Raw genomic sequence first — 142,883 nt, 5'->3', positions numbered from 1 at the left:
AGTTTTAAGTTTTGTAATAAAGTAAAGCGTCTCCCAAGGAAAACCCGAAAAACTTGGTTGAATTTTGCACAAAACAAGCATCCAGGTTTGACAGAAACAGCTTTATTAGACTGAAAATGGAGAAAGCTGCTGTGATGATTTCCCAATTTTAATGCTGCATTCAAAGTCCCATTGTCATTGTGTCAAATAATATTGAAAAAGAAAACACAATGACACTTTGCATTTAACTTTCATTGGACGAAGCAAAGTTATCACAAAACCAATTACTCTGAAATATGTTTTGCTTAAATGTCTCAAACCTAATTAGATTACATTGATTGGAAATAACATTGAGTGATTTTATGTGTCAAACAAAAATGGCATTCAGTCTTGAATATTAGTCAATTGATAAAAAACAGATTCTCAAATAAAATCTTGTCAGGATCTAAAGTGATTATAACAAACACAATTCAGGAAACTTTTAAACACAAGATATTTACAACATTGGAAAGAAAGTTGTTGCCCTTTCCTAAAGCCCCTTTTGTTCGCTGATCAGACCACATCTTTATAATAAATATAATGGTGAATAACATGTTGATTTTAGACCAACCAACTAATTAAATGGTAAATTATGTCTGCATGTATTTAGCACAGTTTGATCAAAACAGCAGCAAACTTTTATAATTGGACAGACCTAAACTTTGGGTGTAAAGAGCCTCAGACTAACCATTTAAACTGATCTCTACAGAGAGCCTTTCCCCCAGTACACCCCATTCAAACTCACCTTTCAGGTCTAATAACCACAAGAGCTAGCTAATAATTTTGCTGATGGACTGCAAGGAAGGGAAATCCTCACTCTCCCGGGTATGCAGGGTTTTGTGAGAGTTGAAGTCTTTGAGGGCTAGCACCTGTCTGCATACCTGACACACCTGACAGTCGAGCTCTGCGGCAGCATTTTCCCCAGAAGTGGTTGTCTGCCAAACATTTTTCTTGTTCTTGTTTTTTTTGCCGCCTCCTGACTGTTTCTCTAGAGCCCTACAGTCTCCGTGAGCCGACAGGAGCTCCTGCTGTTTGCATGTGTCTGGCAGCAGCACTAGCAACTCGTTGAAGATGCGGTTGAAGTTGTCGCCCAGAAGGTTCTTGCAGCTGCGGTGATAGTGCACTGCAGCCATTATACCCTGGTGGGCAGAGAAGAGAGACGTGAGCCATATGGTTTAGTTAAATTATGTTGGCTGCACATTTAAAGGAATTTCGAAAGAAAATGTCTCAACTTTTTTTTTTTGGATCAAAAATCAACCTATAACGTCATCGGGACTACAACCCCACTGGATCTGAATTAAGAAGTAATATCTAAAAAAAAAATTAAAAAAATTCAGTGCTTGTGTGTTTAGTTTCTTTTAACCCAATTATATATTTTTTCTGAAATACAGATATTCAATATTTAAAAATGTAATAGCATCAGAATCAATTAGCACACTTACACACCATTTAACACACCCAAAATACTGTGACAGAACACAGACAAAATACGATGTTTGAAGCACAATGCTAGTACACAGTTTAAATGTTTTATACTCTTAAAGCAAAGTTTCCAACCCAGTGTAAACACTGCCACAGTTTTTAAAGGGCAAATAATAGGTTGATTTGATCGTCTCTTAAATTGCTCTTTGATCTTAATTTTACTCATAAGTCTGACTGGTCAAACAATAATGCTGTCAGAGACAATCCCGGAAGTCGCCAGCTCTAAGAGACGTATTGTATAAACAAAGCGAGGCATGATTACAGCTGGCTGGAGGAGTAAAGCTTATTATTACGTTACATGGGCTTCACTCGCATAACCTCTCATTCGCCAAGATTTCAGACGGGGGAGAAAGTTATGAAGTAATAAAGAAATATATATATGCATATATAAAAACACAAATTTCATTACACTAAATTATCATTAGGGTAAAAACATTTATTTCAAACCTAACCTGTCTGAACTGGGCAGAGAAGTTCTTAAACTGGTTGAACTTGGACTCGTCGTTGTTCAGGCATTTCCTGATGGACTGGATCAGCTCTAGATTTCGTTGATCAAAGTTGTCCGGCACAAGGTAACCACTGGCTGAAACTTTGAGAGGCCTGATGGTGAAAAGGTGAGGAATAATGTCAGATCTTTGAAATTGTTTGGCATCTCAAGGTGCGCGGTTCGTACGTGTTGGCATTAGAGGGTGTGGGGTCCGACACATTACTGTTGAGGGGGATCCCTGTGAAGCCAGGCGGAGGTTTTGCTGCTGGTGCCAGGAGGCCAGGTGGAGGAGGTGGCAGAGCGGCAGAAGGAGTATGAATTGAAGTTTTGAGTGGAAAACCCGACTTAAAGCCTGAATCAGAACAAAAGTAACTATTATAGGATAGATTAAAAGGCACAGTACAGTGCTACAGTATCTTTTGGAATAGGTGAAGTTTCAAATAATAATTATTCTTAAAAGGTTCTTAAAAGTAAACTGTCCATAAAAAAAAACAAAAAACAAAAAACATACAGACACAGAAAGCAGCAGATGCCAACAAATGCATTTCACCTGGTGGTGGTTTCTTGGTCATAAGAGCTGGAAACTCTTCCTCTGGTTCAGCAGGCAGGTCAGGGATAGGATGAAAAATTGCCATAGGTTGCTCTTTACTTTTAGGTTGAGACTTCTCTATTAAGCCTTTAGCTAATCCACTCATCGTTGAAGGCGGCATGATACCAGGAGCAGGTTTGTTTCTCATTTTCTGAGGAACATTTTCTTTTTGAGCTGCAGTTTCTATTGAATTCGATGCGGCTCCCGATGATCCCGACTGACAGGACAACTCTGCGGAAGAAGCTTCAGGATTCTTTTGCTGCTGCTGCTGCTGCTGCTGCTGCTTCTTCTTCTTCTTGCTGGCTTTGGAGGTAGAGACATCCATAGTGGCTGAGTTCACTGTGAGAAGAGAGGAGATTTCCAACATTGTAGGAACAGAGTGAAACTCCTGCTGCGTCATTCCTTCACCATCTTCATCAGAGGAAGGCAATGACTTTCTTGATGGAGCCTTCATATTCTCCCCAACCTTCTTTTTCCGGCACAAGGATGAGGATGCAGATGAGGGAAAAGAATGGTGGCCAGAGTTGTTGGATAGGGTAGGTTGTTTGGAAGAGGGAGCAGGCTGAGGGCTGGGCTTGACTGCAGCAGTTTGACTGGACCAGGCAGAGTTCTTGCCCGATGTTGGTTTCTGGAGGCGAATTTTAGACACCAGTGCTGGAAAGTCTTCGTCCTGGAATGAGGAAGACTTCTTGGTTTGGCCAGTGTAGGCCGGAGTCATGGGAGTAGAGACGTTAACAGCCGACAGACTTGGGAACTCATCTTCCTTTAGAGCTCTGGCTGCTGCTGCCACTGAGGAAGAAGCTGGTTTCATACTGTAGTAAAACCCAACAGAAAGACATACAAGTTAAGCGTCACTTTAGATTAAGGTGAGCATGTTGAAATTCAAGCCGATGATGATTTAAGTGAGCCATTACTTGAGTGAAGCAACAACCCCTCCTAAGGCTGGGAAATCATCTTCTCCATCTCCTGGACTGACACTTTTCATAGTTTTCACTGAAATAAAAAGGCAAAGTATAGTGTGAAATTAGAAAAGCACTTTCAGAGCACATAATGCAGCCAAATAGCTCTTTTTGAGCCAATATAATACATCAATTAATTAATAATAATAATTATTATTATTAACAGTTAGACAGGAAGCCGATTCAGGTTTTTTTTAATGATTGATGGGGTCTTTTTTAATGGTAATTCTGTATAAATTGGTGAGTTTTTTTTTTGGGGGGGGGGTATCAGAGAGGAGTGTATTAAAATAACCTAATCTAGGAGTGACAAAAAAGGGCTTTCTGGACTGGCTGGATTTAATTTCACTAAAGTTGGTTTTGAACCTTAATTTTTCATTTGCTAAATGACTGTTGCATTTTCACTACTTGGGAAATGTTAACCAATTCTCACTTCTACTTAATTCCTTAAGACATAAGACTTACCTGGAGGCTTGTTTGATCCAGGTTTGTGTTTGGTGTCAACTGGTTCTGTTCTCTCCTCTCTTGAGTGTTTTGACACATTTCTTTCCTGAACAGCGGCCCTCGCCTCTTGTCTTCGTGTTGCCATTGAAGCTCTCATAGCAGCTGCCAGTTCTCTGTCCTCTTCATCCCTACACAGAACAGTCACACACTAAATCATTACTAGTGCTGAACAATTATTTGCATTTGTGATGAATTTGCTTTCAAAACAATCTTAAATAAAGAACTCACAGGTTGCAATTCAGTAAAATGTTAAATTGACTTTCTGCCCATGAAGGGCCCATGTAGTCATGTGACTTACAAGCGGTGCCGAGTAGAACAAGCAAAGAGAGATATAAACACTCATATCATACTCAAATCAAAAACAATACACAGTTAAAATATATACTTTAAAAGGCCAAGACACATAAGACAAACACAGGAGTCCCAGAAAAGCGCAAGGGAGAGGAAGATCGTTCCAAAGCTTCGGAGCAACAGCCTGGAAGGATTTCTCTTCTCTGGTCCGGAAGCGTGTGTGTGGAACCATCAGTAGATTCTGATCCACAGACCTAAGAGCCAGAAAATGCAACGGAGGAGCACCTCAACCTCATGGATGCTGAATACCAGGTATCACATTAGAACTCTTTGAAACCTCTATATGATTGCAACTATAAACAACATGCTGAAATAACAAGTAGTCCAGATTATAAAATACGGCCAGAACATCTATTATGATGATGGCAGGATAGCTGAATGAAAGAACCAAACTCCAGTGTTTTGTGCGTGTGGGTACGCGCGCGCGTTTGTGTGTACAAAAGTTTATTACCTTTTACACTTACACAAGTTTATTAGTATTATTCTATAATTATGCATTACAGAAGATGCACTTAAAGTAACTGAGTGACAAGAGTAACTGTAGCCATGACTGACTTAACTTTGATCTATGTTCTTTACACTTTGATTTTTGTTAATTATATTTTTGTTATTTTTATTGAACTTTATTCTTGTTTTTATGAATCCATCGTCTGTGTTGCTGTATGCTAGAAAACAATTTCCTGAAGGAGATCTCCAGAGAGATTCATAAAGTTTATACATCTATTATCGTTTGTTTTTTATCTGCACTAAAGTTTGTGTTATTTATTACTGACTGTTAAATTCAAATGATAACAAACTTTTTTGCAGTGAATGTTTCAAGGTGCTAGTTTTATTTATTTACGTTTGTTTACTTTTTTTTAATACAATGGAGGCCCGCACAAAGAAATACATTTTATTGTAATCTGAATTATTTAATAATTTAGCCCTAATCAATACCACTATAAATTGAATCCTATCCAAAAAGAGACCAACTAAAAAGAGTCCACCTTGACAGCTTACCTTGAGTACCTCCAGCTCCTTTGTCCCCCCTGTGTTCTCCCTCTTCCTCCTCGATTGTTACGCATGTCATCATAATCTTCTCCTAAAAACACAAAACATCACACAATCACATTTACCGTCTGAAAAGCAACCTGTACGGACTATATCAACACAAACCTTCATTTCGCCTTGGTTGTCGGGGGGCATATGTAAACTCCAGGTCAATCTGACGATTTTGTCGAGCTTCTGCTCTGTTCTTGCTGTGAGCTGCAGCCTTGTGGGCCTTGTAGTCGATCTCAGTACGGAATGCATGAGTGAACTGTTCAGTGGCACACCGCCCTTCTTCACACAGATAGTGACTTTCTCTGAAGTGTTCGCTCAAGTACTGATAATCACTGTCATCAAAGTTTTTTGGTTACACTACGTAGTTTTTTTCTTTTGAGACACATTTAATTCGTTTTAAAATGGAATGATAGAATAAGCACCTGTAGTACTCCTGGGAACCATCTGCGTCGCAAAAGTGGCAGAAGTAGTGGTCTCTTCGCAAGTGTTTAAGCAGCTCATCATTGTCAAGGTAACGGTCATCACAGAATCTACAGAGTGGATGTCCTCTGTGACTAGTGTCATCAGGGTCTCCATGTGCTCTGTGACGTGCAAGTTCTTTCCGGTTGTACCACTTTCGTTCATGTGAAAATATCTGTTGAAAGTCATGACAGTTTTTTTTATTATTTACAATTATATGTGAGCACAAAAGCTACATGTTGAACATCAATGTATCAAATATGAGCCAACTTGTGGAAGATTACCTTAAGATGCTTTAAGCAGAGTTTACAACAGAATAGTTCATGCTGCTTCCTCATGTGGTGCTCCAGTTCTTCAAATTTGGAGAAAATCTTTGCATCAGTGCAAAGGGGACACTGTGGTAAAAGCAGATGCCTGGAAAAACAAGTAAAGGAATACAAACCTAATAAAGAAATAACATGGTTTATTTCTTATTATTAGAAAAGTTTTAGGAATATAAATGCTGGTTTGTAAAGCAGAAAGCTACCCGAGTCACAACCTGCAAAAATTGGGTGTAAGATGTGGGATAAGAAATAAGAGTGTTTTATTTGTATTAAAGCTCTCAATAAAATTATTTAAAAAATATGTGTCGGAGAATTGATCAGTGCAGCCACAATTTTATAAGGTGTGAATTTCAAGCATGTGCAGGAATTCTAGTTAGTTTATACATTTCAATTTCTAATAATTTGAAATAATTATAAATGAATGGCTTTTGCTCAATCAGATGCGTGATTCTTGATATTCGGGCAAGTGACAAATGTACCTGCTGCAATGCCCAGTAATCCATTTAAAGAGAGCTGCTCAGTATGCAACATTCCGTACAATCTGGGGAAAAACCAAAGGATTCTTTTTGTTCCCTTCAATTTAGTTTGGGAATCTGAAAAAGTCTGGTTGTCTCTCTTTGGAACACTCTACATATGAACGCAGTATTTAAAGGGTGAGAGCCGAGAAAATATTTTAATGACACTTAGAAAGCAGCACCATTCTTCACTCTGTTGTATGGAAATAGGAAGCAGATTTAATTTTGTCCTCACCTCCCAAGTGACGGATTAGTGTTCCATAACCTTCTTCTATGACAGAACTAGTTTTGAAGACATAACCAGACATCTCTGATTACTATTACTTTTGTCCATGCTTATTTCACTATACTTTCACTTGTATTTACTATGGTAGTCAATAATATGGATCTGGATACATCCTTAAAAAAATAAATAAATAAATAACTTCACTTGCACTTTAATTAGTCTTAATAGAAGTTTTTACTAGACGTCATCCACTGTGTTTAACCGCTTCCTGTCAAATAACACTTTTTATAACCACGTATTACTTCCATTTATATCAAGCAAGCAATGCAAAAAATATCATGCAAAAAGGTGATTAATTAAATGTAATTCCTGTATGGAATTGTGTGCATTTTGATCACCTGAATTGACAATAAATCTTCTCATCGCCAAAATAGATGTCGTGCTTTTTCTCACAAGGAAACCTGTGGTAAGGAATGGATAAAAACGCCACTGGACTCCGCAAAAACACCACCTAGATTTAAAAAAAAAAGAAAAAGAAATAACAAAACGCTTAGCCTTAAATAGAATAAAATGCTCAGTTGTAAAACAGACAATAAATTGGCAGCCAATGGGAAGACTCTAATTGTTATGGGGTTGAACGGTTCCTCATGGGTTGTAGACGGGATCCATTCATTGGAAACCAAAGTTTCGACAAAAGCGCATCAAACTTTACCCCGTTTAATAGTGCCGTTTACATTACAGAGTGAGGGTGAACAACTCAACTCAAAGTCTAATATTGTCGGAGGTTAAATTACGTTAAACGGTTAAATATGCCTTTAATTACAATTTGACAATTGCCTAGCTAATCAAAAACCAAACGGCTTAAGTCTTCGTGAATGTTATAAAAAAAATGACGTGTTTTATTTTAGGTAGAAACAAGTTAAGGGTTGCGGCCTAGCTAACAGCGCAAGCTATCGTCCTCAGCCCACGGTGTTGCTGGCATTCCCACCTTGTCGAGCTCCTCCCGGCACACGGCACAGTACTTCTGCTCGCATAGGACCCTCATCTTGGTAGAGCAGCGGTAGCACACCGGGTGGTCACATTTCCCAAAGGCTATTATATCGACGTCCTGGCAGCAGAGCACGCAGTTTTTCTCGGCCGTAGTGGAGTCCATGGTTAGGTAGAAAGGCACGCTTGTACACGGTTTACGAACCACACACAGTCGATGAACAGCTTACGTAATTTTAAGAGTCTTCCGGATGCCGAGTCACGCCAAGGTAAGTGACGATCTGTATTGCATATGGATAGACTTGAGGTCTATAGACGCCGGATGCTGCCGCCCACAAGAGCGGTGTGTAGACAGGGCGGCCATCTTGGTACAGTGCCACTCGCTCATACAGTGCATTACGCTATACAATAAAAGTGATGATATATCGTTCATTTGTCAAGCTTGTTTTTACGGGGTTTGTTTTTTAAACCTCAGACCAGATAGACTGACATTATTAGAAGGAATATTTGACTATAAAATCTATTTAAAAAAACAAAACATTCTGAACGTGATGAATTTGATAGATAAAGAAAATACGGACCAAACGTTTGAAAGTTGTCCAGAATTAAGCGATTTTTAAATTGCATTTTAAGATTGAAAAGTACCTCTTTCCCTGTAGTTGTTAATGCGCCGCTGCCTCTAATGACACTGTACCAAGATGGCGGCGCTATATACACATCCGTCTACAGTCGATGTATACATGGAACGATGAATATATGGAACGATGACGCCAAACTGTCACTTTGCAGCAGATGACCACATAGTTGTTTATCTAAACTTGTACCTCTCACGGTTTACTGGGCATTAGTGCTTTATGAATGTGAATACCAGGAGTGCCATTATTAGGTAACAAAAAAAACGATTGGAAATCACGTACTGACACTGGGAAATCTGCGCCATCCAGGAGCGTATGCGCAATGGTCTGGTGTAGAGGTTAACCGCATGTTTATCATGCATCGTCCATGCAGGGATCTGGCTCTCACATTTCGGTCCAAGACTTAAATAAATGGATAAATGGTCAGGACGCAGGGAGCGTTGGATAAATTTAATCGCCGAGAAGGTTTCAAGTCACCAGCCAAACATGGTGTACATGAATAGAGTTGAATTTAACCCAACAACAGCCTGTGATCAACCTGATTGACAGCAGCCAGCTAATCAAGACCCTTCTACAATGGAGAGGTTGGTGGGGATGTTGGAAAAGATGCTGCTGCAGAACCAGATTCATAACCAATATAATGCAAAGCCTACAGAAGATACTGTTGATACTGAGAGTCTGTTCTACACTGATGTTGGTACTGAAAATGGATGTGTTGTGAAAGCTTTGGTGGACAGTTGGTCATTGGCGTGCACTGTAAATGAAGCGACAGATGTCAAGCTTTACCAATCACTTTCAAACGCTGAAACGAAATCTGCTACATACCATGTAGATGTTGGTTGTGGGGGTCGTGTAGTCAATCCAACAGCAATATACGATGTTGTTGCTACATTTATGGCTTCAAAGTGATTCAATTTTCAATTCAATTTTATTTAAAGTGTCTTATCATAACAAAGTTATCTCAAGAAACTTTACAGTTGAAGTAAGACTATAGTTGATTAAGGAAAAACAGATCCCAGCAATTCAACAATTAGCAATAAGCAAAAACACTGTGCAGTGAGCTATGGCGAGGAAAAACTTCCTTTTAGTAGGCAGAAACCTCGAGCGGAACCTGACTCATTGTTGACGGCCTGCTTTGACCGGCTGGGAGGAATGATGGGGGGGGGGGGGTAGACAGATGGATAAGGAGAAGAGTGAGGGAGGATTTAGTGAGAGAAAAAAGGAGAGTATGGGAGAGTCCATGGAGGTGCTGGAGAGAACTCAGGATCTGATGACGTGGTGAAGATCCTGGATCAGCAGTTGCTCTGGAGATGGAGCCCTGGGGCTCCGGGAGAGAAATAAAAAGGTGTGGGTTTAAACTGCACAGGTGATGAATGTAATACAGAAAAGAAGGATATACAGAAGGATATACAGAGCTTGGTGTCTAAGCTCCTCCAGCATTCTCAGCCTATAGCAGCTAAGATCAACAGTTAGATTAATTATAGGCTGAAGCCGGTAGTTGGTTCCACAGCAAAGGGGCTTGAAAACTGAAGGCCCTGGCTCCAAATCTACATTTAGAGATTTGTGGTATAACTAATAGATCCGAGTTTAAGGATCGTAAGGTCCTAGAGGGTTGGTAAGTTTGGTTTAGATTTTTAATGTATGTTGGTGCTAGACCATGTAAGGCTTTATAGGTTAAGAGAAGGATTTTAAATTGTATTCTAAATTCTACATGAAGCCAATGAAAGAAAAGAAAGAAAGCACAGGGGAAATGTGTTTGCACCTCTTAGTCTTAGTCAGGACACGAGCTGCAGAGTTCTGAGAGATTTCTTATAACATCCTGACAGAAGAGAGTTACAATAGTCCAGCCTGGAGGTTACAAAAGCATGGATGAGTTTCTCAGCAGCATCTAAATGAAGGAAGTGCCTGATTTTTGAAATGTAACGAAGGTGGAATTAGGCAGTCCGTGAGATTTGTTTTATGTGTGAGGTAAATGATCCTGAATGAAGTCTTCGTCAAAGCAGACACCCAGATTCTTTACAGTGGTGCTAGTAGCAGGAGCAAGTCCATTATGTAAAGCTAGATCATTGTTGCAGACCAACTAGTAAAAGTGATGATCCCTGTCCTTGTTGTACCAGGCCAGAAAAATGTCATGATATTAGCCAACAACCTAATTAAATGGCTTATTTCAATGACTCCATCATTAACCTCAACATGTATGCACAGTTACTTTCCCTTTTGTCACATTCAGAAGAGTGGAAAGAGGACAACCTCCAATGCAGGATTGAGACGGCAAAGACGTGTCACACTGCAACCAGGGTCTGAACATCTTGTAAGTAAGAAAGTAAGTAAGTGATTTATATTTATAGAGTGCTTTTCCAGACCAGGGTCACAAAGCACTTAAACCACCAAAACAATACTCAATCAAATATATACTTAAAAGGTCAAGATAACACCGATTGTGTGGGCTCAAGTGTCATTGCCTGATATCAATCCTGATAGGAAGAGTTGTCACCAGATTGTTTGGGGGGGGGGCTCACTATTAAACAAAATGCTAAGGTCGCAGATGTGTCACCTGGGGGCCTACAGGACTTAGATCTCACTTCCTGTGGAGTGTCTCTTGAATGGAAAAACAAACTTTTACTTCTCGTCCAATGTTATGCTCCACTTTCTGAAAACACAAACTTGATTGCAGTGAGGCCAAATGAATATGTTCACAGCACTTGAACGGTTCGAGATCGTATTTTCACGTCTTGCTGCTAACAACTTAAAGTGTCACCTAGGAAATGTCACTTTCTTTGCAGATCTGTCAGGTTCTTGGCACACACTATTTGTTCGCCATTGTTGATGTGCAAGAATTTGACCTGTTTGACCCTGATGGAATCGCTCCTTGTGCAAAGAAGATCAGATCATTTCTTGGCATACTTGTATCACCATTTCATAGAGGGATGTTCAGCTAAAGCCAAAGATCTTTTTGATCTTGTTTCTGAACCTGCCTCCTGTAACAGCAGGGGCAGAAAACGCAAATATAAATTGAAAAAGGATTACATCAGACTCAACCTTGTTGATTGGTCGGCTGAGGGTAAGTCTGCATTCCAAACACTTAGTCCACGGTGTCATTCTGTCTCACCCTGATTTTCTAGCGCCATTGTTCTTGCTCTATAGGCTTCTTTTGGTGGGTTAGATGCTGTCCTCTTACAGTTGCCTATAGGGGGTACTGTAGCACGACCAGTGGCTTTTGCCAGTAAAACATTCACATTCACAGCTGACTTACACGGCACATCGGCTAGAGTTTCTGGCGCTGAAATGGGCGGTTTGTGATAAGTTCAGTCACTGGCTAAAAGGGAGACATTTCACGTTTTGGCCGGATAACAATCCCCTAACCTACATTTTGACTAAGACCCCAGTTGGACGCATGTGAACAAATATGGGTGTCCATGTTGGCAGCATAGTTTTGATCTAAACTATGTTTCTGGCAACAAGAATTAAGCAATGCAGAAGTGGGGGGTGACATAGCTCAGATGGTAGAGTGGTTGCCTGCAGTCCAAAAGGTTGCAGGTTCAATCCCAGCTCCAGACAAGCTTGTGTCGTTGTGTCCCTGAGCAAGACACTTCACCCTGATTGCTCCTGATGGTGAACTTGGCGCAAGTGTGCATGCCTACTCACATCAGTATGTGTGAATGGTTGAATTTCCCCTCGCGGGACTAATAAGGGATTCTAAAAAAAAAAAAAAAAAAGTGCCGTTTCTTAATGTGATTTAGGGACGCTAGAAAAATAGAACATGATGATTTTCACACCTAATAGTAAACATTTACATCCACTTGTCAGATCTGTTAGCTCAGTTGATAGAGCGCTTCAATTAAAAAAAAATAAAGATTTCTTTTTAATTATTATTTTTCTTTGTATTGTATTTGTGTGTGTTTGTGATGATTTGGTAGAAAGTATATCTGATTTTCTAGTGCAGAGGACAGTTTGTTAATAGTTTTTAAATAATTTAGATTATTTTGTATGATGCGTGTCAGAGTGTAATTAAAATATGTTTTCATTTGTATCTAAACAAGGAGCATAATAAAAAATGTAATTAGAATCAGAATATTTTTAATGTCACTGCACACAGTACTAACGAAATTTAAAGTGCATCATCCAGGCGGTGCAAATTCATCATTAGCTCACAGTGATAAAATTAAAGTGTTGATTTCTACATGTAATATACTGTATAGGATAGGCAGGAAAGTGTACTGGAAAAGAGCCCCACCTAGAATATTTTTCACCAGCCGCCACTGGTGACAACATTGAAGCACTGCTGATCAGTTTAGGTATTTGTGTGTTAAAGCAGCTCTATGCGAATTTAAGTCTAGTGACGCCAGTGGACTAAAGTGGTAGTGTTAGCCCGACGTGAGACCTCATTTCCCATGAGCGCTCACTAAACGTCACAAAAGTTGCCATGACCCGGTTTGCAGCAGTTGGACCAATTTTCTGTTTTCAGACTTCCATTGGCTGAATGAAGGATGGATACCGATGAGGTAATAATTCAGATTGTGGATGATTAAATATGATGTGCGTTATGACGGCTTTGTAAACAACATAACTTTAACTTTGTTTTTGTACCGTAATTCGACCCTCCCCCTCCCCACCACAACCAGCGTGATATAACCTTTACAGTGAAAATAAAAATCACACAATACACCTCAAGTCACGGTATACGAGTCATTCAACTAGTTTTAAGTTAATGTGAAAATATTTAAGTACAAAAATATTAAGGTACCCAAACTACCCAGAGCTGCTTTAAGTTTTAACTTTTTGTTTTAACGTCTGGAGTTTAAAAATCTTACACTACATCTCACATCCTGATGAATAAGATGTTTGTTGAAACCCCGCCCACAACATCTCTTTATCTCAGTCAGTTTTAATGTGTTGACACGTTTGTCTTTTGGAGTCGCAGGTTCAAACCCCCGGAGCCTCATGTACTAAGAGAGTATGTGCGAGTAGTTTAACACGTCAACTTTCATATGTAACAAGAATGAAAAAAGTAAACTTGTGAACTTCCCAACAGGTTTGAAGGTGTCAAACATATTTTACTGCTCAAATCCATGTCAGCTTCAGTTGTCCCGTTGAAAAGTTCACGTTTGCGATTAAAAAAGTGATATTAAATACTTTGCAAACCTTCTAATATATTTCTCATTCGCCAAACTGATTATCTTTATTCATTATGACAACATGATGAATTTATATGGAATCTTTTTTAGAAGATATTTCATTGCACGTGTTATGGCTGCTGTTATTATATAACGAACAAAGTGAACTAAATTCAGATTGTTTTAAGCCTTCTCTATGAGAGTCACAGACTTTCTTGTAAAAACAACATCACCGCAGTTAGCTTCAGGTTTCCCTCATGTGATCACGTGATCGGGGCTATATCACAGTTATATAAATGCACAGCCATTTGATGACTATATGTAAACAAAACACTTTTAGTTTATAAATATAACAAAAGTACGTGTGTGCACTGAGCAGATGAGACACAAATTCTATTGAAGCTAAGAGAAGATCAGACAATCTTCATCATCATCATCACTGCTCAGCGCTTTAAGTTAGTGATTTGCAGTTTTATTTTGGTTAAACTGATAGTCTGGTGTTAATTAAGTATTTGTGTTAATGCCCGTATGTAAAACATAAACATTTATAACAGAGCTCATCTGCCCTTATTTACAACAGTGTGATCCATATCAGAAATGTTCAAAATGAACAAATATAAACTGTGTATACAGTCTAAATTGATGTTTTCATTGGATTTTTTTCTGCTTACAAACCTGGACCTGGACATTTATAATGTATCTGTACATGATGTACATCTGAGTGATCTTTCTCTTGTATTGTAAAACAACTCTTTTTCCTTTCTACTGGTCTTTTTCCCAATGCATTTAACCATGCCATTATGGAACCCTTACTAAAAAGAACAGGCTTGGACCTGATTGACCTAGGTAATTTCAAGGCTATTTCTAAGCTACCATTCTTGTCCAAGATTTTGGAATAGGCAGTCTCTGAGCAGCTGTCATTGTTCCTGGATCAGAGCGACATTCATTAGAAGTTTCAGTCCGACTTCCGCAAATATCACTCTACTGAGACGGCCTTACTGAAAGTGTCCAGTGACGTCATAATGTCGGCTGATTCGGGTAAATACACTTTTCTGGTTCTCTTGGATCTGTCCTCAGCCTTTGACACAGTTGATCACCAGATCCTGCTGAGAAGACTGAGGGATGAAGTGGGACTGTCTGGGTCTGTGTTACAGTGCTTCTTGTCATACCTTTCTGGGCGCAGTTTCACTGTATCTGTCAGTCAAATGACGTCTGGATCTGTTGTGTGGAGTCCCTCAAGGTTCTGTTCTGGCTCCTTTATTGTTTTTGGTGTACTTGATTCCCTGGGGAAAATAATTCAAAGATTTCCTGATGTTTCTTACCACATTTTTGCTGATGACATCCAGCTCTATTGCTCTTTTGATCCAACTGAGCCCCAGAGGCTGAGCAGCTTAGTCAATTGTTTGCTAGAAATCAAACAATGGCTGAGTGAAAACACTTTGCAGCTAAATGTGGACAAAACTGAAACTTTGGTTATTGCTCCTGATGATAAGATTCAAGGGTTGAGTCAGAACTCTGGTGACTTAGCTCAGTCTGTCAAACTGAGCCTGAGAAACCTGGATGTTGTATTTGACAAAGACATGTTTCTAGTTTAATACTGGAGAAAACTGACCAGAAACAGTTTCCTTCAACTGAGAAAAATCTCTAAACTTTTGAAAAAGTTGTCACAACATGATCTGGAGTTTATAATCCATGCGTTTGTGTCTTACAAACAGATACAGAACTCTGCAGAGAATTGTGACATGCTCTAGTAGAAGAACTCACATTTCTCTGATCCTAAAATCTCTTCACTGGCTGCCGGTTTCTTTCAAGATCAACTTGTTGATCAATGCTAAACTTTGGAACGATCTTCCTCTCTCTCTGTGCTTGATGGAGTCTACTGACTCCTTCAAGAAACATCTTAAGACATTTTTATTCGTTCGGGCTTTTCCTTGATTTTCTGAGACTCCTGTGTTGTTCTCAGTGTTATCTTGATCTTTTAAGTTTATATTTTATTGAGTTTTGTTTTGATTGTTTAAGCGCTTTATGACCCTGGTCCGCTCTACAAATATAATTTACTTACTTACTTGCTTATATTTCTGTCATTTGTCTTTTTGTTCTTTTATTGCACTTTGTTCTTGTTCTTATTTTATGAATCTATCGACTGTGTTGCTGTATGCTTGAAAACAATTTTAGTACATTATATGGTTTAAATTGCTGGACTAGTTCTATACACACTTCCTCTAAATTGTATCTATATATTTCTATTTTAAGCACCCTGGAAGCTTAGTCACATCTACAATGTAGTAGTGGAAGGCATTTGAGAAAGCGAGTAGCTGCGTGAAAAGTAGAGGCTTGGGGGAGGTTTAGGGGTTCACAATAAACAAATTGTATGTGGAATTCTGGAAATCTTCCACAGTATGAAATGCTCAAGTTTTAAATTCTGTCTAAATTAAAAGTTTTTAATTTTAGGGGCCTAGGGGTTCTCTGTTTGCACCTACATGAGGAGAGAGATAGGGGCTTGAGCGAGCAGATAGTTGACTGCAAAGTAGGGGTTTGAGAGAGCAGCTGGATGGGCCTCAAATAGGCTCTGTGCAGTAGTCCCGTGATGTACTTTTACAGTCTCTTGTTCGACACTGCAGAAACTGTTTCCTTCAACTGAGAAAAATCTCTAAACTTAGGAAAATGTTGTCGGATGATCTGGAGCTTGTAATCCATGCGTTTGTTTCTTCTCGTCTGGACTATTGTAACAGTTTGTTTTCATGTCTTAACAAGAAGGAGCTGTCTCGCCTGCAGTTGATTCAGAACTCTGCAGCGAGAATTCTGACTCGCTCAAGTAGAAGAACTCACATTTCTCCGGTCCTTAAAACTCTTCACTGGCTTCCAGTTTTTTTCAGGATCAACTTTAAAATTCTGGTTCTTACTTTCAGAGCTATTCATGGTCAGGCTCCTCCATACATCACTGATCTGATCCAGCCTTACACCCTCGGGCTCTGAGGTCTGTGGATCAGAATCTACTTATGTTTCCACGCACAAGGCTCAGGACCAGAGGAGAGAAATCTTTTCAGGCTGTTGCTCCTAAGCTTTGGAACGATCTTCCTCTCTCTTTGCGCTTGATGGAGTCTACTGACTCCTTTAAGAAACATCTTAAGACGTTTCTATTTGTTCAGGCTTTTCCTTGAATTTCTCGAACATTCGTTTCCGGTTTACTTCCTGCTCCATAACGTCAGCATGAACTTTTCAGGGTGTATGATCGATGCCCGTTTCCCCACTCCCAATAGCAAACGGGAATAAAGATTCCGCCGCTATATATCCAGTTACTTGCACCAGTACGAAGGTAAGTGGAGGATGTGGTGATGCTATGCAGCTAGCTGACGTTACTGCTATGTTTAAGCTTTGCCTTTGTTTCTCGATTCTTAACTATGTATGTCTCTCAGTGTCAGACAAAGATCAGGACACGTGTGAAGTCGTAGTCAGGGCGCTGTGTTACAGGTCCATGAAGAAGGCTGAGTTCACAGCTTGCATGTATGGTGAATCTATAAAAGATAATACAGTAGCGGTTGATTGAGAAATCCAGTGTTCCTGGCGTTCTTGGGTACTCGGCAAGATCATACATTTTAAAGTAACTATAAAATGTTATCATAATGAAAATAGTGGTTAAATTGATGGGTAAGCTGAGCTTTCTCGTCCCCACTGGGTTGTTACATGCGTTCACATTCAATCTGTTCCAGATCAGGGCCGGGTCTAGGCAGGGGCAAGAGGGGGCCTGGCCCCCTCAAATAAATGTTGTGCCCCCTCAAACTTACATGTAAGTAGAATCCCTTATTAGTCCCGCGATGGGAAATTCGGTAGTGCTTTTTACAGCCATTCACACATACTGATGGGAGTAGGCTGCACACTTGCGCCAAGTTCACCATCAGGAGCAATCAGGGTAAAGTGTCTTGCTCAGGGACACAACGACACAAGCTCGACTGGAGCTGGGATTGAACCTGCAACCTTTTGGACTGCAGGCAACCACTCTACCATCTGAGCTATGTCAGTAAGTAACAGCACAATGCCCCCTCAAGATTTGTGGCTGCCCCCTCATACATGCCTGTCTAGACCCGGCCCTGTTCCAGATGTTCCTGTGGATGCAGCTAATATTATTCTTGCTGGATTTAACTATTGGTAGATTGAAAACAGTGGTTATAAAGGTAAGTAAGCAGGTAAGTAACAGCTGTGGTTAACCCCTATTGGTTATTGTGTAAGTAAGTGAGAAAAGATTATTTGTACTTATTTATATATTTATCATCAGCATGCATGTAATCATTCAAATGTATTTTTATAAACTGTGTTTTACTAAACTTAGTCATTTATTGAAGGTCTAAACTGGTGTTGTTATAAGGCAGTGGTGCTCACACTTTTTCGGTTTGCGAGCTACTTTTCTAATGATCAAGTTCAAAACATCTACCTTCATCAAATTTGCTCAACGTAAGTAATTACATTCTTCACTCAGATGACTTGCACTGAATGAAGTGAATGGACTGATGATCAGTCATGATGGAAGGATGTGTGGAATTAATCATCAGAGTCAGTCAGTGAGGAGCATATTTCCTCATAAGAAGATACTTTTCCTCTGAGAGTAACTTCCAAAAATGTCCATGAGACCTGGTCTTAAGCTCAGTGTCAGCCTGTGTTAAATCTCATCCTCCACTGCAGACAAGTTCAGACACGTATATACTAAGAATTGCATTGATTTCCTACTAAAAATGGTCATTCATTCAAACCCAAATGGTGCAAAAAAAATATTCATGTGTAAGAATCTGTGCTTGACACGAATTCAAGCCCTTTTCCTTTGTTCATCAAAATCAACAAAGAATTCAGACGGGTTTGTTAAGGATTTTCATTCAAACTCCACTTCAGTACAGCTTCAATCATTGCTTTATTTTCTTCATGAAACAACGGCTGGAACACACAAGCGTTAATCAACTTTTCCCGGAGCAAGTCACACATCACATCCGGGATCGAACAATACATATCCTTCAAAATAAAAGTACTATGCATAACACAATGAGTAAAGGCATTTTCTTTGACATTGCTTAACACCCCCACTCGTCTTTAACTTAATGGGTTTCCCGAGAACACAAAATTGTATGTACTTTTATGTACCAAACATATCTTTGACAAACCTTTTCAGTTTCAGTTTAGTTGCTGGTTTTGTCATTACATCAGCAAGCATTTGCTCAGTAGGACAATACTCCAGATGTATCTTGCCAGTGTTTACAATCTCCCTGATGAAATGATACTTGATGCCTATGTGCTTACATCTTTGCCTGTTTACAGGGTTCTTGGCAAGTGCAATAGTACCTTGGTTGTCTTCGTACACTTTTGTTTGTGCATACTGGTACTTGTCCATTCCTTTAAGTAGCTGTTTCAAATATATACATTCCTGTATAGCTGATGCTAAGGCAATGTATTCTGCTTCACATGTAGAAAGTGCAACCGTTGGTTGTTTTCTTGATTTCCATGAAATACCTTCCTTCACATAAACTGACACAATAACCTGAGATACTGCGCCTGTCTGCTCTCTCTGATGCCCAGTCTGCATCACTGTACACTTTCAAACCTAGTTTACTTGTGTCATTTCTTTTGAAGCATAAACCTTGTTCTGCTGTACCTTTAAGGTACCTAAAGACATGTTTTACAGTGCTCCAGTTGGATCATCAAAATGCTGTGAGAGTTTACTGACCACAAAACTTATGTCTGGTCTAGTGCATGTGGACAAATATATTAAACTTCCCACTGCCTCTCTGTACTTTCTTGAATTTGTCATTTTTTCAGCATTTTCTGAATAGTCAAGTTTTGGTTCACATGGGGTCTCTCTTGGTCTCTCTTGCCCTACAGTCTTCCATTTCAAATCTTTTCAGTATTTTGTTCACATATCTTTTCTGTGACATAACAACTTGGCCTTCTGTTTGCTCAAAGTCTATTCCCAGAAAATGTCTGAGTCTTCCCAGATCTTTCATTTTGAACTTTTCAGTTAGCATTGTTTTCACATTTGTTAATACACTTTAATTGCTAGCTGCTATTATCAAATCATCAACCCATATAATGAGGATTACCTTTTCATCATGTTTTTCTTTTGTATACACACAATGATCAGCAGGGTTCTGTGTGAAATCATTTCTGATCAAACATGCATGTAACATAGCATTCCAGTTTCTTCCGGACTGCTTGAGACCATAGAGAGACTTATGCAGTTTACACACCAGTTTTTCACCTGTGTCTGACCATGTCTCGTAACCCTCTGGTTGCTCAATGTAAAGTTCAAAATCAATAGGTGCATGTAAATATGCTGTCTTAACGTCCATCTGATGCAGCAGCAGATTCTCCTGCGCTGCCTTCTGCATGATCACCCTCACACTGGTCATATCAGCAGTAGGTGAGAATGTCTCTTCGTAATCAGTTCCTTGTTTTTGACTGTAGCCTTTTGCTACGTATCTTGCTTTGTACTTTTCTGTTCCATCAGTGTTACTCTTGAGTGCGTACACCCATCTGCCCCCCACTGCTCGTTTGCCTGGTGGAAGATGGGTGAGGCTGAATGTTTCATTTTCCTCCAGTGACTGCATCTCTTCATTCATGGCATTGATCCACTGCCTTGAGTTGGTTGAAGCAATGGCATCCTTGTAAGTCTGAGGAATGTCACACACTGCTCTGTAACAGAAGTCAATACATGTTTGTAGTTTGTCTACCTTTTCTTCCGTTTCAAAGTCCTGTAGGTAAGTTGGTTTCTTTCTTTCCCTCTTTGGGTTCCGCCTTGTTCTCTCAGCATCGTCTTCTTGCTGAGACACTTCAGTCTGTTTTGGAGCAGTCTCCGAAACATCACTTTCCTTATCATGACTTGATGCATTTTCTTTGTTTTCATCAACCATTTCTCCATTGTCATGACTTTTTGGCTGTACATCTCTATCACAATACTCAATGTGTGCTTCAGATGTTTGTGTCTCTTTTTCATTTGCTGTTTTGGTTGTGAATTTCACTAACCTGTGCTTTTGGACTTTTTCTGTGTCTGGATAGTACACCAGATAAGCTGGGCTGTTTTTATCATATCCTATAAAAACACCTTGCTGGCACCTGGAATCCAACTTCCCTTTCTCTTGTTTGTAGGCAAAACAGATGGACCCGAACTTCTGCAGTTTGGAAACATCCGGTTTCACGCCTGTAAACATCTCATATGGAGTTTTTCTTGTGCGTCTGCTGTAGCACCTATTTCTAACGTAAGCAGCTGTCTGTACAGCATAGTTCCATAGTTTATCTGGTAAGTTACTCTCTAACAGTAAACACCTGCCCATGTCATAGAGAGTTCGCCAACCTCTCTCTGCTGTGCCATTTTGGTGTGGCGAATAGGGCGCTGACTTTTCATGCCTTATCCTATTCTTGGTCAACAGTTCTTGGAAAACTTGAGTTGTAAACTCAGTGCCGTTGTCTGAACGGACGCACTTGACTTCACCATTAAGGTGCTATGTCTGCCAAGAATCTCTCTGTGGCATGAACTGCATCACTTTTAGCTTTAAGGAAGTACACAAACATTGTACCTGAGTAGTCATCTGTAAAAGATTGAGCGTATCTGTGTCCCTCTATGCTCGGGGTTCGCATTGGACCTGCTAGATCAGTGTGGACTAGCTGTTTTGTAGGTTTTGTAGCTTTTCTGTCTGGCTCCCTATTTCTACTCGGTGTGAATTTCCCTTTCGTACACACTTCACATATCTGTGTTGGTCTGACCACACTCCCATTTATCACCATGCCTTTTACAACACCTTGTAATTTTTGTACATCTTCATAATTGCAATGACCCATAATCTCATGCCAGGTTTGTATGTCGTGGGACTTTTTACATTTATCAACACTCTGTTCAACAGTTGATAAATAATACAAATTGCCACTTTCATGAATGTCAAACCTGCTGCCATCTTTTGTAATCATGTGACTGTTCTTTTTCTCCTCACAGTAATCATGTGACTGTTGCTCCTCCATTCGCTGCTGTCGTCCGGTGCTGTCCCGGAGATGAATCACAGCGGTCCCTCTGCGTTGGGCGATTCCGTTGCACTTGGTCCCATCTGCCAGCTCGACTGCGTGGGTCTCTGGCTGAAATGTGTCGTCGAAACTCACAAACTTGCTCATGTTGTCACGATGTGAGAGGTTGCTCCTCCATCCACCATGATGCTTTTCATCTTTATGTTGTCAGCTGGTCTCTCAGTCTTTTTATGTTTCACCATGAAGAGATGGTCGTCATCACCTTCTTGCTCTTTCTCTGCAACTTTTCTGGCACCATCTTGATCTCCCTTTTTCTTGCACAGGGATTCTTTATGTGTGTTGCTTCTACAGTAACTGCACCACACTTTTCGAGTACATTGTCTTGCTATGTGTCCTTTTATTCCACACCTGTAGCATGTCACACTTACATCTTCATCTCTTTTGTTATTAAAGTGTGTATTCATATTTTGCTTGCTATGCTTTATGTGTGTTTTCATTACATTGTCCGTTGATTCAGCCGTTTTCATCCTTTCAGCTTCTTCATAGATTCTCAGCCTCCTCTTAAAGTCTGTGAATGTAACTTGGTCTTCATTTTGTGTCACATGGACAGCTAGAGGCTTGAACATGTCCGGTAGCCCACCAAGTATCATGGCTATGATTAGTCCATCACTCATAGCTTCACCTACATTTCTCAAAGCAGTGATAATATTTTCCGCTCTTATAATATAGTCTGTGACACTTTCGTTGTCTGCCATCCGCAGCTTGGTCAACGATGTGTATAAACTTATTATTCTTGGCTTGCTTTTTCCGGAATAATGTTCTTTCAATATCTTCAGTGCCTCCCTGCCTTTATCAGCAGCGTCATGTCTGATTAGAGATAGACTTTTATCATCTATCAGTCTTATCAGTTCGGCATAGCAGTCAGCATTCTTCCTTCCGTCTAGAGCTAACTGCTCTTCACTAGCATCCGTGGGCTCATGCAAAATAGTCTCTTTCAGGTTTAAGATGTGCAAGTGACCAAGTAATCTCGTTTCCCAAAGGTCATACTTATCATCTTTTCCGTCAAAAAACAGTTGCGGCGATAGCATCCCTGCCGCTCCTCTGTTCGTCATCTCTACATGTGTTTTGCGGTCTTTTCTTCTGCTAGCTTGTTAGCACTTAGCTCTTAGCTCTAGCGACGCTCCCTGTAACTTTGCCCGGTACTTATCTTCAAGTTGGCTCTCATTCTCTGCCACTTCTGTCCGTCATTAGTCACTAGCGGTGTCCGAAGCTGTCTGGGCCCATAACCTGTTAAGGATTTTCATTCAAACTCCACTTCAGTACAGCTTCAATCATTGCTTTATTTTCTTCATGAAACAACGGCTGGAACACACAAGCGTTAATCAACTTTTCCCGGAGCAAGTCACACATCACATCCGGGATCGAACAATACATATCCTTCAAAATAAAAGTACTGTGCATAACACTGAGTAAAGGCGTTTTCTTTGACATTGCTTAACAGGGTTCATCCCTTTCCATCCCTCCATTTCAATATGTCCATCATGCTTAAATGAAGCACAAGACTTAAATTTCTCCATTTCTGTGATCATGAAAAAACAAAAACAAATGAAAACATGAATTCAAACTAACAGTTTATATTTGTTAATTTTAAACATGTCTGATATGAATCACACAAGTGGATTATTTAAAATTTAAAACATCTTCAGATGAAGTTTAACGAGAATAGAAACTAAAATAGAAATAAACAATTTCCCGAAGGAGACCTCCTGAGGATCAATAAAGTTTTACCTTAAACTGTTAACCAGTAACTTATCATCATAATCGCTTTGTCTGATCGTCTCTGACGTCATTAGAATGTGTGGCTCACCTGCAACTGTTTAACGTGTTTGGGTTTCAGCGTATTCTTATTATATTCGTGAGATAAAGGTCATTTACAAATAGTCATCATGTGATGTTGTATTAATACAAGTGTGATGGAACTGACGTCATGTTTCTGTGACTCTCGTAGCGATCAAACGCGCATTATTTTGTTCGATATATTAAAAAAAAATTTTAAACAAGCTTATAATTCTATATCGTTTTTCTGAATTGCGTAAAATGACTGTCGCACGTTTTGCTCTTTTTATTCTCGATTCATATGAACTTTGCCATGCGTTCAGTGAAAGAGGCGGGAGCTCTGATTGGCTGCTTTGCATGTCAATGAAATTGTAAACCAATCGGCGAAATAACCATTTGATTGACATGCACAGCAGCGAATCACAGCTCTCTTTACTATTTTCTTATATCATATTTTATTAAATCACGCGATCTACTCGCAACAGCTTCGCGATCGACCGGTAGATCGCGATCGACGCATTGCCCACACCTGTTATAAGGCATAATATTTCCGTAGTGCAGTTGAAATGTTAAGACAAAATAAATAAGTAAGTAAGTAATTTGTATTTATAAAGCGCTTTTCCAGACCAGGGTCACAAAGCACTTAAACAATCAAAACAATACTCAACAAAATATATACTTTAAAGGTCAAGATAAAACTGAGAAAAACACAGGAGTTCCAGAAAATCAAGCCTGCACAAATAAAAATGTCTTAAGATGTTTCTTGAAGGAGTCAGTAGACTCCATCAAGCACAGAGAGAGAGGAAGATCGTTCCAAAGCTGATCCACAGACCTCAGAGCCCGAGCTGGGGTGTAAGGCTGGATCAGATCAGTGATGTAATGAGTAGCCTGAGCATGAATGAAAGTAAGAACCAGAATTTTAAAGTTGATCCTGAAAGAAACTGGAAGTCGTTGTTAAAATACACCAATTAAATTTACTCAGTGGCTATTAGAGATCGGAATGATTGAATCAAAACTGTGTCTAAAATAATGATGAACAAAGAAATATGCCAATATGTACTGACTATTACACTTAACTTGTACTGAAAGATTCCAGTCCAGTGGAGCTGGTGCATCACAACTGCACACGTGTGGCTGGAGCTGCTTTATGTAACCACTGTGTAGTCTTACTTTTCCAGTCAGCATATTGTTCTCAGTTGAAGGTACCTGTGGTCCCCCTTTTGCTAAGCTATACTGAAGGAGAACAACAGTGGCACAAGCCCAGGACTTTGGTAAGTGACAAGAAAGGGCACATCTATCTGTTGCACACTCATACATGTGTTGGTGATATTTTCTAAACTATATCCTGTATTATTAGAGTGACTGGGTGTAAAACCAAGCTGTGGATAAAATGGTTGTGCTATCTGCAAAACCCAAGTGTAAGTAAGTAAGTAAGTATTTTTTATTTATATAGCACTTTTCCAGACCAGGGTCACAAAGCGCTTAAACAATCAAAACAATACTCAATAAAGTATATACTTTAAAGGTCAAGATAAGTGTTGAGGAACAACAGAGATTGTGAGGTAAAGCTAAATATTGTGGATTTATTATAGTAATCTGCATGAACGTTTGAATGAAAATTTGGCATATATGTCACTTTTTATTTTTCACACAGGAGCACACTCTACAAAGGCCTAAGTGGGGATTTACCTGATCCCCTTGTTCTTCAGGTAGGAGTAACAGGATCAAATTCAGTATAGTATGATCTCAACCTAAATTGATATACATAAACTAGTATTTCCCATTTTATGAAGAGCTGTTAACAGAAGGTTTCTCATTACAAAGTTATCTGTAGTGGGGTGGGGACAAGGACACCGCTACATTGAAAGTGAACGGTTAATGTTCATGGTATGAAAATTGTGATTTATTTATTGCCTAGGTTACAGACGTCTATAAGAATTTCTACGAAGCTGAGGCACCAATTATCTGTAGCATGGGCAAGAAGGAGCTGTCTCGCCTGCAGTTGATACAGAACTCATAGAAGAACTCACATTTCTCCGATCCTTAAATCTCTTCACTGGCTGCCAGTTTCTTTCAGGATCAACTTTAACATTCTGGTTCTCACTTTCAGAGCTATTCATGGTCAGGCTCCTCCTTACATCAGTGATCTGATCCAGCCTTATACCCCAGCTCGGGCTCTGAGGTCTGTGGATCAGAATCTACTGATGGTTCCTCGCACACGGTTCAGGACCAGAGGAGAGAAATCCTTCCAGACTGTTGCTCCTAAGCTTTGGAACGATCTTCCTCTCCCTCTGCGCTCGATGGAGTCTACTGTCTCCTTTAAGAAACAACTTAAGACAGTTTTATTTGTGCAGGCTTTGATTCTCGGAGACTGTGTTTGTCTTTGTGTTGTCTTGACCTTTTAAGTATTTATTTTATTGGGGTTTTTTTTATTGTTTAAGCGCTTTGTGACCCTGGTCTTAAAAAGTGCTCTATAAATACTAATTACTTACTTACTTCCTCTCTGCAGCCTCAACACAGACTGAGGAGGAGACCTGCTCGCGCCAAAACGCCTTGTTGAGTATCTCATGATATTGTGATTACTGTCTTTTCCTTTGGTGATGAGGTGACTGATTTAAGGTTTAAGCGTGGGACCTCCAAGACTAAGATAAGATCATAAATAGCAAAGAACAAACAAGAAAACATTTTTCCAAATTTAGGAAAGAGGTAATAGCTGCCCTGCCTCGAGACGATGAACAGGTTGAGTTTGAAGACTCTGTTGGGTCGGACCATGACTGGAGCGCTCACCACCGACATGGCTCGGAGGGTCTGATAAAGGGGACCTAGTCCAGACGAAAGGCGATTTTAGCGTAGAGGTCGAAAGTGCCACTCGAGGGACTAGATCAGCCAAGTGAGGGTGCCACGAGAGACCAGACCAGACACGTGAGGGTTCTACATGGAGGTCAAACCGGCTAAATCTAAGTCCGGACCGGACTGGAGTTCCAGGCTGACAACAGAGAAGATGCGGTCTGTCTCCAACAGGTGGTAGAACGTAACCACCAACTGGTGAACCCTGCAACCTGCAGCCCCTACATCCTGCGGCCCCTGCTTTTTGTGGCCCCTGCATCCGAAGTCTAACTGCTTTCACTGCCAGCAGTGATCAACCCCTGCACCTGACCACGTTTCACTGCTTTTGCTGCCATTGGTGACCTTTTTCACCACATCACAACCACTTGGCATCAGTTTTTCTGCTTTTGCCTATTTCCTAAAACCTTTTGTAATAAGGTTTTCCACCACAACCAGCGGAAAAAATTTCTCATAAAATCAGCAAGTTCAATTCACTTGACAAACTATGTCTGTGCATGATCCTGAACTGATCCTGAACTGTCTTCGATCAAAGTTTGGGAGCTCACAGACGACAATGGCTGATTAATGATTACATTTGTTGTGCTATCTTTCTGACACACACTTGGGAATTCACTATCAAGGTTTCTTGTTTTAAGATTCACACCAGAAGTGATAAACTCTTGGTTTGTTTAATTAACTAATAGATTTTAAAAATGTTATCAAGATTTCACTGAAGCAATTGGACGACAAATTGGAGGCCAGCAATCCTTTCATGTTTATCTTTGATAACATGCAGGATATGAAGATGTCATTGATGAATGTTGTATTCACATGAACCTGCGAGTAAATGCTGAGTTTAATGTAGATGCCTGTGAGAAGGTTATTGGTCTGTTTGTTTATCTGACTGAGCCGTTGGGGCATTTGTAAAGAAAGTACCTGTGGATTTATGTCTTGACAATGAAATGCTCATTTAAGAGTTGTGATACCAGGAAGTTTATAAACTCACAAGGTTGTCATAAAACCAAGTTAAACACCTTGTCGTAAAGACAGAAATATACATGTATAAACAATTTGTACAGAATAATTACAAAATAAAAAATCTTGGTTTGAAAGCTTCTGGGTTTTTAAATGCAAAACCAAATTAATAATTGTCAATATTAAAATAAAGTTACAAAAACAGTTCAATTACAACTAAAATAAGAAGATTCAAATTCAAAACAAGCAAGAGTGACACTGAAGATGTAAATGCTTGATAGAAGATGTATTCCTTTTTTTCTCATTGTTAAATTTGATCAACGTCTATACAGCACAGTGCAGATACACACACACACAAAATATGCCAAAAACAAAATAAGAGGGGAAATGACAGACTAAGGAAAAAATAAATGCCTGAGTCCAACAAATGACTAGTTGACTGTGCATATGTATTTATAAGTAATCAGAATATTTCCAGGCTCATTTTGGTCATTTAAATGTAGCATATCCTACTAAGCCAACTTGTTTACTTAACTTAAGTACGATACAATACAATAAAAATATCTTTATGAACGTAATTAATTAATTAAGAATGTTTTTCTATTTTTTTTTTTATATGACATTTACTAAGTTTAAATCTCATCCGCCAACTCTCGCGTTGTTCTGGTAAAACCATGTGCGCGTGCGGGCAGGAAATGACGCCAGAGAGCGCCGGAAGAACTCTGGTAAGGTGACAGGCAGTATCAAAAGCTTTATTAGGGAAGTGATAGATATCAGTAAATATATAAATAGGAGCTTGTATCATTTTAGCTACCGTCAAATATTGTTTCGGTGTTATAACAACAACCTTGTAAAGCTGGCGTGTGACACAGAATACCAATATGGCTGCGTCATCCACCCCGAAGGCACCACCTCAGTTTGAAAGTTTCCCGTTCGTCGTGACAAACACCGGGACGAAGGATGGATCCGAGAAGGAGCAGGGACAGACTGGAGCGGGGGAGAAGAAGCCATGCAGGGCTTGCACAGACTTTAAATCATGGATTAAGCTCCAGAAAAAAACGAAAGGCGCTTCTGAGGTAACAATGTGTTAATAAGGGCAGTTATAGAGAGACTGAAACATCGTTCATAAAAATAGAATAATTAGTTGAACATCATCAAACTCATTCGTCAGAACCATATTTGGATCCTTATTCTACTAGGTCATCCAAAACTTTCCACTCCAAAAAAATTTTAAATCCTGCTTGCACCTGCTATTTGTACTAGTAATGTATAAATTTACTAATTTCCTGTTTGGCAGGAATACCCATCAGAGGCAGAAACTAGGACAAAACCAGAGCCACAGTGTCCGATGGACCGAGAAGAGTTGGGAAGAAGCACATGGTCCTTCCTTCATACGATGGCTGCATATTACCCTGATGAACCATCCATCCTTCAGCAGAAAGAGATGGGGCAGTTTATTAACCTTTTTTCCAAGTTTTTCCCATGTGACGAGTGTGCAGAGGACCTGAGGGGGAGGTCAGAGCTGCTATTTAAATTTTTCATCTTTTGTAAAAACAAACTAACTTTAACTTTGACCTGTCATTGGTACAAAAAGACAGACTCATCATGTTGCTGGTTTAATATGACGTATTATTTTCATCTTTTAACAGGTTAAAAGTTAACCAGCCGGACACAAGCAGCCGCCACACTCTCTCTCAATGGTTTTGTGGACTTCATAACAACATCAATGTTCGACTGGGAAAACCAGAGTTTGACTGTTCACTTGTGGATGAGAGGTGGAAGGACGGATGGAAGGACGGCTCCTGTGATTGATCATTGTCAATGATCCTTGAAAAGTGAATATTTTATTATATGGTCAACATGAGAATTAAAACATAATTGTATGACTTGCAATTGTAATGAAATGGGTGGGGTAGGTGGTTTTTGCATTTAGGGGCATTATACTCAACAAATAATCTACTAAAACTAACAAATATTCGACAAACAGCAAATAACTGTTACTAATGACAAATAATGTATGTTCGTATACTACAGCTGCTCAATAATCATGATTATGATCATAATCTCCATCAATAGTGAAATCATGTCATTGTTTATTATAATTTTGTCAATAAGCTGGGATTTCAGTGAACTACAAAATGGAAAGAGCAAAAGATAGTGATCAAGGGTAATTACACTGAAAGCCAAAATTAAACAAAAATACATTTTGATTCACTGTCGCCTCATTTCTACTTTCAATTTGTTTGACATACGGTACAGTCAGGGGAGGCAGTAGCTCTCAGTACCATCCATCACAAACTGTGTTGATACATGCAATTGACACTTGCTGGTTGTCGTATTTCTGAATTTAATTCAATTCAATTTTATTTAGTGTCATAAAGTTATCTCTAGACAGTTAACAGTTTAAGTAAGACTATAGTGGAGAAAGGAAAAACAGATCCCAGCAACTCATCAATAAGTTAAGCACAGTGTGGCCATGGCAAGGAAAAAGTTCCTTTTAGAAGGCCTTTTTGAATGTCGCCAATATAATGGTTGCAGGTACGTTTAGTTGCCTTGATCCTCCACAGTCTTTAACCAATAAAGTATAATTTTTGTAAGGATCTTATTTAGTTTCGCTCATTGTAAATTCAACCGCAGTGACAAGGCAAAGTTTGGGTAACAGTAGTTTCAAACTACGTCACATCTCCATTGAGGCGGAGAGACCTTTTCAAACTAAAGGAAAGGGGGTGGGCTTTTACAAAAAAGTAACATGTTTATGTGGCTTACGTGAACGGAAAGATTTTTCCAACAATCTATAATTGTTATCTCTTGTCATTTTGACAGACAATCTTCATCATTCAATCAGAAATTTCCCTGAGAGTGTCATCTCAAAGGGATCAATAAAGTGCAGTCTAATTACAAGTGATTAAAACACCCTAATTTGAATAGTGAAAAATAACTGACATTTTGAAATTCTGAATGAATTCTGCACACATCTTTATACTTTCATTTGTTTTCAGTAAATATTAATTGACACAAGAAGAGTGCTCTATTTAATATAAAACGTTCTGTGTATGACATATGTGTTGGTGTTTAAGGGGAATGCTGATATGAATGCTGTTGGATAAACATTGAAACAAGATGCTATTTTTACTTCTAGCAATTTTAAATCTGACTCCAGAGGACTAGGTACCTCACAACAGCCATGAACCTTTAGAGGTTACTGTAAAGTGCCCACTCTTGTACCCCACTCTATTTCAAAACAGTTCGGTTGTCTCACAGAGAGAAAGCTCGTTTAGCCTACAGGATCGCGTCAGCGCATGTGGGGGAGTTTTTTTTTTCTTTATTCAATTCAAGTTTTTTTATTTTATTTTATTATTTATTTAATTGTACTTTAGTTGGAATATTCTGTATCAACAATTTCATTTATTTAGAATAATCTATGTAGTTGTACTAAAAGGCCACTAGATGGTAGTAATGTGTTTAAAAAATGAACTTAAATGAAAATGAATTAACTACGAGCGTTGATAAACCTTAATATTTTTTACATCATCAAATGCTACTTTAGAAATAACTGAATACTAATGAAGCTAATTATTGGATCAATTATTTTCAAACAAATTACTTGTTTGTATCGCACAGTTAGTCAAAGTTTACAGCACGTAAATGTGTTTTAAATCATTGTTGGATTACTTTGGTTCTCCACGATAAAGTGTTTCAAAACGCTTACTAGCAAATTCCGCGCATGCTCAGCTGCGATACTGTAGGCTGAACGAGCTTTGTCTCTGTGAGAACCATAGACAACTACAGTATATACATAGACGCCGCATCGACTGCTGCGGCTAGGTACAATTTCGGTCCCCCCACTTCCTACGTGATGACGTCACACGCTGCATATGCGAACGTCTCTTTAAAATATTTTTACGGGTTAAAGAAACGTCAAGAGAACGACAAAATAGTTTTTATCAACGCTCGTAGTTAATTCATTTTCATTTAAATACATTTTTTATACACATTACTACCATCTAGTGGCCTTTTAGATATAACTTTATTGATCCTCAGGAGGTATCCTTCGGGAAATTGTTTATTTTCCTATAGAGAAATCGAATATTCTAAGTAAATTAAATTGTTGTAGATTTAATAATACAGAATATCCCAACTATAGTAAAATTACTTTATACAGACATAAAACAGTTGGAAAACAAAAGCCTTCAAACTCTTAAAGCAACAGTATACAAAATAATACAATCAAGATATATCAGACAAACCCACATAAAATGAAAATTAAAGGACAATAAAAATAAAATACAATGGATTTGGTGTAATTTCAATTTGTAATTTAATACCTGGTTACATATATTTATCTTTATGTATATACATAGAAATAGCACCGTTCTTTGACCAAAATTAAATCAGAAGTCAATTTTGAGATATTGATATTTATCCACACAGTTATTTATTTATTCATACATTTTGTTATGTATTCATACATTTATTTATCGTCCTTCAGAGCTGTATATAACCAACGCACTGCTTCCTTGCATGAAAAACACATCCATGTGTTGGCATGTAATGGACCACAGTTGTCTGCAGTCTGTTTACCAGAGAAGAAGAAAAAAAAAAATCTTATTAAATTTCAATTATTTATTTTGAAAAAAAAATTATCAAAAGGAGGAAGCGTGGATCTGTACTAATTATGCAAATCTGACTTCATGTTGTTCCTGTGAAATGTACATACAACGTTAGAATAATCGACAGAATAATTAAACATTACTATAAATAATAATAATAATATAAAAATAACGTCTCCAAAGACTATGTGTCTGTAGTAAAGCGCTACGACCGGTAGATGTAATTAAACTGAATAATCTTACTAAACAGTAGTTTGTCATTCTTTCAATCTTTTTAAGCATTTTAATTAATTTAAAGGACACAATACACAAATACACAAAATTTTATTTTATTTTATTTGGTTTACATATACGTTTTATATTGAAATATACATCGTGAACATACTGATTGACACTGATATTGAGTTGCTGGGATCTATTTTTCCTTAATCAACTGTAGTCTTATTTCAACTGTATAGTGTCTTGAGATAACTTTGTTATGATAAGACACTTTAAATAAAATTGAATTGAATTGAATTGAATTGATAGCCAAACACCCGGAACTATATTTCTTGTTTCTGTCGGAAAGACTTCGGGACGGAGTGTCTTCCGGGTGGTGATGTCCTGTTCCTGTACACGCCGTGGATTGAAATCTTTTCCAAAGTGTAAATTAAATACCTTTTTGTAACATTCCGATTGATATAAAAAGTGATTATTGCTTGTCGATGTTTGTTTGATTTCTTTTTGCATGTACTAGCTAAACTAATTTATAGCTAACTCCTGTTGGTTGCCGTGTTAGCAGAAGTCTAACAAAGCTTTGAACTGACACGTTTAATTTCTCTTTCTGAAACAGTAGTTTGACAACACCCAGACAGACGCGATGGGGATCTTGGAAAAAATCTCCGAAATCGAGAGAGAAATCTCTCGGACCCAGAAGAATAAAGGTGAGATAGAGAAAAATGCAAGTAGGAATGTGGGAGCATTGAAGTGGAGTGATTTTTCCACTTGTATTGTATTGTAAACTATACTTTTGTGTCACGATTAGGACTGTCTTACACTAGCTTGCCTATCGATTTGTTGTTTTCATATACTCAACATAAATACGTTGTTAACTCTAGGTATAACTTGCCCTATTCAAGTATATTTTCATTTTAACAGTGACTCAGTTATGTTACCTCCACACAAGTATCGAAATGGTTATGGTGTTTTGACAGTTTTACAATAATAAATGAAATGCAATTCAAACACCAATCTTGATTTGGACTTTTCCCTTGATCTTTCTTCTACTTCTCTTTTTTTCCCAGCTACTGAATACCATCTTGGTTTGCTAAAGGCCAAATTAGCAAAATACAGAGCTCAGCTCCTGGAACCTTCCAAGTCTGCAGGGGCAAAAGGCGAGGGCTTTGATGTAATGAAATCCGGGGATGCGCGTGTTGCTTTGATAGGGTTTCCCTCCGTGGGTAAGGTGTGTATCCAAAAAAGTTTTAATTTCTTTTTTGTTCTTTATTTAAAACGTTTAATTTTCCTAAATATAATAATCAAGTTTACATTACGTTACAAAGAAAAAGGTCATTTTTTAAATATTTGTTTGTGATACTGCTGTTTGATGTCCACCATTTTAGCTTGTGAAAATGTGAAACTAATGTGAATAGTAAAAGTGTAGATTTTAAATGGGGTAAAAGCTTTGGTCATTAATAAAAAAACAAAAAAAACTTTTAACTTGTTATTCCTCCCAGTCCACCTTTCTTAGCTTAATGACTGCAACCGCCAGCGAAGCTGCTTCCTACGAGTTTACAACTCTAACCTGCATACCTGGAGTCATAGAGGTGCTTTTTTAAAACATTCATATTTGACTTTTAAATAAACTGAAATTGAAACTAATATCCCAACAGTGCTGCATCCTATCATGCTTGGTGTTGATCACATGCTTGTTTGATCTTCTCAGTATAAAGGTGCAAACATTCAGTTGTTGGATTTGCCAGGTATCATTGAGGGAGCTTCACAAGGTGATTTGGATTTGGATGAGTATTGCACCAGCATCAAATTAACAGTTGATTTAATGTCAATTAATGGTTTAACTGGAAATACACAGTATCATCTTCTGTCCTTTATGTAAATGACAACAGGTAAGGGACGAGGCCGACAGGTCATCGCTGTTGCTCGGACTTCTGACGTTGTCATCATGATGTTGGATGCCACCAAAGGAGAGGTTCAAAGGTGATTTCTTAAAATTTATAAAGTGAAGTTTCTGACAATCTAAAACAAAATGTATTTTGATATTTATTTGACATATTCTTTTCTTTCTTTTGATTGCTTTTACTGAGTTTCTACCATTTCTTCCATTAAGGACCCTTTTAGAAAAAGAGTTGGAGTCTGTTGGCATAAGACTGAACAGGACAAAACCCAATATTTATTTCAAGGTAAGTAAGTAAGTAATGGTTATTTCTAGAGCGCCTTTTTAGACCAGTGTCACAAAGCGCTTTAACAATCACAAACAATACACAATTAAAATATATACTTAAAAGATCAAGACACACAAGACCCTTCTGTAAACTTGGTAAATCAGACGAAAGGCATTTGTGCAGTTTGAGTAGATTTTTTATTTGGTGTCATAACTTAATCATGTTTTTAAAAACCAAAAGAATCTACAAATACAATTAATAACCACATAAAGGTTAGGAACAACTTCATTATCAGATGAATTGATACTTAATTACACAATTATCAGTATTGTATCAAAAAGCTAAATTTTACCACAGAAAATGTATTCCATTATATTAACATATATTATTCAAGGAAATACATTTTTCTCAAATATAACATCTGCCATAAAATTATTAAAAAAAAAAAACAACAATATTTAACTTAATCCTTTTCTTTTTCTTTCCAGCCTAAAAAAGGCGGCGGCCTGTCCTACAACTCCACTGTTCCTCTCACCCATTGCTCGGAGAAGTTGGTGCAGCTCATCCTTCATGAATACAGTATCCTTGAGCATGTCAAAGAACCTCAATGTAACGTTCCTCCTGTTCACAGCCTTAAATCTGAACCACAGAAATCTTTAATGCAGAGGTGCTATTCAGGGAGGACAGTACGCCGGATGAGTTCATAGACGTCATTGTTGGGAACAGAGTTTACATGCCTTGTCTTTATGTACGTACATTTATCGATGCTCTTCCCGGTGAACTTGAAGTTGCATATGTGTGTTTCACAGGTGTACAATAAAGTGGATCAGATCTCCATAGAGGAGGTGGACCGTCTGGCTCACAGACCTCACAGTGTCGTCATCAGGTTGGACTCTCGTCAGGATCTTCTGTTACAAACATTTGACCTTTTTCCTTCTTTCCAAGTTGTGGGATGAAGCTGAACCTGGATTATCTTCTGGAGCGATTGTGGGAATATCTTGCTCTAATTTGCATTTTTACCAAGAAAAGAGGAGGTAAACCCTTTTTTTCCTTTTTTTCTATTGTTATGCAATTTTAATTTTAATTTTATTTAAGAGCGCCCGGACTTTAATGATGCCATAATCATGAGGAGAGGAGCAAGTGTGGAACATGTGGTAAGTCTACTTCACCAAACATTACACATTCTAATGGGACATACTACAAATGATTTAAAACATCAGAAATTATAGTGAAACATGACACAGCTAATCTGCTTTTCATTTTCAGTGCCATCGAATTCACAGAACCTTAGCCAGCCAGTTTAAATACGCTCTTGTTTGGGTAAGTGCTTCATTCTTTTTTGCGCTTTACCTGCATCAGATGCGTCAGAACTAAGTGTCTTGGTGTCAATATTTTGAAGTTTCTGTATGAAGCGTTTCTCCGATGAGTACTTATTCATGTGTTTACAGTTGTGTTCATTTTTACTATAAAGAACTATGCCAGCAAAGAAAAAGTTGAGTGAACATGGACTGCGGACATGCGTTTACGTCAGTGGCAACAAAGATTGATGTCAACTATCAACTAAGTCTAGTAATAGTTCAGAATCTAGAAAGAATAAGATCTCAGCAGGATAAATTTAATCAGCTCATATGTGCTTCTCTCGAGTCAAAGTAATGTTATTCAATCTAGTCTCAGGGGTAACTTTGGTATCTGCGATTGGTGTTAGTGGCCAGTTGCATGATTTCACCTTAGCTGTGTATTGAGCCCCATCACTGATTAAATATTGTCTTCATAAAAAGTGTTTTAATGCTATTGCACACAAAAGAGCATGCTAATAAATACATAAAGGCTATTGGGTTTGTCCCCCAGTTCCCCATTTGCTTTATTTTCTAAAACTGTTAATCTATATAATAAAATTGGATATGTACTTTAATTTAATTGAAATTGCTCTTTTGCTACTAATGTGTTGATTTGTGCTTTATAAAGTGAAAACATCAAAACATAATCATGATGATGAGGGTTTTACTGCATCTTGGAGAAAAAGACTTTAACATTTGAAACCTTTGAGTTAGTCTGAAAAGTTAGGTTTTAATATTAGGTTTTCCTTTAAATATTGGAAACCTGCAGTCCTGATAGACTGGTCCCTTTCAGGCAGTCCGTCATGTCGGAGTCTTTGCCAACAACATAATGATGACTTGTACTGCCGCCTTTAAATGCAACAGCTCTCTAATGTAGTACATTTTCTTGGGGTTTTCAGGGAACCAGTACCAAGTATAGTCCTCAAAGGGTTGGTCTCACTCACATCATGGAGCACGAGGATGTCATCCAGATAGTGAAGAAGTGAAAAGGAGCTCAAATGGAAGTATGTACACAAATGTACTGGGTTTGGAAGGGACCTCCAGTTTTATTTTACATACAGCAAAGCAGTGATCGATGTTGATTTGCAAGGAACATATTAAAAAGCTGGATGTTTACTTTTCTATTCTGGTGTATTTTTTTCTGTTTCAATGTTTTAAAATACAGTGGTCAAATATTACAAAACACTAATACTGTAAATCATTGTAATATGTAGGAATACACCTGCCTGTCACCTTAACTACCACGCCCACTCTGCTGTGATCGGTTAAGCATCCAGGTTTGTCACTGTGCACTATCTTGGAGAGGAAGACATCAACATTTTAAGCCTTTGAGTAAGTCAGAAGAGTTGGGTTTTCACATTAGGTGCCCTTAAACCCTGCTTGAGTTATACCAGCTACTCGGGGCAAGAGGGAAAACTTAACATTGATCAGTCTAGCACAGGGCACGCATAGAGACACTTTGAAATTTTAGCTAGTGTTTTGTTTGAACCTTATCTTACTAGTAGAAGGTAACCCTCAACCCCCATCCAAATGACTTTTTTCCTGCTGCCCAGCTGTTCGGTCTTTTTGTCTTTTCCCTCCCCTCACTAAAGAATGAATCCGCTGCTCACGGGCACTGGCTCACCAGAACAATGACCACATTAAACATTTACAAGCATCACTTTGAGACTAGGAAAGGGCCACAGAGTTGGACACAGGTGGAGGAACAGTGTCCAGACTTGGAGATGGACTGAAGATGTCATGTCTGAGTGGGCCCTGGATGAAAATATGCGTCTTTGGATTCACCTGAACGGCGAGGGAAGATGAAGGGATGATAGAGGACGGAACACAAAGGTGCTCTTCACTGCATGTGCTTTGTGTACAACACGCATGACACCTGATGCTGCCTGGCTCCGTAATGCTTGACTAGATGTGTGTAGAAACATGAGCAAGTGTTACATAAGCTGTGTTTTCATGAAACACCTTTGAACATAACTTGTTTTTGAAGTCTGTTGTGTAAGCTTTTTTGTTCAGTTTTGTTAATTTGAGATCACCCATGACATTTTAAAATATGCGGGAAGGCAGATTTTATGTTTTAATTTTTACTCTTTAGCCTTAACATTTGCAATATCGACAATTAAGAGTTTGTGACGATCAGCTTTGCTCCCATTAAGCGGTTGACTGTTTACATTAATTGATACATTTAAAGGGCAACTAATATGTTGATTTAAGTAGGTTTAAAATTAATCTTGGACCTCTATTGTACTCATCAGTATGTGTCTTTTGTACAAAACTCTTTTAATTTAAATATTTGTATTGAAAATATGCTTAAGCCCCGCCCACTGAAAACAACTTTTTTTTCGAGATTCAATTCTTGTTTACCCTTATCCTAACCACAACCACTCTGCTGTGATTGGTTGAGTTTAACACTATTACTTGTACAATAAAAATAAATCAGATCTTTGTTTAAAGACACACATTTATGTGTATAAAATGAGAAAGACAACAGAGCTCTGCTCTGTCTGAATCATTTCTGAGGCACAAAGACGTTGGTGTTATATCTCAATCCCAGTTCTATTTCGTTTGGTGTTCCGCCCTCTAACTGCTTCATTACCTCAACATCCTGCCTCGTCTGAGAAAGCTTAATCAACTCGCAAATCTGCTGGGTGCAGGCCACATCCTATAAGAGGTGGGTAATCCCCGCCGCACTTCCTGCTTTTCAACTCCGAGAGAATGCTCCTGACAGAAGATTGGCAAGTGAACTGATGGCAGAAATGAGTGAGATCATTGATGTAGATAGATGTGCATGCATGACGTGTGATGCCCCCTGAAAAGGAAGACAGGTTGACGGTGATGTTCAATAGAGCATATATGGGGGGGACGCAGGTGGCGTCCCTCGCAAACAACATGGCTTCCCTATGCGATGCGCTCGACAGGCTCACGTTTCAATGTGATGAGCTGGGACCAGCAGATGTAGAGGTCAAGGACTCTTTGGCCGGTCTCCTCAGGATGTCACAGGTATATGCGATCCTGAGAGGGAGACTCTGCAACGCTGGACAGCTGGGCCACCAGCATTTGTGGCTAAACTTAGACACAGCGCTGGCGGAGAAAGATCGCCGGAAGGTCCTGGATGGGCCAATAACAGAGGACTCTCTTTCTGGTCCGGAGCTGGCTCGCCCGGTGGCGGCGCTGCAGGAGTCAGTGCAGCTCCAGGATCTTCCGCATGGATTAGATGAGGAGGCTCGTCGGGGCTACAGCGCTCAACGTCAGAGGTAGCGCTCGTTGGCTTCATCCTCTGGTGCGAAAGTGATCCAGAAGCAGCAGAGCATATCCAGGCAGCCTCTGCAGCAGCAGAGACGGCGGTAGCAGCGGCGGCGGGCGGGAAGTCAGTTCGTTCGTGTAGTGATGTTAGTAGCTTGCATGTTTTTCCGACTGTGAGAGTTCAGAGAACATTCTCAGGCGTCATTAGAAGCTTTCGCTGCTAAAGCTAAGCTAACATGCTCCTCCGTTCATAGACGGCGAGAGCTTCTTCTCATTACGGGGTTCGAAGGTGGTTTTAAATGCCAAACAAAGTCGGATGAGGGACAGACTTCAACCACATGTGTTTTATTTCTAAACAAACAGATGTCAGCAAGGCTAGCTCAGTCAGCTGTGTTTACTTCTGCTTCCGCGTTGACAAGAGTTTGACAGGTGGTGAGGTGAGTGAAAATAGACCGAACATGTATATATTGACCGGAGGGTGTTCCTTCCCCCACAGAATTGTCAACAAAAATCAGTGTCAAGTTTGGTGGCAGAGAAACGCCATGGAACGGACGCGTCGTGTTACCTCTAGGCGCAGGGTTTCTCGCCGTTCTGAGACCAGACGGGGATGAGGAGCTACCGTCCCTTTTGGTCGTTCAGCTGGAGAGATGCGTGTGTCCATTGAGGGCTGTGGCCTGTTACTTGTACCGGGTGGCTGTTTTTAGTTGCTCTGATGCCCTGTTCATCTGCCACAGTAGATGTCGGCTAAGAGAGGCGGTCTCCCCTCGGAGGTTCTCCCATTGGGTGAGATCAGCCATCAAGGGTGCAATGACAGCGGCGCACAGATGCGTGAACTGGTGTGCATGTCCACAGTGAGTGGAAGTAAGAATCTCTTGTGTAAAGGGAGCAGCTAGTCTAGCAGCATTACTGGAGATGCTCAGTATTTTGTTTACTTGAGTAGAATCTTCTGATAATATATTGTAATTGGTAAAATTGTTGAATGCAATCATATTAAAAGTCAGTATAATATAATTGAAGCTATTGAGTGTTTTGTACAAAATGGTGGAGGTGTGTAAAACCCTTGTCCTTCAAGCTGCTGAAGTTGATTAATTTTTTGTTGATTGTGAAATCAGGGCTCTGCCAGATGGGTGAGCGGATTGAAGGGGCTAGTTCTGCAAGCCTTTAAGGTTGTATTAAAACCAGTAACACACATTGAGGTTCATGGTTGGTGAGGCACTGACTCCTTTAGTGTCAGATTTACAAGTATATAAACCCAAAAAGTAAGCTTATTCAATTGGCTACTGGTTATTTCAATCAGCATTCTTCACACACATATGAAGTTTAAAAATATATATGATTTGATTTATCCATTCTCAACAAAACTATATTAAATTGTAGTGATACGTTGTTGGATATTAGTTTACATCCTCTAGATCTATGGCAGTCATCGATTGTGGATAAATATTGATATAGCATCATAAACCTGTCATCGTTGACATTGACATAAGAGTCATAGCTGAAATATTAAATTTGAATTATCAATTTATTTAAAGTTATAAATTACATATACAAAATCTTTAACCATATTTAATGATCTGAGACCGTTCAATTGGCTAAAAATCTAAACTTAACTCTGCTTGGTTAAGCCAGCCCTGAGGAGACACCCCCAGTGTCAGATAGCCAGGAATTGTATGTCTGTCCTGCTTCCAGCGGTCACAGGCTTGGACTAGAGTAACCCCTATTGTTAGCCCTGTTCTGTGTAGCCGCTCACATACGTTGTGACTGCTCTCCTCTGAGTTATGTGCACTTAGGAAATGCCTGGGGTTAGGTTTAATGGCAGGATTAAGTATCCTGTAGCCTATCGGGACCTGTTGTAATCAGGACTAAGTTATGTTAAACAAGTGAATTGGTTAAATGCCCAATGTATTGTTGAGAGTCACCATAAGAGTCACACCCACAACTCCCGGTCACCCCCTCTAGGCTTGGCTTGTTGCCAAGTTACTATTTGAGTGTGGGTTGCTTGGTGACGGGGCCTTCCTGGGTTCTGGGACCAGGGTCAGAGGAGGATACGGAGTCTGACCTGGTTCTGCCGGTTTTTGCTTGAACTTTCTAGGAACGGCATGGATCTAGAGGGAGCAGACGACGGGCCAGCTGCAATGGGGTGATTTTCACTCCCAATGAGAAGATTCCCTCGTATGGCACCATGCGAACAAAGATCGACAGGCAGATTTTCTTAACATCCGAGTGAGGATTAGGTTTCAAGGCACGCTCGGCCGGGCAACCGGGGACCTGCATGACCATTGACTGGGTCAGTTGTTCTTCGGCAACAAGGTACTCACAGGACCAGTAGCGGGAGACCATTCTTGGGTGGCACACACATCGAGGAAGTATTACTGGAAATACAAGAGGCTATTCCAGAAACAGAATTATTTTGGGGGATGGTCCACAGCTCTTTCCAAGTAGTTAGTTCCCAGGGGCCAACCCAGCCGTTGTTTTTGGCAAATTCCCCACTAGCGGGAACCAAGCTTGCCAGGGTAATTGCAGAGGGATACAGTTGTGGGTCTCAAAACACACGGAACACCAGGAATACTTTGTGCGTGGTATTCAGGCAGAACATTATTGCAGGGCTGTAGGGAAAGGCAGAAGTCACAACCTGATGCCAGGTAGACCGGATCATTGGGTCTGGGACCTCAAATGAAGTGGTATGTCCATTGTAGCTGGTGGATTTACCGAGAGCTTGGTGGGCTGCTGCTGCAGAGACTACGAGGTCTCCAGGCTCAGCAAGGATCCACACAGTGCCTCACCTGCCATCCTGAGGTAGCAACCATCAGGAGGCTAGAGCAGTCCTTGTACCTCTTTGGTGCCATGGGCCATGTCATCCTTAATCTTCTGTGAGCCATCGGTATACAACACCTACGGGGAGGGATCATCCAGGACGGGTGGTTTCTTAGAGACAGGGGTCACAGGACCTATCACAAGGTCAGGTTCAAGCAGAATGTCTTCCCAGCGGCCCCATCGAACGTTGGTGGCTTTAGTGCTCTCGAGGGTTGACTTTCGCAGGTAGTAATGCACATGGCTTTAGGTAGTCCCTTTGATAGGCCAGGACTGCAAGTTCTTTCTCTTCACTTCTTCTTCACTGGACACAAGGAGTAGCTCCACATGGCAGATAATCCTTGGCCCTCGTTGCCAACTTGTACAACGGCAGAGTTCTCTTCACGGGAGATGTCGGCAGTCAGCCAGGTGACCAGAGACTGTGGGCTCGAGAGCCACAGCTTCACGTATGGCATTTTGTTACTCCTGGAGGTTGAGCTGGTCACTGGCTGTCCATAGCCAAGACTTAGCAGAGGAACTGGCCCCCTTCAGCTCTAGGGGCTTCTTTAGTCGGGCGTAGAGTGGCTTAGCGTAATTCTGGAAACCTGGAACATGATCCTGAACGTAGTTACAGAGACCCAGGAATTTCTGCAGGTCAGTGAGGGTGGGGGGGAGGCTCAATAGTGTCCAGCTTGTCCTTGAAGCCCTCGGAGAGTCCAATGTCAGCCGACACCGTAAATCCAAGGTAGTTGACTTGAAATTTTCCAAACTGGCACTTTTTAAGATTAAGTTTAAACCCTGCTGTTGACAATCTCTCAATCACTGTCTGCAATCTGTCCAGATGCTCTGCTTCGTCATCATCAGCGATGAACACGTCTTCGATGTAGATAGTAGCATCCAAACCGTCAACAATATCGAAAACGGCTGACTGGAACATATTTGGGGAATTCTAGTATCCTTGTGACAGGCGAGTCCACACGTAGGACTTGCCACGGCTTGTAAAATCGGTCTTTCCATGTGAGACCTTTTCCAGGCGGAGGGAGAAAAATCCATTAGCCAATTCAGGACTTGAATTTCTTAACACGTAAAACCTTGAGTCTGGCTTGAGGTTTGATCATTTTGGCGTGGTTAGTGATTTTTTTCTCCTTTTTTATCCAGGTTAGTCTCATTGAGATTAAAATCTAATTTACAAGAGAGACTTGGGCAGGAGGGACAGCAAAACACAGTTACACATAAAAACCCATTTCATACAGTATTAAGTGCATTGGTACTATATAAGAAAAAGATACAAGATTACTGACTAAAAACATTCACGCCAATGACAGGGAATCCATCTCCAGGTGCGGAGGTTGTGGTGCCGGAGCCAGGGGTTCACTATCTCTCATCTTCCTGTTACGGAGTGGTGCAAATCACTATGTCCACCACCTTTTGAGCCAAGATGCCCGAGGTTGCGAACACCTGCACTGCTGCTATTATCGCCTTCTCTACTTCCATCTAGGGCCATTCCCTGTTTTGGACAGTATCAACAGGAATAAGTAGTAGTCTTTATCATGTTTGAATAGTTGCATTATCATGGAAGTGTTCATTGATGAGGTAGTTCTAGTTGTTTGTTGTGAACTCTGTTATCATTCGAATTAATCGATTGGCGATAGTCGGCCAGAAGTGTTTGTAGCACTCGACTTGGAATCCCCTGGACCTGGAGATTTATTGATGGGCATCTTTATTATGAGCGATAAAATGTCCTCTGGTGATATGGGCCTGTCTAAATCATTAACCTGTTCTCTAGAGCGGTGCGTAATTTCAATCCATTAAGGAAATTTATGATATAGTCTATGTTTGGGTTTAAATCTACACTATACAGCTGTTTACAAATAATATATTTAAGACTTCATGATTCTGTTTCATTTTCTAAAAGAGTTAAAAATGATATTTTGAAGTTATGAAGTTGTGTGACTCTGATCTGTTCGGTAACAGTAGCAGTACTGTCTCTGAATGACTCCCAGGGGTACTTACTTATAACTTTTACAGGCATTCTGGGGATCTTACTTATAACTTTTAGAGGCATTTCTAGGGGTCTTACTTCTAACTTTAACAGGCATTTCTGGGGTTTATTGAATCATTTTTTTTCTAATGATTGAAGAGGCAACTTATCTGAACTGGTTATCATTTTCCACAACCATGAAACAAGTTATAATCACTTCAATTCCCAAACCTGGAAAGGACCAAAGAAATTTAGATAATTTGTGTCAAATAACTTCAGAAGTTTTGGGTAGACCCATAATTATTCGTCAGCTTGCAGATGATGCAACAATATGCAACTAAGATCTAACAAACTCAATGTTTTCTCTGAGGCCCCAGGCTAAAGTTAAACTTGAAAAAAATATGTTTTAGGTGTCCTCCTAGGTAAGAAGAAGATTCCCATCTTACATGTTGGAATACAACTTGGAGACCACGAGTCCTTTCATGTTTATCTTCAAAAATATGTAATATATAAAGAATTTATTATATTTGCTTGTAACAAGGTTGTTGGGGCATTTGTAAAAAGAGCATCTGTGGATTTATGTTTTTATAATAAAATCTATTGTTTCCTCTTTTTTTTTGTGATATAATGGAAAGAGTAATTAACTCCAAGTTAAGCACCTTGTAGTCGAGACAGAAAGATAATTACATAATCAATTGAATATTGTGGGTGAAGTATTGTTCTCTTCTCTTGTTCCAGGAGAATGGGAGGAGAGTGAGCCTCCTGGGGTTCTGGTATTTAACATGTAAGTAAGTAAGTAAATAAGTAATTTATATTTATAGAGCGCTTTACTAGACCAGGGTCACAAAGCGTGTAAACAATCAAAACAATGTTTCTTGAAGGAGTCAGTAGATGACATCCGATGAGTCGGAGTTCTTCCAAGCGATCGCGACTGCGCGTCTCATCCTGTCATCCTTTTAGATGTCTGTTTGTCAAATCAGTTTACTTGTTGTATGCAAATAAAGGCAACTCATAAGGCAATTGTACGCTCACGCTAATGTCTGAAAGCTTTTTTCATAACACTGACGTGTTCAGAGTCAGTGTTTGGTTTTGATTGTGTATTTGTGATCCTCCCAGCTAGACAAACAAAGGAGTGGACCAATAGTACACCCAACCACTTGGAAATACATGCTATGAAACTCAATCCCCGTAGGAAGATCAATGTACGTATATCAACAAAGTGCTTTTCACTTTTGTGTGGCAGAGAACCAGCTAATGGATCACTGACAACACATATGGACAATAAAGATCCTTTATTTGTTGTGCTATTTAAGGAAGTTGAAAGGATGAATTCGTGTATATGTGTGTTTGAGTGACCAGAGAGATATAAATATGACTGCTCCAGTACAAAAACACACATTTAACCAGTCTTGACAATGTGATGGTTTGTACTGGATAAAACAACACATCACAAGATCGGATCAGGTATGACAAAATTAGATTTGTTTTGATCAAAAATATTGAAAGTTCATTTAGTCCTAAGTGTGTGAGTCATTTGTTTATTGTCACAGTTTTACAATTACTTTAATGAAGTTGTGACAACCTCCCATCTTCAATTCAAATGTATTTATTATTTCTTCTTTTCTTTCTTTTTGCTATCAAGTACAAGAGGACAAAATTGTTTCTTACCTTTCTGTGTACATTCACACTGTGCTTTTTCCCTGGTTACTTTGTTATCATACATTCCACAAGCACACAAGGCTCTTTTGATGACCCTTAGTCAGAAATAAACTATACTATTTAAATAAAATAAAATAAAAAAAAGTAATACTTTTGGTTGTTTTCCATATTGTGTGTTAATTAAAAGAACACAAAATGTATTGCCCCTCAAATATATTGGTAATTACGTTTTTTTAAATCTTTCTCTCAAACATCTTTTTCCTAAATTGAATAACTTCACAACGATTTCTATTTCGTGTGAGTTTCTGATATCCTTTTATTCAGGGTGTCCCGTACTTCTCTCCCTGTGTAGCTTGGATAGGCTCCAGACCTCTGTAACATTGAAAAGATGATGGGTTTTTTTTTTGCTCAGTTATTGGGCAGTTTCAATGGAAATATTAAAAAAATATATTTGAATTTTGGTAATTTATAAAAGTTTTTTCCTGACTTGACTTTTTGTGTGAGGTCAATGAAATCTATTTAAATAGTGAAAATATAAGGGGGTTGGTTATGGTAAACGAGATTTTATCACCATCCAACAAAGTGGTTTTAAGTGAACAGGGCTTAATTTTCCAATAAAACACATTTTCTAATGTAAATTTCTAAATTAAAAGAGAGGGTTTTTAAAAAAAAAACACATACTGATGAGTACAATAGAGCCTAAAAGATCATTTTAAGTGACACTTAAATCAACACATTAGTTGCCCTTAAAGGATAAAGAAACAAAAAGTGATAATGATCGGAGAGACTTATATCTGTACTTTTACGAACCCTGTATAGACCTGTAACAATCTTGACGAGAATCTGAACGAAGCAGGAATGTACCATGTTTATACGGTTTTGCCACATTTTTTAGTGGCACATTTAGCAACAAAATTAGATGAGTACAATAGCTTAACTGAAATTGTGTACGGTGATCGGTTAAGGTTTCATTGAACTATAGTTGACCATCAAAGCAGAGTTTATAGCAGAGATAACTGTATTCCATAGCCATCAACACAGCTGATGATATATGCAGTAATTGATTTTCTGAGACTCCTGTGTTTGTCTCTGTGTCGTCTTGACCTTTCAAGTATTTATTTTGTTGGGTATTTTGTGATTGTTTAAGCGCTTTGTGACCTTGGTCTTGAAAAGCGCTCTATAAATGCTAATTACTTACTTACTTACTCACTTAATAAGTTATGCAGTGGAGTTGAGTCTATCCTGAAGTGAAAGGGATCCATCTATCCATCAATCCATCCACCCACCCATCATTTTATAATTGTTATTACATTAAACAGAGATGAATACCAGAAGTGTGAACACATGAGTATCCACTAAACTCCTGTATTTTTCTTTTTTAGAACATCTAAACATGAGGTTTTCTGTTCCGGTGTTTATTAATACAAACGGATGAAGACAATTGCAATTAATACATATATATCACAAGGATTGAATAATTGCCCAAAATGTTTTGATTAAACGTTGTATTAACCACTTCATCCACTTGTATCTTATTAGATTATAAACACATTTTTTTTGTATTCTTTGTCTCAATGGTTGACATCTGGAGTGACAGTTAAAAGTTTAGCGACTACACCTGTCGCTCTTTTGTAGGATACGAGTTAATCTGGCAACAGAGGCAAGACTTGAATGGATCTTAAAAGCTTACAGGTAACTTGTTTCTAAACTGTTCAGACTGCCCACTCACCTTCTCCTGCTCCTCCAGTACTTATCCTTATCAGATACTCGTAATTTGTATTCATATTGGTATTGTTTGTTCAGTATGAGTTGTGTTCATTTATATTTACATCAAGCTAAGAAAATTAATGATGAATGGTGCATGTCTGTCATCCTGTCCACCAATCATGATGATGGATTTCCAGATATAACATCATTTTTCTTTGTCCTTAGAATTGTTCATTTATCAACAACACTTGATATCAAGTTACGTTGTGTCCCTGAGCAAGACACTTTACCCTGATTGCTCCTGATGGTAGACTTGGCGCAGGTGTGCATCCTACTCCCATCAGTATGTGTGAATGGCTGTCAAAAGCACTACCGAATTTCCCCTCGCGGGACTAATAAGGGATTCTAAAAAAAAAAAAATACTATGTGTCTGTCGCTTCATTAATAAGCCTGTTTGCTGTTTTATGCTCAGGGGATTTTCTCCATTAGTATTGTTGTCCTTCATTAGTAAACACCCTCTTGCTATTGCTCTGTGTCTTGTTTCCTGTTTAAATTCCATGTGTTCTTGGATAGTTTTCTCATTTTTCCATGAGAAAATAATGAATGAAAATTGCTCCCATTGTGTCAACATAGTATATTTTCCAATTTCTGCTTATGCTTGTTGTTTTTGTCTTTCATCAAACTCAACTGTCATAATTTAAAAGGACACTGCATGACCCTGCCTGGTTTTGACCTTAAATTGCTTTTTATGCAAAAAAATATAAGGGCTTTAGAGTTTTTATGGCAGATATTTGTGCCATAGTCAACTATGCTACACACTAATACTGATAAGATATTACAAGCTAAAAAATGTTGGTGGTTTTAACTGCTATTGTTTTGGACTTTGCACTACAATGCCGTCAACTCTTTCTACAGCTGCTTGACCCTGAAAAAAAGGAAAAAGGGAACCTTTTTATACATGTAATTTAATTGTATCTACTTAAACCTTAAAACTTTAAATTAAACCTTTTTTAACTTTTTTAAATATTTATATGAATATCTATGGTTATTGAAGCATATATATTGTTATTAATATAGTTATGCAGATGTATTTGTAAGTAAATTTGGCCAGATTTCCCAATTGACATTTGTATTCCACTCTCAGTGCTGCTCTTTGTACTACTCTTCTGGGCTTGGCTTTGACTGACTTTGCCTCTCAGACACAGTTTAGCAACAGCTCAGCCAACTTGCATTATTAATATAGAAATGATCCTGCAGATAGTGTTACCCTAAGACAGCAGGGCTTTTATACTGAGGTGCCCTTTCTAACTAGGTATAGGCTGTCTGTCTTAAACAGAAGCAGATGTTTACTTATGCCTTAATTTTGCACATGCTTTCATTGCAACTGTGCCGCGGCCTCAATATGATGAAGCCAGAGGATGGATGGAGGTAACCAGAACAAGATGTGCAACTTTATAGGAGGTCATAAAGTGACGTGGATGTGGGAGGATACGATCATGGAACAGTCACACATACACACTCATACAAAGAGGAGGACACCTTTGAATGCTGGGACGCCTACAAGATACAAGATAGTGTGCCAGGCAAAATGAGGATACACAGCCGTGCTTATCATCACAATGACAATGGAAGACATATAAAGGAAAGCAAAGATTCTGTCAACAGGAGTGTACTCTGTTGTGACCTTTGGCCTGAGGATTTATGGATAACGTCTACTGAAGAAGGAATGCTACCAAACTATTGGATTATATATATTTTTCCATTTAATCCAAGTGAGACTCTGTGTGGTCGGTTAATGTCAACTTGTATGTTTAAGAGCTTTTGACACATCTAGAAAATCTAGTCCTACTTTTTTAATTCAAAAAAAGGATTTGGGAAACGCTTGAAGTGATATATATCTGAGCACTGAAACGGCCATTATGCCACCTAAAAAAAGTGACCCAAAATCTGGGACCAAAAAAGGCAAATCTGAGGACCAAAAAAAGGGACAGAAGGATGAGCACAAACGAGGTAAAGTCGATAAGAAGGAAGAGCCAGCTGTGGAAAAGGGGAAATCCGAAGGCAAAAAGGGGAAAGTTAAAAAGCCTGAAAGTGGGTCTGAAATGGAATCCGAAGAAGAAGAGATGCAAAGTGATAAGGATGAAAGTGAGGAGGAGGTACGACCAAAAAAGACTGCACAGCATGAAAAAGGAAAATGCAAAGCTGCTGTTAAAGGTGCATCGAAGGCGATTGCAGTTAAAGGTTTTAAGCCTCCTACAAAACATCCTCCTCCATTTGATGATGATGAAGAAGAGAATTCAAAGGTAAAACCAAAAGGAATGGCTGCACTCAACCTCAAAAAGATAAGTGATGTCAATCTCAAAGGAGCCTCCAAGGCCATGATTGGTTTTGCCCCAGGAGGGAAGAAAAATATGGCTGCAGCTAAAGTCCATAAGATTCCTGACACTAAAACTTATCTTAAGGGAGCCTCTAATGTAATCTCAGGGTTAACAGGGAAGTCTTCTCCTTTCAGCTTTTCTTCTAAGCCACAACTACCAGTTAAAGCAAAAACAAAGAGAAACCTAAAAAGCACGTCCCGTCTCTTTTTACGCCTTTCTAAGAAAAAGAAGCCTCCCACAGAGGGCAAGCCTCTTCTAGGTAACAAGCTTTTTTCAGGGTTTGGAGCTAAATCCACATCTGCTGATAAGAAACAGGCTCTGTCAGGCTTGAGCCTATTTGGTAAGAAAAAAGAAATTACCAAAGATGTCACCAACCCCAAAAAGACGATTAACCTATCAGGTCTTAGCAACAAGGGTAAAATGGCCACAGAAGCAAAAGGATTACAAGGAAAGTTCAAAGGCATGTTTGGAAATAAAAAAACAAAATCTGGATTTAAAGCAAAAGGATGGATGTTAGGAAGAATTGCTGCAGCAACAAACTGGTTGACTGGAAAATTTTTGAAGACAAAAGCCAAATATCATCTTGGTGGAGAAGGGTTGGGAAGAAAGCATCTGTCATTTGTAAACAAAGAAAGACAACATTATTATTACAACGACGCATATGAATATAATGACTATGGATATGATGATTACAATGATGGACAGAGATCAAAAGGTTATGTTAACCACCCCTTGCCTTGTGCCAACTATGACCCATATGGTGAGGAGGCAGAGTATTATGAGGATAATGAATGGGAAGATGAATATGAGTATTATGATGATAATGGCCCTTTTTATTATGATGATGAACATTATTATGAGGATGGTTTGGATTATTACAATTATCCATACAATTATTACAATGATACTCATGAAGAGTATTATGTTGATGATGAAAAGGACCATTACTATGGGGTTGATGGAATGTTGTATACAATGGAACCAGTTCAATTAGGTTACAATGACTTTTACAACCAGGAGGTAAATGGAAAGTACTTAAACGACTATAATTATAACAATGGAGTTTTAGATTCATATGGACATTATAATGAACAATTGCTTGGATGTACAGACCATGCAGGTTTTAATAGTCCCTTTCAGCACACTGTCCTAATGGACGATGGATTGGGCTCTGCTGATACTGGAAATATCTTTGGACAACATCAGCTTGCCTACCAAAATTTTGAGCCCACTCTGCTGGAACAGTTTAGACTTCCTAGGCCTCAACTAAAGCAATTTGGAAAACAAAGATTGGATGCGAAACATCTGCAGCAACCTCCTCATTATGTTCCTATGCTGTTTCCTTCTCTGCAAACAGTACCCCAAAACAGTATCTCTGTACCAGGTTTGCAATATCAGTCAGATATTCCTTCCTACAGCTTTGCACATTCCAACTACCCCCTGCCATTCACTGATCAACAGGGTTCCGTTCCAGATCTTTCGCAGACAGCCAATGATGAGCAATTAGGCCAGCAATATCATTTTCATTCCCCTCATCTATCCCAATCTGCTTATTTTGGCCAATCATCTGTATCTCCCTCAACGGAACAGATTGCCCCCAGAATTTACCAACCGCTTTACAATTGCGATCAAGTTATTTTTAATAGAGATCACATGTCTTCTCTTGCTCCTTCAATACAGCAAGAAATGCCTCCAATGGTGCATTCCCCTCAACAATCCCCTGTTTTACTTAAACGGTTTCAACAAAAAAGGATTATGCCTTTCCCACAGCTACACGGAGAACATTTGACAACATCATCATACGCTCCTCATTCTCCAATTTATTTAAGAGATTTTAATGCTAATAATCAAGGAGGAAAGCAGTTTTCCGCTCATATCAACAGTGATGTACCTCCCTACCAAAGCTCACTCATTGGCAAAAGACCAATGTCCTCTATCCATGTAGGGAGGAGATCAATTTCACCTGGCTCTCCATCATTACAGAGAAGAGGGCCTTTATCAATGGCCCGATCCTCTACAATTAAGGGGAAGAGGCCTTCTACTGTCCACAAGTCTCATTCATCTATTCAAACACATTCCCTTTATTCAAGTCAAGTAGCATCGCCAAGTCAATCATTTCGGAGGCAAGGAAGTCCTACACTTTCCCCAAGACTATCAAGAAGGCAGCAATCCCGCCCAGAAGAAGTGACTTTGCCTTCCCAGTTATCAAAAGGAATAAAAGAAATGTACAGTAGTGGGCGACCCCACTCACCAACTCATTCACCTACTCAAAGAGGGAGCCCAATTTCCCCTGACAGATCTCTGTCACCTTCAACAACCACAAAAAGACACTATCCCACCTCTCCTTCTCACTCGGGTATGAGTGGTCGCCTGTTTCCCACAAAGCCCTCTACTCGTAGGATGAGAGGTAGCATGTTGGGTAGACGTTCAGTACCAACAGGTGCTGTAAAACCATCACCTGCAAATCCATATGGATCACGACGCAGTAGACATCCTACTCGCCCTTTTACTCAACATGTTGCACCGTTAAGATCTTCAATCAAAGGAAACCCGGCATCTACCTCAGGAGAATTGGCAAGAAAAGTTAGAAGCCCATTGTTATTTCAAACTGACTCCAGGTCACTAGGATTCAGGGAAAGAAATGGAAGTTTTCAACGACCTGTAGGTAGGGGACATCCATTAGTAAGAATGGCAGGCACCCAGACTGCTCTACCCACCAGGCAATCTTTTAGGGCTCCTGCTGCTGGTCCTCCTGTGTCTCCACAGCCTTCATTGAAGCAGAGAGGCCCTCACTCACCACAACCAACACTGCACAGACTACAGGGTCGACCTCCATCTGCCCAACAATTTCAGAGCTTTTGCCCATTGCCCTTACTTTCCCAACATGGAGTTTATCCTCCAGTTCTCTTACCACAGATAAGTCCTCAGAGTTTTGGGCCGATGCCTTTTCAGTTTTCCACACCTGTCCTAAATCCTCTTAGTGGTGCTCAACAAACTTCTCAGACTGTGGCCCAATATAGCTATGCAACAATCGACCCAGGTCCTTCTCCAATGCTAACAAGTGCTATTCCAAATTCCCAGATGGTAGGAACATTTTCTCCTCCTAATTCCTCTATTAATCACCCATTCACTAACCATCCACCTGAGCATAGAACAAACAGTCCCCAACCACAACGGTTTTCTCAAAACCAAATACCAAATGCTGGGAATAAACTCCAACATCCCCAATTACGGAATTCAAGTGACACTTCTCCTACAACAGAATTACAAAATGAGTGTCTTTTAGGATCATCTGCTCCTTCTCATCCTCACTCACTACACCAATCCCCTTCTCTTATTACAGCTCAGCTTCTAAATGCTTCGTTTGTTTCGCCTTTTCTGCATCATTCTTCTTCAGTCACACTACCCACATCTGCAACTAAGAAAATTGCACTTAATTCAGGTACCATTCTTTCTGGTGGATTGCACCCCCATCTAATGCCTGGATCAATGATGAAAATTCCAGGAAATGTGCTTTCACGATTTTCTCCTGCACATACAGTTGACAATGATATCGGAAGTAGTGTAGTTTGTGGTGAGTCGCATTCTTTGCTGGCCAACACCTTGCAGAAAAAAAGCAAAAATCCCACAAACTACAGCCTCCCTGATGGCTCATTGATAATGACAAGTGAACCTGCTGATTTGGAGAGATCATCGCTGACCTCTCCAAATCTGTCCTCTGCCATGCTGAATCCTTCTTTGAGACAGGCTACATATCGGTTACCCAACGGCTCATTGGTTACCAGGACAGAGTCGACCCACACTCCCTTTTCTTCCTCTCCTATTCTTTCCTCTGCACTGTTGAATCCTAACATGAACAAAACTTCATTCAAATTACCTGATGGTACTTTAACATTTGGCAGTGGGCATGCACAGCAAACATCCTCACCTTCTGTTCTATCTTCTGCCCTCCTAAACAAAAATCTTCGGAACGCCTCTTATCAACTAAGTGATGGTTCAATTATTTTAAGACCTGGAGAAGAGGTGCGGAGTCATGAATCTTCAGTAAGATCGCCAGGACTATCTTCTGCTTTGATGAAAGCAAATCTGAAAAAGGCTAATTTGAAATTCTCAGATAGATCATTATTTTCAAGGAATCCGACACAAGACTCAACACCTAAGTCTTCTATTTCTTCTGTTCCTGTTTTATCTGCTGCGTTGTTAAACACAAGTATACCCGGTGCTTCTTATCCACTGCCACTATCACCGATCGTTACTAATCAACCACCTACTCTGAAGTTTTCCAACGCCCTAAATATACAGAACTCCCAATCCAATCCAGCCCTTTACTGTTTACGAGATGGCACACTCATGACTCGCACACAACCAACCTTTGCTCCAAAAAAAATGGACTTGTCTAATGCCTTGTCAAAGAATCAAAATCTCCGTCAGGTAAACTATCGTCTTGCTGGTGGAAGTCTAGGTCCCCCCACTAGCCCACAGTCTTATTCTTTAAATTTATCAGGTGCCTTGCAAAATCCTCTTTTGCAAAAGGCCTCATTCAATTTATCATCATTCCCTTTAGTGTCATCCCCCATGCATGGGTCTTGTCCTGAACAGCACTGGGCACAAGGCCTTGGAAATAAATCTATATTACATCAACTCGATATGAATATGTGTGACCTGGAAAGGCTATTACCCCATGGATCAGTACAAAACCTCAATAAATGGTCCATGTATAGTGACGGAGAGCTATCAGAACCACAAAGTGTAAATGGCCGTTCATGTCAGCCTGGACCAGGAGAGTGGAATCTAGGAAGAGAAGACGAACCGCGGGGAAACTGGTTTGACAAGGTAATGCTTTAATAATTGATTAATTTTTTGTCTAATTGGTAACGTGAATAAATATGTGTCTCTGCATTGTTGGACCTTGAGAACGAAAACATTTAGGACAATGTACATGTACTGTAGGTTTTTATTAAGTTCATGTTTTTCAGATGTATTCTATTAGAAGCCGACCAACCACAGGTCATAGAAACCAGCTAGAGGAAGATGGAGTCGAAGATATGACCCAGTTAGAGTAAGATATTTCAACTTATTTAAAATATTTGCAAAACATTCTATCATTCCAGGAGACATCTTGAAAGCAAAAGGTGGAAATTTAAACATTTCACACAATTTTCTCTTTCTAGGAAGATGCATGAAGGAGCTGTTCTCTTGAACCTGAAGAACAGATTCAGTAGGGAGCTCATCTATGTAGGTATCCATTGTTAAAAAAAAAAGCAGATCTGGCTCCATATAGTTTGGTTTTATTTTATGTAAAGCATGTTTTTTTTCATCTTTTTCTCAGACTTACATAGGTAGTATCCTGGTCTCTGTGAACCCATATAAGATGTTCAACATCTACGGGACAGACAATGTGCTGATGTACAAAGGACGTTCGCTTGGGGAGAACCCCCCGTAAGTCATTAACTCTTCCAAGGAGGCTGTTTTTAAATTAAATCTGGATTGATATAAATTAACCAACTCAGAATGGATTTTAGGCTTGTTATTTAGTTCTGTTTGGATGAAGGAAGATTTGAAGGGGTTAGAGGTCATTCTCTTGTATGGCTACCTGCTGTTACTGCTCAAGAGGTGTAGCATTTAAGAAGATGGATGGATAAACTTTGTTAATACATCTGGAAATCTCCTTCAGGAATTTTTTTTTCCATCTAAAAGCAACACAGACAATAGCCCTGGTCTAGAAAGGCGCTATATAAATAGAGATTATTATTATTATTATTATAGTTTCGTAAAACAGTATCAAAGTGCAATAAAAAGGGCGATAGATGGCAAAATCTAAGTATAAAGAACATAGATCAAAGATAAAAATAACACAAATAAAAGATTAGCTTAGATAAACTTTATTGACCCCTCTGGAGATCTCCTTCAGGAAATGGTTTTTCCAGCATACAGCAACACAGACGATAGATTCACAAAACAAGAACAAAAAACAAGAACAAGAACAAAGTGCAATAAGAAGAAAGTGCAAGATGACACCATCTAAATCTAAAGATAAAGAACATAGATCAAAGAAAAATAACAAAGTAAAGGATACAAAGATTAACATGGAATACGTCTTTTCACTCCACTTCTGCCCCCAAACCTCTAATTATATATAGCCTAATAGCATATGGGAAGAATCCTTTGTGCTCCATCTGTTTATCTGCTCACTTGTGACAGTGTTCAGAGGATGTCTCCTCACCTATGATGGACAGTAGTTAGGCAGAGATCTCCTCTCTGTAACTGTTAGCAGTGAGTCCTGATCAACCTGTCCATCCCCAACAAACCACAGCATAAAACAGGACACTGTCCACCACTGACTGGTAGAGTTTCCTGCAGATGTGAACTGAACGGTGACCAGTCCAGTTTACTGTCCAGCCACTCAATAAATATAAATGACTTACTTACTAACTAACTTATTTACTGATAGTTGTTGACTATCCACCTCGTCGCCTCTGATGGACAATGGACATGGCTTTATCCTGGACCTCCCAAAATCTCAATAATACATTAACGTGACTATAGTGCGAAATCTTTTTCTTCAGAGTTGACAGTTTGTAGTAACAATTGTTATTGCTTTGAAAACAGGATGGCCACTATCTTAACCCTTGTTAGGTTAGGTAGAACTTTATTATTGTATAATCTCTGGCTCAAGGTGACCTGGAGGCCGAAATCAACTATGTACACGGTATCCCTTGTTTTATCTCTGGGTCAAGGTGAACAACTTCACCAACTGCATTTGTATTTCTAGAAGACAGGCAGGTCTTTCATCTTAACCCAGAGCCACCGGGTCACCTTGATCAAGAGACCGCACAAGGGTCAAATACCTTTAGCTGTTGCAGTTAAGATGCTATTTTACATCTTGATTTTAATTACTGGTAGGTAAGTTACATTTTTTAATCCAATTATTGATTGAATTATATACTGTATTTTAATGAATTTGGCTCCTTGGTGGATTTATGTAATGTCTTAGGTCATGGTAAGAGACATGGTACAATTGTATAGATATCTATCAAAGTAAAACACTTTATTTAAAAAACTTTCATTTTTTTCTCCCATGAAGACATTTGTATGCCGTAGTAAACGCTGCCTATTCTAAAATGACAGATGCCAAACACAACCAAGTAATTATCATCAGGTAAGTCTTTTATCGTTTAATAACCAATTCTTGCTCATTAATACCATACAAACTAGGCAATGTAACAGTCGCCAAAATGGGTAATAATGCTATGTAGAGTGAAGAACAATTGCCGTTTCGATGGAATGTTGTTAAGGTGCCTGTTTTCTAAACAACCTTGATTTTCCTTGGCCAAGCTCAAATGCCGTGGTGTTTACTATTTAGCGATTTGCAGCTCAGATCGCCCTTCTCATTTGTGTATGAGCGTGTGAGAGGAGGGTTCACGTAAATGTCGAATTAAGGCCTCACCTCATGAAACTTTACCCTGATCTCACATTGCTTAGTGGAACGAGACAAAGAGTCCAGACAGAAGTGAAGCAAGGTGAGAAGAGTCTAATAATTGATGATTTAAGTGACCAGTACAAGGTGCAGCACCTCAAAGTGCATGTTATGGTTACACTTCATTGCTGTAGCCTACCAATACTCACCTTCACTAACGGATACAGACAAAATATATAAATATACAGAACATGTAAGTTGTTTCGAATTTTGACAGGCAGGTCTGATTGACATGGTGACTGAATGTTTTGTGCTGATTCTTCACATCTTTTTTGTTCTTGTGTTTCAGTGGGGAGAGCGGCTCTGGAAAAACTGAGGCCACAAAACTAGTCCTTCACTTCCTTGCATCAATTCATCATAAAGGAACTATAGGACAACAGGTACCCAACAAAGTTCTAAATCACCCTATTAAAAACACACAGGTCTGACAATCATTTTATGTCTATCTCTGCTGCTTGTCCCTGGTAAAGATTGAGGTATTGTGTCCTGAGTTGGTCCTTTGAAGCCATTTTACTAACATCTTTGCAGCTGTGTGTTGAATGTGTAAAAAATAGTGTCAAGATCTCTATTTGGTCACTCCGACTTAAGTTTCTAATCACTGGATTGCTTTTCATGATGTTATTTTTTCTGCTTTGGAGATACTTGAGGCTGCACCTCTGCTGGAATCTTTTGGAAATGCCAAAACTGTGCGGAACGATAACTCCAGTCGCTTTGGGAAATATGTTGAAGTCTTCCTCAAGCAGTGAGTTTATTATATCTTCCACCAGTTTTTAAAAGCCTTTCCCTAAATTCCATTCTTTATTTCACAGGGGTGTGATTTGTGGTGCAATAAATTCTCAGTATCTGCTGGAAAAGTCACGCATTGTATTCCAGGTGACGCTAAAATGTGAAGTCCGAAAATGTCAAATTATAAAAAGGTCACATTAAATCTGGTTGTTATCTCCCTCAGGCCAAAGATGAGAGGAACTATCATATATTCTATGAGATGCTGGCAGGTCTTCCTTCACAAAAGAAGCAAATGTTTTATCTCCAGGAGGCTGAGACTTACTATTATCTCAACCAGGTGGGCCCTTACTCTTAGCGGGCGTTCATATATAAGTTCAACCTGATCTGTATGTGTCTTCGTCACAGGGAGGGGATTGTGGGATAGCTGGAAAAAATGATGCTGAGGACTTTTGCCGTCTACTGGGAGCCATGGAGATTCTCCATTTTTCTGCTGATGACCAGTCAACTATTTTCAAAGTTTTATCTTCCATTCTGCACATTGGGAATGTCTATTTTCAAAGATATCAGGTGATGTCATACCTGACACTCTCTTTTCCTCCTAAAACATATGCAGGGATTCATTGATGACCTAACATTGTCTTTTTAATGGCGACCTAACCCTGAAAGAGAATGATAAATGTATGAGATAAGGAAGTGAAGTATTTCTAATCTTGCTCATTGCAGGGTGAGGGTCAGGATGTGGCGACAGTCGTGAGCGCTCAGGAGATCCGAGTGGTTGCCGAGCTGCTGCAGATTTCTCCAGAGGGTCTGCAGAGATCGATCACTTACAAAGTCACAGTCAGTGTTCCTCATTATAGAACAATGAAAGCCGTCATTCCCTTCTTGTTCAGTTTAACAGCTTGACCTCATGCAGACAGGATCTTTGTCTTTGTCTCTCTTACCTACGTATGCTGAAGATATTGAATCACCTTCAGTGTTGTTTACCTCCTTACACAGCAGGCCAATGATCCCACACACGGAAAAAGAAGCTGTTGGTGCTGTATTACTTCTTAAAGCTATTTTACTCTGTGCGTCTATTCTTTGTGTACTAATTTATAGCTTATTACCCCCATGTGCTAGCATGCATTGGTAGTGTACATTGTTGAAGTCTGACTTTACATTTTTATTGATGACATTTGGAACATATTATACATCTTTCTGTGGGCTTCAATGTTTTTCTGATCAGATTTTCTTTCAATATGTTTCAAAACAATGTTGAGAAATAATAACCTGATATTGACTTGTTTTATTCATTCAAGCTTTTGAAGATATGTTTTTTAATGATGGTAAAGGTGTATTTTCCACAGGAGACAATGAGAGATAAAATATACACCCCTCTAACTGTGGAAAGCGCAGTCGATGCCAGGTATTTGTTTTAAAATGAATTACTAAATATCATGCATAGTAGTACAAAATATAAATTAATGGCTATTTGTCAAATAAATGTGTCCTCAGATCGGTAACAAAAAAATCTGAATGCAACTTTCAATATATATTTTTTAAACATATACTATACAAATGACAAGCAGTTTTATCATACAGTATATGAGAAATAACTCAATAAATACTAACAATGCTCTTACAATAATATGATGGAAAATGCCAGATCTGATTACATTCAGAAACTAGTTTTAATTTAAAATTAAGTTGGTCAGAGAGAAAATCCCTCCCCTTTTGTGTGGAACCCCTGCTGTCACTGAGACTGTCTACAGCTCGTGGTCCTCATTTAACAATGTGACTGGCTGATATTTCGGCACTGGTGACCAAGATGAAACCCTCCTCTTGCTCGCCCTTCCGTTTAGGCTGTTTGATGTAATTGGCCCCTGGTGTTTTTTCCAATGCATTTAAGCATGCCATTGTGGAACCCTTTCTCAAAAAAGCAGGCTTAGACCCGACTGACCTCAATCATTTCAGGCCTTTTTCTAAGCTCTCATTGTTGTCCAAGATTTTGGAGAAGGTAGTCTCTGAGCAGTTATCGTTATCCCTGGATCAGAGCGACATCCATGAGAAGTTTCAGTCTGGCTTCCGCAAACATCACTCTACTGAAACGGCCTTACTGGAAGTGTCCAGTGACATCATGATGTCGGCTGATTCAGGTATAAATGCGCCTAACGATTTTCTCTAGTAGAAGAACTCACATTTCCCCGATCCTTAGAACCCTGCATTGGCTACCAGTTTCTTTTAGGATCAATTTAAAAATTCTGGTTCTTACTTTCAGATTTATTCATGGTCATGCTCCGTCTTACATCAGTGATCTAATCCAGCCTTAAACCCCAGCTCGGGCTCTGAGGTCTGATGGTTCCTCAAAGAGGGTTCAGGACCAGAGGAGAGAAATACTTCCTGGCTGTTGCTCCTAAGCTTTGGAACGATTTTCCTCTCCCTCTGTGTTTGATTGAGTCTAGTGACTCCTTCAAGAAACAACTTAGGACCTTTTTATTTGGACAGGCCTTTTCTTTAGTTTCTGGGACTCCTGTGTTTGTCTCTATGTTGTCTTGGCCATTAAGAGTTTTTAAATCTGTAGGTATTTTTTAACTATGTATTGCTTTTGATTGTTCAAGCGCTTTGTGACCCTAGTCTAGAAAGGCGCTTTAAAAATAACTGTTACTTTTAGTAACTTAATGTACTTTAATTAGATCAGTTTTGCATACCTATTATGTTCAAATGATGACTCTGATTCTAAAAGTAGGTAGATCTATAAGTGTGATGTTGTGTAGGGTGTTTAAAAAAGAAAGAAAAATGCTATTTCTGTGAATTCAGAGATGCAGTTTCCAAGATCTTGTATTTGCTGCTCTTCAACTGGCTAATAGAGAGAATAAACGCTCAGGTGTATCCTCACCATCACACTCTCTCCATCTCCATCCTGGACATTTACGGATTTGAGGTGAAATACTCGTAACATTTGATTTTACAACACATTAAAGGATTATCCTGATGCCTACATGATAACTTCTATGTGATGTGTTTGTGTGTGTGTGTGTGTGTGTGTGTGTGTGTGTGTGTGTGTGTGTGTGTGTGTGTGTGTGTGTGTGTGTGTGTGTGTGTGTCTAAAAGAGCAGGATCTGGTCTTCAACAGCTTTGAGCAACTTTGTATTAATTATGCCAACGAGTACCTGCAATTCTTTTTCAACAAGATCGTTTTCAAGGAAGAACAAGTACGACCTCTAACAGATACTCAGATTTATTAGTAAAATGAACATTTGTAATGTGCTTTTTGTGACCACCAAAAAGGAGGAATACAGTAGAGAACAGATACCTTGGCAGGACATCCCGTTTATTGACAACCAGCCCTGCATTGACCTCATTGCTGCAAAGCCTCATGGGATATTGAGGATTCTCGATGATCAAAGTTTTTTTCCACAGGTAAAATTGTTAAAAATACTAAACACAGCTTTATTAACAAAACAACTGTAAACTTGGATCAATTCTGGACATGTGCTTCTAGGCAACAGACCACACTTTCCTCCAAAAGTGTCACTATCAGCATGGCGGTAACCCTCTTTACTCCAAGCCAAAAATGCCCCTTCCTGAATTCACTATTAAGCACTTTGCAGGACGAGTGACATATCAGGTACCAAGTTTGTAATAACGTAAATCATGGTTTTTCAACATGTAAGGCGAGGGTCAAAGGAGGCCTACAGATGTGGGATTATCTTTTAAGCAGAAAACTAAAACACAAGCAATATCTTATATAATCTCATCTTCTACCACGTCATCCAGAGTTGGGTTATGGGGGCAGCAGCTTTCGCAGAGAGGCCCAGACTTTCCTCTCCTCAGCTTCATTATCTAGTTTTTATCGGGGGAACCATAGATGTTACCTGGCCAGCTAAGAGACATAATCTCTCTAGCGTATCCTGGGTCTCCTACATGGTCTCCTATTGGTGGGATAAGCTCTGAACACCTCATCAGCTAGGCATCCAGGTATCCTAGGCTTCTCATCCTATCTCTAAGGGAGAGCCTAGCCACCCTCCGGAGAAAATTATTTAGGCTTCTCATCCGCAATCTAGTTCTTTCTGTCACTACCACCATACGTGACCATGAGTGAGGGTAGGGATGGTAGGTAGGTCGACTTGAATACATCCTTTTTGCATATCTCCCTTTTAAACATTGTCAGTGCAGCGTTCACGTAAATGCTGATTCCGTCCCTAGAGAACACAGCCATTATCTGGGTATCTGATACCCTATATTCCCGAAGCACTCCCCACAGGACTCCCCAAGTAACATGGTCAAAACTTAGCTCCTGGGATCATTGGACCTCAAGCTACCACCTTAGTGTGGTGTAGGGTTCTTTAAATTTTGGTTTGTTTTGTTTTCACAAAATAATGTAATAATATGAAAATAATAAAATCTATTTATAATAATCGTTATTTGATTTAAAACGTAATATATAAATATAAATATATTATATAAACTCCAATTCTCATTAAAGCATATGTGGAAAATAATTATAAAAATATTGAAGATGAACTGAAAATATTTATATACGAATATTTATAAATCAATTAACTTTCTTAAGGTAAGAAAACATATTTGAGAACATGTGAGAATTGATGATTAATTTATAATACAAAAAATATATTTTTTAAATGCCTTATTTCCAATAATGTCTCAATGTCACTGATCCAGGTTCATGCATTTTTGGATAAGAACTACGATCAGGTCCGACAGGATGTTCTGGAACTTTTTATTCAAAGCAGGAACAAGGTAAGAAACAGCAGGATCAACATTCCTGTGGTTTAAATAATGATTTTGATGTTTTTACAGATGGTCTCAAACCTATTCCGGGTTCATGCTGATGTCGTTGGTCAGCAAAAAGGATCTCACATGAGAAAAAGCAGCACCATTACTCGGCGAAACCAAGCTGCCACCATCAGCAGCAAGTTCCAAATGTCCCTGCTAGAACTAGTGGAGAAAATGGATCGGTGAGCGAACAAAATGTGCAATGATGTGAGCTTCATTGTCGTTTTATTTTCCCTGAACAGATGTCAACCGTTTTTTGTGCGCTGCATCAAACCAAATCATATGAAGGTAGTTATTTCCTTTTCATAAAAGCAATCACGTTGTTTGTGAACTACATTTCGTGTGACCCATTTGAGTATCAACAGCAACCTGGTGCTTTTGAGGACGAGTTGGTCGACAGTCAACTGAGGCACTCGGGTGTGATGGAGACCATTAGAATCCGCAGAGATGGATATCCAGTCCGTATGCCATTCTATGCTTTCCTTTTTAGGTATAAAACATGCGCGCACGCACACACACACACAAACACACACACACATGGGTGGCATGTGATGTGTCAATATTGCTTTGCTTTACCTCTTATTATCTTTCTTCAAACATTTGTCCTCATCTTTATTTACCACATTCATGAACCTCATTGTTGTCTTCCTCTTCTCAGACAATAATCAGATCAACACTCTTCTTATAGTGAGCATGACGTTAGAGTAAAATTATTATAATGATCAGCTAGAAATATATCATAGAAAAAAATACTACGCCACTACCTGCACACTATGGCCCTGGATCTGGCTTCGGACATATGCGGTCCTATGATAGCACTTCCCATGTCCTCTCAAATATGTGTATTTGTGATTGTGTGTGTCCATGACTAATAGTTCGAGGCTAGTTTCTGTGTGTGCATTTAAATTACTTTATCCATTTGTATGTATTTTCTTTTATTACTTTTACCATGTAAATGACCTTGAGTATGGATTTTGTTGAATAAATAAAGATTCGCTCTTCAACATAATCTATGTATATGCACAGATATAAGTCTCTGGTGGCGCTTCAAGAGATTCCAGAGGCCACTGGAGAGAACTGCGTAAGGATGCTCAAGAAACTGTGTCCTCTCACACCTGGAATGTACCACATTGGAGTGACAAAGGTAAATCATTTTAAAATATCTAATGAAAACCAGGTGAAAAGTAAATGACAACATCCCGAATTTGGGACACTTCACCCATATTTCATTATCTTTAGTTGTTTTTAAAAGAAGACATTTACCAGCTGCTGGAGTATAAGATGGAATGTGCCCGCCATCTCGCAGCTCTCACCCTGCAGCGTTACACCCGCATGTTCTTCGTCAGGAAGCACTTTGTGTCCTTTCGCACCAAGATTATTGCCATGCAGGCACGGTGCAGAGGCTTCTTGGCGAGGTAATATATCTTGTTCTTGATACTTAATCTGTTAAATGCCTGCAAAGTCTGCTGTGGTACCATTTTCATTGGAAGACCTCTTCAGTTGATTAATGCTTGTGTAAGTGATGCCATGTATTATTTTTTTAAATTATGATTCTGATTATACATTAATTGTTATTTATTTATTTAAACTTTTAAATTCACTAATTGTTGTACAATTGAAAATACTTTTGGTGCAGAGTATTTTTTAACAATTTTTAAATAGTTGTCTGGCTAAAAGTTTGGAACATGAAAAATTAGCACTGAAGAAAATCTCTCCGTAAGTTAGATAAACTAAGAATGTATTACTGAAAATGCTCAACAAAAAATGGTGCTTTTGTTATGAGATACTTTTTTTAAATTTATAATTTTTTATTGACGTGATGTCCTCTAGGAATCTTTTTATGAAAAGAAGGCAGGTTCTTGTCAGGTTCCGCTCCATCGTCAAAATGTACGTCAGTCGCAAGCAATATATAAAGGTACTGTTTATTAAATAACCTTTTTTCTTTTATTTTGTGTTAAGTACATTTATGCTTTCAGAGGAAGTTTGAAGGCAGAAGAAATGTGGAGGAAGAGAGGAGAAGAAGAGAGATGGTAGGATTATATCTATGTTTGGATCACAGAGATTATTAACTAATTTTCTAATTGTTGGGAAGCTGCTGCTAAATATTTTAGATGATTAATTATTTTCACAATTTAACCAAAACCGTATTTCAGGACTTGAGCAGGCGAGAGGTGGTGAATGTCTCTCGTCTGGTGATCCCTGCAGAGCTGGGCTCCCTGTTGCAGAAAGCTCAAGGTCTGAAAGCATTGTCTCTGTCACTTGATATAGATAAAGGACAAACTGGTTGTTTCTGCTTCTCTGCAGTCAGAAGGGAGTTGCATTCAGATTGCTTGGCTCTCCTTCAAACGCCTCATATCCAGAAATCTTTGTCATGTGAACTCACTCTTCCTCTTGACATAAACAACTACCCTTTCTACCGCTATGTCCAGATCTACTTCCAGGTAAGACCAACCTTGTTTACATGTAAAGCATATGATACTAAGACAAACACAAAAATAGCTTTTTAAATTCAAATCCTTGCCTAAAAAGTATGGGCGCCCCTGTTTTAAGACGTTCGCTCATCTGCAGCTTATCTGTTTGTAATAGGAACCAAAAATTGGGATGTCAACAGCTCCTCTAGTGACGTCACTGACTTGTGTGGAGGAACCCCTGAGAGCAGAAGCCATTGAAATGTTTAACATGGTAAGTCAGAAAAATCTCTAGATTATAATTAAGTAAGAAAGTAAGTAAGTAAGTAGGGTCACAAAGCGCTTAAACAATCAAACAATACTCAATAAAATATATATTTAAAAGGTCAAGACAACACCAAGAAAAACACAGGCGTCTCAGAAAATCAAGGAAAAGCCTGCACAAATAAAAGTGTCTTTAGCTGTTTGTTGAAGGAGTCAGTAGACTCCATCAAGTGCAGAGAGAGGGGAAGATCGTTCCAAAGCTTAGGAGCAACAGCATGGAAGGATCTCTCTCCTCTGGTCCTGATCACTGATGTAAGGAGGAGTCTGACCACGAATAGCTCTGAAAGTAGGAACCAGAATTTTAAAGTTGATCCTGAAAGAAACTGGCAGCCAGTGAAGAGATTTAAGGATCGGAGAAATGTGAGTTCTTCTACTAGAGGGGGTCACAATTCTTTCTTTCAGAGCTATTCATGGTCAGGCTCCTCCTTACATCACTGATCTGATCCAGCCTTACACCCCAGCTCGGGCTCTGAGGTCTGTGGATCAGAATCTACTTATGGTTCCACGCACACGACTCAGGACCAGAGGAGAGAAATCTTTTCAGGCTGTTGCTCCTAAGCTTTGGAACGATCTTCCTCTCTCTCTGTGCTTGATGGAGTCTACTGACTCCTTTAAGAAACATCTTAAGACGTTTCTATTTGTTCAGGCTTTTCCTCTCCAGGCAAGACGACACAAACTCATGGATAATAAGCTCAAGATCAGTTTAGAGATTTTTCTCAGTTGATTGAAACCGTTTCTGGTCAGTTTTCTGCAGTGTTGAACTAGAGACACATCTTTGTCAAATACAACACCCAGGGTTAACAGAGTTTGACAGACTGGCCTAAGTCACTTAAGTACTGACTCAACCCTGGAATCTTATCATCAGGAATAATAACCAGAGTTTCAGTTTTGTTCACATTTAGCTGCAAAGTGTTTTCACTCAGCCATTGTTGATTTCTAGCAAACAATTGACAAAGCTGCTCAGCCTCTGGGGTTCATTATCTTTTTATAGTTTCACTGAGGAGCCACATAAAGTCAGTTAAATGGCCACTTTGCCATTATTTACTTGCTTACTTACTTACTTACTTTTAACCCTTGAGTCTCATTTTGTCCAGATCTGCTTCATACCCTTAAAAATGTTTTTAGGTGTTACGATTCATGGGGGACCCCTATCTAAATGGGGCACTAGAAAACTTGTTTGGAAATTACATCATCCAGCGCGGGCTGATGTCACCAGGGTTGCGGGATGAAATTCTGGCACAAGTTGTCAACCAGGTGTGGAGGAACACAAACCTCGACAACACAGAGAGAGGCTGGTTGCTGCTGCTGGCGTGCATCTGCTGCTTCGCTCCCTCAATAGACATGGACAAATATTTGCTCAAGTAAGAACAAGTCAAGAAATGAAAATTAAATCAATTTTTTCTCATGTTACATATTTGATTCTCCTTTAGGTTTGTATCAGACCATGCCCCTGCTGGTTTTCAGGTGCTACTGCAGCACAGACTCATCCAGGCCAATCAGAAGATGCAGTGTATCACTGAGCCCACCCTTGAGAGTGCACGCATCTACCCGCTGACTCTCTTAGAGTGGACTGCAAACAGGAAAAAAGCAAACATTGTTCTGCATGTTCACTGTTTTGATGGTAACTTCACTGTTTGACTCATCATACCAGAGCACCTATTGCCATTTTTCTGCAATCCAGTTTCTATGTTTTTTGTATAATCAAGTGGCATTTTGGTTGCAATTCTTAAATGAAGTCAACCTCTGGCCATAGGTCTCTGAACAGTAGATGAGTGTATCTGTTTCCCAGTGGTTTCTTTCAGTTTTGAGCTAATGGAACTGCTGAACACCTTTCGACTCTAATACCCTTAAGTTTCCTTGGCGGACTCACACAACAAACCTTTCACCTGTTTGGTATCAATTGTTGATCATACACCTGACTATAATTTAGAGATAAGATCTCTAACTATGTGTGTTGCTATTAGAATTGATGCTGGTTTGAAGGAAATAAGTAGTTATATATTGATATATCAGTTGGCAAATGTATAAACTCCCTCTCACCGAACCCTTTTTCCAGGCGGGTGGGTGGCCTGGGAAGTTCTTCACATCTTGACCTGTGCATGTTCCTGTACACTATACCATCTACCTGTTCATAGTGTTCCATGTATGCTTCACCTGCCGGCATCTTACATCCTGATGTTAGGTGATTGACTATTCTAGGGCCCTCTTTGTACAGCCTGCATCTGGGATTGTGCATAGTGTGGTAGATCATGTCCTTTATTGCTTCCTTTCTCAAGTCCTAGTCCTGTGCCGCCATGATAATGGCCCATTGCTCATGCTGTCCTGTTCACTCTAGCCCCCTTTAGCAATAGTAGGACTTGTTTATATCAGTCACATTTGTGGGTTTCTTTGATATTTTTCATTGAATGAGACATTCATTTTTTTTATGGTTTTCTCTCTGGGCCACCGTCTGGACTTCATGTAGCTTTGATGTTACCTCTGGATAGTGGCTCTGCAGCTTATATGTCCGTAATCGGAAGCGTTTGGGATGTCAACAGCTCCTCTAATGACATCACTCACTCATGTGGACGAACCCCCATAGATGGTGAGCAACTTCTACATTCAGTAGCCGGGTTTTGTTCACTCTTGGCATGCAGCTTGGTATCGTCCATAAAAACTGATGCTGATCTATTTCTAAGTAAGTAAGTAGTATCTAAGTTATTTATATTTATAAAGCGCCTTTTGCAGACCTTAGTCACAAAGCGCTTAAACAAAAGAAGAATACACAGTTAAAATACATAGTCTGCATCTAGTAGTCAGTCTACTTGATTTTTTTTAGCTTATGGTTCAGGATTATGAAGAACTGAGCCAGATATCACCACATTTGTAGGAGACTTGTGCAATTGGCCTCAAGGCAGCTCGGTCTCAGGCAACCCTCCTGTCAACCAGCATCTGGTGTTTTGCTACTCTTGTATTTTTGCCAATGTCTTTCTGTGTCCTGCTGATTCATGTGTCCACCTATCTCACCTGCAATTATGCTAGGTTGACACGTTTGGCAGATGTTTGCTAGATAGTTGAATGGGGCTGATTCCCGGGGATCTTTCTGAACCTGACTGTACAGACCTTAGTCAGCCATCCTTAGTGGGTCCTTGCTCTCAGGATTTAGTTAATTTGGACTGTAATTTGTAGATCTTTTCTTATATATCAGCTACTGTGATGGTCACAGAACCTTGTTCAAGTAGATTGTTGTGGTCTGCTTTCAAAGTTATTATCCACTGCATATCATTGTTATGTGATCTTTCTTTCTTACATATCCCTTTCCAGTGTTGTTCAGTTTCCAGCTTTGGTGGGAGGGGGTTGTGTTATTACCATCCCACTAAGAGAAGTCTAGCTTCTAGCTCACACCAGGTGGCCATGGCTTAAAATATCTGTTTCTCAGTTTTCAAGGCCTCGGGTTTGGACAACTGTCTCTGAAACATCCTTTAGTTCTTCATACAAAAACACTATCTCTGGCCCAGTGCTGTAAAGCAGTTCATCCCTACAATGTAGAATAACGTTTAAAATTGTTCAAATTACTTAGGAGTTTTACTTACTCATGACTGTTCAACATTAACCACAATTACACAAAATATTAAAATAATAATCTCAAAATTGGACTCTAATGACAACTCTTTCTTTGCCATCATTTCCTCACAGGAGGGTCATTTATGTGCCCGGTTCATTCCTGGACGAGCGGGGAAGATTTAACTGGAGACATCCTGCGTCACAGGTGTTGTTATATCATGTTACACCTAAAAGCTGTCTGTTCGTTGAAATTATTTTGTTGCACAGGGGAGTGTCTGAGTGGTGCAGGGGAAGTTCCATTATGATGAAGGAACAAAGCCAGTGGGTGGAGTTAGCGGGGCACGACTATGTGATGGACCTGATTGCAGATTTAGAGCTTCCACATGACTTCCCAAAACGGAAGAGCTACTTCATCATCAGCACTAATAACCCTGCTAAAGTCAGGACCAACACAAGCCTGTCAGTGAACATTTGAACTTGCTGGAGTCCAAAGTCATAAAGAGGAGCTACTGGTGTTAATTTTCTTTTTCAGGACCTTGTTTGGAAGTGGCTTTGATTCAGATGAGGAGCTGACACCAGCCTTCCCTTCTACTGGTAGCAGCCGGCCAGCTTATAGTCTGCCTGACTCTGACGGCTACTACAGCCATGGTACTCCATATTTATCAACATGGGCCACATACGCAATTTTTTACATTCCAACATGTTGTAATACCCTTCCTTCTTGTCTGTAGAGTCAGATGCCTTTAGCGATCAGACTCAAAGAGCGATGGACCACTACCTGGACTGTCTGTTTGAGCCTGTGCTGTTAGACAGCAACACGGTAACTCATGACTAAAGCGAAAAACAGTTTGGTTTATTTTTAAATCAAATTGTTTTTTCTATGATGTGAGCATTTTATCTGTAAATGAAACTATTAATTTGCCAACATTGACCTCTTCATCATTTAAAAACCATGCATCCAGGTTTTTAAGAAGCAGTATCACTACTACATTTTCATGAAGCTTACCTCTCTCGTCTGGAGTAGACAGATGAGTGGAACATATGAGCCGCAGCTTGTGTTCGGTGATGAATGAAGCGGACAGACAGAGGGATGATTTGGTTACTCAATGACCTACCGTAATATAGCCAATAGCAAGAGCAACCATTTTACCTTCAGAGTCAAGCATTGAATACATAGCTTAGTCGACTTGGCTACAAGACTGTGGGTTTAAGGTTTGGGGGTTCTCATGTTTTCTTGAGCAGGCCCCAAACCTTCCGGTTTCTCAGGACAATAACTGTTATCTGCCTACAAGTTCCTCAACGCAGGAGTTTTTTTAACTGAGCATTTCTTACAGTGTGTACGGTAATCATGGGGAGTATTGACTTTCTTCTCAAACTTGACCACAGAGGGGTGAAAGCATCAAACGGTTCTTATGCTCCGATTATATTTCGTTATATGTAACTATTTCTTTTAATTTGTGTTCACCAGGACATGGAAGGAGCTTGGAGTTTGTCAGCACAGTTAAAGGGTGGAGGAGGAATTCACAGAGAAGAAGGCTGCGCAGCTCCAAGTCGCCTTTATCCACCTGGAATACACCCTGGAGGTAAAACAAGAACGACTGATGCCGAACATTTTTTGATGTCAAAGATTGAGTACAACAACAGTTTGAGCTTGAAAGAGGTGTGAATAAAAACTCTGAATAATTTACTTTGACAAAAGGAAAGTCAAAACTTTACACTTAATCTAAATTACAATTGAGCTAAAACAAAAGGTTTAAATACATTTTAATGAAATAAATAATTTATTATGAAAATTTTGTGTGACATGATTGTATCTACATTGTTGTAAAGTTTGTAAACATCAACAAGATGAGCAGAATATATGAAAATAAGATGTGAATATAAGTTTTCCATTACACCAAACTAAACCAACAACTTTTTCCTTCGTAGAACTGGCCTTTCATGATTCTGTAGCTTCTTAGCTTGTTCCCACCAAAAAAATGATTTCTCTACACATTAACAATTTAATTTTAATTCTTAGCATTAAGCTGTTTTTAGAATATTGTGTCCTCATATGTACATGATATAAGATATTAACTATTTATCAGATGATGTATATTTAATGTTTCCAGAGGTAATTTTGCAGTTCTAGTTCACTCATGCTCTGCCCTCTACAGGCTGTCGCTATGTGTTACCTCGAGGCTCTGCCACTGTGTTAAAAAAGACTGATGCACTTGCCAGCATGGGGCAGTAGGCCCAGATTCTAACAGAAGAACCACTTTAGCTAAAGTGGCTCTTGGTAGTTCGACTTGCCGTGATCAGTGAGCTAACTTCGGGCATGTAGCAGACAAACAGTCGGCTGGTTCCAGAGAGAATATTTAATATCAAACTAACTTTAGTGTAGACTGTTAATCTTGCCTCTCTAGAACATAATACAATAGACAAGGTGTAATATACATTTTTTGATGTGATATTGGAGGCAAAGAAACCCAAAAAAAGATTATCTGATGGCTTTTACAAATCGTTTAGTTTTAGCCTAATATTAAACCATATTTCCACATTTAATTTATATTTTTATAAACATTCATCATGTTGAAAGAAGGTGTAAACAGCAAAGTATATTAACATAGATTATTCATCATCATGAACATAATCTGGATCTTAAACCTGCTAATTTAACTTAACTGGTCATATTAGGGTTATTCTGCAAGTCATCTGCAAATTTGTCACATGATATATTATACAGTATGTTGATATTTGTATCCTTTTTAGATCTTTGTGTTTTTCTCTTTTGATCTATGCTCTTTATATTTGCCCTTTGTTCTTGTTTTATGAAACTTGCTGTACCTTCTATCGTCTGCGGTCTAACTCTTAACTCCACACATGTTCCGGAGCAGGTGTAGATTGTGTTAATATCTATGAAAAGGTCGGAGCTACTTAAAGTTTGATGAATTCAGGGTCCTGCACACATACATGTCTTGAAGGGATGGTAGTTTACAGCCGATGACCTTCTTAGCTGCGTGCCCTATAGTCTGATCATCTCTCTAGTGGTGGCACTGGCGTACCACGCAGAGATGGATGTAGTCACAATGGACTCAATAATCGCAATGTAAAATTGCACCAGCATCTCGGTGGGCAGACAATGTTTTTTGAGCTGCCGCAGGAAGAACATCCTCTGCTGGGCCTTCTTGGTGAGGGAGCAGATGGTCTGCTCCCACTAGAGGTCCTGCGTAATGGGGGTGCCCAGGAAGCTGAAGGAGTCCACGATGGATTAGGTGGTAGGGGAGTCAGCCAGGGTGAGATAGAGATGGAAGGTGGACTCCTTGGTGGATGGGCTTAGGTGCTGCTGAAGGTAAACCTGTAGTTCCACACATTTTTTGTCAATCGGTCCCTACGACGCTCTCTCAACCAGTGTATCCAAGTGTGTGGCATTTTCAATTAAAAAGTCTAGGTTACTAGGGCAGTCAATAGCAGCAAGGCCATCTTAAAAAGGATCTGTGAGGCCATGATGAAATGTTGATACTAAGGCAAACTCATTCCATTCACTCTTGGCAGCAAGTGTTCGACACGTATGGCATAATCTGCCACACTGTTAGTACCTTGACGAATGGTCAATGGCTTTAGCTTTTAACAATGTGAATGTTTTATAAATGAACCTGTCTGAACTTGGGTCATGGACTGTGGATACTGCACCAGATAGATTTTGAAAAGACTTGGAGAGACTTTGAAGAAGGTGGTCATGTTTGGCGATGGTTGTCTGTTGACTCATCAAGTCTTGGCCTTGTCTATCCATGGCTAGCTCCAAAGCTAGTCATTGCTGTCACATATCTCTCAAAATCTAAAACGGTAACAGGAGGATGACCTCTGCTGGGTCAGACATGGCTCAGTCTTTCTGTCAGGCGGCCTTGGGAATTGAACTCGGGCTGCTGGATTCAAAGTCCAAGATATTAGCAGTGTGCCAATTCAGTTGACCAAAAAGCAGAGAAGTAAATTACAGAAAGTTTATAAAAGTTTAAGGGGAACAGAAATAAAGAGGTGTGGCTAATTACTGGTGATTGTGTTGAAAATGTCCCCTTGTGTGACTTATAAAGGAAAAACTAATCTAATCTAACCTAATGAAGCAGTGGAAAAAAACAAAAGCTAAATCCTTACATGAGCAGCCTGCTACCCCCATTTATTTAGTTCATTAATCCAATTGGCCCCTGTCAGGACTGAAAAAAACAGAAGGCACAGGATCAGGATTAAAAAGAAAGGGATTTATTAAACAAAATAAAAGTCTATACAAAAGAGTAGACACAAGGCACTGATATACAGAGGCACAACACCATCAACCTACCACACAAACTCGATTCTAACACAACAAAAGGTCAGTTTACTGACTAAAGATGCTTCTAGATATTACACAGACTGAAAGACAGATGAGGGTTTTATAGACCGTACAGTCAAGGTGACCAGGGGAGCAAGTGAGACAAAGACACAGGAGGAAGTTGACATGACAGAAACATACAGGGATTAAGGCTTCATAACACATTAAGAAGTTACATGTAGGGAGGGCACTTAATTGCAGGAAGTGAAAACCCTAAACATTTTCCATATACTATACCATCTACTCCAGCCTGTTTTAAAATGAATCCAACCCACCAGATTTAATGTGACTGCTTGCTGTTATAGATTCAGCCAAAGCATTTCCATGAGCACCTTGGAATAATGTGTCAAATGATGGAAAACATGTGTTCTGTTAATCCTGTCAAAAGTAGTAGGAGTGGATTCAAAGACCTCTCTGTGATTTGTATTTTACAATGTTTCCTGCTTGCTGCCACTCAAGCTGTCCCAGTGCTGCCAGTAGCAGGAGGAATGATGCCTCCTGTTCCTGCTACGCCAATCCCCCCCCACCACTACCATCATCGTCAACTTCAACAACCAGAGGAGCAGCAGCCTCAACCCCAATATAACCAGTATAACCAGCCCCAGGACCCGTACGGTCATCAGCATCAGATAAGCAATGATCCAACTAGATCACATGACGTGTCACGACCAAGAAGCACATTTGTAGGTCAGCCAAATTTACCCCCTGCTGGCCCTTCCTTTGCTCCCCCTGAAAGGAATGCTCCTGGAACATTGAATTTCCCTGGTGGGAACATACCCTTCCCAGGATCTGCACCTCCAGGCTTACCTGTAATCCCAGGTGTGCCCGTTTTGATCATGTGCAGTGGCTTAAAATGCATGGAAGGCATGATGTTTGATTTAAAAAATATTGTTTGTTTGTTTGTATGCTGTGAGCTCAGTTTCCACTTTTCGACTAGTTTCCCAAGTTACAATTGTTTTTCTCATTTTTTTTTTTTTTTAATACCACAGGAACAGACCAAACAGTGCTCAACGAACAACAGCAAGCCATCATCAACCAGCAGGCTATCATTCTGGTCTGTCCCTTATTTGATCTGACAAAATTCTGATGCATTTCATTTGAAGTTCATTAATTGATTGAATATATCATCCTCTTCATAAAACTGAGCACAGACCTACTTGTGTTTTATCTCAGGACCAGATATAACACAAGGGATACCACAAACCCATTTAAAAAAGTCTCTGTTTAAGTCTGTTTATTCATGTTATGGTTAGTGCTGTTTCTTCTTAGTTAGCTCTCAAGCACTTAACATCATAACAAGGTATATTTTGTGGTGGACTTTGGCCATATTATTTTATTTTGTGCAAATTAAAATTGTGAATTAACCAAATAAACTGTCATTTTTAATGACTTTATCTAATATTGAAACTTTACTTGAAGCTCTTAAAGTCATCCTTTTCTCTAGCACGATTTAATTTCTGAAACTAAACATTTATCACTGTATATGTTTGAGTAGTTATTTGGGCCTTGAAATAATATGAAGTTAGAACAGTAATTATAATGAATACTGTTGTCACTTTAAAATAAACTGAACTGAACTGAACTTTGGCATGAATTCTGAAACATTATGAACCCTTGATTATCATGCATTTAGTAATGTATTTCATACTGTATAAATATTAGTATATGTGCACATGTATGTATATAATCCAAAATAAATTAATGGTCGATTTCTCTAAAACTATACACTATTAAATGTGGTGATGTTGTCTAAATAGTAGAAATAGCACCTATTGGTGGTACCATTGGTGGCTGGTGAAAAATGTTGTTGGTGGGGCTCTTTTCCTACATTCATCATTTAAACATACTTTATTATTTTCATGTAAAAATCAACATTTTGACAGCTACTCTATGAGGCCACACTGCTCTGGGCACGCCTTCAACATAAACATGAAAAAACATAAACATGATATTATCCTTCATAATATATATAAGGATATAAGGATTAATGATCATATTTGATTTATACTGTGACATCTATCATACATAATAAGCCTAATCATTAAAAACACAACAATTGTTCATGATTGGTCAAAGTTAGAGACTCACTGATGGGCTCTGCAAACAAGTGCCCCAGGTAGATGCTAGATGATTTGTCAACACAAATAATGAATGATGAATTAAATATGTTTTCACTTCATAGTTTTGTGAGTTTTTACAACTTTCGTGTCTTTATTTGTAATTATCAGGACTTTTCAGTTCATACTTTTGAAAAAAATGTTTTTTTTGTGTGTTTAAGGCCCAACAAATGACCATGCAGGCCATCGCAATCCAGCAGCAGATGTTCGGGCCTGCTATCCCGGCTCTGCAGTCACCCTCCATGCAACACACTAGCACACCGGGCCCAGTGAGGAGATCTAAATCGGATCTTTTAAGTCATGATATACTAATAATATTTTCTCTGCAGTCCGAAGACAGAAACAATTCATTGCACCTGTCGATGGCAGCACAACGCAGTATGTTATGCTAATCTGTTATACATATTTTTTTTGCTAATATGTTTAACAACAAACAAACTAATAATCTGACTTCATTGGTAAAATCATTCTGAGATTTCCAGATATTTCTTATCACATTTTTGCTGATGACATCCAGCTCTACTGCTCTTTTGATCCAACTGAGCCCCAGAGGCTGAACAGCTTAGTCAATTGTTTGCTAGAAATCAAACAATGGCTGAGTGAAAACACTTTACAGCTAAATGTGGACAAAACTGAAACTCTGGTGATTGCTCCTGATGATAAGGTTCCAGGGTTGAGTCAGTACTTGGGTGACTTAGGTCAGTCTGTCAAACTGAGCCTGAGAAACCTGGGTGATGTATTTGATAAAGACATGTCTCTTGTTCGACGTTGCAGAAAACTGACCAGAAACTGTTTCCTTCAACTGAGAAAAATCTCTAAACTTAGGAAAATGTTGTCGGAACATGATCTGGAGCTTGTAATCCATGCGTTTGTTTCTTCTCGTCTGGACTATTGACTGTAACAGTTTGTTTTCATGTCTTAACAAGAAGGAGCTGTCTCGTCTGCAGTTGATTCAAAACTCTGCAGCGAGAATTCTGACCCGCTCAAGTAGAAGAACTCACATCTCTCCGGTCCTTAAAACTCTTCACTGGCTTCCAGTTTCTTTCAGGATCAACTTTAAAATTCTGGTTCTTACTTTCAGAGCTATTCATGGTCAGGCTCCTCCTTACATCACTGATCTGATCCACCCTTACACCCCAGCTCGGGCTCTGAGGTCTGTGGATCAGAATCTACTTATGGTTCCTCGCACACGGCTCAGGACCAGAGGAGAGAAATCTTTTCAGGCTGTTGCTCCTAAGCTTTGGAACGATCTTCCTCTCACTTTGCGCTTGATGGAGTTTACTGACTCCTTTAAGAAACATCTTAAGACGTTTCTATTTGTTCAGGCTTTTCCTTGAATTTCTCAAACTTCTGTGTTGTTCTCAGTATTATCTTGATCTTAAAAGTATGTACTTTTTTTTGAGTATTGTTTTGATTGTTTAAGCGCTTTGTGACCCTGGTCTCGAAAAGCGCTATATAAATAAATATTACTTACTTACTTCAATAGTCTTAGAAAAACAGCTTGGAGTATGCCAAAGCTTTTTATTTGACCCATATTATTCAATAATAATCTGTTATAGCACTGCAAAACTTATACAGCTGGCAATCAGGGTACCTCCTTGACAGAGGTAATGAATTAAGTTAAAGGCCAAATACAGTAAAAATTGAAATGTTCTTTTTTGGGCAATTATTAGAATTAAAATATTAAAGATAAAAGGAGACAGAGATAAAACACTAGAAAGAAATTCACAGTATAATACTAATATAGCCTAAGACTGGTCATGCAAGTGTCACTTCCTGTTTCAGGTCCCACACGTGACCCCCAACCAGAAAGTGTTGTCCAATCTAGTGTGGGTAAAACAGAGCGCTTAAAGCCCAGTCATAACATCAAAGACATCATCAAGCAGCAACAACCTGCAGCGACAACACCCCCCACTCCCGCAGCACCAGAGTAATACTCCTATATTTAAAAATAAATACATCTCAAGCTCTTGTAGTAAACTCTAAGTCTTTGCAGGAAGCACAACTCAAAAGTGTTCTTCAAAAAAACGGATCCTCATGATGAAGCCATGGAGATCCTAAAAGAACAAATGGCAAACCCGCCTCAACCAGTAAGCACCACCTTATATGCAGTCAAGTTTAAATAATCACTGATCTCTAATGATGTTTTAGATTCAGAGAAAATACACAAAACATAAAGACAAGGGGCCGACAAAGCTTAATAGAACATCCAATCTCAAAACTGGCGGTCCAAATAGCCCTTCCCCTCCTATAGGTGAGTTTATTGTGCTATTGAAGACTCTCTGAGCTGGTAAATATTATTTTTTTAGTGTCCAGGGAGCTGCCAGTAGATGATACCATAATCCATACACAACTGCACAGCAGGACCAGCGACGAATATTACACCTACAACAATGTTCCATGGAAGTTGTTCATGAGAAAAGAGGTAGTGCACACGAAAATTATAATATAATTTTTATTTTAAAAAACTGTTCTTTTTAACTAGGTTTTTTATCCAAAAGAAAGTGTCAACAACCCCCTTGTGCTGGACCTGATCTTCCGACAGGTTCATAGATTTTAATTCATATTTAATACACAATGTAATCTGACTGGTTCGTACCTCAGGTAGTGCATGACACTCACTCTGAGGCCTGTATCCGCATCTCTCAAGAGGAGCGGTTGAAGATGAAAGAGCTGTTTGGTATTATGACACAGAAATAGTACTTGAAAGTTGCCTAGAGTGTTTAGAACTTGTGTGATTACTACAGCTGAGAACAATGTGGACCTATCCTCTGAAACGGATGATGAGAATGTTAAGAAGAAAGTATTAGTCATGGCTAAAGACTCCTGGGAGATCTACTTCTCACGCCTCTTCCCAGCGTCCGTGAGTTATTGAAACATGCCATATTTCATATGGATCAAATCAAAATGTGGTTGTGTGTCATCCTGGTGTGTTCAGGGTAGTGTAGGAACTGGAGTTCAAATTCTGTCAGTGTCTCACGTCGGCATCAAGCTGCTGAAAATGCTGAGGAGCAGCCCCAACAGTCCAGACTACTTCAGAGTTCTACGAACCTACAGGTTCCTACCTTTTTTTTTGCTTATTTATTTAACCCTTTACCTTTCTACTTTACTTCCTGCTGTTGGTTTGTACTTCCTGCTCAGATACTCGGACATCCTCTTTATGTCGATTCCATCCAAGAACATGCTGGAGTTTAACCTGGTCAACGAGAAGCTGATTCTGTTCTCAGCCAAGGCCCCACAGGTCAAGAGCATGATCGATCACTTCCTAACAGAGCTTAAGAAGGTCAGCTGTAATATTATGTGTCAAAATTTAGCTTCAAGCTTTGTTTGTTGATGTACTTTAACTTTCTTATCAAGCTTTTTAGTTTTTAACATTATGTACTATTTCCATTGACTTATTCCTTTTTCTTCATCATTGTTGATCTGATGTTTACATATGTTTACAAAATGATTCATTATTTTCCTTCTTGTTTCCTCACCCCAATGTAACATTTTTGTTGATTTTCTCGTTATTCTGTAGTTATGCGTAATTGTTTGTTTCACTCTTTCTTTCTCTACCAATCCTTAATAAAAAAAGTTACAAATTAAATCTCATGAAAATCCTTAAAACCGAGACGTATTTCTCAAAAATCTTTTAACTTGTATCCTCTTTTTTTGTTGTTTTGATAGGACTCAGAGTACGCAGTGGCGGTGAGGAATTATATCACTGATGACAGAACCTATCTCAGCTTCCACAAAGGCGACATCATCAAACTGCAGCACATGGACGGATTGGAGGCTGGTGAGATGCACAAACGAACAAGAGCTACTTTTACTCATGTTTTCTGTGTTGTTTCATTCTAAACGGGAGTGTGGCACATTGTTGTGTGTTCAGGAAAATGTTACGGATGCATTTTAAAGAAGAAAGTAATTCTCCTAGAGGAGCTGAAAACAGACACTCCAGAGTTTGGTGAGTTCACTTGTGATTGGTGCTTGAAGAAATGAGTGCCGGTACTGCCTTCATACAACCGTTGCCAGGTAAATAACGCAGTGGGGGGTGAGTTCCAGCATATCGTCAAGTGATATATTCAAAAACATTATGTTGTTTAAAAAAAATGTTTTATTGAACTTTCAATTTTCCAGATAAATTTGTTTGTTGACCTGCATGTGGCCCAAGGGATGTCTTTAGGGGACAAGTCTTACTGTAGTATGCAGGCACAAGATAACTAACTGGCCCCTGCCATTTAATCAATCATCAATCATCAAAGATGGACATGAATAAGAGAAAGAGAACAGAAATGGAGAAAATTGGAATACCTATGTCGTTGACAAGTAAAGTGATAAAATGAAATACTGCTGTTTGTATCTATCATAACAATGCAGTATACAGTTCCTGTCCATTATTTTAAACCAAAAATATATATTTGAGTGCAGTGTAACCTAAATGGAGAAATACACAGATTTAAGAGGACCCACAACATGTTATAATTGATGAATAAGATCTGCATATACTGAACAGACCCTGTGGCCACAAACATCAAAGACAGAATTAATAAGCAGCCAATTATCACAGTGCGCTTAAGATTTGGGAATGACAAAATAATATATATTTTTTATGTATACACAATTCCATGCTCCATGGTTGTGGTAACATAGGAGACATAAGAGGCAAATGTTATTTGTTTTAAACATTTTCTAATTGTGACTTCTTGATGAAGACTACACATCTTCCCTGCCATGATGAATGATAGAGTTGTGATCGGCTACTGCAAATAGCACACTGTGCTCCACTATAACACTGCTACCTAACTCAATAATAATGAATAATGACAAAATAAAAATAAATAGTTTTTAAGTTATCACTTAGTTTTTCTCCTTCTAAATCTCAGCCAACCAGAGGTTATGAGAGCAAAGTCCATTATGAAAGTCCCTACTTTGTTTATACAACGAGTCCCTTGAAGTTGGAGACTTCTCGGATTGATGATGCTACCTTGATGCTGGACCATTCACAGTAGATGGGCACGGTTGGAGGTTAAACAAGATTTCCTATACTGATGAGTACAATAGAGGTCCAAGATCAATTAAAGAGACAGTAAAATCAGCAAACTGTTAGTACTCTTTAATATCTCTTTTTTCTGGAGTAATGTAATGAAAAATAGATAGAGAGGCCAAGTCCCTCCTTATGTTGCTTGTGATTGGTTTATATTGTGCGGTGCCATCCGTGATTGTTTAGTTTTACCCAAAAAAGATGATGTTTTCTATAATTGTAAAAATAAAAATAGAGCATAATTGAATATATATAAGCAAGTGAAATGTCAAGTGTGGCCTGTGGTGTGAGGATTGGTCAAAATGTGTCACATTCAAATTTTGACAGCTCTCCATGAGTATCCCGAATCACAGGGAGAAATAGGATAGGTGTCTATGAGTCCCAGTATGCCGTAAAAAGTCCTGTAAGCCAGAGGCTACATTTGAGTGCCAGTACTCCGTACTAGTGCGTACTGGCCCACTAAAAGCACTCCTTTTGATTCATGTTGGATAGATGCTGAAATTTAGTTGTTTAATTTCTTGTTTAAGCTAAACACTTTAATTCATTAAAGCATTGGTCATTACCTAGCTAAAGAGGGAAAAAGGAGAAGACTTGTGAATTGGTTTATGTGCTCAGGTTGGCGGTTCGGTGCAGTTTGTGGAAAGTCAGCTCTGTTTCCCAGAGAGTACGTTCAACCCACAGCTTCTCCAGATTTCCTGGTTCTTCCTGCTGAGAGGGGGGAACCTCGAGACAGACATGGGCATGTTGCCGCATCTGCAGCTGTTGCAGTGGCAATGGGATCTGTGGTCGCTGCCCAAGAGCTTGACTTATCCACAGAGGTCTGGGAGACTCATTTGGGCTTTAGCTGTCGTGAAGTTATATTATTGTGTCAAATGCATTTCCTGGTGAACGTCTTCAGGTAGCGAACATCTTGTATGGTGGAACTCTGAGAGGAGACCTGGAAGACCTGGCCCTGAATGGCAGTCAGTACAACATAGAGGAGTTTGCCAAGAAATACTTCAGAGAGGTGACACGGAACAAAAGGTGAGTCACAGCCACTTGATCAACAGTCTCTTAGAATAAGACTTGGCAAGTTTTGCAGCATTTCTCATATAAGTGAGTAACACTTAAGAAATTTGTCAATATATGTTTTATTCTGTAGTGTAATGTCTCATTGTACTCTGAAATGACATCATAGGGAAAAAATGAACCAAAATAAACGTAAAAATGTATTATAAACTGATCAGAGTAGCTTTGATAGATATATAGGTAACAGCTGCACACACTTGCATTCATTCTACAATGAAATATTCTGCAGAAGGTTCTTTCCAACTACGTTAAGCAAGTTCCCAAAAACGTGTGGCTCTTCTAGATTGCTTTGCTTTCACTCCTTTATCTAGTTCATCCCAAACCAGCCGGATGGGGTTTAAGTCTGAAGACTGTGTTGGCCACTCCTTGTTTTCAAGCTGACCATCTTGTTATTTTTTCCTTAGGTAGTTCTGGCATAGCTTGGGCGTATGTTCATTATCTTGCTGTAGGATGAAGCCCTGATTTCATGGCGCTGCAGAATACTGTGGTGGCAGTTTTGGTTTAGGGTGCCTCAAGTCAATGACTGTGAATCCAGAAAAACAGCTCCAGATAACCACGCTTCTTCCTCCGTGTTTTACAGTTGATGTAAAATACTGAGGAACCATACTTGACGTCTTAGCAATGGCTTTTTTGCTGCCACTCGACCATTCTGACTACAGTTGAACCTGTGACTTGCCTAATACGACCACTATTAAGTGGCAACTTGAAGCAGGTTATCTTTAAGCTACCTATCACACAAGCTACTTTTCTGATTCTGTTGTGGCTTTGGGTCTGCTGGACCACTCCGTCAAACTTTCTCCCAGTTTCTGAGTGCCTTTTAAAGGTGATGGAAAATGTTCTTACTCACATCTTGACTTTATTCGCAATTTATCTTTAGTCAAGCACAACACCTTTATATACTGTATGTATATATTTTAAAAGGTCAAAGTGCAGTAGGCACTCAACCCAAAATATTCAGGTGGATTTCTTAAAATGATAAATGAAGGCTTGCAAAATGGTAGAGATTTAATTTCATTACAAATTATGATGTTCTTCTGGGATGCATTTAATCTTTTTTCGTCTGCAGTGATCAAAAAGGCAAGAGGACAGAGACCAGAGAACCAGCAGAGATGGTCAAATTTACAAAGGTAGGAGATTATGCAGTATTTCCATTTGTTTGAGACTGAAAAAATATGATAAGGAATATGGTGTGGTTAACTTGGTCTGTGTGTCAGCTGTGATTCCAGAAGTTTGCTTCTCTTCACAGACTCCTATAAAGGAATCGCTCATTGATTTCTCAGACAGTGGGTTGAACCGAGTCGCTGTAGACATTTTTCTTGGTAAGAAAAAGACGAATGAGACACACAGTATTATGGATTGGTTTAAAAGATAGTAATTGCAATTTCGTATTCTAAAGTACTTTATATTGATTTATTTGGCAGAAGGCATTTGATTTTGTTTAATGTTCATTTCCTTCTTGTCTCCTTTCTTTTTTCTGTCTCTACTTTTTATGCAATCGTGCGCTTGAAGTCGTTCACAACTTTCTTTTTTGTATACTTCTTATACCTGCAATTTTGTCTTTTTCAACTGTATTGAAACAGGGTATTTTTAGAGACTCACAAGAAACTAAGAAAATTAAAAAAAAATTTTCTACTTTTCTTGATAGCAATAATGAAGTTCATGGGAGATTTTCCAGTGAAAGGTCAGACTGAACAGGATCTAGTCACAAACATATTAAAGGTGAGAACAAATTATTCTTCTATTTGTGTCTATATGACTCTGGAGCTAAATCAGTGCATGCAGAGAAGTGCCGATCACGGCCTGATGAAGGACGAAGCATACTGCCAAGTCATGAAGCAGGTCAAGGCCAACACCAGCTCCAAATCGTAAGATATATTTCTCAAAATGCTCTCACAAGTGGAGCTTCTAAACATCCAGTGCTTTTTCAGGGATAGCTGTCAAAGAGGATGGAGGCTTCTCTACATTTTGACCGCTTTCCATCGCTGCTCTGAAGTGATGAAGCCTTTCGTTTTAAAGTTTCTGCAAGACACCTCTGAAAGTCCTGGTTTGCAGTACCAAAGTAGGTCATCATTTATTTACATTCTACATTCTTCACTTCAACAAATTGTGGTTTGTGATACAGGTATTGCCAAGGCATGTGAGCAGAACTTCAGAAGGACGTTTCAATATGGAGGACGGATTCAGTTTCCCAACAGTGTGGAACTGAAAGCCATGCTGGTCTTTGATTTTATATATGTATCATGAGTCACCTGAAATTTTGTTTGCACTAAAAAAAAGTTTAATATTTTATCCAATCTCTGTCAAATACACTGATAGAGGAGTCGTTATTGGATGTTTGCTTGCAGGCGGGTCGGAGCTCCAAGAGACAAGTTATTCTTCTGCCTGGAGGGATAGAAAGACACCTAAAAATTAAAACATGCTCTGTGAGTGTCAAGTTAGCCTGACTGTACACTCACTTAATGTAACTCTATTTACTACTAACGCTTGCTCTATCTGTTCCAGGTGGCTCTGGACGTTATTGAAGAGATTTGTTTTGAATTGGGTCTTCAAAGGGTGGAAGCGGTGGATGAGTACGCTGTCTTCCTGGTGACACATAAAGGTGTGTTCACTTAAGAACTATACATACTTTTCAGGTTTACTCTACCTTGTGCCTTCGCAGGTCAGAACGTCCGCCCCCTAAACAAGCGGGAATACATCCTGGACGTAGCCACGGAGACAGAGACCATAGACTCAAACTACAGTCTTTGGTTCCGCAGGGTCATCTGGAGTCTGGCTCTCAAACTGGACAATGAGCTTTATGTTACAATGCATTACAACCAGGTATATTTACCACTGCCGAGGTGGTAAAAAAAAAGCATTTTAAATACTCCATAAATATGAAGTTGAAGGGAACTATTTCAAGTCTTGCAGAGTTCTCCTTAGCTTAAAACACTCGATCGAGTTAAATTCATCATCAATGTGGGGCAACATGGTAGGGTAGTAGTAATTGCTCCTTGTCTTCCTGGTTGAAATTCAGAAAAATAAAATAGTTGTTTTTTTTTGGATGAAGGACTCAAATAGCCACAAGACATTAATTAGATTGTATTTCTGCATCAGGTGTTGCCGGACTACCTGAAGGCCCTTCTCACTGTTGTTCCTAAAGGAAAAGCCAGTGAACCACATCTCCACCAAAAAGCTAGATTGGCTTCTCTTCAGCACCGTGCCAAAGACACTATCTACCTCCCCACTATGTAAAATATATCTTGAAAAATCCCTCTTAGACAAACCTACTAACGGTGTCTCTTTGTTGTCAAGCCGTGATTTGCAGAATTGTGTCCCCCCGCAGTTCTACAACAAGCAAAGTCCAAAACAGTGGCTAGACATGGTAACACAACACATGCAACAGGTGCAGCCTCTGAACCCTCACCAGGCTCGTGCACAGTTCCTTGGTAGGTCTATAAAGGCTTTGTGTGTGCAAATAAGAATCAATCAAATAATAATAGTCAGTCAAATTTTGAATCATGTTTCCTGTCTTTGTCTCAGGTCTGGTCAGTGCCTTTCCCATGTTTGGTTCTTCCTTTTTCTATATACAGAGTTCGAGCTCCAGCTCTGTCCAGGCTCCATGTATACTTGCGGTGAACCTTAACGGGCTTCACTTTCTTAACAAGGACACACACGTAAGAAACACTCATATTTTAAGCATAGGTATGAGGGGCTGTGTGAGACACTATATAAATATATATTACTTACTTACTTACTTACAAAATACAGTTTTTCTGTTAGAACTGGCTCACATCTGTTAAATCTACTATCAAACTCTCTCACATCTTCTATCAAACTCTGTATGAGCACTTGATAGAACATGTATGAGATCTTATATGTAAGTGCAAAAACACTTGATAGTGAGTGTGAGAGATCTTTACCTAAAAGGAAGCCATCTTGGAAAAGGAAGCCGCCCCCTTTTAAAAAGAAATGAAAAATAAGGTTGATTCATTATTATGGAATCTCAAAGCTGCCAGGAGTGTTATACAAATGTTTGGATTGGTATCACGTTATTTCTGATATCAACACGTTATTTAATGATATCATCGCATTAAAAACAGAGTTAATAAACGTTTATGCTGAAGTACGTCATATCCACCTGAAGTGCGTCTTCCAATGAATCCCTGCTGGACTTTTTTCAAAGCTGTGGAGCCTGAAGAATGAATTCAGCGCTTGAAAGATGAGCATGTAAGTCCTTTTAATATTATTAGTTCTGATTGTGCACATTAACGTTATATTTTCTCTTTTTACTGTTCTACTGCAGCAACAGTATTGCTATCGCTAGGAACGTTTTTGCAATGCATGTTTATATTACTTGTGTTACAACAGGTAATACAAGGTTTTACGGTGTAAGTACCATTTGGGTCCGCCCTGCTACTTTGGTCCGGGCACTTCTGGATTATGAAGGACAGTAGATGACTTACGTATTAATATATGTATAAATGTATAAATACCTAACAAAATGTATGAATAAACATCAATATGTCAAAATGTCAAAATCTAATCTAATTTTTGTCAAAGAATGGAGCTATTTTACATATAAATACACATTTTGTCATTTATACATTTTGACTTTTATTTATACATTTAGTCTTCTATTTATTTAGGTATTTATACATTTATACATTTTGTCATTTTGTCAAGTGGGAAGATCGAACTTCAGTCTAAGGCAATCGATGTCGATCTCAAAACTATCGCTCCTGCAGCAACTGGTCTAAAGCATCGCACTGCACGAAGAGTGGAAGAATCGTTTCTGAAATCTTAAACACACTTAGTGATTAGTTATCCGTGTTGTTCATGTGCATGAGACTGATATATATATTATATACAGTATATATATATATATATATTTATTTTTTTGTTTTATATTAACGTGATGCAGATATTTATTTATTTTGAAATTAGCAACAATTAGAGACATTGTTATTAGTTCCAATTTAACTATAAATAATAGGCCAACTCTCTTTGTATTTAGACATTGTGTAGCATTCAGAGGTAGAGAGAGAGAGAGCATCAAAGGTTTATCAACTTTATTGATAATGCTGATCAGGCTGCTGTGCCAGAGACAACGCCAAAAAACAGTGAACACACTCCCTCGTCTCGAATGACGAATGTTTCTTTAAAATCTTTTTTATGAGTCAAAGAAATGTCAACAGAACGATTGCATGGTACTTTTTACCACACATAAAACAGTTATATTAACAAAAAGATGATTTTTTTTGTAGGCCAAATCACTTTCCGTTCTTTCATTTCCTGGTCTGACAGTACACGTGACTTTCACCCAAACTGAATGTGTTCGGGCCCCAGTGACAAAGTCACTGATTAGCTGAAACTGTTTTACTGATAGTACACTACTAACTGTACAATGCAATATAAACATTCCTATGACGAACAGAGACTACCAAATAATTAGCTTTACAAATTAAATAAAATGTTTATTACCAGTATTGTTACAACACAGGATTTTTTGTGTTGTAGATACATTATAAAAATGGAACAAATTAAATGAAAATAAGTTACTCGTACATTAAAGTAGACAGATATAAATTAAATAATTTAAATCAGTCAAAGATTCTAAATGAAACCTAAATAATTTGATTACTTAGGTGGTCGTGGTCCGAACTGCAGAATGTGGCATTTGCTCTGACGAACCGTTTGACGTTGTTGCGGGTAGACAGGGGGCTACAGCACGGCAGACATGTGTAAATTAAAGTTCTTCTTCTCATGCCACTGCACATCAACTCGCCCAGCCATCGGACAAAGGTGCCAATGCTGTGGTAAACTTACCTACTTTTCCAGAGTGTGTCGCTCAGCTCCAGTGTCCATAAACGCGTCATGGAGACCCTCTTCACCACCAAGTCCAACTACAATTCACTCTTTGGGTTCCTGCGCCAAGCCGTTTAAGTGGTGCACATTGGAGCTGGATGAAGTTGACTGCCTTTGCTGCTTGACATTGCAGCATCCAGGTCCCTACTCAGCCAGTCAATGGTCCGGAAACTCTTTTCCCATTACACACTTCAGCCCGATGCATGAGGATGAGGATTTGTATGGATATGGATACACATAAAACTGGCATGATGGGCACGGTAGTCTTCTCAGTCCGCTATGGCACTAAAATCCTCCCAAAGTTCACCTTTCAGGTGTCTCGCCATGGTGCCAACCTCCTGGGTTTTGACCTGTTCTGCTATTGGTTTATCCTCTGAGAAAGCTAAATGAACTTGCCACCCAGCTGGGTGCAGCCCACTTCCTATTAGAGGTGGGGAATACCCACCACACTTCCTTTTCAACTCAGCAGAAAGCTCCTGATAGTGAAAAGCAAAAAGATCACAGTGGAATGTAATTATGGCGAATGAATATTGAAGTGGACAAATGTGACGTGCTAAAGCCTCTCTGGAGAGGACACACACACATGTCCTCAGGCCAAATCACACGATGGCCGATTGTGTGGCCTGCCGACAGTTCCCACGGCCACTTCCATCCACGATCATCATCCGAGATCCTCAGGATGACGCCTGCATAAGCTCTCCTGGAGGAGGTTTTGGGACACTGCTTGGCTGAAATATCGACATCTGTGGTGAGATTTCAGGAATATACCCAGAAGTCTGGTGTGGGAGATATCCTATGATCAAGCCAAGCCTCTTGGACACAGAGGTTGGGCATGATGTGGCACAGCAGGTTTTTAGTTCAGCTGAGTGGTTCATGCGCCCAGGAAAACTTTAATCGGCTGCCCAGTCACCTCCTTACCCTTTATGGCAATAAAGGACATGAAACGGATTATTCTTCTGTGGTTTGAGATGATGAGAGTGTTACTGGCAGAGAGCGCAGCTTAAGGCCTGTGACAGAAAGTGGCTCTCATGTTGCGGCGCGGTCTCGCTCCTGGGGCGTGGTGTATCTGCGTTTTTTGCGGTGGCCATCAGTGTGTCTTGCTAACGCCGTGGCGTGTTGCGACTTGGGGGTGAGCCTGTGTTGCATGTTTTGAACACAGTTGAGGGACAGACCCCGATCACTGTCTTTCACTGCCCGTTAAGATATGGATGTTTACAAGACTGGCTCAATCAGCTGCGTTTACTTTCACTTTCGTGTTGACATTTGTGCCCGGCAGGTTTCGTCAGCTGATGAGGTAAGAATATGGAAACTCATTATGCTGACGTTTGCCCGGAGGCTGTTTTCCTCCCCTACAAGAGTGTCGAAGTCAGCCAGTTTCGGGTTTGGTGTCCCTGTGTTTCTGGACCATAGAGCCATGGAACGGTGCGTCAAGGCGCCATTAAGCACTGAGGATTTCATCCTGGGATCCTGCGGGTCGTAGAGCTCTCGCCCCTGATGACAGGACATGTGGTGACATATGTGAAGACCCGGTTTCGAGATCAGGATCTCCAGCAAGCCGGTTCTCTTATAAGCAGATGCTCACGAGACCGGCTGTTTACTTGACATACTACTTGACATTTGTGCCGGTGATGGGTTTTGACAGCTGATCAGGTAAGTGAAACTAGACCGGACATGTCTATGTTGACCGGAGGTTGTTCCTTTCCCCACACCACGTCGCCCAGCTGCCGCATTTTTTCAGCTGAGGAAGTGCTGAGGAACTTCTTATAGGAAGTGTCCCAGTCCAACTTAAAGCAAACCACAAACCGGGCGGAAAACAAACTAAGGAAGAGTTTAAAACAAAGCGGGCACAGGCACTAAAAAGTCGAACACAGAGAATACAAACGTCACATGCCAAGAACCGTAGATTATAATTTGGCACCTGCTGCATGGAAAGGCGTGGCTTTATACTCTTCAGCTGATTGAGTTATTTGCCAAAGAATTTAAGGAAAAATATTAATCATTCGGATACATATGACCCACAGTCAATGCGTTTTTGTGATAATGATTGGTTTGTATTCAAATTCACAAACCAATATGCAAAGGAATGTTTTAATTGGGTTTTTTAAATATTATATACACTGCAGCACTTTTGACAAGACAACAAGTAAACATCACTCATTTTACTCACATAGAAACAACATAACCAAATTGTTGTTATTCCATGTTTTATTGTGTAGAAGAAAAAAAATGAATATAGACGCACTTCAGGCGGATATGACGTACTTTAGCATTAGCGTTAACTACCTGGGTTTTTACGGGATGATATAATTAAATAACGTGATACCAATCCAACAATTTCTGTTACACTGCTGGCAGCTCCAAGATTTCGTGATAATTGATCAACTTTTTTTTTTTTTTTAAAGGCTTCCTTTTAGTTCAAGATGTCTTCCTTTTAGTTCAAAACCTCTAACAACCATCACATTTTTATGCACTTACATACAAGATATCTTACACGTACTATCAAGTGCTCATACAGAGTTTGATAGATGTGAGTTTGATAGTAGATCTGAAAGAAAAACTGCATTTTGTGTAAGCGTAATGGTTATAACATAGATTTAATACAAAATGAATGAAAAATGTTATTTCCATCAACAACCGATTGATTGTTTTTCATTGTCCATTAGGAGGTCATGGCGCGATACCCTTTAAAAGAGGTCCAGTTGACACGCACTCAGAGGCCAACCTCCGGCTCCAGCTACCCCTATGTGGATATAATGATTGGAGATCTGTTTAACCAGCGCATCACACAGCTTCAACTTGAGCAGGTGAGTGTGCAAGCAATTATGTATTGTGAAAATAGACATTAGGTTCAATATTACTCACCTGCTTTAACAACAATTTTTGTAGGGGTTGGAGTTGTGCCGAGTTATCGCCATGCACATGGAGAACATGTTGTCTCTTAAGGAAAAGCGGCTAACATTGCCACCTAGTGAAATCACACTTCTGTAACATGTCGGGCTGTTTAATGGCGCTACCTCGGTTTATGGACATTAATGAAATGACTCAAATACAACGAAATAAAGATAAAGGTTCATATAATGACCATGTTTCTGATCCACCCTTTTATTTCTACATTAGGTAGCATTCATCGATGAACTCTCAACTTTTTTTTTGCACTGCAGAAATAAAAAATAAATCTTGTTGTAATTAAAGGGTTCATTAATTGCAAATATGTTATATCACTCTAAAGTTTTAAAAGAGATTTTAAGATTGTTTTGTATTTTGTGTTAAATTAATAATAAAATTAAGCAATAAAATAAGTTTCTCAGTTAAAAATGTCACACATTTATTGAATTAATATATATACCTGTATATATAAATGAATAACACTTTTGAGCTGTATGCTCTATGTAAAAATTTTAAAATATTTTATGTGACCGTCCGAAGTAGTTACGCCCCGTGATTAATCAATGACAGTCTGTTGATGAGCCAGATAGCCACTGTTGCCTTTTCCTTTGCATACTTTACTTGTCTATGTTCATTTTACAGATTCAGTATTTGTTGCTAAGTCACTAGAATTAAATGTTTTTTGAAACTGGACTACAAAATAGGATTAAGTAGATTTCATTTTGATGTGTTATGTTTGAGAAAATGCCAAATAAAGAATATCATTTATGAAACCACAACATTGTATTCATTTGTGAAATGCCCTACTATAAATTTACATTTTGAAAAGGAGAAACCCACTCCAAAATAAGGTCAAGAGCATAAATAAGACTTGACTTGGTTATACTTTTCTCGTGTTGTTGGTAGGATGTTTGCACAAGCATTGGTGTTTGTAGTTGTAGAAACCTAATCTAAAAGTTGATGAACTGGCTGTTGTCAATTTATATAGTTAAAGATTAAACTGTGCACAATGCTGATTATACTGTGTGATAGTTATTGAATCATTAAGTTAAGTTTAAGCAAACAAGGCAACAGCTGGTGTATCGTGGGACACTGGTCGACCTGGGCCAAGGCTGCTGAATACAAGACACTTAAAAACATCCATCAGACTTCCGGTGGCTTCATGACACAGACAACAACATAGAAGTTCAGCAGCCTCTTTAAAACTAAGAAAACATCCTAACTAAACAGAATTTACTCAGCAAAAAAACATAGACAACATGGCAACCTCATCCAGAGGAAAAGGAACGAATCGACAAGACAAATTGTAAAAGAACTCTAAAATAACAGCAGATATCGCTGACGAGCCGGAGTCAAGGTTAATAGCGGAGAAAATGAGCCTCCATAAAAAGAACACAGAAGGCCGTAATCACACCAGACAGACTTTGGTTAAACAAGAGACATCACTTCAAGAATTCAAGGAGGGTATGAAGCAACTGGAGGAGTGAACAACAGAAGAAGTGATGGGAAAGAGACACAGAAGCGACACGGACAAGCACTCCGCTATCTTCTGCAACTTAAATCTAGCCTTAAGCCCGAAATGAAGACTTATAAAAATCTATCCCGAAGCAACAATTTGCGGACATATCAAGTACCAGAGGGAGCTGAGGGTGTTAATATGAAAAGTTTTCTGCAACAAATGTTGAAGTCTACCTTCCACCAACTAACACCGGACATGAACTTTCAAATGGAGAGAGTGCATTAAAATGAATATACATTTTGGCCTATAACTATATAAATAAAAAGATAACTCTGAAAATAGTTCCCACCCTTTGTCAATATGAGGGTTAAAGAAAACTAAGTTTAAATTATGGGTGATTTAACCCTTCAACATTTAAAAACGAGAAACCTGCCGTGAATTTGGTCAAGACTGTTCTATAGTTACAGAGTCTACTCAGTAACATACTGTGATATCTTTATATGTAATAAAGAATGATTCAGACAACCGAGTTGGGTATGGACGTTCTTGTTTTCTTGCAACCACAAACAACTTGAAGTCTCTTGTTATACACAATTCAGAAACAATCAATTCTGCTAGACTTTTTCTGCGACGTACTGAAAAACAATACAACCCCTCTACTACATCCCCCCCCCTTAGCTGTTTTCTTAATATAAAAAATAAATAAATAAATAAACTTTTGTACAACAATTGTAATTTTTCCTTTTTTCTTTCTTTTTGAAAATTCTCTTATCAATTTAACAATTAAACATTTAACATTTATATTTCAAATAAATGTCTATCAGGTTTGTAAATAATCTCATTCATATGCTCTCAAGGTCACAGCCCATCTCTGAATATGAGGAGATGCCATTTGTGGTCGGTGCAGGTGACTAATTTCCTCCTGCATAAATATCTTTGGAAATGCTGAATTCCAAACATCACTGATAACCCCACTTTATCCAGTTGTCAATAGTTGGTTTTAGCCTATGTTAGACTCCTTAAAATGAAACTGGTCGGTCTGTCCTGTCCTCCTGAAAACACTGCTCCTATTATAACCACTCTCTCTCTCCAGTATGTTTTTAAACGTAAGTGAGCGCTCAGTTTCTCTTGCTGCCTGAAGCTTTCTAAATTCTGTCTTTGAAAAAAATGGTCACACTACCGTCGGTCTACTTCAAACTCAAAATGAATCCCATTGATGTTAAGATGATCCACTTTGTTAGATTAAAATTGTTGTATACATATATGCCATACTTAATGAATGCTAAAAGATAATCAAATATAAAGAGAATAATAAAATATACTCTGCTGGATGCTAAGAGCGGGGGAACTTTTGTCCCCAAACACACAATCAACAAACATGCATACTGATTACTGAGTTGAGACAAGCTCAACTCAGGTTAGAGTCAAATCACCAGTGGAGTAAACATGTATGTCTGCCTGGCAACCACACCTGAAGATGTGCACAAAAGGACAAACGGAGCCGGCGAGACTGGGGAAGCGGAAGACAGGAACCAACGCCAATAACGAGTGTGACCTCCTCTCATGATTTGAATTATAAGATTACAGGAGACAACAGGCAAGCTCTCCCAGCGGGACACCGGGGAACCAGAAAAGATCAAAGGACAAAACGGCCGGAAGACCCGACCCCCTGGTCAGGGAAATAGATGCAAATTCTGTTTTGGACTGTTAAGTTGTTGAGTCGCAGGACGCCCGGTCGATCGTAAAGGAAGCTTGTATTTCTTTTGCTTGGAAGTAGTAAATAAATGACTCAAACATACTCTGGATTGTTCCTTTCCTTCACAAATCAAAGTATAAGACCTGGAACAGGAGTTACCGGTGTCCGCTCCCAGACGTCGTGTTGGACTTTAATAACTTTGTATTTTGTGTATTTTGAACCCCTTGTAACCAGGTAATAAATTTCATATTGAAATTTCACAACATCCATCGTATTTTATTTGTGTTATCTTTTATTTTTCATTTTATGTCGGTTAATTTTAAATAGTTCGATTGTGTCCATAAATATGTACTGTCACTTTAAGTGTTTGAACCTGTACATGCGCGAGCTGCGTGTCTCCTCAGTGCGTGCATCAGCTGCAAGGAGGAGGTATGTTGAGTGCTCTGCGGAGAAAGTTCTTGTATTTGTTTCAAAACTTTACCATTTTTCTGTTATGCTTTTGTGTATGTAAAAATGTTGTTTATTCGTGTTCTAAAATTTGCGACAGTTTGTCAAACAAGTATTTAAATAGCATGTGTGTGTGTGTGTTGCAGTGAGCCACGTGTGAGGAGCTCAGCAGCTCATGCTGATTCATATGCTTGTTTTGTACAGGTACGGGTTATTTCTTTATTTATTTTGTATTGTTTATTGTGATTTATGTGTGTTATGTTTATTTTCCTATTGTTAATGTATGAGTGCGTGCATCAGCTGCAAGGAGGAGTGAGCCACGTGTGAGGAGCTCAGCAGCTCATGCTGATTCATATGCTTGTTTTGTACAGAGAAATTAAAAGCATTTGGAAAGACTACCTGCGTCCTGAATACCCATAGTCTGCACAGAACACAACGCAGATAAAGAAAACACACAGCCGTTACATTGGTGCCGTGACCTTTTTCGGATCATCAGTTCGATATCGTCTCGTTCGCCGGAGGTTGGAGCTGCGCGACATCTTTCTACAAGGTCATCAGGTACCCCAGGAAGTGTCGTTCCAGAAAGAGACTTTACAAAGACATTGTGCGGAGGACTGTGGTATTCTGAGATACTTCTACTTAACTAAAGATTTGGCAAGTCAAGATTAATTTCCTTTTCGGTCTGTCAATATATGCAATATTGGTGACAATATGGCTGAAGGTAAAACATTTTTGTGTGATGACGATGAAGATTGGGACCGTGACACTCAGGGTAACCAGGTTGGGTTCGGCACAGGGTTCGGTCAACGAAGAGAGGATGCCGGAAGACCAGAGGATGGGTTTGTCACACCACGATACACATCGACTCGCTATGCCGATCAGAACAGACCAGAACATTTAGATCGAGAACATGACTTGGGGTCACTTATCACACAGATCGCTGATAAGTTAGGCGAATCCATTGTTGCTCAGTTACGAGCTCAGAGAGTTGATGAGACTGGAAATGTATCTTCTCAACAATCAAATGTGTCACAGCCAAATGTAAACGTTGTTGTACATTCAGAAGCGAAAGAGCCTCCGATTTTCAGAGGTGACAGTTCCGACAAGTTTACGGTACATGAATGGGAAAATTTAATGGCCTTGTATTTGAGAAAAAGGAATATCCCAGTGGATGAACAGTCAAGGGAGATCATTGCCAGGCTCATGGGCAAGGCTGGGGATGTTGTGAGGGTTAAGTTACGCAACAACACTTCTATTGACCACACAACAAATCCTGTTGTCATTTTCAACATACTAAAGCAACACTTCAGTGATCTGACATATTCTTGTATGCCTTTGGCTGATTTTTACAACACCCTACCCATGACTGGTGAAAATGCAATGGACTATTGGATTCGTTTAAATAAATCTGTTGATGTTGCAAATGAATGTCTTAAATGGCAGGGTCGTGGAATTGATAATCCAAGCCATGAAGTGAGCATGATGTTTGTCAAGCACTGCCCTGACCAGCAATTGGCTAATGTTTTCAAGTTTAAATCTGCAGGAAAATGGTCAGCTTGTGAGATTCAGGAGAGACTAGATGAACATGTGCAGGAGGTCAAGTCTCGGGTTGCTGCTCGAAAGTCTCATGAACAATCAACATCCATTACTCAAGGTACATTCCCAGCTCCATGCACCTTTGGCTGAGCGTACAGTTGATCAGAGTCCAAATGTGACTTCGGTGACGACCACAGGTGTACCTAACTTTGACAAAGATTGTATGAGGAGTTTAGTGAGTTTGTTGGATAGACTGGTGACGCAAACTCAGAGACCAGTTAATATTCCTAGTCAACCAACAGCTGCACGCTCATTTCAAAGAACATGTCGAGTGTGTGGAGCTGTTGAGCATTCCACCTTAGCTCATTGCAGAAGAGAAAATCGTTGTCTGAAATGTCTCTCTCCTGGACATTGGAAGAAAGATTGTACCATGCAGTCTAGTCAGGGCCCACCACAGTTTAACCATGGTGGTGGTGCAGAAGATCCTCATTTAAACTAGACAACTCACACCTGATGAGGGGCGGTGTGGGTTCTTTTAATCACTCCCTCGTTGGACATGATATTGCTAAAGAGTATGAAGACACGTGTGTTCATGCACCAAAGGGAACACAAGTACTCATGCAAGGTTGTCAAAAGCTTCAGTTTTTCAGTGAATTGTTTTACACACCTGTTTTAGTCAGCAACAAAGTGCAGTTGAGAGGCATGTTGGACTCGGGTTCGATGGCATGTAGCATCAGTGAACATGCAGTTGAGAAGCTAAGATTGGCTGGCTGTCTACCTGGCAGAAGACACAATGAGGGGAACATCATGTTGATAGGCTGTGGGGGTCTACAAACCAAGCCAGATGGTTATTATGATTTGATGATTTCAATCTATGGCGTTCAAGTTGTTGTGCCAACATTGGTTGTGCCAGGTCAGCATGATGAGCTCATATTGGATTCTAATGTCATTAAACATTTGATCCATAGATTGAAGGGCAAAGATGAGTACTGGGATATGGCATTTAGAAATGGTGTTCAATCTGACCTTGGTGTTGAGCAATTTCTGGCTATGTTCACGAATGTGGTTAGTTGGAAGGGAGGGACCATGCCAGAAAAGATAGGCACCGTTAAACTGACACAAGCTGTCACACTCCTGCCCAGACATGAGCATTTGGTGTGGGGAAAGCTACCAGCCAGTTCACCTATGTCCCCTGGTAGCACGGTTTTGGTGGATCCAACTACATCTAGGGCCATGCCTGCTGGTCTACTAGTAGGTCGAGTAATCACGCCTATGACAATTCTGAACCCGTCTGACAAACCTGTAACGTTGAAACGGAACAGTAAACTAGCAGATGTGTCTCCATGCTTAGCAATTGAGGATTTGAATATCTTTCAAGGCTTGCATGTAGTACAGGACGGACATAATTCTGACAGATGGCGAGAGAAGAGTGAACAGTTACCCTCTTGTTCAATCGTCCAAAGGAGGGGCTTTGTTGACAAGTCCTGATTTTGAATCAGAGCTTGTTAACAGGTTGTCTGAATTGGGAATTGGAGACATAAACGTGGATTTGAGTTCAATCAGTGACGCTGGTGGATCTCAACTTCTACAGTTGTTTGTGGTGGTTTGGAAGAAAGACGGCAGTTTACGTATCTGTACTGATTATCGGTGGTTGAACGCACGAACTTTGAAAGATGCGCATCCCTTACCACACCAATCGGATTGTTTGGCTGCTCTTGGTGGTAACTGCTTCTTTAGCACCATGGACCTTACCTCAGGGTTTTACAATATCCCCATGCAGGAAGAAGACAAAAAATTCACAGCTTTCACAACCCCACTTGGGCTTTACGAGTATAACCGCATGCCTCAAGGTCTCTGTAACAGTCCAGCATCTTTCATGAGGATGATGCTTGGGATCTTTGGGGACATACATTTTTCCAAGATCTTGTGTTATCTCGATGATCTTTTGGTTTTTGCATCGTCAGAGGATGAGGCTATGGCAAGGTTAGAGATGGTATTTCAAAGGCTGAGGGAAAATAACCTGAAACTTGCACCAAAGAAGTGTCATCTTTTACAAAGGCAGGTTAGTTTTCTGGGACATATAGTCAACGCCGAGGGTGTTTCCGTTGATCCAGGAAAGGTGGAGGTCATCACAAAAATGAAAGTTGGAGATTTGATGGAAGATGACGAATGTACACCTTCAGCTCGAAGGCTCAAGTCATTTTTGGGGATGGTTTTCTATTACCAACATTTCATTCCCAATTGTTCCTCTGTTGCAAAACCTCTGTTTGCACTGACTGCTGGGCAAAAGAGGCGTGGAAAGTTTGCTAAAAATCGGAAATTACAAGGTACTTTTCGAAAGCTAACTGCTACAGACTGGTCTGTTGAGTGTGATGAAGCATTTGAAAAGCTCAAAACAATGTTGTTGGAGTGTGTTGTTCTTGCACATCCAGATTTTGAGGAGCCTTTCATCCTGTCCGTCGATGCATCGCTGGATGGCTTAGGTGCTGTCCTATCTCAAGTGCCAAAAGGGGAATCCAGAGCCAGACCAGTAGCGTTTGCTAGTAAAACATTGAGCTTATCCCAAAGAAAGTATCCAGCTCATAGGTTGGAGTTTATGGCTTTGAAGTGGAGCATATGTGAGAAGTTCAGCCATTGGTTGAAAGGCAGAAGCTTCACAGTGTGGACTGACAACAATCCACTTACATTTCTTCTCACAAAACCTAAACTAGATGCATGCGAGGTTCGCTGGGTGTCCAAACTTGCTAATTACAGTTTTGACTTGAAACATTTGCCTGGCAAGGTCAATGTAGTCGCAGACGCATTGAGCCGTGATCCGTTTGCAAAAACTTTTGGGAGGAGACTTCTAAGTGAACCATATTCTGATCTGATACAGGAGGCTAATGGAGTCGGAGAGGATTCGGTCCAAGATGTGTTCAGAGTCAGTTGTCAAGATGAAACTGATAAAAAGGAGAACCGACAGAAATATGGAATATCTTTTCATGCTGCTGAGATCAGTGCCATCTGTCAGGTTTGTTCAGATTGGGAGGCCTCAGCTGAATCTAGAGCGCTGTCTTTAGCTCAGCAAGTTCAACAAGTTTCAAGTGGTCAAAGCACACTACCAGCACTCTCAGTTCAGGAATTACAGTCAGGCCAGCAGGAGGACTGTTCCATTGCAAGAGTATTGCCTTTTGTGGTTGCTGGTAGACGACCAAATAGGAGAGAGAGATCCCTTTGTGATTCTAAAGTTCTGAAATTGCTCAAACAGTGGGAAAGGCTTACTGTCAGAGATGGCATTCTGTACAGAGTCACTTATGATCCTGTTTTAAAGCTAAAGAGATTTCAGTATGTGTTACCTCAAACTTTGAAGGAAAAAGCTTTGTCAGGACTTCATAATTTGGTAGGTCACCAGGGTCAGGATCGTACCATTTGGCTTGCGAGACAACGGTTCTACTGGCCAAATATGGAGTGTGACATTCGTGAATATGTCCGATGTTGTCAGAGATGTGTTCTTGCGAAATCCCCTGAACCTTCTGCAAGAGCTCCTCTTGAAAGTGTCAGAACGTTTGCTCCAATGGAATTGGTGTGTTTGGACTTCTGGTCGGCAGAGGACAGTAAACAACGGTCTGTAGATGTTTTAGTGGTTACAGACCACTTCACGAAACTTGCTCATGCATTTCCTTGTGCCAACCAGACGGCAAAGCAAGTTGCTAAGAAGCTTTGGGATAACATCTTCTGTGTCTATGGATTTCCGCAGAGGATACATTCCGATCAGGGCACCAACTTTGAGAGCAATCTAATTGCAGAACTCCTCAGGTTGGCAGGTGTGGCTAAATCTCACACGACCCCGTACCATCCAATGGGCAATGGTGGAACTGAACGGTTCAATCGTACTTTGGGGAGTGTGCTCAGAGCGCTTCCTCTCAAGGAAAAACAGCGCTGGCCGGAGCAGATTCACTCCCTCACGTTTGCCTACAATGCAACCATTCATGAGACTACGGGTTATGCACCATTTTATCTTATGTTTGGTCGCATACCTAGGTTGCCAGTCGACATCATGTTTAGGCAGGTCTTGAAGGACCCGACAGTTGTTGACTATAATAAATACGCTAAGTCTTTGCTGTCCGGTCTGAAAGATGCAATGGAAATTGCACAGAAACATTCCTCAACTGAGCAACACCATCAAGCTAGCCAGTACAATAGACGTGCCAAAGGTACTGAGTTGAAAGTGGGGGATCGTGTTCTGGTTGCAAACAAAGGAGAACGAGGCAAAAGAAAGTTGGCAGATAAGTGGGAAGATGGAGTGTACACCGTTGTGAGTGTAAATCCCAGTATTCATGTTTACAAGGTTCAAAATATGAAGGGACGAACAAAAGTGGTGCACAGAAATCTTTTGTTGGAAGTCAATTTCTTGCCAATTTCGGACATGGAACAAGTTGAGACGATTGATGTTTCTCCATTAGCGAATGACGATGAGTTGGAAGAAGAGGATGTTGACCTTGGTGAGGAGGGAGAGACTACTGGTGAAGTGAACGTGTCTGGTGTTCAAAATGAAGTTGTCACTCCAGTTCCCTTTCCTGGCGTTTCCGTTGAGTCAGAGTTGTTAATTCCGACTGAAGAGTTTCAGGTTCCGTCTGTCGCTGAAGAGAGTATTGTTGCTCCATTAGTTGGTAGTCCATCTGAAGTCGACGTTGAACAACCTTCTCATTTTCGTGACCAGGTTAGAACCCGGACAGGAAGGTTAGTTAAATCCGTGAACAGATTAATCCAATCAATGATTCAGAAGCCGATTTTGGAAGGTTCACAGTTTGGTTAGAAGCCATGTAAGTTCATATGTTGGGTAATACACTTGGGTTAATTTTTACATTTTTTTTACACATAATTTATTGGACCGATTTCATTCAGAGCCATATGGGTATGATGTAAAAGGCATTATATTAATCTAAGGGATAAATGAGACTTGATCAACCTTGTTATTCCCTGAACCTTGAAATTGAGGTAACGTTTAGTTGATGAAGTGGACTAGGTCTACTTTTGGCTGACAATTGTGGAGGTCCAGAATGGATTTTGTGTAAAAAGAGACTGGTACTGTATGGATGTTGGTGAATTTCAGGAAGGGTGTATGTAACCAGGTAATAAATTACATATTGAAATTTCACAACATCCATCGTATTTTATTTGTGTTATCTTTTATTTTTCATTTTATGTCGGTTAATTTTAAATAGTTCGATTGTGTCCATAAATATGTACTGTCACTTTAAGTGTTTGAACCTGTACATGCGCGAGCTGCGTGTCTCCTCAGTGCGTGCATCAGCTGCAAGGAGGAGGTATGTTGAGTGCTCTGCGGAGAAAGTTCTTGTATTTGTTTCAAAACTTTACCATTTTTCTGTTATGCTTTTGTGTATGTAAAAATGTTGTTTATTCGTGTTCTAAAATTTGCGACAGTTTGTCAAACAAGTATTTAAATAGCATGTGTGTGTGTTGCAGTGAGCCACGTGTGAGGAGCTCAGCAGCTCATGCTGATTCATATGCTTGTTTTGTACAGGTACGGGTTATTTCTTTATTTATTTTGTATTGTTTATTGTGATTTATGTGTGTTATGTTTATTTTCCTATTGTTAATGTATGAGTGCGTGCATCAGCTGCAAGGAGGAGTGAGCCACGTGTGAGGAGCTCAGCAGCTCATGCTGATTCATATGCTTGTTTTGTACAGAGAAATTAAAAGCATTTGGAAAGACTACCTGCGTCCTGAATACCCATAGTCTGCACAGAACACAACGCAGATAAAGAAAACACACCCCGTTACACCTTCATCACCCGACAGATTTTCTGGTACTTCACAAGACTGGTTCTCATCTTTTCTAAAATTTTAATCATTCTTCTTGTACTTTCCTTCTCCCTTATTATGCTGCTGATCACTGGAAGGTAAGGAACTGTTTTGTACCACAGCCATGTGACTTCTCATTGATTCATTTACATCCTGTGGACGTATGGTCACTGTTGTGATTTATTAAACAAAAGAACTAAGTGCAGAAGGTGATAAATAACAATGGCAAAGGAATGCACCATTTAATAAAGCTCAAACAAAGTCCACAAAAATAACAATAGTGCTCAAGAGTCCGTTCTCTCAGTCTATACACAAAGGTTTGTGAAGTCCAGCAAAAAGTCCAAAGGAAAGAGTTCAGGACAGAGGCACGAGATCCACTAGGGGAGAGGAGAACCAGAATTAATAAGCAACTCACCAAAGGAGAACAAAAAACGCTGACTCAAAAGTCGGTCAGGACAACAGAAGGTCGGGCAGTAGCAAGATTTATCGGAGTATCAGAAGCACTGACGCTGAAAATCAGGAATGTCTGGGCTTTAGCCCTGGTGGTTGATAGCATGATGGTCAGCAGCTGAGGCCCTCGCAGAGCACAGCCCTGGGCACTGTCAAGAGAGAGAGAAGGGCAGAGACCGGAAACACCTATACAAAGTGTTGGCATAGAAGCAATCCCACTCCTATACCTGCGCTTTCGTTGTTCCACCTACGACCTAAAAGCGAACCAAAAGACCAGCTCTTAAAATCAAAGAGTATTTATTCTGACTTAGACGGAGGAGTGTAACACAAGTTCAGAATTCTGGGTCAGTGACAATACCTAGCGGGTGCTTCGGTATGGTGACTGACAACGAATGTTTAAAAACAGTGGCATTGATACAGTTGAAGTTGCGCCACTCCCCCTCATTGCCTCCTGGTTCTCCGGACCTCGGATCTGGTTGGCTCCTGGGGTTCGTGTATCACGTCTCAGGGCAGATTAGACGTCTCTGGTCTTGTGTCAAGAGTCATGGGTGGGATAGGTGACTTCCTGAGGGAGGTTTTTAACCCAGATGGTGGGTCAGGAGGATCCCTAAAGGTAGTTCCTGCCTCTGGATGTTTCCTGCTTTTTAGTCACACTCATTTTTGCACATTCACTCTATTCTTCCCATACTCTTCAGGTGAAGCATGATCAGTCACAAGATTGGTCATAAACTCAGCCAGCAGTCTTCCATGTGCTTTGGGTGTAAGCATCAGTTTCTGTTAGCAGTGGCGTCGTTAGCCCGGCTTTAGCCCCGGATGTTTTAGGAATAGCCCCGGATCAATTTCGGATTTTTTTTTTTTTTTTTTTTTTTTATTATTTTTTTTTTGTTAAAAAATTATAGCCCCGCGATAACATTCGCTGATTATAAAGCAAACGTTTTTCCAAAGCAGTCATGTATGTTTTAGAAAATTTAGATGAATTGCTCCAGTTTCTCCCCTGGCCATAGAACGGGCAGCATATCCACATTGCGTTGGCATAGCAACCATCTCTAAGTGAGGAAAGCTGTGAAAGTTGTATGCTAATTTTCGGTGAAATACCATACTGTATCTGATGCTATAACAAACCAAGCCAGGTAAGGCAAGATAAGCTAGGACTGATGCTCTCTTTTTTAGCAACTGATTAAGTAAAAGACAAAAAAGCAGAGACATGACAACCACCGTTGTGTGGTTTAGTTACATGAAAAGCTAGTCTACTACATGTTACTGCTAGCCTAGATTTTATGCAACAAAAAAAGGAAAACAGACACAAAACAAAGACAAGCAGGAATTCATTGAGTGTGAGGTTGAGGAAAGGCTGTGTGTGTGTGTTTGTGAACAGGGCTTGTAGGTCCCGCTAGCTTCAATGCTAACTTACAATGCATTCTCAATGTACAATGCTGCCGCGATTAGCATCGCCGAATTTAAGCTACAATTAAAGATTAAGAAAATTAACAAACATACTTGCTATGCCACAAAAGTAATTTAGATCCTTTAAACATAAATACTCGGGGACTGAGGCTCTCTCATGACAAGAAAGATGAGAATTAACTGACATGCTGTGCTCTCTTGCTGGTTGCATCAAACTAAACTAAGGTAACACAGGAAGGTCAAAAAACACAAATCACACATGCAATGCAGTTTTTAACCACCAGGCGTTACAGCAAAACCTAATTGTGGTGCAGAACAGTAGTTCAAAATCATTTACTAGTATTTAGGAATTTTCACTTTAAAATAAAATAAGATTGAAATTGACTGGTGTGGGTAAATGTAAAAAGCATTAGACTATATTTTTAAGCAAAGCCAAAATTGTAATAAATGAATAGATAAACAACCCTCTATCTAAGTGTGTATTAAAGTATATTTGTCAATTCCACATGGAGTTTCAGGAAAGTGTCAGTTAATGTTGAATTGTATTATGATAAAATAATTTCAAGCAGTTTAATAACAGTTAACTTTCATTCACAGTTAGTGTCATCATGAGCAAGAGGAAAGGTGGAAGTGACATTCGTCACTTTTTTGGGCAGCCCCAGAAAATAAGAGACCTTGGTCAGCCAGCGAACATCACAGGTGGCTGAAGATATCTATTCCATGGCAAAGAATATTTGCCAAGAGAACAACATCGAGGAGCCCTCTCCCGGTCCCAGAAGGAAACAGAAGAGGATGGAAGACTATGTTGTGGAGGTGTCATGTGGGTCCAGCTCAGACCTGCTTGAAGAATCATCAGAGCATCTCAAGCAAAGGCTCTTCTACCCCTGCATCGATCGAATGACCAGTGAGCTGGAGAATCGTTTTTCCAGTGTTGGGAGCGATGTCATGATTGGCATCCAAGCATGTCACCCTGCCTCCAACACCTTTCTGTGCATGCAGTCCCTCGACAAACTAGCCTCGCATTACAACATCCAGCTAGCCTCAGAAGAGGTCATGGTGGCGAAAAGCTTTTTAAGCAGGAAGGGGCCAGAAGCCATCCCGGACATTCTGAGTGTGTTTAAGCGTCTAGATCCCATGATGTTCCCATCATTGAAGGCGGTCTTGCAGGTGGCCCTTACCATCCCAGTCAGTAGCTGCAGCTGTGAGAGGTCATTCAGTGCTCTTCGCCGGCTACACACTTGGCTCCGGCGCACCATGGGCCAGGAAAGACTCAATGATCTGGCAGTGATGTCAATTGAGAGAGAGTTGGTGGGAGGCATCAATGATGACACAGTGATCGACCGATTCGCCAAACTTAAATCAAGGCGCCACACCCTGCTGCTTCCTCACCAGAGAAAATAGAACATATTGCACTGTTGCTTTTCCAAAGCCTTAGCAAACAAGTAGGTTTCATATTTGCAAAAACAGCAAGAAACACAAAACTGTCAAAGGTCATGAGGTTGTTACTTTAAAATTATTGTACAGTGGTCAAGTGATATCTTAATGGCTTTTTGTCCAGTACCATGAGTGTTTGTTAGTTAAGTGTTCACAGTGGAGCAAGTGTTGTTTTTCCGGTTTGTGATCAGCAGTATGAGATGTATAAAAAGATTGATTGCATGTAAAGTTGTGCTGCATCTAGAGGGAGCTGGTTCCTAATGTTCCTATAATTCCTTAAATTGAATTTGACCCTATTACACACCTGCTTCACATGTTTCTTGAAGGAGAGCTGTGAGTCCACAGTTATTCCTAAATATTTAAAATGTGAAGCAGTCTGGATTGTTTCTCCATTAACAATGATATCAGGCTGATTTCCATTTGTTCTATTTTAAAAGTACATGCATGTTGTTTTACTGATGTTGAGTGTCAGGCAGGACTTTGAGAATCAATCAGTTAATTGAATCATTGTTTTTCATAGGCATATACCAGATAACACAAATATGTAGACTGCATTTAATGTTCTATTCCAATGTACCTTTTGTCTCTTGGATGTTTATTAAAGACAAACTGTTCGATAAAGCTGCCAATATATATATATATATATATTTTTTAAACACAGTTTATCACAATAAGGGGAGAATAGTTGGCACAGCCTGTACCCTGTATATGTACTCACCCATACCCAATGGTCTGCATCCAATCAGCAGGCATTTGAGGACTGACATTTTAATTTTAACTGTTCTACTGCACCAGATTGATGCATTTAACTAACTGCCGTGCAAAATTTTCTCCGGAGGGGACAACCCCCCCGGACCTCCCTTAATCAATGTTCGCCCCTGGGCTAAGCCCCCGATTTCTCATGATCCTAACAACGCACCTGTCTGTTAGATTCAATCTTTTATAATTAATTGTTATCTACATTCATTATATGATATATTTTACCTTTATCCTATAAAAGTAAACGTCCCCGGAAAGGGGGACGTAACGATCACATCTATAACATTTAAACTGAGTTTATCTTCCTTGCTACATCTGACATGGTGCATTTGAACCTGGGGTAAGACTTTACTCATGGAACTTGTTGTTTGCAGCCTCCATCACTTGAGCTATTTTCAAAGCTTTTTCAAATGATAGCTCTGAGTCTGCAAACAGTCTGTCTGCAGTCATCAGCAATTCCACACACCAATCTATCCCGCAGTGTCTCTTTAAGCTTGTCACTGTAGTTGCAATGTTGGGCCAGTTCTCTCAAAACTGCCAAATATTCAGTGACTGACTCATTTGAAACTCATGACCTTGAGTTGAATTAATATCTCTGAACGATTCATTTGGTTTAGGATTACATGTTACTAAATCAGCGTACTCAACTATGACTTGTCACCAGGCTTTTCTGGACCTGGTAAGTTTCTCATCAAACTGTATGTTCGACTTCCCCAACGAGCTTATCAATATTGCCTTCTTGCAGCGTCAGCAATTCCATCTGCAACAAAAAAGGGCACAAAAAACTTCTTCAAACGTTATTGTATTCTTGCAACCATTAACAACTTGTGACGTCTCTTGTCACGGACAGTTCACACATGATCAATTCTATTAGCCTTGTACTGCCACCTACTGACCAAACATAAAACAACTACTCTACTACACATACGAACCATTTCGTTTAATGTTTTGTCATCAATCAGTCAAAAAAAGATGTTTGAAAACTTTTTTGTTAATATTATTTTAGTAAAATTAATCGGAATAAACACCTAACGTAGACACTGCTAATTCTACTGTTTACGGGCAAATTACATAACTGAATATCCAATTCCGCATCTTGCTTTTTCAAAAATGATTTAATGCATTTATCAGATAACAAGCCCCTCATGGTGCAGTGAAATAATTTAAAGAAGCAAACAAAAAATAGTCGTCTAATGTAATTATTTTATTGAGTGTAGTCATCCCTCTCACCAACAAAAATAAATATATAAACACAGTTATATATACAGTTACAAAATTAAAGCTTAAATACATTTAGGAAAATTATTTTATTTTATTTCTCACATTTGCTGTAAAAGGGTGCGCCACGGGAAACGAATCAAACACCCCAATTCTCAGCATTGTGGGCGTGCCTCAGTAAATTGTTCCCAGATTCATTCGTCAAGAGGGTCAGTCTGTGTGAACAGTGGGAACCGGAAGCAGGAGGGGGCTTCGTTCAGAGCAGCTCCTCGTAGCTGTGCAGCAACACACGAGAGTGGAGGGACGCTCCGCTCCCAGCCTCCGTGGGCTAGTCGGTAAGCTAGTCGAGCATTATCCGACTACGCCGATATCTGCACCCGCTGACCCCCGGCAGACAGGATGATGAAGTTTCGGTTCCGCCGACAGGGCACCGACCCGCAGAGGGAGAAGATAAAACAGGAGTTGTTCGCCTTCAACAAGGTAAAGTAACATGCCAGTCTACTTCTGTTACATGCAATTGTTTGGCTTCGTTTTAAGCGTTGTATGACCAGCACGTCGTCCAGTAGCCTCCTCTGTGGTTCCGGAATGAATAACAAGTGTAATCCAGAGGGTCTGGTGGGGTTCTGTCTTGACTCTTGCAAAGGGCCTGCTAAAAGTGACCGTCAACTGTTGATGAGGATTATGACTTCGATTATACTCCGATGTGATAACGTACTTTTAATATGTAGTGTTAGTCTGTTGGCCATTGGTGGGGGCGGTTTTTGGTACTCTGGGTTTCTTCCAGCTACATCAAAAACAAGAGAAAAATTGTACACACTAGGTGCAAGTTGGTGTTGGACCCAGATTGATTTTCAGACTCTGGATTGTTAGTTTCAAACTGTCAGAGTTGATGCAACAGTGTTGGTGAACTCAGAAGTCAAATTTAGTTGCTAAAAAGTTTTGTTTTTCATCAGTGACATCTCTCCAAGATATTGACTTGACTTAATACAATTCACCAGTTGAGGCCCGGCATTGTTGAACAACCATCCATATTTTGGATTTTCATAGGAATACATTACACATTTATTTTGCTCTGTTCAATGTTGCTCAATGGATGTCTAGCTTTGGTTAACTCTTGCACTGTCTCTTGTTGAAGCAGGATGATAAACCATTGCCTCTAGTCTCTAGCATTAAAAAGTTGAGTGGTGCACAAAAGTGTGCGCTTTACAACTAGTTGTGTGCAGGTTTATGGCTGGTGAAGCAGTGCTCTCCTTTGGAATCAAATTTACAATTGTAAGAACAGAAAATGGCATCTTATTTCACTATTCATTCAACAGCATGCAACTGTGCCTCATATCAGCATTTCTCTTTAATCTTTATTGAAATACTAACACAAACATCCTAAAAAGAATGTTTCTTATTTAGAATTGATTAGAGAACTTGTCTTGTCTAATTCATGTTTACTTTATAACTTCTAATAAAGTTTTCTATCAAAATGACAGTGATTATAGATCGCTGGAAACATCTGTCAGTTCACGTGAGCCCCCCATTTTATTATGACGGCGAGCCACTGTAATTAAATTTAAGAACAAAATTGTTTTTTATAGTATAAAACATTTAAAAGATTTCCAAGCAATGCCCCTCAATAGTGCCCTTTATTTCTTAAATATAAAGGATGCAATATTCTTGTGTAAAAGTCCAATTTTAATGTCAACCGGCAGATTGGGTCAAAGAGGTTGAATTTCTTTCTTTTTTTTTTCTTTTTTTAAAACATAAAAAGTTTGACATTAGTCATGCCAATTTTTTTTTTGTCTGGAGAGCAGTTATGGACATGCATTCTACGATTTCAGAAGCTCAGGGTTTGACAGTCCCTGAAGGCTGTCCTCTTTACATGTCTTTTGAAGGCAAAGTCTTCGGAGGAATATGTATTAATGTTTATAACAAAGTTTTCTAATTAACAAATGTTCGTATTTATTAAAAAAAAAAGACGTAGGAAGACGTCACAGTTTAAACCACAACACAAACGGTGTTCAATCTAAAAAGTATATGTCATATTTTGTTTTATTTCATATTAAGCTCCCAGTTTCAGATGATCAACATGATCTCAAATCATCGATGTTTGTCATTCCATTGAAAAACATACAAGCTATTCTCACCCGTGTTTGACAGTGTCAGCATCTTTGCCATTCTGTTTAGAGTGTTTTAGACACGCATGTTATATCACTGATTTACAGATGCAATCCACTTTAACAACTGTATAATGAAAGAGAGTCCGATCTTAGATGGTCAAATGGCAGCTGAAAGAAGAACAGGCTGACTTCATGCTGGTTGTGTCTAAAGTCCATAAAACGTTTGTCACACTGTGAAAAGAGACACAGCTTCCTCCTCACTCACATTCACATAGGTGGTCTCTCAACAGGAGTCTACTTTGATGTGGTTTATGTAATTGAGTGTCAAGCTGATTCTTAAAGGGTTCATGTCGGACCTTAAAACAGAATTATAGTCCAATAAATTGTTAAAAATGGTCTTTATCTGTGGTCATGTACTTTAAAAAACTCCTAAAAAATATATAATTTTTTTTTAGCTGGAACTAGAACTCCAACAGTTTTCCCAGCTGTTCTTCTCAGGAAAGTTGACGTATGGGCCGCAACAATAATGCCATCCTGCTGGCGAGTGTGACATAGTTGTTGTGACTCTTACTAACCTCTGTTTATGTTCATTTCAGACGGTGGAACATGGGTTTCCTCATCAGCCCAGCGCGTTGGCCTTTGATCAAAAACTGCAACTCATGGCCATTGGCACTAAATCGGGAGCAATCAAAGTGTATCCTTTTTCTCCAGGTAAAGGTTTTGTTCAGTTGTTAAATACCTGATTGCTTACATGACTTAGTTGACAGCATTCTTTAAGCCACATGTGTCAAGCTCAAGGTCCTGGGGCCAGTTTACTAATTGTAATGTGACCAAATTCAATTAAATTTTTATTTAAAGTGTCTTATCATAACAAAGTTATCTCAAGACACTTTACAGTTGAAGTAAGACTATAGTTGATTAAGGAAAAATAGATCCCAGCAATTCAACAATGAGCAATAAGCGAAACACTGTACAGTGAGCTATGGCGAGGAAAACTTCCTTATAGTAGGCAGAAACCTTGAGGACACAAGCTGCAGAGTTCTGAATGAGCTGAAGAGTTCTGAGAGACTTTTTAGAAAACCCTGACAGAAGAGAGTTACAATAGTCCAGCCTGGAGGTTACAAAAGCATGGATGAGTTTCTCAGCAGCATCTAAATGAAGGAAGTGCCTGATTTTTGAAATACTACGAAGGTGGAAGTAGGCAGTCTGTGAGATTTGTTTTATGTGTGAGTTAAATGACAAGTCCTCGTCAAAGCAGACACCCAGATTATTTACAGTGGTGCTAGAAGCAGGAGCAAGTCCATTATGTAAAGCTAGATCATTAGTTAATGATTGTCTGAGATGTTGCGGACCAACTAGTAAAACCTCGTTTTTTTCTGAGTTCAGTAGGAGGAAGTTTTTGGTCATTCAGAACTTGATATTTGTAATACAGTACTGTAGTTGTGATAGCTGATTTATTTCATCGTGCTTCATTGACAAGTAGAGTTGGGTGTCATCAGCATAACAGTGAAAGTTTATAGAGTGTCTTCTGATCAAGTCCTCTTGCGGGGGCATATAGATTGTGAATAGGATTGGACCAAGAACAGAACCTAGTGGGACACCATAGCTGACCTTGGTGTGTGTCGATGAGAGGTGGTTGACATGTACATAGTGCGTTCTATCTGACAGATACGTTTTTAACCAGTTTAGAGCAGTTCCACGTATGCCTATATGGTTTTCTAGCCTCTGTAGAAGGATTTGGTGTCAACAGTGTCAAATGCAGCACTGAGATCTAGAAGAACAAGAACTGAAACATGGCCCTGATCAGAGGCCATCAGCAGGTCTCTGTGCTGTGGTGTTCCCTAAAACCAGACTGAAGCACCTCAAATTGATCATTGTCATGGAGATAATCACAGAGCTGACTTGTTACCACTTTCTCGAGAATTTTTGAAATGAAGACAAGATTAAAGATAGGCCTATAGTTAGTAAGAACCTCTGGATCAAGAGTGGGGTTTTTTTTAATCCGAGGTTTAATTACTGCAACTTTAAAAATCTGAGGCACATAGCCTGATGTAATTGACAAGTTAATAATGTCAAGTATGAAAGTGCTAAGTAAGGGGAACAGTTCTTTAAGTAGCCATGTGTGGGAATAGGATCGAGAAGACATGTTGTGGACTTTGAGGAGGAAACAACCCGGGACAGCTGTCGAGGACTCCCTGGTAAAAAGGAGTCAAAATATAGATCAGTTATAGTGTCTGTGTCTGGTGAGACTGCACCGGTTATATTAGAAGAATCTAGCAGGTCTTGAATCTTTCCTCTGATAGTTACAATTTTTTCATTAAAAAAGTTCATGAATTCACTGCTACTGAGATGAGGAGGGATGGACTGCTCAATGGACTGATGGCTCTGTGTCAGCCTGGCTACAGTGCTGAATAAGAACTCTTATTTGCTTCTATAAGTGATGAGTAATAGCTGGCTCTGGCTTTCCGAAGAGATGCCTTGTATATTTTTAACTTGTCCTGCCAGTCCTGGTAGAGTTCATTATGTTTTGATCAACGCCATTTCTTCTCTAATCGTCTAGAATCCTGTTTTAATTTACGTGTTTCCTGAGTATACCAGGGAGCATGACTACTTCTGTTAACAGTATTTTGAGTTAGTGGTGCAATTAAGTCAAACATGTTATGCAACGAGTCTGTGAAACTGCCCACAAAGTTATCAATGTCAAGGTGACTATGGGTAGAGTTTCCTGACACACTGAGGCTAGGCATTTTACTGAGCACTGAGGGAATTGTTTCCATAAACTTGGTAACGGCACTTTCAGACAGACATCTTTTGAGAGTGCTCCTGCTCTGTAGACTTGGGTCATTTAAGATAAAATCAAAGGTTATTAACTGATGGTCAGAAAGAACTTAATTCTGAGGAGAGACAATAACATTTTTAATTTCAAGTCTGTACGCTAGGACAAGATCTAATGTGTGCTTAAAGCAGTGAGTCGGTTCATGTACATACTGAGAGAAACCAAATGACTCCAGGATAGAGTGAAACCTGTTAGCTAAGCTATCATGGACCATATCCACATGGAAGTTAAAGTCATCAACAATAATCACTTTATCTGATTTAAGCACCAGGCTGGTCAGGAACTCCGGGAACTCAGACAAGAATTCAGAATAAGGTCCAGGGGCACGATAGACTCCAACAAAGAGAAGTGACTGACCTGATCTCAAGTTTTTATTACATATGCATATAAGTTTAATACTTTCAAAAGAGTTGAAATCATATTGTGGTCTAGTAAAGGTTGACAGACATGAGTTGATGATGGCTGCGACTCCACCTCCTCGACCAGAGCGTCGGCTGGGTGGTGTTGATTCATTTAAAGATATGTAATCATCTATAGACAGCCAGGTTTCAGTTAAGCAGAATAATGGTTTTATCTGATATGAGTTCATTAATTAGTGCAGCTTTTGAGGACAGGGATCGGATATTCAACAATCCACACTTAATTCTCCTGTCCTCTATAATAGTAGTGGAATTATTTATTTGAAAAAATACTACTGTCGCTGGCTTCGCTAGTTTAACGTTCCGAAGTATGGAATCGCCTATGAACAGAGCTGGTTCCTCGACCGGTGACTTGTCGAGTGGGGAAAATCTGTTCGAAACGCTAAGTGGTTGGTGGTGCTCCGTTGGCTTTGGCCGGGAACTGTTTCTCCCACAAACAGTCACCCACCGACCCTGGTTTCCCGGCTGCTCAGGAATTGCTGGAGGAGAACTAACTGCTAGGCTATGTGGCTGCGCGCTGTCTACCTGACACTGGCTAGCTAGCGGTTTAGCTTCGACAGCGCACAACCGGCTCTCTAGTTCAATGAGCTTCACCTTCAATCTAGCTAACAGGCTACACTTCACACAACCACTGCTATCTCTAAAGGAGGTCCAAGCGTAACTAAACATCTGACACACCGAGCAGGAAAGAACAGAGGAGGGAGAGGGAGAAGGAGGAGACATAGTGAGAGGAAAGTTTGACGAATGCGCTCACCGGAAGTGTTTCAAACTTGTCCTCGGCCCGATTCGACTCTGGAGGATGTTGATCCAACAATAAATGCTTCACTACGATAGATATAGAAATGTACAAAAGATAAACAATTACATTGTTGTAAATGGCAATCTGAAGTAGACCCTCTAAAGAGCAGCGTTCCAAGTAGGGCTGAACATATATTGAAAAAAATATAATTGCTTTTTTTTTCTGAAATATTGCGATTATTTATGCAACTTATTTTTTTCAATGTCCCCTTTTTATGCTTTTTTTTACAATCTAATACAATAAATTATTTACTTTACATTAAAATGTATTTCTCTTTGATTCTCAAGATAAAGTTATTATGTCATTTTTATGATAAGGCAAATTAAGCATACCAAAAATAAAGGGAGAAGGTTTATTTAGTTAATCTAATTACACTTGTAAACAAACATAACATTAACTGCAAATACTAAAAACTACTGTAAAAACGTGCTTAAAATGTAATGTAAACATTTATATTTATGAGTCAATAATAAATAATACAAGCTTCAGTGCAAAGAAAAGTGAAAACACTAGTCAATAATTCTTCTTTTTCTTATTGCATATTTTAGCACAGTTTCTCGTGTGTTTGAGTGCATTTTCTGTCATACACAATAATATATTATCATTTACACAGTTTGAATGGTGTGATTGCAAAAGGTAACTTTGATAAGCACATACACACACACAGGAAGAGACGAAAGTAGCAGACATGTCGGCAGACGCACGTCTCGATTCAAATGTACGAACCGATGTCAGGATGTAAAGTTGTTGAAAACACTGTAGTTTGTTTCTTAAGCTGCTCTTTAGCTTTTCTAGACGTCATTGATCAACGGGGCAAAGCGCCGCTCGCAAGTCGTTTTGACGGCTCGAAAATCAAATGAATATTAAATAAAATTGCAACCTCTGCAATGTCATAATCGCATTTTTGAATATCGCGATTAATCGTCACTAGTTCAAAGTGCAAACTGAATTCTGTAATTTTTAATTATGTTTTGCTCTATTGAAAACTTGAGGGAACAGTGCATACATACAGAATTGTGCCTTTAAGGTTAGAAGGCTGACTAGGCTATTATATTCTCAAACACTCACTAACTCTATTTAATGATCACATATCAAAACCAAAAAACGTCCCCTAGCCAGCTGTAATTATGCCCCCCTTTTTTTATACAAGACCCTTGCAGTTGGAGACTTCGAAATCGATGATGCTCTGTGACAAACTATAATTTTCGACCACTCACAGCAGAGTGGGTGTGGTTGGTGTAAACAAGATTTAATCTTCAAAAAACTATGCATTGTCGGTTGGCGGGGCTTAAGCACACTTTCTAATGTAAATATTTTAATTAAAGTTTTGCACAAACGGACACATACTGATGTGTACACTAGAGACACTGAAATAAACAAATTAGTTTCCCTTTTTAATTGTGTTGCTGCCCAGAATTGCAATATGGCAGCCTTAGTAAACAATGTGTCCCTGAACAATTTGCTTTGCTCATTTTCAACATAAGGGTGTTCTATAGTAAGATAAGAGCTTGAAGTGCAACACAATTCGTTTTTTGTTTCTTTAACTTTTGACAATCAATTTCCACCTTTTCACCATTATTTGATCTAAAATTAAAGCAATTGTGACAAACTAATGTCCATTGACAATAAATCGATCACTGTGCTTTTCCACTCAATTTAATAATGAACTGTTGTGTAATTGCTTCAGTTAATATTTAGCTGCAGAACCTTGTGAATAATGCGTCAGTGATCACACACTATTAATGATGGGGAAGGTCTTGCTTGTATGGCTCTGTGTGCACGTTGTCCTGGAGAATCGGCTCTTTCAGCTCTCGGAGAGACGCTCGCTGGGTGGGAGGGGGGTTGCGGCTGGTGGTACCAGGCACTCTCTCGCCCCGGAGCAATGGTGGGAGAGTCTGAGATAAACGCAGGCGGAGATGAGTAGGGAGTGAGGGGTTGATAGAATGGGAGACAGCAGAGCTACTGCACAGCTTTACCTAGTTTGTATGTGAGGAGGTGTCGGCTTCTTGGCTGCCCTTAGAAATTGTTGTTTCCGGATAATTCTGTTGAGCTAGTCATTTTCTCTTTCTTAATATATGCTATTTTTAAACTCAACTGTTGCTTACATTTTTAACTGAGAAAGTCTGCCAAGATAAGTTAATCATTCAAATTGTTGCTGAAGCAACAGTGAAGAAACTGAATTTTTTTTTTTTTTTTTACTTCAGATCTTGTCATACCTGATTTAAAATATTCATAAATTCCTGTGCCATTTTTAACCAAGTATCAAATCTTGAAAAATGGAAAGTACATTATGTTAAAGATTATCAATAGTAAGAAATAGTTTTCCTCATTGTGTCTGAGAGTAAGAATAAAGGAATGAAATACAAAATACTTTTAATGACAATCGGATTTCTCACTTGGTTTTTTTCAACACACCACAAGTGGTAGATGGGGGTGGGGGTGAGTGTTCTAGAGCTACAAAGTATGAGCTTCAACTACAGATTGGGGGGGGGGGGGTGTGGGGGGTCTGTAATGGCCATGTAGTTTGCATGGGCCAGACATGGGAGAGAAAATGATGGAGGAGTGAGGGTATCTTGAGTAGCTCCTTTCCTTCAGTGGAATGTGTGTTGTGCTGCCCTAGTTTAACCCCGTGTTTGTGCGCATGCACGCACGAGTGTGTTTGTGCGCATGCACGCACGAGTGTGTTTGTGTGCAGAGAAGGGGTGAGTAAGGGCTTTGTCGCTGACTCTTAATAAAGGGAGCTTTTTGATCGGTTTCCACAACCATTGCTGTTGCCTGCAATGAGAGGCGCTTGAAATTAGTTTACCAGTGAACATTTCAGAAAAAGTCGGTCGTTCAATTCTATTTGGATCGGATTGTGTTTGTGCACGGCAGCCACATGACTTGACATCTTTTAATAAGAAACGGGTTTCATTTCTTTCATGGCTTGCCTTCTTTCATCTGCTCATTTATTACTCAATTGTATTTCTGGTGATTGGCTGAATCTTTCAAATAAAATCTTCTGCTCTGCACCAACTATCTGGTCTTTTAGTTTCTTTTTCCAGCTGCATTGATTACCTGTGTTGTATTCTTGAGCCATCAAAAACAGGAAATAGTTACCTACCACTCTTCACCTAAGTTGCCAAACCAAAATATGCCACTCTGAAGCCATATGTGATTTTTAAAATGATTTATTTAGTGTTTTATTGTAATTTTATTGTGTCCAAGAAAAACAAGTATTTTCTAATGTTCTGCTGACCACTAACCAAACATAGTGTTGTAAACAAGTGTGACTAAAGATTAAATTGCGCAAAAGATGAGAGAGCGAGGGCTGTTTGTGTAGAGGGTTGGAGGAGATATTTGCCCAGTGTTGTTGTGTGGTACCCTTGATGTTAACTGAAAGTTTGGTTTGAGAATTTTCACTGTGAGTTTTGTTGTGTTGCTTTTCACCTCTTAAACGTTACATTTATTATTCATCTTGTTCATTCACTCTCCAACAGATCTACCCTTCTTCCTGCATCTTTGTCTGTGTGCGTGTGTGTCGTCACAGAGTACAATGCCTTCTGTTTGTCAGTTTTCAGACCGTGAAATCGCTTTATCCTTGTTAACCCATTCTCTGCATCAGCGGGCAGTCACAGATTCTGCCTGCGCGGGCTTGTGTGTGTTGGCGGATCCGTCGTCATCAGCTACTGTATGACACTATTGTCTGTTTCTCTTCTGCAGTGAGCAATCTGCAAAAATGGCTGTCTATCGGCAAAATATATGTAAATCATTGTATGTCAGATACAAGATGAGATGATTCCTGTAACGGTTTCCTGCTCTGGCAGCAGGAGTGTCTCTGTCGCTTACAGTAACTGGATTGTTCCTTGTCACTTTGCAATAATTTACAATTGCTTTCTTCATTCCTGCTGTCTTGATTAAGTCCATTTAGGATTATTTTGTTGAATAATATTCAACAATCTGCTAATCAAGCTCTCACGATTGAGTTAAATTTTCATAGAAATGTTAATGATTTTCCCCACAAAGTTGCACATCTGTGGCCACAGTCATGCACCCTCAGTGGTCATGATGCAATCCCTGCCTGATGAAATTACTTATTTTTTTCTTTGAATGATCTTTACTTGGATGAAATTGTCTCTTTTTTTCAAAATATAAGAATCAAGTTCCCATGTTCATTTAGTTGCTCTTGTTTGTTTAATTTGCTTCTTTAGTTCTCATTTGGAAATAAAGTAATTTTCTTTTTGTTCTCTACCAAGCCCAAGACGAATAATTTTCTTTTTGCTTTATTCTGGAGCTATTATCTATTATTGGACAGGATCCCTGTAATATAAAACCCACACATTTTTCTCTTTAATTGATTTTTTTTATTGTTGCCTTGTAGTTGATGCTATTTTATCAAATACAGTATACATAATTGTAAATAAATGTGATGAGTTAACTGACGGTTCTAATCATCAAATTTCTTGTGTGTTATTTTATTTACAGTAATGATGCATGTCGTCTAACCAAATGGCCTACAGAGGAGTTACTTCTAATCAAAGAAGTGTGGTTCACAAACCTGCTGCTTGTGGGCAAACTTATGCCAGCATCATTATTATTGACATGAAAGTTTAGTGTGCTCTTTTCAAAGAGCTTTTGTATTTTTTTTACATTAATGTGTTTCCATTATATATTACTAATCAAATGACAACTGTGATTATAGTGTTTGAATTACGCTTTTTGTTATTATACACAACCAAGGTTTACTCCAGTACACAGAAGTCTAGCAGCCTTGGATTCCTCACTTTCTCTGGTTGCAACACGTTGATTTTCTTTGCGGACATTCAATAGGGCTTCCTTTTCTACTCTAACTGCAAGTTCATGACCTGTGATGTTTTTTTGTCTCACACCTTCAGCGTGTGTTATTGCATCGAATAAATCCACTAGAGGAAGTGACCACTGCTGAGGAATGCTGCTATAGTGGTTGGTTGAGCAGGAGGGGAGGGGTTCAGAAGAGAAGAATGTAGAATGTACATTATTTAACATTTTAAACAATATAGTTTTGTACATTTTGCCATCTTTTAAATATCGATTTGATTTCTGACATGTAATACATTAGGTGGTCTGATACAACGTTCTTCTTTGCAACCAAATCGATGACTGTTTTCAAAGCCTCCTTGACCCTCTCCTCTCAGTTATGGAGCTCCAGGTGTTGAGTTCACTGGTCTCCACAAAAGCACAGCTGCTGTCACACAGATCCATTTTTTCCCTGGACAGGTGACTTCTACATTCTCTTTTTTTGACAAATAAAATTGTCATACAGATTTGAAATGGTGTTTCTAAAAGGGGCGTCTCCTGTCACTGCTGGATGACAACAACATCCACCTCTGGGAGCTGGAGTGTGGGGCACAGCAGGAGGTGGCAGGCGTGGGAAAGGATGGAACGGTCGGCTTACATGAAGTAGGCGGCTACTGTCTGCCAGGTCGACCTGGCATAGAGAGCTGCAGGTAAACAGGCCAGTCGTGATAGATATGAATATAATAATAATAATAATAATAATTAATGATAATGACTTTCTCCTCACCAGTACAACTCGAGTGACCGTCCTCCTCTTGCTTTCTTCATGTGACCTACTCTGCATTGGAACGGAAGGAGGTGGAGTGTATTTCCTGGACTTGCCAAGTCTTACTCTAAAGGAAAACCAGACACTTCTCCAAGATAACGTCACACTGAGGTGAGACACAAATGGACAAACTCTTTTTGCTCAATTATTGCCTTTTTTTCCCCAAACCTTGTCGCAGTATTAATGCTTTACTTCACAACAACATGGTTTCCTGAGCACTTTGGTCAGATTCGGTCAAAGTCTGGCACCACATACAGCCCTATTTGTTTTCCTTATCAAGTCATAGTAAAACTTGGAAAGTGATAATCATGGATTATATATTTTAAATGTATAACTAGCTTCACTGCTTATTATTGTTTATATAAATTATTGGTTTTAGGACATTTTTTCCTGTCGTTTTTCTGAATGTAAATGCAAAGAAATATTGAAGCGCAGTATTGTTTGCACCATAAGCCTTGACCATCGACAAGTCTACTGATTTTTTTTTATTTTTTTTTTTTAATGGTTTTTGGTAATGCACGAACATTTTCCTGAAAAGTTTTCTTATTGAATCAAAAACATTTTTGTCCTGCTTGTAACCTACAACTAATATAATATTTTATTATATTGAGGCTCTTGCTGGCCACAATAAAATTACATGATAGTCTGGATTTGACCCCTGTGCCCTGAAACTAACCCCTCTCAATGTAATTGAATATTTTTATTGTGCGTTTTAAATGTTTTATTCCCATAACATTTGTAAGATGAAAAAAGATGTCCTGCCAAAAACTGCTCAGTGTGCTTGTGCGTAACTGCAAAGTGAGTTTTTTACCAGCTGCCAGAATGCCGTGTTCTGGTCGGACAAATGTTGGGTCCTCATCTCTGGGACCCTGTAACGGGATACCGGATTCCCTAAAAATACTTGTTCACATAGAAACTCTGTTGGGAATGTTTCAGTCTTCCTCAGTGAGCACAACTGTGTTTGCAGACTTTCATCCTACTTTTTGAAGTTCTGCCTTGTCTCCTGCCGAGTTCCTAGAGAAATCCTTTCTTCTTGTTTTGCCTTTTTTTCCTCCCGCCTTCTCCCTCTGTTTTTGCCAGCGAATCCTGTGTCATCTTGAGGGTGTTTCCGCACATTCCAGTGCTGGCCCAGAAGTCTCTCCCTCTCAAAAGCTCCTACATTTGGAGGATTTTTTTTTCTTTCGTTTTCTATTTATGAATACTTTTGTCTGCCAATGGTGGCTTCATTGCGCTTTACAGAAATGTATATTGCTGTGTTTTACACATTCTTTTACACTGCTTTAGTTGAATTAATAATCTAATTTTCTGAAGTTTGTTGCCAGTAGTGAAAAAAACAAAAAAAACAGGCGGGTATTGTGTTTTTTGTTTTTTTTTATCATAATTTTATGAATCAAATAATTTGTTGGTCACAATATCAAAAGTTGTTTACATCCTTTGCATATAACTTGGAATAAGCAATGGTATACAAGCAAGGCTTATAGTTGTCGTCGTTGTTTTTGTGGGCTCATGCTGTTGTGTAGTTGTTTCAAATCTACTGGACAGTTTTAACATGCTTCTAATTTTCAGACTAACGTAGGGTAATTATTTTTATTCAGAAGCATGCAGTTTTATAACTATTGGTCTTGTTTGGGCTGCAGCCTGCCAGACAACTACAGATTTGGGAAGTCCTTGGGGCCAGTGGAATCTATCCAGGAACATCCTCAGCAGCCTAGTAAAGTTCTCATCGGCTATAGTCGAGGCCTGGTGGCCCTGTGGGATCTCGGCACCCATCAGGCGGATCAGCTCTTTCTGGGCAAGCAGGTAATATTGCTCACTCAACTAGCTTTAGGCTTGCTACAATATTCGTTACAAACATGTGAAGTTTCAACAATCCATGTGTCTCTTGTTTTCTCCTGAAGCAGCTGGAGAGTCTGGTATGGGAACGTTCTGGCAACTTATTCATCAGTTCCCATAGTGATGGCGGGTACTCTGTGTGGGATGTAACCAGTGGCCACACCTGCAACCCTCAGCCAGCCTCCACCACCATCCCTTATGGTGAGAAACACACACACGTCAGTCATTTGTAACCGGGCAAAAATGTTTGAATTTGTACATCCCAGGTCCATTTTCCTGCAAAGCAATCAACAAAATCATGTGGAGAACATCAGAGAAAAGGTGAGCAACGTTAATCTCAGCAGTAGATGGACATGACTACATGAATGTCTGTCTCCAGCTCACCGATGATGCTGTACAGTGGAGGGATGCCCCGAGCCAGCTATGGCGACCGCCACTGTCTGACTATTCAGCAGGACAAAGATCACGTCACCCTCGACTTCACATCGCGAGTCATCGACTTCTTCACAGTTGACAGTGTGGAGCCAGAGAAAGGTCATAAAATGTTCATGTCTGGTAGACAATAGTTTAACATTAAATTTCGTTTGCAGACTTTGATGACCCATCGGCTCTGGTGGTTTTACTCGAAGAGGAGCTGGTGGTGATTGACCTGCAGGCCCCAGACTGGCCCACTGTGCCTACACCCTACCTTGCTCCTCTTCACTCTTCAGCCATCACCTGCTCCTGTCACATCTCCAGTGTACCCCCGAAACTTTGGGAAAGAATCGTAGGCGCTGCCAAAGCTCAGCGGGATAGAGGGCAAACACACAGGGTGAGAGAAATTTACTTTGTTTCTAATCCAATCTAAAAAGTTTGAGTGTGCAGTGGATTCAGAACTTCAGACAGCTAAAGTGCAAATAATGTCAAACTCACCTTTCCTGACTTGTTTCAAATGTCCTCTACAAGATTTAGTAAATCCCTCATCATGATAACGTTTTGAAATTATTATTGTATAAAGTACTCACCCGTGAGGTTACGAGAGTAGAGCCCATTATAACGCAACATAATGGGCTTCACTTCTCCTCCAGCCAGCTGTAATATCGCCGCAGTTTGTTTAAACAACAAGTACCTTGGAGGTGGATACTTCAAGGATTGATGACCTGCGGTGACAAACCTAAATGTTTAAACAATCACAACAGAGTGGGTGTGGCTATGGCAAACAAGAATTCCCATCCAGAAAAACTAAGCATTTTCAGTAGACATGGCTTAAGCATATTTTGTAATGTAAATATATTTATTAAAATAGTTTTTTGCAAACAGACTTGTATCAACACATTGGTTGCCCTTTAAGGTGTGTGGCCTTGATCAGCAGCGAGTGATGGTACTGAAATTTCTCCGGAGGTATCCCTTTCATTTTAATTTTCTTTTGTACTTCTTAAATTTGTCTCCATGTACTAGAAATGGCCCATATGTGGAGGGAAGAACCTGGCCCCGTCCCCAAAGCTACAAGAGCTCCTGTTGACGGGGTATTTGTCAAACACTCATTTACTCACCTTTAAACTCTCTTGTCGCAAAGGTTTGTGTTTCCTTTGTGTGCTTTAGCAGACTCTAATAATATATTGATAATTATGTCTTGTAGCAAAAATCATATTTAGTGTTTTGTTCTTGTGATGATGCAAGTCTCTGCGACTTTTGAATTCAAAAGTTGGCTCATACTGTTGTCAGGATCACCTCACATTTAACTACTTTATTGAATCTCTGAATATTGGTGTTGAAAAAAGGTTTTGTATATTAACTTCCTGTTTATGGAACACCAACGCTGAGATATGCTTAAGAATGTTTATAATTTTCAGTCATGAAGATGGAACGGTACGATTCTGGGATGCATCTAGTGTTGCATTGACTCCGCTGTACAAACTGGGCACGGCCAACATCTTCCACACTGACTGTGACGCCTGCGACGAACGCCAGGGTGACAACCAGGAGGCCCAACAGGAGGAGGAATGGCCTCCTTTCAAAAAGGTGAGAGACCTTTCCGTCGTGACAAAGTACATCTTCAAGACTACATTTTACAGGACGAAAAAAAGTATGGACATATTTAGCTACATTTTCAACTTTTAAGCCTAACATTTAAGAACTTTGGTCCAACAATTGTTGAGATCACAAACTCTCCTGCAGTTTTCTTGTGGATCCTGTGGTAACTCGGCTACATGTTTAGGAATGCAGCTCTCATATGGGATAAAGCTCTAGCCCCATCCCCATTCTACTGCTTAATGAAAACCAGACTTCTCTCTCTCTCTCTTTCTCTTTCTCTCTCTTTCTTTCTCTCTCTTTCTTTCTTTTAATTTGACCAACTTCACCTCCTGCTACACTGGGACATCGTTCTATTGGACTTCCTGAAGAGAGGCCGACAGATTCATGCACATGCTTTATTGACGTGTAGATCCCAGCTGATGGCTGAATCGCTGTGGAATGTTGCAGACAATAAAAGCAGAGGCCACAGTGGAGTGAGGAGGAGGTGCACAGGAGATCTGTTTGGCTTCTCTCCATAGGAACAGAATACATTTGTGGTCAGATCCAATCGAGGACTTTGTTTCTGACAGCTTTGCTTAGGAGGCTGTGAGAGGCAGCAACTGAGTTAAAGTTGTCCAGAGACAAACTAATTGGATTTGGCCCAGTTCAAAGCACTATGCACCCTCTTGCACAAAGTAACACAGACGGAGAGCCACACAAAAGTGGAGACCCACGCGCGCAACAACCCAAAAAAATAAAACCATACACGCATAAGTATCTACACAGTGGCGGCGACAACAACACCACAACAGGCACGACACAACAACAGACCAAAAATACACACACGAGCAAAAGAGGCATAATAATAACGATCGTTTTAATGTGTGTCGGTGTGTGTGTGTAGGTGGGATGTTTCGATCCATACAGCGACGACCCGAGGTTGGGGATCCAGAAGATCAGCCTTTGCAAGTACAGTAACAGACTTTTGGTTGCTGGGACGGCAGGGCAGGTGAGGTGAAGTATATGTTTGGAATGTGCTATGACTAGTCTGGCTTATATAAATTTGAGTGAAATACAACTCTTTATATTTGTAGACGATATGCGTTGACATCATTGAATGTTTTCTTCTCTTCAGGTGATTGTTCTGGGCTTCAGTGACGAACAATCAGACCACCAGGTGGAGGTCTTTGTGGTGGACCTGCTGCAGGACAGAGAAGGCTTTACCTGGAAGGGCCACGACAGACTGGAGCCCAGACTGAAACCTGCCCCTTTCCCCCCGGGCTTCCAGCCATTGGTCCTGGTTCAGTGCCTCCCGCCAGCCTCGGTCACAGCCGTGGCTCTGAATGCTGAGTGGGACCTCATCTCCTTTGGCACCAGTCACGGGTTTGGACTATTTGACTACCACAGGCGGAATGCAGTTTTGGCCAGGTAAGGAGAAGTGACTGTTCTTAAGTCACTGTACGAGTCAATTTTATTTTCCTCCTCCACTCCCACCAGGTGTACACTGCACCCCAATGACTCCTTAGCAATGGAGGGTCCTCTTTCTCGGGTCAAGTCCTTGAAAAAGTCCTTGCGTCAGAGTTTCCGTCGTATCCGCAAGAGCCGGGTGTCTGGGAAGAAACAAACTATTTCCACGCCCATGAGCAAGGTAGATGTCCCTCTGGCACTCAGGGCTCAAACTAGCAGGTTTTTACTCTGGTTGTCTCAGGTCCAAGAGGCCAACGCAGCTCTGGCAGAACAAGAGGAAGTAGCTCCTATACAGCGACGAATCGAGCCACGGTCTGCAGACGATTCTCTGTCTGGAGTTGTTCGATGTCTCTGCTTCGCTGACACTTTCTTAAGAGACGGTGAGTGAACTTTCTTCATGGTAAATCACGGCAGTTCTTATACTGAACCGGTACCATGTCTCATGATGATAATTAACTGTTTTCTACTCACCCTCATGTCAACTAAGGTTTTGCAGTATTTTAAGATTTTGTAACTTTTTTGGAGGCAATAATGTAAATTCATTTTAAAGTAGTGACTGGAGCTCAATTGTCTCCACCTTGTAAAAAAAAAAAAAAAAAGAAAAAAAAAAGCTCCTCTTAAAAACTTCCAAATACCTCCTGGCTTGACGTACTGAGAAAGAGAATCCTTGCAGGTACCCATCATGGACCCACCCTGTGGGCCGGAACTAACTCGGGCAGTGTGTACGCGTATGCATTGGAGGTGCCTGGTGTCAGCTCAGGGAGGTCGAATGAGTGCGACGGCTCCGGTGACGGCGGTACATGTGTGGAGGCCGTTCTGGGTAAAGAGATCCAGCTGATGCACCGAGCTCCTGTCGTTTCCATATGTGTGCTGGACGGGCGAGGAAAGCCGCTACCGGATCCCTATGACGCTTCGCAGGACCTAGCCATCGCACCTGACATGACCAACGCTCACTCAGTGCTCATTGCCTCAGAGGAGCAACTTAAGGTCGCACACGAGGACATGAATGTTTGTGAAGGTCACAATGGGACTGACTTTGGTGCGCCCTTCTCAGGTCTTCTCTCTTCCTAAAGTGAGCGCCAAGACCAAATTCAAGCTGACTGCTCACGAGGGCTGCCGGGTCAGGAAAGTGGCACTAGTGGTTTTCAGCTCTGTGGCACAGGAAGACTACAGTGAGGTCACCCTAGTTTGTCTAACCAACATGGGTGACATGCATCTCTTCACCATCCCTGGACTTCGACCACAGGTCAGATCTCTGCTTCTGAGAATTCATTTCAAAACAACCTGGTCTCACCGCTGAGTGACCTCCTCCAGGTCCGCTACGACTGCATCCGGAAGGAAGACATCAGTGGAATTGCATCATGTGTCTTCACCAAGAATGGACAAGGTGAGAATATTTGGGGGATTTCTGTTCAAAACCAGAACTACGATGTGTTGCTGGATTCTCAATTGGTCCCTTCTTCCCATGTGGTCTCTGCAGGGTTCTACCTCATCTCCCCGTCTGAGTACGAGAGGTTCTCTCTGTCGGCTAAAGTGCTCACTGAACCCTGTTGTTCTGTTCAGCTGAACCGAGCAATCCAGGCCACCACAACGAGGTAACGCACACGCACACATACACACGCATACATACTTGCCTTCACAACCATACGAACATCAGCAACAACCTCTCATTTTCACACTCTCCTCAGCGATGTTATGGCGACGCCGCAGCAACAAGCCAACGGTACCCACAGGAGCCAGGAAGTTCAGGCCGAAGGTATTTGCATCTTTGAACCTTTTCAACCCACTCTGGGTCCCCCTGGTTACCATGGGAACGGCTCATCATGCCCCACTTGTCTTTTTGTCTGGATCTCCTAAAGCTTCTAGATATTCAGAAGATGGTCAGATGTTTCTTTCTTATTGCTGATCTCACACTTCTTTGTGCCAATAAAATGAGTTTAACCACAAATCAAGGGGGCCATAAAAAAAAAGTACTTGAGATTTACAACATTAATGACCAGTATCAAAAATACACTAGATTAAATGTGTACGATTTAAAAAAATAAAAAATAAAATAAAAAATTGGATAGGATGAAAATAGATTTAAAGAAGTTAAAAGGTAAAACAACATTTTGATTAAATGAATAATAAAACATGTTAGAACTGTCATAAAAGTCATTTTGCACTGGATGTGATATTATGGAACAAGTATCATTTAGCAGAGGGGATGAAATGGATTATATAAATGCGTCACATTTTTGTCAATCAATAAAAAGGGGAACAAATTAAAAAAGCAACATTCTTTTTTTTATTGAAATTAGTTACCAAGACAAAAAAGAAGAAAACAATTTCAGTGTGTGATGTTATTAAAATAATAATAATACATTTTCTTTAAAAGCACCTACTTTGCTACAAAAAGAAAAATAAATAAAATCAAACAAAACGGTGCAGAACAGTTTTGATTTGAAAAAAGGTAGAGGGTCACAATTACGGAGAACGGTTAGTGGAAAGTCCCAGAGTTTGGGAAAAGCGCAACTGAAGGCTGTTTGTTTGCCTCAGCACCATAGGGGGAATAACAAGGGGGGGGCCAAACCCTGTCATCCTACCCAGAGTTCTATAATTTAGAGGTTTGATGTTTAGTTTTTTTTTTTTAATTATGTAATTAGATTCTCTCAATGAAAAATGCTTTTAAAAAATGGCCCCTGGGACTCACTTTGGACATGCCTGATTTAAGGCTAATTGCCTTATACATAATCTCATTATGAATTCACTATTTTTCTGAATGATCTATTCTCGTCAGGCGAAACAGTGGTGCAGAACAGCCTACAATCACCAATTCTGGACACGCCCTTAGACTCCCCGCTCAGCTGTGCTGACCTCACCCTGGACACCACTGGGGAGTTGACCATGGAGGACGTCCGAGACTTCCTGGCGTAAGTCTCAACCTCACCTATTGATGGCCCTGCAGCTGCATAACTGACCGTGTGTTTTGGCGTGTGCAGCACGGTGGACGAAGTGGAGAACAACCTGAGGAACGTCACAGAGGAGGAGGAGCGCTCCACTGACATCCTTATCAGTTGAAGTGCTTCTTCAGGTTCACCTGTGGGTTCTGGACGGATGTCAGTGCTGGACCTCAAACACGCCCACAGGCCTATACCGAGTCATTCTTAAAACTAATGTTAGGAACTTCTCTTGGTGGCTCTCCTACTTTAGACTGTAGCCAAAGGTGGACCACCAAAGGCTGACCCCTCCCCACTGCTCATGAGCACATCGTCGACGACACAAACACTGTTTTCAGAGTGTGAAGCTCAGTCATTTCTTCCTGAACACTTCCTGTGTTAGTCAAGACTGTGAGGCATCGTTATGCTTTGCTTTGAATAGAAATCAGCCAGAACATTATGACCATCTGCAGAACCCACTGCGCTCCTGTTAATAATGTTCTGAGCCAGCTTGGCTGCATGATGAAGGTTTGGCAGCGCCCTGCTGATGATGTGTCATGATGGGAGATTTTGTAAATTGCGAATGTCGTCGTTCTGCTCGCTGGTCTTCATCCATTTAAGATTACTTGGGCAGAAGCAAAAGAAAAAGTTTGAGGAAGTTTAATGGGACTTGAGAGTGAGGCGGGAGATGTTGTTGGTTCACGCCCTTAGCTGTGATCGTTTTACTGTGTAAAGTTTGTGTGAAAGCTTTACGGTAGTCAAGATGACATAAATGTAGACGTGTATAGACTATAACATAAAGGGACCTCACTACCGACTGATGTAGCTACGCAGGTAGGCTTTTATTTTCACGTACTCTGCTGACCATATCTTGACACATTTTTAAAAGTAATCCACCCAGTTTACTTTGTACGGGATTTTAAATGAGATGTTTAGCGAACAGGCAATGTGAATGTTAATAAAGTTATTTACACTCTACAACAGGGGTGTCAGACTTTGACACAAGGGGCCAAATTCTTTTGGGGCCGAACTCGCTGACGGAACAAATCTAACTTTTATTTAACCGTCTCTTCATACTTGGATGCTTATTATCTCAGTGTTTTTCCTCCAAATGTATTTCAGTTTTCAGAATTCAGTCTTATTCTCATTGGAAGTCCTTGTGTAGTTGTTGGCTACGATGTTTTTTTAGTTTCTTAGCTAATCTTCACCACAGATGTGTTTATACAGTAGGTCACTGTGTCAAAATAGACATCTGTTTACTTTGATGTTGAGCCACATAAAATTAGTTTTACGTGTGTGTTCTTAAGCTCTCAGCAACACGATTAAAATACTTTTCAATTATATATCTTCACAGGTTTATATTTTATTTAAAACATTTTTTTTTTTTGTGGTTTGTAACCTGAGTCCATCTTACTTCAACAACTTCAAGTACCTGATGTAGTTAACTACTTTAAAGGTCAACTAATGTGTTGATTTACAGGTCTCTTAAATTGATCTTGGACCTCCTATTGTAAGTAATATTTGTAGACTAGGGTGACCAAGCGCTTAAACAATCAAAACAACCACGAGAGAGAGAGAAACTCTTTTTAATTTAAATATTCACATTAGGTAATGTTATTTATTTTTCTTCAGATTAAATTTTGTTCAAACAAACCACCACTCTGCTGTGATTGGTCATATATAAGGGTTTGTCATCAATCTTGGAACAATTAACCTCCAAGGGACTCGTTGTATAAACAAAGTCGGGTGTGATACAGATGGCTGGAGGAGTGAAGCCATTATAACGTCATAATGTGCTCCGCTCTGAGATTTCCGACGAGGGTGACTTGTGCATCTTGGAGAAAGAGAAGAGCTCACCATTTGGGTTACCCTTTCAGTATCTGGCAGAAAAGAACTATAAGGGGTCGTACTAGACAAGATTCCTTCTAGATTTTTCCCACACCTACCTTACCTGCCTTTCATATACAGTATATGTATACTGTAGTGATATCTAGTCACAAATAAACAAGCGTGGAATATCCGTGTAGGAGCTTTATTAACACACGTCTTTAGCCGTCTCTTCGGACCAAGAACAACACACACGTCACTCCCGATGTACCCGTGCGCTATAGAAAACATAGTCCCTTAACACCACATATACTTGCTCTGACATATACTGTACATGTATATTTGCTCTCACTTGCATTATTGCAAAAATGCTTATTAAAAATGGTATACCAAAGCATTGCATGTTTTAGCAAGGTGAGGTTGAAGTGCAAATAAATATGCAAGAATACAAAACAGTTTGTGTATAAGGAACTATATTGGAGCCTAATGTAAACATTTATTCTGTTTTCCCTATGGTCCCTCTGAATATCACTCTGAGGGGAAACAGCCCCTATACTGAATACGTGATCCAGCTCTCGCTGTCACTTCACCAAGGACCACAAGTGTACCAAACCATGAAAGCTCGAAGAGTAATTCCTCTCTGCCCAGATGAGATCATTTGTTTCATCACTAATGTTGACCAAGCACCATCTGAGGGCACCATATAAAAATAGGGGGATTATTCTCTTTGGCCCCTCTACTCTTTGGCTGTGGGACACGCCCACCTTCACGTTGTCTCACTAATAGACAAATACATAGACACCGCATCGACTAGCTAGAGCGGTGTGTATAGAGGGCGGCCATCTTGGTACAGTGCCACTCGCTCCTACAGACTGCGGTCAAGTGAGAGAGAAGAGAGAAGTCACACGCGGAAGGATCTACGACACTATCACTGATAGATTCTCAAAAATACTCTGATATGGTGACATTAAAGTATCTTTTCTCTCAATAGATTCCAGAGACACTTCTGTTCTAGATTTGAAGCGACATTTACGTGATGAGACCAGAGTCTGCAGACGTGTGTGAGACTGTTGGAAGAAAAGCGGTGGAAATATGAAATATTTATTTTCTGTTGATCGGTTATAATTTCCAGTTTATTCTTTGCTTTCTTGCAAAATAATGCATTTTGTTTTTTAAATATTTAAGTACTGATTTATGACGTTCTATTTGCTTAAAAAGCTGTATGTATTTTGTTATATATATAAGTTTAAGTGAACAAATTTTCATGTATTTTTACTGTAGAAGCACAATATATATGGATTCTTCTTTTAAAAAAAGTAATAGTTGACAAAGATCTGACTTTATTGTCATGTTCAGCAGGTTTTGAAGTATAAGTGAATAAAGTTGAATGTATTTTTACTGTAAAAATATTGATTTATTGTCATTTAAGTACAGTGTATTAATGTCACGGTTAATCAAGCACAATATACAGGGAGTGCAGAATTATTAGGCAAATGAGTATTTTGACCACATCATGCTCTTTATGCATGTTGTCTTACTCCAAGTTGTATAGGCTCGAAAGCCTACTCCCAATTACGCATATCAGGTGATGTGCATCTCTGTAATGAGAAGGGGTGTGGTCTAATGACATCAACACCCTATATCAGGTGTGCATAATTATTAGGCAACTTCCTTTCCTTTGGCAAAATGGGTCAGAAGAGGGACTTGACAGGCTCCGAAAAGTCAAAAATAGTGAGATATCTTGCAGAGGGATGCAGCACTCTTAAAATTGCCAAGCTTCTGAAGCGTGATCATCGAACAATCAAGCGTTTCATTCAAAATAGTCAACAGGGTCGCAAAAAGCGTGTGGAAAAACCAAGGCGCAAAATAACTGCCCATGAACTGAGAAAAGTCAAGCATGCAGCTGCCAAGATGCCACTTGCCACCAGTTTTGCCATATTTCAGAGCTGCAACATCACTGGAGTGCCAAAAAGCACAAGGTGTGCAATACTCAGGGACATGGCCAAGGTAAGAAAGGCTGAAAAACGACCACCACTGAACAAGACACACAAGCTGAAACGTCTACTTGTAGACTGGGCCAAGAAATATCTCAAGACTGATTTTTCTAAGGTTTTATGGACTGATGAAATGAGAGTGAGTCTTGATGGGCCAGATGGATGGGCCCGTGGCTGGATCGGTAAAGGGCAGAGAGCTCCAGTCCGACTCAGACGCCAGCAAGGTGGAGGTGGGGTACTGGTATGGGCTGGTATCATCAAAGATGAGCTTGTGGGGCCTTTTCGGGTTGAGGATGGAGTCAAGCTCAACTCCCAGTCCTACTGCCAGTTTCTGGAAGACACCTTCTTCAAGCAGTGGTACAGGAAGAAGTCGGCATCCTTCAAGAAAAACATGATTTTCATGCAGGACAATGCTCCATCATTGCTGGCAAGAAAGGGTCTAAAAGAAGAAAAACTAATGACATGGCCTCCTTGTTCACCTGATCTGAACCCCATAGAGAACCTGTGGTCCCTCATCAAATGTCAGATTTACAAGGAGGGAAAACAGTACACCTCTCTGAACCGTGTCTGGGAGGCTGTGGTTGCTGCTGCACGCAATGTTGATCGTGAACAGATCAAAACACTGACAGAATCCATGGATGGCAGGCTTTTGAGTGTCCTTGCAAAGAAAGGTGGCTATATTGGTCACTGATTTGTTTTGTTTTTGAATGTCAGAAATGTATATTTGTGATTGTTGAACTGTTATATTGGTTTCCCTGGTGAAAATAAATAATTATAATGGGTATATATTTGTTTTTTGTTAAGTTGCCTAATAATTATGCACAGTAAAAGTCACCTGCACACACAGATATCTTCCTAAAATAGCTAAAACTAAAAAAGCCCTGCTCCAACTTCCAAAAATATTCACCTTTGATATTAATGAGTGTTTTGGGTTAATTAAGAGCATGGTTGTTGTTCAATAATAAAATTAATCCTCAAAAATACAACTTGCCTAATATTTCCGCACTCCCTGTATATTGATTCTTACATCTTTTTGATGCAAATTGTCCTTTTAAAATAAACTGAACTGTGTAGTAATGTCACTGTTAATCAAGCGCAATATATTGTAGCAAGCTCCAGTGAGTGTCAGGCAAAGAGAACAAGGGTGTCTTTTCCACACTGCCACAGACAGGTGACTTTAATTAACAGTACCATACAGGCTTGTTTAACATGTAAAACATGGTAACAGAGACAAATTCTCCCACACCTCTCAGTCATGGTGCCGAACTTGAGGACCCATAATGCACCAGTCGCTACATAATGTTAATTGATGTATACAAAATAAACCGCAACGTAATAGTTCACTAATACTTCAAAACCTGCTGAACATGAAAATTAAGTCAGATCTTTGTCAACTATTAAGGTTTATTATTTTTATAATAAAAAACATTGCGTAAAAACAGCTTTTTAAGCAAATAGAACGTCATAAGTCAGTACTTAAATTATTTCTACGACTGTAAATGAATTATTTTGCAAGAAAACAAAAGTATAAACTGGAAATTTTAACGGATCAGCAGAAAATAAATATTTCATATTTCCACCGCAACAGTCTAACACACGTCTGCAGACTTTGGTCTCATCACGCAAGTGTCTCTGGAATCTATTGAGAGAAAAGATACTTTAATGTCACCATATCAGAGTATTTTTGAGAATCTATCAGTGATAGTGTCCTTCCGTGTGTGACTTCTCTTTCACTACCGTAACACCTTCAGTGTTTATGAAGTGTTTATGAATTCAAAGCAACTAAAAGTGACACTGATGATGTTGCATTTTTAGGCTCAGTATCATCTAAAGATGTAATTCCCAGGACAACAGAAGTGTACATTGACGACGTCACAGCAACATTTAAGATCAACACAGGTTCTGAAGTTTCAGCTGTCCCAGAAGCACTTTATTCAAAAGGGAAATTTGGAGCCTTGAATAAGTCAACGAAGACACTGAAAGGTCCAGGAGGGATTCATCTGAAAGTCAAAGGCAAGTTTAACGCAAAATTCAGTAAGAATAATTCAAGCACTGTGGAAGACATATTTGTTGTTTAAGTTCTGAGCATGCCGTTGTTAAGTGGGCAGGCTGCAGTAGCATTACAGCTGGTTGCTAGATTGAACAGCATCAATCTTGACTCCAAAGAAGCCGTGAAACAAGTGTCCTAAACTATTTAGCGGTCTCGGAAAGATGGAGGGGGAGTACAACATTGTCTTAAAGGAGGGAGCTCAGCCATTTTCACGTTCAACCCCAAGGTGCGTTCCTCTGCCCCTGCTTCAAACATGTAAAAGAAGATATGAATCGTATGGAGCAAGAAGGAGTCATATCCAAAGTGGAGGAGCCCACAGACTGGTGTGCACCTATGGTGGTCGTGCCCAAGAGTTCAGAGGTAAATGGAGTCAGAATCTGCACCGACCTCACTGAGCTGAACAAGTCAGTGAAGAGAGAGAAACATCCACTGCCTTCTGTTGAAAGCGCCCTAGGACAGCTTGCAGGAAAGTGGGACGCTAATGCAGGGTTTTTAGAAAATATGTTGGAGCCAACAAACATCAAAGAGTTGAGACGTTTTCTAGGAATGACAATCCACCTAGCAGAGAAAACACGTCCACTCAGAGATCTTCGCAAGAAATCAAACATGTGGGTCTGGAGTTCGCAACAACAGCGGGCCTTCAATACCATCAAAGAAGAACTGACCACTCCACCAGGATTTGCTATATGACCCGAAATCAAAAACACTCTCTCAGCTGATTGGTCCTGCGCTTGGGGGCGGTGCTTCTACAGCAGCATGACAACACAGAGTGGGAACCAGTGGCGTATGCTTCAAGATCTCTGAGCAGCACTGAACAGAGGTACGCCCAGATAGAGAAAGAAGCGCTGGCTACAACATGGGCCTGTAAGAGGTTTGCAGAGTTTCTGATTGGAAAAACATTTCATATAGAGACAGACCATAAACCTCTAGTTCCAATGCTGGGAACAAAGAGTTTGAATGAACTTCCTCCTCGCATTCAAAGATTAAGAATGAGACTGATGAGGTTTTCATACACAATCTCAAATGTGGCAGGCAAAAGCTTTGCAACAGCAGATGTATTGTCTAGAGCTCCTCTCAGTAAGACGACAGGAGGACTACAGGAGAATGAGGTCAACTTGTATGTTGACACAGTAATGGCAAGCCTACCAGCTACTGAGAAAAGACTCTTGGAGATTCAAAAGCATCAAGAAAAGGACACAGTTTTCCAACAGCTGAAGAAATTATGTTTGGTAGGATGGCCGAGTACAGTAGAAGAAGAAATTTGATCTTTTATATCATTTTCAGGTGAGCTAACAATCCAAAATGGCCTTTTACTCTAAGGCAGCAGGATTGTTGTTCTAGTGTCGATGAGATCTGAAATCTTAACCAAACTATATGACGGACATTTGGGAATTACAGAATGCAGAGAAAGAGCCAAACAGGAGCCAGGATTTGGGAAAGAACTAGTACATCTGATAAAAAACTGTGAGACCTGTTGTAAAGAAAGAGTACAGTTTAAAGAAACGATGATGACGACTGAGTTTCTGTCCCGTCCATGGTTCATGGTACGAACCAACCTATTTCAGTTCAAAGAGAAACTGTATATAGCCATTGTAGACTATTTCCTGAAGTTTTACGATCCACAATATGCTTTAGAGAGTTTCAAGAAACTCTTACAAGAGTGGGATTTCTGCTATGTGACGTCAAGTCCTCATTTTCCTCAAAGCAACGGAGGCAGAGAGAGCACCTTGCTCTCATGGCATACCTCCACTGCAGAACTGATATAGTCCTACAGAACTCCTGATGGGAAGGAAAATAAGAACACGAGTCCTAGTTATTGCCAAAAAACTGGAACCTGAGTGTGTTGATGGTGATCGTCTAACAGTCACAGAGAAGACGTACAGACAGAAACAGTGGCAGTATGACAACAACAGACACACATGACATGTCACCACTGAGAAACGGAAGTCATTTGTGGATAAAAGATAAGAAAGAGAGAGGTACAGTGGTCTCTAAAGTGGACACTCCGTGATCATATTTGGTTAAGACGCCTTGTGGAGTTCTGCGCAGACTTCATCTTCATCGACTCCTGTGGGTCCATATGTATCAAACACCACCTCAGAGCCTGTGAACATTACTCATGCTATCCTGAAAGAAGACATCCAACAATTGGTTGAAGAAAGACAATTTCCGGACAGAATCAGAAGAAGTCCAAAATATTTGAAAAATCTCGTGTATCAACCAAGGGCAAAATAATCCCATTTCCAGACCAGAGAGAGGGCGGTCTACCCGACTCTCTTAGTTATGTTAATTTGGAGTTTAGTTAAAGTATTAAAAATAAAACTGAGTGTTTTATATTTTGTTCCATATTCAGAAAGGGGAAGGTAGTATTTGGTCAAGTCTTAGGTAGGAACTTATTATGTTGGTTGCAAGTCGAGGAGAATAAAAGAAGTCTATGAAGCTGCAAACGTGTCTCTGTGCTGCGCCTGACAAGCCTCCTAAAAGGGTTAATATTGTCCCTACAACAATATGACAATATTAACGTATAGACTGTGTGGAGTGGAGGCTAAAAAATAAATATTCTCATTAAAAAAGGGCAAACTATTTAAATACGACCTTGTTAATATTTCGTCCGGATGTGACGTCATATTGATAAGACATGACACGTTTATTACTGAAGAAGTTGTCCATCAATAAATTTGCTGGGTATTGCAGACATAAAGCTGAGCTCACTTTATTCTAACACTGAAAGATTCCGCTGCAAGGAGTAAACTTTACACAAACAGCATGTGACTGTGCATCGTTGAAAAACGCTGACAAAATTAGCATCTGACTGACACAGAGGCCCATTTACAACAGCGGTACGTTCAAATTATTCTAAAATAATAGGATTATTTTTGTTCTACTGGAGGTGGTTTGCTCTGACCATAGATACGGTAATCTAAGACAATTGATTCAGAAAAATACGATTTTTTTTTCTGAAATCCCTGCAAAATAAGTGTAAAGTGACTTCTTAAATAAAATATTTAAAAATGAACAAATCTATAAAATGGCAATTAAATGTGGAAAAGGCAAACCTTTAGGGAGGGATGTAACATTTATTGAATTCTGCAAACCACAACCCAAATGCTAACTTAAGGCAAGAACTTACTTACCTAGTGATTTGTCCTATACGGCCCTTCATAGGTTTCGTTTCTGGAGGTATTTATGCCTCAATGAGTTCTGATGCAGGTTTGACAGTGTTAACTTTTTGATTTGGAAAGACTTAAAAATAACCATTACTTACTTACTTACTTAATGAGCTCCTTACGATATGCATTGAAAAGACAAAAAAACCCTTCCGATGTGACTTTTATTCCGATATAAAATACATTAATAAAGCACCTGCGGGTGAGGCAAGGAGATCAAGTTCATTTAGAAGTGGAACACACAAGCAGGAAGAAGCAATAACAGGCTGCTGAAATAAACTGAGCAACAGTGTTTTTGAAAATACATCTCTGAGTTTGTAAATTTCTAAAGTGCTGGAAATTGAATCCAGACAAGTTCTGATTGCAATGAGTCTGGTCGTCACCTAATCACATCAGAACAAGCCAACAGCATGCTGATCAGTGTGATGTTCACACTCTGAACAGAAAAGACATGGAAACATGAGTGCTTCAACTGAAGTGTAAATTGCTGTCAGAGGAGTTGCTTCTTTGGGATAAAGCATCTATACAGTTTTAGAACTGGGACATTTTTACTCGCCGCTATAAAAACTAGATCTTCCCAAGGACATGATCGATTCCCTGATTATTTCTGAGAGATACAATTTGGCTATTGTTGTGAAAAAGAATGCAGAGAATAATGCGTAATCTTCGATAGTTGAGCAGAATACATTTTTTCTTGTAGAATAAACAGACATGGCAGTGCGACAACTTCTTATTTGTCCACACAAGATTTAAGCAAGTGGCGTTTTAAAATCTCCCCATGCGTGGAAGCAACGTGTGAAGCAGTGTGGCTCGTTTCCCTTTCGCACCAACCGCAGCTTCCTGGGATGCTCCGTGTCTTTGGAGCGCATGTGCTGGATGTAAACCTGCAGCAGAGCAAGAGGATGGTCAGACGAGTGACACGCGATGAACCATCAGCCTAAAGAAAAGCTGTTCTTACCTGACAGGCTTTGAGACTCAGCTTGATCTCCACCTGACTTGTCTGAGTACCGACCCACATGTAAACCTAACAAAGGAAGAAAAGAAAAGGTGAGACATCATTATAAGCACAATTTTCAACTGGTTTACAGTGTACAGCAAATATACTCAACAGTTATTGACTGAGCCATTTCTTATCATCTTAAATAGTTATTCATACGGTCTGTGTAGATCAGCCATTCCAATTTCAATTGGAAAACTGAAAACCATCTACAGGATGAGGTCATAATGTTGAGTTTCGCTCGTGCGAGACGACAAAAATTACCTCATTGCCGTTGTCCAGCAACATGATGTCATCATCAGCGAGGTCGTCCTGACAGAAGTCAGAGCATTTCTCAGAAACAGCGAAGTAACCTTTCTCGTTTGAGCACCTGGAGAGAGACTGGTTGAACTCGGAGCCTACTGGCAACCTTTAGCCGGCGAAACACTGACCTGAAGAGCCGAGCGTACTTCATGTAACCTGCATCTTCATCGTACTGCTTCTGAGAGCCTATGCCCACCCAGAAGAAGTTTTCCGGCTCCTCGCCCTCATTTATGACCTTGGAGAGAACAAAGGTCAGTCGTATAGTTTTAAGCTTGGATGCGGAGACGCGCACCTGCTTGCTGTACGTGTCGTCAAACATGCAGTTCATGATGTCCTCAGCCAGTTTTGCTTCATCTGGGTCGCCAGCTCGACCCACCCAGGTGTAGACAATGCCCTGGTTGTCGGTGCTCTCAAATGGAACCTAAAAAGAAAGAATCTTCCAGCACACTCTTGCATTGTTCACTCGCCACGTTAAAATATGCGTTTGTTTGGCTAAATATACATTTATTTCAGTGCGAACACAAAAACTACAAACTTTGAGGATAAAGCAGAACTCAGAGTTGAGGTTGCTGGAGTCTGTTCTGATCTGGATGGTTCTGAGAAGAGATAAGAAAATAAAACAGAAATTATGATTTAGAGTGGGTCAAGAGCACTTAATTAAAAAAATACCAAATTCGAAATTTTAGCTGAAAAAGCTAATGACACCAAGTAAAATGATTCCAAGTGTGTTTATGTCCTCACCTGGTGCACAGAGCACTGCCGTTGGTACGGACGTGATAGAGCGACGGTTGAGCTGAGTCCGTGTTCTGTTTCCTCTTCCCTTTGTGTATAATGAACTTCCTCTTGAAATGGGACAAGAACTTCAAGTTCTCCTGTTGCTGAGTCATCCGGACCACCTAATCATCACCAAGTGTTACCAACTTGAACATTGGTGTAACTTGATAAGCACCGACCTTTAGCTTTCCTGGGAACAGGCTCTCAAACTTCTTCTGTAGGGAGAAGGTGAAGGTCAGCCAGCCCATGTTGGACGCCTGCCGGCCTTGCCAAAAGTACACAACACACTGGAAGTCTTCCTCTGGCCCCTTCTCCTCTTCTTCTCCTCCTCCTTTTCCTCTTCCTCCTTCGCCCCCTTCTCCTTGCTTCTTCTCTTTGTCATCCTCATCCTCCTCATATTCCACCGGCACCCAGTATCTGCAGCAACAGACGTTTGTAACCCTAAATCCAACGATCCGTGATTTCCTTTTTCTCACCTGCAGAGGAAGACGTAACAGTCCTGTGTGAAAAAGTGACCAAACTCCTCCTCTGGCAGGCGAGCAAACTTCTTGCCCTCAAGCACAAATCCTTCCATCCCATCCAAGTCCTCATTCCACTCCTCCATAAGCTGGTCCGCCTGCACAGATGACACACGTCAGCAGTGGTTAACAAACAGCTGTGAGTCTTTCAAACGTTTTTGACCTCAGTGAGGGGCATTGCAGGTTGTCGGGGGAGGAAGAGGGCTGTTAGGTCGGCTTTCATCTGGTCCTTCTGCTCCGCATCTTTCTTCACCTGAGAGCAGACACAGGTTCATTCGTCTTCATGCTTGTTTTATGAGTAACACACATTAGTGTGAGAGATTATTAGCTAAAGTGCCAACCTTGCCCTGCAGATTGTCAGTCTGCTGCACCGTCTCGGCTGCTCTGGTATAGTCGACCTTCAGGACATCGTCCCAGTTCTTAAACTTGGACTTGAACACCTGAGAGAGCAGTACAGAGGCGTTACTGTACGGTTTCCAAACATTTCTGGCTGTGGTTCTGAATCTGACTCTACCTGACACTCTGTTCCCTCCAGGTTTCGAGTGACACTGGCGTGTTTGGGACGGTGTAGCATGGAGCAGATCTCCTGACCCAGTTTTAAGGCGGCTGCCCGCACGAGACGGGGAGACTTTCTCCCAATCCAGATAAAGACGTCAGACCAGCAGTCCAGGATGTAGACGCCCTTTGTGTCCAGCAGAGACTGAACCTGAGGCGAGGTAAATGGAAGTAAGATTATTTGTCTTGTAAAGAATACATTTTCTTTTACACTTAGTTTTAGTCTGGCCTGTGGGCCATTTTTTGCCTAAAAAAAGATTTCTGTGAGCAAATGTTTTATTTGCTGATTACCTTAAAATGCACACAAACCGAAAATTACGACTTATTTTAATGAATTATCAATAATACATACGAGTTAAAAATAAAAACTTGTAAAAAAATTATAACAAATTTACAAAATAAAAAGCCACATTTTTCAAATGTATTACGTTACACTAAATCTGCAATAATTTAATGAATTTAATGCATGTCATTTAGGCTAGAAGAATGCCAACAGTCCCTGTTGAAATCTTTTTTTGAATCCTTGGGTAGATATCATTGTGGTGTGAACATTTCTTATATCTAGTGTAATTGAGATAATATTTAAAAACACTTGCGCAAACATACCAGCCGAAGCTCTGGAAGGGTGTCCAGTTTGATCTTGTGGTCCTTGTGCTCGACAGAGAGTTTATAGTTGATCTGAGGCAACTCCAGATAGCCTAGTCCCAAACCCACCTATGGAAACATTAAAAAAATTGACTCGTCCAGTTGTGTGATTTGCTGTTAACAAGATACAGGTGGTCATTGTTCCGTTTAGATGATGACAATAATGACGATGTTTACAATGATGATGCAGTGTCTAGACATTCACTTTCTCTCCAGTTTTTAAGTAAATGGTGAACAAATGACTTTTTCTGATTTATTTTATGGATATATCATTTGAAACCGTATTGACATCAGCAATAGTCACATGTTATAGGGCCAGCACGTGGCAGTCTCGATCGAGCAGGAGAGCGAGATGAATCCTTTCAGAACATATCAGTATCCATTCCTCTTTGCTGCAACGTTAATTTTCTGACAATAACACTGAAGTAAGTTCTTCCTTTTAGTTAAAGGACAGATCAACACCTCCACAGAAGTAAGATGTGAGTAGGAACGTATGTGACCAGGCCAATTTATAATTTCATACACATAATTAACACAACCTGAAATGACTGACCTTGTAGAGTTTAGGTCTGATTGGAGTAAAAGCATCTGGCACATGTTTTTTTATCTCCTCAGGTTGTCCTCCCATCGACTCCCAGAACTCAGGCGGTTCTTGGTTCTGCATCAGGGTTGTGATCTCGGCTTTTCCCTTTCGCTCATTCTTGTTGATCTTTTCTGCAAATAACCTATCATAAAAGGACATTTAAAAGGTATTTCTGTGTAATTGAAATTGTTTATGGAAATGTGTCCTCAAAGTTTACGTTGTTGCGTTATTCTGACCTTGCTTTAGTCGTGCCACTTAGGGTTGCATTAGCACCTCTCCACACAAAGATTTCTAGTCCCGTGTCCAAGAGGAAGACAAAGCTGCCATGTGCAGAAATTTTTGTATTCAACACTCACAGCACAAATAAATAAAGGAGCATTTGAACAACACACAACATTTTTTTCAACACATTTGTTGTATTTTCTTACCGGGGGTCAAGTGAAGAACCCTTTAATGGTACGGACTCTAGTCGAATGTTTTTCTTCCCATAGACTCTGTACAACCTGTTAATACACAAACATAAGGGAAATCAAATAATTAAGCAAATAGGTATGTGCTCATCTGACAAATAATGACATAAAAGCTTTGCATAAGTGTTACAGAGGCAGCTCCTCAAACATGCAACACTACAGATGTGAGGGACACTGAACATACCTGACTGTGTAATTTGAGTCCTCCACAGTGTAGAATCCACTTGCTGTCCCTCCCTCAATGTAGGAAATTTCATTGTTAAAAACCTGTTGATGAGTCGAACACATCAGTGAAAACGTCACAGATTCATTTCTTAAATGTAAACCTTAAGAAGGTACATACAGCACTAAACTCTTCACTCTCTTCCCCCATCTCCTCCCTTATTGTCCTGCACTCTGCGCCTAGAAGGTTTCTCAGGTTAACTGCGTGAATGGCCGATCCAGCCTTTTTGTCCAGAGTGGCATCCTGACCGATCCAGTAGTAAATCTCCCAATTCAATGCACCGTTTTCATCCAAAAATGTCTGTAGGAACAAAAACTTGCTTTTTACAATGTGACAATATGAATTAATCTGGTCTTGCGTCAGACCTTAAGGATGATGTAGCAGTCGGCCTCGTAGAACTTCCCATGAAACGTCTCTTCAACTTGCATAGGAATAAAGTTTTCTATCTGCCAAACAGTTACTCCAGGAACCTGTTGACAAAGAGGTCAATGAGGCCTAACAATTTTGTTTCAAGTGGTGGTGCATCACTTACAGCTTTCATATAGTCCTAAATTAAATTGCACTTTACCTGTCCAGCATCCTCCATGAAAAACTCAGAGTAATCCAGTTGTGGCTTCTCTAAGCTCTTATCCCAGCGACGAGTCTTCAAGTCTCCATATTTCAGATCCCCATTTTCCTGCTATGAGTAATTTTTAACCATTAACACATTCTCAATGAAGAATGAAAAAAGGACAACCACTATTATGTGGCAAATATATTGCTTTTTAAGATTTTACCTCTAGATTCTTCTTCTCCTGTGCAACATCACTCATCCCCTTTAGAACCTGTTTTGCCTGATCGTCCTGGGAACAGTCCTTCCTTCTCCTGAGTCTCATTTTCCTCGCCAGTGGATCTCTGGGGTTGGAACCTTGGTACAAGAAATTTGCTTTGTTATAATGTCACCAATAGTTTTTGAAAACAATTGCAAATGGATATGAATAATGGAAGATTGGGTACCGAGTTCAATTACATGCTAGAAACCATTGGCTTCTCTCAGTATGTACGAGAACCCACTCACTGCTTTAACCACACCTTAGATCAGGGGTGGGCAAGGTGGTCCTCAAAGGGCCAGGCTGGTCAAGGTTTTTGATTCAACTGATCAAACAGTTTAATCTATGAGGTTTCAGCTGAAACCAGATAATTGACTGATTGCTCTCCTAAGACACCTGATTGGTGAAAAGGTGTACTCTTGATTTGTTGGAACAAAAACCTGCACCCACTGCATTAGATTGCGTACTAGCTTACAGGACTGAAATAAAACACTTAACTATCCAAGTGAATAACTTTTGATTTATTTTAGCTGTTTTAGCACAACAGGGGGATGCATTCCTGCAAGATGTCTGTTTAAAAGTGCCATAATCAAATGCAAGAAAACTGTTTTGTCAGACGTCAGTACAATTTCTAGTGTTAGTGTGGCAAGGGACTCATTGTATATTCATAATTTGACATCGACAACTTTGTTGAGGCATTAGAGACTAGCTACACAACAGGCTCAAGTAAACTGTGGTCGGGGTTCAAATATTTATTTTAACTGAACTTAACTGAACAGACAAAACTGAGGTTCTACTAGTCTGACAATCCCGAACAAATGATAAAATAAAACCCAATAGTTGACTCACTTCTGCTGCTAGCAACAATAATTTGGGGGTTAACTTTGATCATGAGTTGCGTTCAGCTTACACATAAAACAAATATCATAGACAGGCTACTTTAAAACTTACACAAAAAAAAACAAAAAAAACAGAAATGTTCTGATTTGCTGGTACATGTTTTTCCTCTTGTCTTATGAAGTATAGTTTTGTATTTTCTGAAGTTTCTCAAGCTTACAATTTGTCACTTTAAATACATGGAATGGTACAGTGAGGATGCAACCATTTACACTTTATTGTACACACCTCCTCCAGCAGCAGCCACCGTGGCAGGTGATGCTCCGGCCAGTCTCAGCTGGTTCTGCAGGGAAAAGTCTATGTTGTACCACTCTGCTGCTCTGTCGACCGGCTTCGGTGGCATGACCAAGTTAGGGTTCTCACGCACATCAAGAACCTGGAAACAGATATTAAATCGAGCAAGAGATTATCATTGCCCTTTAGTCAATAAAATCGTTTTTTTTATGACCAATTGAATTTTTGGAAACATTGAAGTAGTGATTAATTCTTCAAAATGAAATCATTTTCTTGTCCTGTGATGGGCATTTTCCTAAACATTTAATATAAATAAGTCAATCTGTTGTTTTTATTTTAAAGTTTGACATTTTCTCATTCTTCTAAGAATGCGGTACAAGGATTTGGCGAGGGCATTAAGGTGTTGTGACGAGGAAAGATTTTTAGGATAGATGGCTGATTGCCGGGACAATCCCTGAAGGAAATGTAGAAAGCAGAAGATGGCTGACTGAATGACTGATGACCATCTGTGTTCTATGTTAAAGACGTACCTCCAAGTCAGTCAGGAAATGGATTGCCTCAGGCAATGTCACTAGTCGATTTTTATTCAGCACCAGTTTCTTCAACTTGCCGCACCTAAAATATGTTACATAAAATGTTGTTTGTACAAACCCTGCCAAAACCAAAAAAATATATACTCTATGAAAAAAACATGTCAAAGTATTAAACTCACCTGCAGAGACCTTCAGGGATGA

The 142,883-nt window shown here is 39.8% G+C and overlaps 6 protein-coding genes and 1 long non-coding RNA gene across 10 annotated transcripts in view; 5 read left to right on the top strand and 2 right to left on the bottom strand.

Moving 5' to 3' along the window:
* Window positions 1-86: 86 nt before the first annotated feature.
* On the bottom strand, window positions 87-8,198 carry znf598 (zinc finger protein 598). Of its 2 annotated transcripts, XM_087809189.1 has the most exons (12): window positions 7,940-8,198; window positions 7,350-7,462; window positions 6,172-6,301; window positions 5,851-6,062; window positions 5,543-5,760; window positions 5,387-5,468; window positions 3,998-4,164; window positions 3,491-3,569; window positions 2,538-3,388; window positions 2,174-2,339; window positions 1,953-2,100; window positions 87-1,157 (listed from the first exon to the last, which is right to left on the bottom strand). In XM_087809189.1, the coding sequence occupies exons 1-12, from the start codon at window positions 8,102-8,104 to the stop codon at window positions 789-791; spliced, it is 2,700 nt and encodes an 899-aa protein (XP_087665315.1). In that variant the 5' UTR covers window positions 8,105-8,198; the 3' UTR covers window positions 87-788. The 2 variants fall into 2 exon arrangements, with proteins under 2 accessions (XP_087665315.1, XP_087665316.1); XM_087809190.1 differs by lacking the exon at window positions 7,940-8,198 and having other exon boundaries at window positions 6,172-6,282; window positions 7,350-7,464.
* A 19,835-nt stretch (window positions 8,199-28,033) lies between these two features.
* On the top strand, window positions 28,034-29,526 carry gfer (growth factor, augmenter of liver regeneration (ERV1 homolog, S. cerevisiae)). Its single transcript, XM_087809202.1, has 3 exons — window positions 28,034-28,392; window positions 28,614-28,831; window positions 28,966-29,526. Exons 1-3 carry the CDS (start codon window positions 28,198-28,200, stop codon window positions 29,126-29,128), a joined length of 576 nt encoding a protein of 191 aa, XP_087665328.1. The 5' UTR covers window positions 28,034-28,197; the 3' UTR covers window positions 29,129-29,526.
* Window positions 29,527-32,499: 2,973 nt separating this feature from the next.
* drg2 (developmentally regulated GTP binding protein 2) lies at window positions 32,500-36,760 on the top strand. Its single transcript, XM_087808705.1, has 14 exons — window positions 32,500-32,570; window positions 32,759-32,849; window positions 33,210-33,370; window positions 33,642-33,731; window positions 33,851-33,911; window positions 34,032-34,122; window positions 34,253-34,325; window positions 34,796-34,886; window positions 34,958-35,055; window positions 35,117-35,193; window positions 35,253-35,341; window positions 35,403-35,461; window positions 35,574-35,627; window positions 36,544-36,760. Exons 2-14 carry the CDS (start codon window positions 32,786-32,788, stop codon window positions 36,628-36,630), a joined length of 1,095 nt encoding a protein of 364 aa, XP_087664831.1. The 5' UTR covers window positions 32,500-32,570; window positions 32,759-32,785; the 3' UTR covers window positions 36,631-36,760.
* A 17,615-nt stretch (window positions 36,761-54,375) lies between these two features.
* Window positions 54,376-90,721, top strand: myo15aa (myosin XVAa). The gene is made up of 64 exons (XM_087809081.1): window positions 54,376-54,458; window positions 54,571-54,634; window positions 54,729-54,838; window positions 56,484-56,558; window positions 57,166-57,256; window positions 57,515-57,618; window positions 57,686-57,749; window positions 57,826-57,939; window positions 58,008-58,169; window positions 58,326-58,439; window positions 58,949-59,007; window positions 60,399-60,522; window positions 60,698-60,793; window positions 60,870-61,001; window positions 61,084-61,209; window positions 62,265-62,342; window positions 62,403-62,560; window positions 62,621-62,666; window positions 62,744-62,868; window positions 63,405-63,522; window positions 63,618-63,793; window positions 64,209-64,293; window positions 64,355-64,408; window positions 64,532-64,613; window positions 64,683-64,819; window positions 64,965-65,060; window positions 66,236-66,471; window positions 66,541-66,731; window positions 68,786-68,858; window positions 68,921-69,112; window positions 69,186-69,301; window positions 69,385-69,473; window positions 70,122-70,236; window positions 73,458-73,817; window positions 73,988-74,052; window positions 75,277-75,384; window positions 75,445-75,493; window positions 76,901-77,045; window positions 77,112-77,205; window positions 77,267-77,369; window positions 77,425-77,540; window positions 77,601-77,660; window positions 77,720-77,795; window positions 77,863-77,978; window positions 78,054-78,172; window positions 78,257-78,398; window positions 78,785-78,896; window positions 78,990-79,064; window positions 80,757-80,959; window positions 81,040-81,164; window positions 82,276-82,336; window positions 82,456-82,528; window positions 82,855-82,928; window positions 82,992-83,074; window positions 83,138-83,268; window positions 83,332-83,426; window positions 83,555-83,632; window positions 83,712-83,808; window positions 83,869-84,029; window positions 84,306-84,439; window positions 84,504-84,637; window positions 84,732-84,865; window positions 89,720-89,860; window positions 89,943-90,721. Exons 1-64 carry the CDS (start codon window positions 54,376-54,378, stop codon window positions 90,042-90,044), a joined length of 7,251 nt encoding a protein of 2,416 aa, XP_087665207.1. The 3' UTR covers window positions 90,045-90,721.
* Window positions 90,722-106,401: 15,680 nt separating this feature from the next.
* llgl1 (LLGL scribble cell polarity complex component 1) lies at window positions 106,402-128,213 on the top strand. 2 transcript variants are annotated; one of them, XM_087809269.1, is made up of 23 exons: window positions 106,402-106,630; window positions 108,855-108,952; window positions 117,466-117,547; window positions 117,617-117,777; window positions 117,858-118,004; window positions 119,531-119,693; window positions 119,795-119,927; window positions 119,993-120,047; window positions 120,106-120,260; window positions 120,317-120,537; window positions 121,164-121,231; window positions 121,559-121,727; window positions 122,623-122,727; window positions 122,854-123,146; window positions 123,216-123,366; window positions 123,427-123,565; window positions 123,859-124,172; window positions 124,240-124,431; window positions 124,500-124,572; window positions 124,666-124,780; window positions 124,874-124,941; window positions 125,965-126,097; window positions 126,167-128,213. In XM_087809269.1, exons 1-23 carry the CDS (start codon window positions 106,550-106,552, stop codon window positions 126,243-126,245), a joined length of 3,195 nt encoding a protein of 1,064 aa, XP_087665395.1. In that variant the 5' UTR covers window positions 106,402-106,549; the 3' UTR covers window positions 126,246-128,213. The 2 variants fall into 2 exon arrangements, with proteins under 2 accessions (XP_087665395.1, XP_087665394.1); XM_087809268.1 differs by having other exon boundaries at window positions 119,792-119,927.
* Window positions 128,214-129,398: 1,185 nt separating this feature from the next.
* On the top strand, window positions 129,399-130,615 carry LOC148065594 (uncharacterized). Its single transcript, XR_015713403.1, has 3 exons — window positions 129,399-129,989; window positions 130,120-130,154; window positions 130,253-130,615. It is a non-coding gene; the product is annotated as an uncharacterized LOC148065594 (long non-coding RNA).
* A 4,672-nt stretch (window positions 130,616-135,287) lies between these two features.
* flii (FLII actin remodeling protein) overlaps window positions 135,288-142,883 on the bottom strand; it is a 10,392-nt gene continuing 2,796 nt past the window's right edge. Inside the window, exons 8-31 of one of the 2 annotated variants that reach the window (XM_087808961.1) lie at window positions 142,862-142,883; window positions 142,680-142,764; window positions 142,144-142,291; window positions 140,986-141,116; window positions 140,778-140,888; window positions 140,575-140,679; window positions 140,330-140,509; window positions 140,171-140,253; window positions 139,945-140,019; window positions 139,753-139,836; window positions 139,487-139,658; window positions 138,895-139,002; window positions 138,248-138,439; window positions 138,075-138,173; window positions 137,897-137,986; window positions 137,692-137,831; window positions 137,395-137,632; window positions 137,183-137,337; window positions 136,977-137,037; window positions 136,734-136,862; window positions 136,570-136,676; window positions 136,403-136,508; window positions 136,100-136,165; window positions 135,288-136,025 (exon numbers count right to left, since the gene is read on the bottom strand). The exon at window positions 142,862-142,883 is cut by the window's right edge and continues 136 nt beyond it. In XM_087808961.1, the coding sequence (XP_087665087.1) occupies window positions 135,891-136,025; window positions 136,100-136,165; window positions 136,403-136,508; window positions 136,570-136,676; window positions 136,734-136,862; window positions 136,977-137,037; window positions 137,183-137,337; window positions 137,395-137,632; window positions 137,692-137,831; window positions 137,897-137,986; window positions 138,075-138,173; window positions 138,248-138,439; window positions 138,895-139,002; window positions 139,487-139,658; window positions 139,753-139,836; window positions 139,945-140,019; window positions 140,171-140,253; window positions 140,330-140,509; window positions 140,575-140,679; window positions 140,778-140,888; window positions 140,986-141,116; window positions 142,144-142,291; window positions 142,680-142,764; window positions 142,862-142,883 (2,822 nt within the window). In that variant the 3' untranslated portion in view covers window positions 135,288-135,890. The remainder of the gene's footprint in view (window positions 136,026-136,099; window positions 136,166-136,402; window positions 136,509-136,569; window positions 136,677-136,733; window positions 136,863-136,976; window positions 137,038-137,182; window positions 137,338-137,394; window positions 137,633-137,691; window positions 137,832-137,896; window positions 137,987-138,074; window positions 138,174-138,247; window positions 138,440-138,894; window positions 139,003-139,486; window positions 139,659-139,752; window positions 139,837-139,944; window positions 140,020-140,170; window positions 140,254-140,329; window positions 140,510-140,574; window positions 140,680-140,777; window positions 140,889-140,985; window positions 141,117-142,143; window positions 142,292-142,679; window positions 142,765-142,861) is intronic. The other variant, XM_087808962.1, reaches the window with a different exon arrangement.

Source organism: Callionymus lyra, chromosome 15 (genome assembly GCF_982586985.1).
Source record: "Callionymus lyra chromosome 15, fCalLyr1.hap1.1, whole genome shotgun sequence".
In the NCBI taxonomy this organism is placed as follows: Eukaryota; Metazoa; Chordata; class Actinopteri; order Syngnathiformes; family Callionymidae; genus Callionymus; species Callionymus lyra.
The sequence above is the reverse complement of the archived record's forward strand: the minus strand, read 5'-3'. Positions and strand labels throughout refer to the sequence as shown.

Excerpts from the sequence above, each read along its gene's own strand:
- drg2 (XM_087808705.1), top strand. The coding sequence starts at position 32,786 with ATGGGGATCTTGGAAAAAATCTCCGAAATCGAGAGAGAAATCTCTCGG. Across the intron at positions 33,371-33,641 it reads GGTTTCCCTCCGTGGGTAAG|TCCACCTTTCTTAGCTTAAT; the intron begins GTGTGTATCCAA and ends TATTCCTCCCAG. Across the intron at positions 34,887-34,957 it reads GCTCATCCTTCATGAATACA|AAATCTTTAATGCAGAGGTG; the intron begins GTATCCTTGAGC and ends TCTGAACCACAG.
- llgl1 (XM_087809268.1), top strand. The coding sequence starts at position 106,550 with ATGATGAAGTTTCGGTTCCGCCGACAGGGCACCGACCCGCAGAGGGAG. Across the intron at positions 108,953-117,465 it reads AAATCGGGAGCAATCAAAGT|TTATGGAGCTCCAGGTGTTG; the intron begins GTATCCTTTTTC and ends CTCTCCTCTCAG. Across the intron at positions 120,048-120,105 it reads TGGAGAACATCAGAGAAAAG|CTCACCGATGATGCTGTACA; the intron begins GTGAGCAACGTT and ends GTCTGTCTCCAG.
- myo15aa (XM_087809081.1), top strand. The coding sequence starts at position 54,376 with ATGTATTCTATTAGAAGCCGACCAACCACAGGTCATAGAAACCAGCTA. Across the intron at positions 64,820-64,964 it reads ATGTCCAGATCTACTTCCAG|GAACCAAAAATTGGGATGTC; the intron begins GTAAGACCAACC and ends TGTTTGTAATAG. Across the intron at positions 77,661-77,719 it reads TGGACCTGATCTTCCGACAG|GTAGTGCATGACACTCACTC; the intron begins GTTCATAGATTT and ends TTCGTACCTCAG.
- znf598 (XM_087809189.1), bottom strand. The coding sequence starts at position 8,104 with ATGGACTCCACTACGGCCGAGAAAAACTGCGTGCTCTGCTGCCAGGAC. Across the intron at positions 3,389-3,490 it reads GGGGTTGTTGCTTCACTCAA|TATGAAACCAGCTTCTTCCT; the intron begins GTAATGGCTCAC and ends GTTTTACTACAG. Across the intron at positions 1,158-1,952 it reads TCTCTGCCCAGTTCAGACAG|GGTATAATGGCTGCAGTGCA; the intron begins GTTAGGTTTGAA and ends TCTGCCCACCAG.
- gfer (XM_087809202.1), top strand. The coding sequence starts at position 28,198 with ATGGCTGCGTCATCCACCCCGAAGGCACCACCTCAGTTTGAAAGTTTC. Across the intron at positions 28,393-28,613 it reads AAACGAAAGGCGCTTCTGAG|GAATACCCATCAGAGGCAGA; the intron begins GTAACAATGTGT and ends CCTGTTTGGCAG. Across the intron at positions 28,832-28,965 it reads GCAGAGGACCTGAGGGGGAG|GTTAAAAGTTAACCAGCCGG; the intron begins GTCAGAGCTGCT and ends ATCTTTTAACAG.